This window comes from Chanos chanos, chromosome 5, assembly GCF_902362185.1.
Source record: "Chanos chanos chromosome 5, fChaCha1.1, whole genome shotgun sequence".
Taxonomy (NCBI): domain Eukaryota; kingdom Metazoa; phylum Chordata; class Actinopteri; order Gonorynchiformes; family Chanidae; genus Chanos; species Chanos chanos.
In genome coordinates this window covers 12,717,428-12,856,854 of record NC_044499.1, presented here as the reverse complement: position 1 = coordinate 12,856,854, position 139,427 = coordinate 12,717,428, and the positions used below count along the sequence as shown (strand labels likewise).

Below are 139,427 nucleotides of genomic sequence, written 5' to 3'. Positions count from 1 at the left end.
CACACGGCCATGGATGTTGGACTTGGGAATTGAACCAGCAACCTTCCAGTCACAAGCCTAGTTCTCTAACCTTCAGACCATGGCTGGCTGTGACTCCCTGCTAGATCGCAGGGGGACACACAGACTATGGCCAGGGTGTGTGGGGTCCCTGGTGATGCAGAGGGCTCAGACATCTCTCCTCGTACATGTCCTTTATAGGTGGCTGGACAGCACCAATGATTTACTGTGCTGTTTTTACCACCTGTTACAAATCCTTACTGATCAATGACAAGGGAAGTCAGACCACTGATAAAAGCTGTTAAGTTAATTTACTCAGCCACTATTTTGTTACTTACTCAGCAGCAAGGATGTGTGTGTTTTTGCGTGTTTCCAGGCGGTGTCACAGCGTAAAGCATTTGCAATACTGGAAACAGCCGCGGGGTCTCTCTCCACCGTGCACACTTTCATGTGTTTTCAGATTGGCTGGACGCTCATGGGGTCTCTCCCTCTCTCTACAGTGTGAATTTACATGTAAAATATTGTGTTGTAGGAGTGACAAAGGGCCTGGCACAGATGAGACAAGAAAATGCTTTGTGTAGGTACGATTAAGAATTGGTTCTATATTTTTAAGAGCTTTGGTTTTAAATACCTTGCAAATCACAAAGGTGTGTTTACTGACTACATTACCGGGGGGGGGGGTTTAAAAAGTGGGTTTAGTGAAAACTGTGGGTTAGTTAACTCACTGCTGGTGTGTTGGATGGGTGCAGAGACAAGCTCACTGTTCACAGTGAGTGTGCGTAATCACAGAGAATTTACAATTTACAAGTACTATGTGCAGTCATGTACATCTAGACTGAGGAACAGCTTCTACCCCAGAACCGTCAAGTTATTGGCCCCCTAACACTCACAGTCTGGTGACTAATCAAATGTCTCAACACCTGCAAGAGGAACTGTCTTAAACTTTACAATATATATATATAAATAAACTGTATATATACAGTTTATATATGTATAGTATTTCATAAATAAACTGTTTCTTGGCAGCTTTTATTCTTGTTTGCACTGAAGCCCTCAAATCACCTGTGTCCCACCTCCAAACCCATGCTGAAGAAATACAGGTACACACACACACACACACGATTCAGAGGTGCTTAATAGATACTTAAATGCTTTAACGCTGTTAACATAAATGTGATTAACACTCACCAGAGAAAAGGAAAGAAAATCCTTCACTGTATTACTGAGCTCCATGTAATTTTAAACATTTGCTGACAGTACTTTAATAAAGAAGAAATGCTAATTATTTGCTCATAGTAGAATGTTATCCTTGACCACTCATAAAACAAAATGAACCAAATGAGATTAGCCTATTTACTTGTGTGATTATCTGCTATTAATATATGTTTCAAAAATGTTTTTTTTTTTCACTCCTAATCAGTATACTTAAACAAAAGTTTTGAGCAGAAATACCCCCATCCAGCTAATCAATCGGGGTTTTTTTCCGGTTACACACTTCATTTGTATACATCATTGTTGGCAGAAGAATAAATGATATATTAAAAATAATAAAAGAAAAAAATTTAAAGCATTTATACCTTAAAGTACCTTTTAGCTTTATAAAGGATGCTTACTGGATGGAACACTGGCTTGCCATCAAAGGGGCTACATTTGCTGCCCCTTGAAATGCTGCTCCCCCAAGTGTGGCTGCTCCCATTGTGGCCCCTGCACCCTGCAAAGCAGCCCGAGCCCCTAGTGTTGCAAGTAGGGATTGAACGCCAGCACCTCCATACCCCAACATGGTTCCCATCATTCCACCTAACTGTGCTCCTAATCCAACTTCAACTACAGGTGCTGTAGAGGCCATTGCACTCCAAAGCATTGGGCCCCCAAGTCCAATTCCCACCCCTCCTGCCATAAGGGCAGCATATTTGAGATAGGGCCTCAGCCTCTCCAGGTAATCTGTGGAGTTTGGTTGACCTTGACGAATATCTATTTTTATTCTACACTCTTCTTCACGAACCCAAGCATCAAGACCATTTTCCGTGTCCCTCTGACGCTTTTTTCTTCTCTCCTCTTCTTCCTCCAGCTCTTGGAGACGCTCCATCTTCCGTTGAAGAGCTGCCTCAAGTCGTTGTGCTCTGCCTGGTACTGGTTGGTTGCGAGCCCTTTCACTCTGCAAATCTACTTGTATTTGACAAATTTCACTTTGGATACGCTTCCTGTGTCTGTCTGCTTCCTGCCGTTCCTTCTCCATGTCTTGATTGGATTTATGAAGACAAGCCTTTGCCTTCTCTCTGACTTTCTGCATCTCTTTCTGCACCAGTTCGTCGATGGCTCTTTCCACATCTTCTGTTGCCTGGTTTGTAAAATGACAGTTTTCATTCTGAGCAAGTACGCCTTCAACCATCCTTAGGAGCTGTGTCACTTGTTTTTTATCTCCACTGGCTTTGTTGTTGAAGGCTACGTAGCGCCTACCAAAGCACTCCACCAGATCTTGGATTTTTTTATCCTGCCTCTTAATAAATGCCTGAATGGGCTCTCCTTCCAGCTCATCTGCTCTTGTGAAAATTATGATTGTGTAGCGAGTGACTTTTTCCTGGAATACGTTTTGGATTATCTCTACGCTCTTCTGCTCCTCCTCTGTGAATCGTGCAATTGGAATGGTTAGTAGAAGCGCATGAGGACCAGGTGAGCACAGAGTTATACACCTCAGCAATTCTTTTTGCACGGCCTCTGGAGAGAGTGAGGTGTCAAACAGACCGGGCGTGTCAATGATTTCTAGGTTTCGACCCTGCACCAAGCCACATTCTTTTTCACATGATGTTGTCACTGAGCTCATGTTCAGTTCAGATTTAAAACAATTTCTTCCTAAAATGCTGTTTCCTGTGGCACTTTTTCCTGCTCCTGTTCTCCCGACTAGCACTAAACGCAGCTGAGCTGGCGGAGAGTGGTTGGAATGGACAGAGGGATGATGAGGAAGCTTGGAGCTTTGTTTTGGCCCAATGTCAGAAGATTTGTTCGCTGACTGGGAGCCCTCACCATGATTGCATCTGTCTGGTCCTCTGAACCAGCTTCTGCCTCGACGACTCTGAACATGTTCTTGCTGATCATCTGTAAAAAATTATTCAGTCAGAACCACTGTCCATTTAACCTAAACAGGTATACTCCCAAACAGCTTTAATTGCTGTTATATAATTGACAATATCCCAAACTCAGTGTACACATCTTTATGTACCAGAAAATGTGTTTAACACCAATTATAGGCTACTATAATCCAACAATAATGACCTGAACAACTCTTTTTGCCTGAATTCTTTGAAGTTCTATAGTATCACCATTTCCAAAATGATGAAGTTCAAGTTCATAAAAGTGTAGGGTGTAAGTACGAGTTATCAACAATAGTACAGCTCAAAAAAACCCCTCAAATTTAACCTCAAAAGGAGCCTGTTAAATGGTTTAATTTCTGCGAGCTTTGCAGTGCGACCAAAACACGATTACGAGTTGCTGGTTTCAAAGGTTGCTTGTTTGGCGAGCCCACTGTCAGTATCAACAACGTCTAATAATGACCCAACAAATTGGATTTTGAACTTCCTTATTGTTTTCCTCGCATTTCTATGGTCATGACTGCGTTTTCCTTTACCTAAAATAAGATGTTTGACTGTTCTTTGCCGATTTGTCTATCGACTGTAGACTCACAGACAACGATGCTTTTCATGAAAAATCCGAGATTTGTGGAAAACTGAATAAGGGGGTTGGCCCCCACAATATTGCTGGACAGTCGCCCTGACCGACGCCGACATTGCTCATTGTAGCAGGTCGAGATTTAAAAGGATTGTCGCGTAAAATATTAATGTCCACTTTTATGAGTGTTCAGACATAACGATAAAAAGATTAATATGCTCAAGTGTGTTACCTTCGCTGTCTTTCAGATAAGAGTAAAATATAAAATTGTTTTAGTGTATCGCACTGTCGTGATTTCTGTTCTTAATCGACATGTCACTGTGTCCAGTGTTTTAACGTAGTCAGTACTTCACCTGAATATTACACCAAAGTGATTTATAAGCTTGGTTCGCACACTGTTTGGTTCGCATACTTTTTGTTCTTGTTTGGACGATGTGTTTTGAAAAGTCACAGCCTAACCTCGTCAGTATTCAGTGAAATAAAAATACATTGAGAAGTGTTGTGTTACTTACCGTCATCAGGCGTGTAGATGTTCTGTCTAACCATCTCCATTTTATCTTAGAACAGATTTTATTTCTATGAATAAGTTGTGTGAGCTGAACGTTTTGTTCCTCTCTCTGCGTTATGTGCACAACGTAATGCTGATGCTTGCGTGTATCTAGAACGTTGAGTGGTTTCGCGAATTCGAAACTTAGAGAATCGAAACTTATTTCTGCCCGTAAGTAAATAAATAAATAAACATGTGACAGATTTGTCAAAGAACACTTTTACATTATATACAACACTTTGTAACACTGTAAGTAAATGAAGGGCATCCACCTTCATTACTTTTTCCATAATTATTTTTCTGTTTGGATCGGTAGTTGTGATAGTTTGTCAACTGTAGATGACAGACTAGAAATACTGTTCCCGTTCAAGAATTCACTTTTTTGTTGGTTTGTTTATACAAATGCAATGTTGTCTATATAATGTTGTCTATATAATACGTTATATAATATTACTAATATAATAATATACTACTATTAATGTAGTATAAAATTAGAGTGAACCCTTATTGCTGTACTACATAAACAAAATAATGATGTCCTGACAACGCACAAGTAGCTATTTGCGGACAATTTGCGGTGCATACTTGGAAGAGCTCTGCTCCCCTCAGAGCAGCTAGAGTTTCCGAACTGATGGAGACAGTTTGTTTTGGTTTTTCGGTTTTTCCCCCCACAGTCTTTCAGGCGTTTCAAACTGTGTAGAGAAAAATTTGAACTACACTTTCAAGACAGGTTTGCTGCTGGATTTGAGCCTGAGCTGTGACTGCTTACTTTTAGTTCCTGCTTAGAATCATTGTAGCTACTGCTTAAGGATGCCTCTTTCTTGTCCCATCCTTCTAGAACATGTATCAGCATCATTTTCCTGCTCAGTGTTTACACAACTCATACAGATGCTGCTTCAAAGCATCTCCGCGGCATAATACTGACACCAGCATGCTTTTCGCAGATACACTGTTAGCAGGATAACTAGTTTGGTTTACATCTCAAATACTGCTTTTTATCCAGACAAGTAAATTTGCCTCTAGCTTCTCCCCCCCCCCCCCCCCCCCCCCCCCCCAAAAGCAGGTTGATTTTCAACAATATTTTATAAGTAATCCTAGGCCTCACAATTCTCTCCTTTACTAGCTTTCTTAACTTACAGTGATTGAGTGTAACTACACGAGGCAGTGTCTTGAGATGTTCAGAAACACTGAAAAATGCATTATGTTGTCTTCCCCTCCTTTCATGGGTTTCACTGACTTTCTCCCATAGTTCTTTCCCAAATTCAATGTAGTGGTTTTTGATAGCAACCCAAGGATCTAGCTCTGTACTTTTCCTCTGGTATATATTTTTTCTGATGCTAGAAGCTGAGAAGTAATTGAAGGGGAACACTCATGTTCCACTTCCTACCTTAAGTATATTTGACTGTTTGGTCATATATCATTATCAAGGATTATTTTAAAATGGTTGAAGCGAATATTTATTGCTGCAGTTCACTATGACTAATCTGACACCCACAATAGAATTAATATATCCCCCTAACTTTGACAGCAATGAGCAATATACAAACAACTCTTTATCTTATGTTATTAATTTCTTATCCTGCACAACTTGCACTTCTAAGCAGGTGTGAGACAAAGACTTGAAGTGTAACCCCTTAGTCTTTCTGTAATTATGAGTGAATACCTCTATAAGTCTCACATATCTATTCCATATTCAGTTTACATGTTGCCATGTGACATGTGGCCTTAAGCTGATCAATGCTGTGTGTAACATTCACAGTCCCAAGTGCCCTAAGTAACCTGGATATAATACAAGAGCATATTATGTTCAGGTCAAAAAATCTTATTTCACTGAAATAACAGGCAAACGTTTTAGGGAATGACACAAAGTAACCACAGTCAGACAGCTTTTAATCTGCATTTATATCTCTTAAAACATAATATTGTATATTCAGTTTTTCCTCTGCTTTATATATAACACATCTATTCTACACCATCTGGCCATAGACGTGTTGTTCCGATGTTCCACCACATGGTGGAACCTCGAGCCAGAGTCAAGAATGCTCGGATCCAGCCACGCTGCTATTAGATCTGACACTAACTCAGAAACTGATTGAAACTTTTAAAGTAAATGTGTTCATTAAGATTTATAGACTAAACGGTCTGAGTCCAGGCCACCAATAAAAGTAGCTGAGCACAAAAGTATAGTTTTTTCACGAGCGGCAAGTACAGACTGTCCTATCCTGTAGTCGTGGTTTAACTACTGCTGTACATTTGTCAAGGTAGAATTTCATCCAAGCATTACCTGGCAGCCAGGGAAAAGATTTGAGAGGGGAGCAACGCAGCCGAACTCTGGGCATTTAGAACCAGTATGTATACTTCAGCGACAGCCTCACACTCTAAACTGACAACAGTGTCGTTACAGCTTGGTCCTTACTGTACGAAATAAGCATACAAAATAAGATAATGGTGGGATATATTTTCTGACTTAAAATGCCATAAAAAACAAAAACAAAGGCTTTTAAAACAGTTCTGAAATATTGAAAACGTGTATATCTGTTACCACATGCATTGTTTGTTTTGCAATGAGTAACCAGGGGACGTAAACAATGAGAGGAGGAAGAGGGCATGTTTTAAGTAAAACTGGAACACGTTGAAGCAATTCTCAAGGGCACCACAGGATTGGTGTAGGAAGTGAAAAAAGGGAGGGAATACACGGGTCTGGAAAAAGAGCCATGTAAGGACAGCAATTCCTGCCATGACGTCATGGAAATGTTTCCCAAAAGATGGGCGGCGGAGAGGAGTGGAATGTTTTGAGCTGAAAAGGAATTTGACAGTAACGTTAAGTATATATTGTTTACAGTCTGCAAATGTATGTTTTATACATAAGAGACAGTAAAAACCTGAGATACAGAGAGACGAAATAGAAGACAGACTGAGGAAGAAAAAACCCCAATAAGCTTTACATGTGGATTCTGAGATAGTTTTATTGCGATGTTGTGAGAGGATCTAACATGCTTTTACTGGTGACACTATAACACACATTTTGGTAAACCTAACATATGACACATATTACTGTGCTAAACTGACAAGTTTGTTATTTTAAGATAGTTTCAGATAAATAAAATAAATTTAAAACATAAATATTCCAGCAACAGTTGAGTGCATCTGGATCCTTAGTCCATTTTAATCTTAAAAAAAGCTTCAGACAAATACTGAAGATGTTTATAAGAGCTTTAACATAAATAGTTAAATAAGTTTTCAAAACCCAGAATTGTTTAATTCTTACAAAAACCAATTAGACGATACTTCTGTTTCTGCTTAAGAGTAACAAAATTAATTAACAATCCAAATACAACATTAAAACATTTTAAAACTCTTAAAAGGTCTGCATCAAAGATGTAGACCAGTAGACCTGTTGACCAGTTACATCTGGAACGTATAATAACAATGTGAAAGTGAGAGATCTTACCAGATTAAATAAATAGTTAAGGCTGTGTTAATTCATTAAGTTAAGAAGAGCAACAGTACAAAAACAGCAGTCCTTCATCATTTTACATACAGTCACTATATAGATGCCTCACAAGAACCATTACAAGCAACATACTGCCCTCAGTTTCTTTAAGACAATACAATTTTCAATGTAACTTGTACCCTCAAAACCATATTCTCTGGAATGTAAACAGTGTAGAGAAAGATCAAGTGCAAGTAGAGCTTACTGTAATTATATATTTATATATATATATATATAAAAAAAAAATCTGTCAAACTATTACCGTGTCAACATATATATTTTCATTACTCTTTCATAACTGTCGTTGGTCTGAATATATTGACATAACCTTCTACGTGGAATTGTAGAGGGGAAAAAAAAGCGTAACTCTTATTTCATTCAGTGTGCATAGTTGTTGTCGTGTTCCATGCGGGTAATGAGCGTGCACACCAGCTTCTCCAACTGCTTTGACCTCTCCTTCCCTGTCTGGAGGACTTCCTCGTGGTTGGCCTTCTCCTGACTGTCATAATCCATCACAGCCTTGTTGGTAATCAGAGACAGAGCAAAGACCCGCATTCCGCAGTGACGTGCGACAATCACCTCATGAACAGTGCTCATACCTGAGACACAGAGAGAGGTATAATTACTACTGTTCACGTTTCCCTGTGAGTCCGTCTGTATGTTAATGCTATTATTAACATACTTCAAATTCTAGTTATCAAATAATGAAGTGAATGTGGTAAACATGAAAAAATGTTTTCTTTTTTTTTTTTTTACTTTGACTCACCCACTGCATCTGCGCCTAACCGATGAAGCATGCGGCACTCAGCAATGGTCTCAAATGATGGACCACCCAACACACAGTACACACCCTCTCGCACAAAGTCAGTATAACCAAGCTCTGAGGCCACTTCATGTGCCATGTGCTGCAGCTCCCGGTCATACGCATCTGACATGCAAGGGAAGCGAACCCCAAACCTGAGAGAGAGAGAGAGAGAGAGAGAGAGAGAGATAGGGAGATAGGGAGAGACAGGAAAGTAGGTCTGTTAGCATGTTACCCCATGCTGGTTTATGAATGTGATGACTATGACTAACTTTTTTGGCGCTTCTACTTTAATAGCTCAAGGTAAAACATTCAACTGTAATTACACACGTTTTAATCAACGTAACCCTACAGTAAATTCACCATGAATTTAACACTCACATACACATACTTCCTCATAAGAATATACACCACATCCACATGTCACATAAAAGTACACCAAACACACAAAGCATAAAATGTCGGAAAAAAACAAAAAAAACATTGACATTTACCTGTCATCATTGGGCCCAGTAAGAGGGTTGATTCCAGCAAAGCCTGGCATATTAATATGGTCTTTGATGATCATAACATCGCCAACTTTGAAATCCTGATTAAGCCCCCCTGCAGCATTGGTCAGGATGACAGTCTCAACACCCAGCAACTTGAAGATCCTCATAGGCTGAGTAATCTACCAAAAAAAACCGACACAGAAGCTGTTATGAAATGCGAATCAGAACCCCTTGAATTAATCTAGCAAAACAAGGACACAAGAGTTACTTTCACACATAGGTACAGTAAGTCTTATACTGTACCCAGAATGACTATACTGTAAAGAATGATCCCAAACAGTACTGAAAGCAAGAGAAGAATGTCATAACACCTATGTAATTTCATCTTGCTCTTTGGAGAAGACTGACGCAAATACAGTTATGGAAATCTCACGGGAGCAGAAAATTCATGACACCAGGGATCAGACGTTAAAAAAATACACGATAAGCTCAACTGAAAGGTTCAATGACAAAATAAAAGTAGGCAGTGATAAATGTGGTGATATGCATGTGGTAAGTACATGGAGGTTAACACCCGGTGACTGAGGAAGTCAAATGGCATTTCGAATGTTTGCATGCAAATTTATTTTATACAAAAGCGATGGCACTTAAGGCAGTAACAGATATCATATGACTTTATTATGTCTGAAACCTCTTTAGCATCTACTGATCCTCTGGTCACATATTCAGAAAATACATAAAAGGGCACAAACAAATATCACGCTACGTTGCGTAATGGGTATTGTAGTACTGACATGTATGAAAACTTACTTTTTGGACAGGGTATCCTTCATATAAATGGAACCTTCCTTGCATACAAACACATGGTTTGCCTTTCAGAATTCCAAACACCAACTTGCCAGCATGACCATGCACTACAAACACAAATATAAAACGATTTTGCTTTCATAACACAGTAAAGACGCATTAGTGCAAAAACCCATAACAACACACACACAGGAACAAATCACACGCACAGTTAGCAGTTATCAAACAGTTTCAGCACATTTAGTAACGGGTAAGAACGTGCATATTACATATAGTAACTAGTCAGATCATGGTAAGTACATTCCAGGACAAACTTTCAGGGACAAAGATAGGTCTGGTATGCACATGGACTAGCTCACCTGTGCTTTGGGGAAAGTTGGGGATATCACTGTAACTGAAGGTCACTTGATCCTTGAGTCCATCAGCCAGACCTCCCAGGCCTGAGCCACACACAATGCCCACTAATGGACGCTTTGGCACCCGTTCCAGAAGCCAACTGGCGATAGCCTTGCATTCTTCATAGCTATATCAATGAGCAAAGAGAAGGTGGCGGAAGTGTGAACATTGTGTTAACCTGAAACATGAAACTGTCCCTACTCTGTAATTAGTCACTGTTTAGTTGGTGGTTGTGTTTGACCACGTTGTCTGCCTTTTTTCCTACACCAACTCTCTTTCTGAATCAGTCTTATCTCTTCCTATAGCGTCATAAGCTTTTATAGGACATTACAAAAAAGCCCCCACGAGTGCCCCGAAAACAGAACATGACCATTTTTAAATATGAATATAATCTGAGCTTTTCACTGAGAACATTCAGAGTACTAACAGAAAAATCTAAGTGCTTCTCTTTGAGCATTCACAGAGCCCTTGCGCACGGATGGACATTTCATCTTCCTCTTTACAACTGCTAGCCTCCTACATTACAAGCGTGACGAACGACACGTGGAGCACTCGCCACATCAGTGATGAAAAACCGACTTGCCTCACAAAGGACACGTATTTGGACGATGAGGTATATTCTTTTAGGGTTAGTACTTTCCCATTATGTCTTATGTACATTAGTTTTACAGCCGCATAATAAAGAGGATGGTAGACCCAGAAATAATCATCAAAATGATAAATAGTATCTTAAATCAGTAAGAGTATGTTGTAGAATTATTACGTCCTCTCAGAGCATTTAGCTCAGTGTGGACTGAAAATTAATACAATTTACAACATTTAGCGAAAAAACGACACACGATAGCTAACTCATCATTAGCCTTCCATCCCCACGCCCCGTCATAGTTCACTCGCGCCAACGAACCCCTAACCATCAGCTTCAACAACTGTTTTAACAAAAGAAACAACGCCTGTTTTAAGCTAACTTCAATAAGTACTGTAAGTTTTCTTGGAACATTTGAGTCGACATGTCTCATCGCGGCATACTCTTCATTGATGATGCCCATGGCACATTCAAAGACGTGTCAAATGATAAGTTTAAACTAGTTACAAAAATAATTGTACATATGAACGTAGAAGATAATAATAAGGTTTAAGTTAAAGATACATACCCAGAGCCGGAATCAGGAAACATCGCCAGTACCTTTTCTTGCTGTGATCACTGAAAATAGAAATAAATGCCTTAGCTGCTTAAAATCCCTGTAATTGAAATGATAGAAGTGTCCTCAGTTCCCTAATACCGTAAACTACAGTATAGTAAATTAATTAGAACTCCTTTAAATAACTCTTATCCTCTCTTAAATTATTGCGCCGGCGTGTATCAATAGGAATCGTTTTGTGTGGCGCATTATAAAGCCTAAAGCAGCCTCCTCTGCCATCTGACGTACATCCGTGAAGCTACGTGCCATTGGTCGAGCACACAGGCGTTGTTCTACAGAAGTATGACGTTTTCTGTCACGTTTCAAACGTAGCCACACATCCACCCAATATTTCGAAGTACTGCAAAATATTACATAGTCAGTATACTAACCTGTAATGGCACTTCATGTGAATACTGATTTAAAATATGGAACCAACACGCGACAGCTGATACTGGACTAAAGATAAAAAGTGTGCATATCTGTCTTCATACTTGAGTGTGCATGTGTGTTTGTGTTGGCTCTCCCACTCCCACTAGACATACAATAATCTCTGGGTTAATCCTTATGCTTTCACTCTCTCCTTTAATTCAGTGAGCAGGCAGGACAAATTATTTGTAAAGAGGGTTGTAAGTGTGAGAGTGAGATGACAGAAAGTGAGATGTTTTTTGTATAAACCTGAGGGAACCGAGAGCATGGGAATGTCCGTTTGCTCTGTGAAACCTGTTTTCAGAGCATCACATGTTCATCTGTTTGTATGCGTGTTGGGACAAGGTCTGTATGCCTTGGGGGTGGGGGTGTGTGTGTATGTGTGTATGTGTATACTGGTGCATCATTATGTAAGAATGAACAGTGCCATGCTATGTGAATACAAAATAGGAAAAAACACTTTGACACATTCGTTGTTTGTGGTTTAAGTCTGCATTTGAAAGAATGCATGTAAGAATGTGCTGCTGCCTGGCAAACTCAAACGTTATTACAACATGAAATTCTTTGAAACATTTCAAGGCCCTGCCTATCATGTTAGCAACTGATGCCACACCTGTTCATTTGGTCTGAGTAGTTATTAGTTTGCTAAACACATAAACATACACATCAGCTAGGGTACAACAAACGTTATGCTGGTTTTCTGAGTGTTAAATCCCGCTACTCAAATGTTATTTACTTTTACCTTCTATATCACTTGAACCTGGATATTTTATATATATTTAGTATGTTCATTTTGTAATGTTGATTATTGTGAACTAAGACTTGATAATTAGTTCAATAAGCCTATTTAGATCAATCTGATTTGCTGAGCTATTGAACCACTAACCTGCGCTACAACAATGTATGTTTACAACGGCTGTTGGGGAGGCTTACCAATACATTAGTAAATTGACTCACTAATTTACCATCTCAGTTTCTGATACTCTGTAATTCTTTCCCAGGCTTTTCTGTGTTCTGGCATCAAGAATCAACTAAAAAAAGTTCTGTTTTCAGTGGCTTTGAAAAATAGTGTTGATATGGAGTTGCTACTTTCTCCTCTAAATGTGATTTTAATCGTTATAACATATATATGTTATAAATATATATAGTCTATGTATAGTCTATATGTATGTATGTATGTATGTATATATGTATGTATGTGTGTGTGTGTGTGTGTGTGTGTGTGTGTGTGTGTGTGTCTGTGTATATATATACTTTTTGGCTCAGAATCAGACAGTCAACAGCGATATCCTCCAGTTTGACTGTGCAAGCACTCACTCCCTCACGCAACGGTACTGAGTAATGATAGTGCAATACTGGGCTTGAAATGCGTCATCAGCGTCATCAGATCTAGTTAATGTTACAACAGTTAACTGAGAGTGAGACAGAGGAAGGTCAAAATATGAAGTCACATATCATTGCCAGGACAGCAGAGCCATGTCAGGGTCGGCAGGAAGATCCACCATCAGGTCTTTCATAATTCTTGTTTTCTTCCTTTTCTTTTTTTCAAATGTATGCTTAACGAGTCACCATTAGGAGGCTGATTAAGGTGTGTGTAAAATCCATTTTATTTATTTATTTATTTACTTGTTTGTTTGTTTGTTTGTTTACTCTTCTTTTCTACAATAATGCACAGATTATCACAAGCTGTTGTTAGAATAACTGTGTAGGAATAAACTTTATTTATTCTAATCAGAGTCTCTAAATCTTGTTTCATTATGAAAGTACAAGAATCCCCTTTAAAATCGAGATTGCCAGGGACGGGCCCCACAGTAACTGTCTCCTTCAGAATCTTAGGTAACAGATTCATTTCTGTTTATCTGTTAAATTTGATCTAATACAATTCAGAAATCATTATGATCGTTATCATTTATTCTTATGTACATTGATTTGGTGAAATTTACATTTCATTAGAATACGCTGCTTATGCAGTATATTTTCAACTTCAGTGGCCGCCCTGTAATTGCCTTTGTCCCCACCTTAGCCATCCGATGAACAAAAAAAATCATAGAACTGTTCCTGTACTCATAACAGCTTTAAGGAATAATTATTTTGAGATACCCTGAAGAAATGTGACTGTTTTGTTTCTAAAAGCAAGGCCAAGATTGAGCTATCTTTGTTGCTATAGCAATGCGTTGCTTGATTCTAATCTGCCCCAACATAAATTGACTCAGACTTAGCCAAATTTCCTGTAACTTGCTTCTTACAAAATACCAAGAGTGTGAAGTAATTACAAGTACTCTCGTCACTGTACTTGAGTTGTTCGTGCAGCAATTGCTCTTTTTACTGTAAAACTGGCAGTACAGTCGGCCCTCGGTATCCGCGGGGGATTGACCGTAGAATACCGCAATTGACCAGTCAGAATCGAGTATTCAACAAAACCGTGTAATAAATAGAATAAACACATATTTCTTTTTAGAACTATCAGTTAAAATGCATTGCATTCTTGACATAATTAGCTAATATACTGCACCCTATGAGTCACATCTTTTTATAAAATGAAATTGAAATGGGTTATCGGTATTGAATTCAAGGCCAATATGCTACAATTTCTTCTGTTTTGGGGGTGCAACTGAAAAAGTTTGCATAAAACACAAAATAGAAAAATCAAGAAGTGTGAATTATACAAAGGTTTCTAGTGCGCCAGTGGACGTATTCATCGTTATTCCTGAGTAACGCATCAATCTGGTGAATTTTAAATTTGTTTTTTATTTGTTTGTTTTATGTAACCATGCAATTTTCAAAATGTTTGTGCCACAGCACATTGTTTTGTTCGACAGATGCCAACCAAGTTTAAAGCAATCCTACAAACTGGTATTAAAAACCAACCACAACTTTGCTTTTATGGTTATTTTGCTAAATCCACACTATGAAAGCCATCTGAAGAGCTAAAAGATCATGCTAGTTGGAAAGTCCACCCAACAGCTATGTTGTATATTGGATCTGTTTCCACTGTCTCAAAACAAATTTGGAAATGTGGCTCTTCAATGCAGTGTTGTCAAACTGCACTCTACGGTCCCATCACGAGGTCAGGTAGCTTCATTTTGAGGACATTCAATGACTCAGTTTTTCCAGTTTGCCAAATTTCATAACATAGTTGCTCAAGGTTTTGGGACCTGTAAATACCAAAATGGTAGAAGAAGAAGTAGAAAAAGAAAAGGACACATTCTGTTATCAGTATAGTTCAAGTTCAATTTCAATTTTATTGTCATGTGTATTAAAAATATGATGATATACCTGTGCTCTGAATCTTTCTGCCTCAACATAAAGGGCACAGCATCACAAGATTAACAAAGAGGGACACTACAGACCAATACATTACATGCACAAGACACTACAGGCCTACACATTACCTGCACAAGACACTACAGACCAATACATTACATGCACAAGACACTTCAGACCTAGACATTACATACACAAGACACTACAGACCAATACATTATATACACAAGACACTACAAACCAATACATTACATGCACAAGACACTACAGACCAATACATTATATACACAAGACACTACAAACCAATACATTACATACACAAGACACTACAGACCAATACATTATATACACAAGACACTACAGACCAATACATTATATACACAAGACACTACAGACCTATACATTACATATATACACAATATACAGTACATGATATCATTGTGTACTGTAGTATACAATAGTACAGAGTACAGCATAAGCACCTGGATGCATTTTACAATGAGCATGTAAGTTTTAAAGTCTTAAAGAATTTCATTTTTATTTTCAAAATGTCTGTGTCAGCTGGTGTCAGGTCAAGCACTGCCAGTTCTTCTGCTGCTGTCCACAAACCTCTCTCTCTCTCTCTCTCTCTCTCTCTCTCTCTCTCTCTCTCTCTCGCTCCCCTTTTTCTTTCTGTCTCTTTCTAGTTAAAGATTCGCCTTGTCACATTCAGAACAGGGCTGCATGCCTGGAGCTGTTTTATTCCTCTCACGAAGCCTCGTGCTTTTGTCAGGCTTGCTCTCAGGACCTTTTGTTCAGCTCTCTCTTAGGATTTTGCATCAGGCCACTGGGATCTGCACACGTACTGGAAGTTACACAGTAATGCCCCACATAGAGCGAGGAAACAAAACAAAATAAATAAAATAAATAAAATGAGAAGCACCACTTAAGTGTTATAAAGTCTAAAACAAGTCCCCATTGCTGCCTGTCCTGAGTGAGGTAAGTATACATGACCATACAATATAAGCCCCCCAAAATATTGTGCTACATTATTAGTCATAAACATCATAAACGTTTTTTAACTGAACAATGCCCTCTCAGTACACCAAACTAATGATGTCAAAAGGTTAGGGTTAGGGTTAGCAAGGGTTAGCAAGATTTGGCTAGATAAAGATTATAGCAACCTATATATATATACACACACACACACACACATATATATATATATATATACATACATACCTGCATTTATTTAAAATTTATTTTAGATCTTATTTATTTGTATATTTTAAAGAATATTTTTAATTTTTTAAATGTAATAGCTGTCATTACCTAAGCATTATAACACCTCAATACTTTAAGGCAAGAGGATACCACCAACAAAGGGGGTTTATGTGGAGACCACGGATTACTGCCTCCCTAATGGGGAGAGAGGGAGAGAGAGGGAGAGAGAGAGAGAGTGGGAGAGAGAGCGAGATGTACATTTAGAACAGTAGCTTACACAGTGCTTTGTCATCCTGAAACAGAGTACTGTATGGATGGTTTAACAACGTACCTCTTATATCATCTGAATTTTGACTCTCAGCCGAGACTGTAGCACTCAACACTAGGCCACCTCTGAATTGCTATGCGCGGCTTTGTGTGGACCTAATTTCACTGGGCACGGAGTGGAATGCAACAAGTGGGTTGCGTGAGCATGACAGCCACAAAGATGTTAATATGCCCACGAAACGTTAAAGATCCAGCTTTCGTTATCAGAGTTTGAAACGGAAGAAATCTGTGCGTGATTAAAACTGTAATTTTCAGTAAATCAATCTGGGAGCTCACAGGGGCGTCTCGAAAAGGTAAGCAACTTCACTTTGGGGATCAGATATTTCAATAAATATGACAGCGTATATAATGTAAGTTCCTCGTTTTAAGTTCAGTTTAATTTGATTTAAAGTCAATGATCATGTGGGATAATTAGTCGCTTTAAATGTAACGCGCTATAGCCTAGCCCACCTGCTCAGGTGATGCGCATATGAACGACACTTACAACATTTTTTAAAATGACGCTATCACTGATTAAGGACATTTGTTATTATTATTGCCCGCCTCTGTATATTTTTTTTAAATAGTTAAACGATCTTTAGTGAGCGCGTTTTCTTTTGGCTATGCAGCTGGTGAAGTGGATCAGTTTTGTTTTTAGTGTTCTTGTTCCTGTTAGTGGTCTAAATGACCACACATTGGATATAAAATTCAGGGCATCGATGATGTGTCGACTCTTTTCTACTACAAAGAGTCTCACGTGATAGAGGTATGCTCAGCATGGTTTAAGGTTGTTATGTGTCAAAGAGGGCTGGTGGGGTGCATCGAACATAATTCAGTTTTGGGGTTATGGGGCAATAAAGAGACAGTGATCAAGAGAATGAAATTTACGCACTTTACAGTGTTGTACCGTATACAGTGTAGGTGCTCTAAGGAAAGGCATAGAGAGAGAGAGAGAGAGAGAGAGAGTTTTGACACCCATCCAAAGGAGAGTATTCTACGCTCTGGAATACTAATGAGACCTTTTTGTGTTGGATCTTTTTCCCGCTCAGTTTCCCTTCATATTATCTTTCTTTCTGCCTCTGACACACAGAAATACAAAGCTGTGTTTGTTAATGGTGGCTTTTGTTCTTTTCATCAGAGCCTGAAACAAACATTCCTCTGTAATAGACAGGGAGAGAGAAGAGGGAGAGAAAGAGAGGGAGAGAGAGAGAGCACTGAGTAGAGAGAATGAGGAGGATAAACCTCTGTGAATAGGTAATGTTAGGAGGTATGTTTCGGAAATCTATCCCCTCTCCTTTTTATGCTTCATCAAAGCAAAATTACATCAAGAGAGATGATAACATGGCCACTGTAATTATGAAAGCTGCAGAGACATCACATTCCATAAGCAGGGAAAATGATCAAGTGTAATTGCTTATGTAATAACTCAATTACTGAGAGAAAGGCCGTTTTGACATAGATTCTTTGAGAGTCTGCACATTTGTTGATTGAATTCATTCTCTCAATCTTCAGCTATACTCCTTCTTTTGCTAAGGTGCTCTACTAATAGAGGAGTAGTATAAATGAAAGGACAGTTTATTCATTTGACAGTTTATTTCTGGAAATACACCTTTAATATGGTAACCACTGTTTGGTCATTGTTTTTCTTGTTCACAGATGACTTCGGCCACACCCCCTTCCTCCCGTGGCTCCTGCCACCAGAAGGTGTGCCACTCACAGACACAGACTGACGTTATGAAGCCGTTGCTGGGAGGGGCGCCTCCTGGGGGTCATGGAATAATGCGTAAACGACGCCGCGTGCTGTCAAAGGATGGGCGGAGCAACGTGCGTATCGAGCACGTGAGTGGGCGGGGTGCTCTCTACTTACGAGACCCCTGGACCACTTTTGTAGACATGCAGTGGAGGTATAAGCTGATCCTCTTCAGTGCTACGTTTGTAGGGACCTGGTTCACCTTTGGCCTCCTGTGGTACCTGCTTGCGTTACTTCATGGAGACTTACTGGGTAATAAACTAAAAGTGAAGGAGAAGGAGAGAGAAACAGTTTTATATTTGAAAATGAATACGTACAACCACAGTCACAACAGACTTTCTTTCCCAAAATCAAATGAAATAATTTGAGTGAATGTCAAATACTTTTTCAACATATTTTGTGTGCACATGTGTGTGCATGTGTGCATGTGTGTGTGTGTGTTTGTGTGTTTGTGTGTGTGTGCGTGCATGTGTGTGTGTGTATATGTGTGTGTGTGTGTGTGTGTGTGTGTGTGTGTGTGTGTGTGTATTTTTGTCTCTCTTTCTCACTTTGCCAGAGTTTGATCCACCAGCAAATCACACGGTGTGTGTGATGCAGATGCAGACTTTAACCGGGGCATTCCTCTTTTCTTTGGAAACACAAACCACAATTGGCTACGGCTTCCGATGCATTACAGAGGAGTGTCCTTCTGCTATACTCCTCCTCATCATCCAACTGCTCATCACCACAGCCATGGAAATCTTCATCACTGGGACCTTCCTAGCTAAGGTGCAGTGCTGTGCCATTTGTTTATACACACAATATATCAGTGCTGCAAATCTGTCTCATATGCCTATAAACATGGATGGCTGCACACAATCACACTTTCTGCACACTTTGAGGTCCTTCACAATCACATAATCTTTATTTACCTGTTTTTGTTCTGATTCAGGTAGCTCGGCCTAAGAAGCGCGGTGAGACGGTGAGGTTTAGTCAGCATGCCGTGATAGCCAATCATGATGGCCGCCCTTGCCTCATGATCAGAGTCGCCAACATGCGGAAGAGTCTGCTGCTGGGTTGCCAGGTAACCAAAAGATGGAACTTGTAACTGTGATAAGTACTGGTTCAGAATAGCGTGGAACTTGACAACAACATGTTAGAATATAGAGGGCTAACATTTTTATGTTTTAAAGTGATATGCGCTTACATGAAAGCATATGAAGTTTGTCTGCAAGTTTGTGTGTAACTCCTGTGATATTCCAGGTGACAGGAAAGTTGCTCCAGCCTTGCATGTCTAAGGAAGGGGAAACAGTTCGTTTGGACCAGAGGAATGTAACTTTCAGTGTGGACACAGCTAGTGAGAGTCCTTTCCTCATCCTTCCACTGACCTTTTACCACACCATTGACAACGACAGTCCACTCCGAGCCTGGGCCGCCAAGGGTATTTCACTTTCACCTCTCTGTTTCTACCTCTACCCAATTCGACCCCTGCTGCTGTGACATAGACCTTGGTAGAGCTGCACTAATTTAGGTCCGGGAGAAGCTGAGTCTGTGTCTAAATCTTAATCTCCTCCTTTCTCCAGGTGGGGGTTGGACAGATCCAGAGCTGGCTGATTTTGAGTTGCTGGTGATGATGAGTTCTACAGTGGAGCCCACCTCTGCTACCTGCCAGGTTCGCACGTCCTACCTGCCAGATGAGATCCTCTGGGGTTACGAGTTCCCGCCCATCGTCTCCCTCTCGCCAATGGGAAAATACATTGCAGACCTCGCCTACTTTGATAAGGTTGTGAAGACTAAGACTCCACCTCTTTTCAAAGAGGCTTCACCCCCTTGTCAACGTGGTTACCATGGTAGTGAAAGGGGAAGTGTTGAGGGGGCAGACCCAGAGAAGATGCTTTTGGAGCAAAGCTACAGAGAAAAAGGGGAAGAGAGAGGGAGAGTGAGAGAGAGCAGTCCCTTCAGCATCCGCATTAGTAATGTTTAGAATAATCACACACACACACACACACACACACACACAAGTATTCTGACTGCTTGTTAGGCTGCTCTCTCTCACAGTGGACGAGAATCAGTTCTGGTTTTTGTCCAAAGGTTAACGTTTCTTAGTTACCACGGCAGCAGCACTGGAACCTCTGCATGGAGGAATGTTCAGAGATACTGTAGCGATTGCACAGAGGTAGACAGAGAATTTCTAAATTTGTTGCACTTTTTCTTTTATTTCAGATGGTGGCACTTTTATTTCAACAAACCTGCACTTTAGACAATGTCTACTACACAGTAGTGCTTTGCACTGGAAAGCACAATACAATACTAAAAGCACTTTAGTGTTCTTAGGACTTCTTAAGAAAGAGTCTTGCTTTTTCAGATGGTGAATGTATCTGTAGTTTGAAATAACAAATGTGATTTTCATTAGCATTTTGTAACCTTTTTTTAAAATTGGGTGCTGTATAATATGATGGTTCTGAAGCAGTATGTGGACCAGTGGTAAGAGTATTACACAGTTATAGTGAGTGTTCTCTCTGATGTATAAAAATGGCAGAGGTCATGTGGATTTCTGGATGGTAAGGATAACAATGATGACGACAGTTATGATAATGACCATGAGTACGACGATAACTGATTCTGGCAGTACCGATGATGATGATGATGATGATGATGATGATGACTGTGAGAGAAGAGGCCATTAGCGATCATCTCATTGCAGGTTAATGTGTATTTTCTATGAAGATGTGTTGCACCAGGAGGTGGCTTATTTAGAAAGCAGAACAGCTTTCCAACAAAGTCCAAAATGCATTATATTTTGTGTATAATGAAGTTAGTGGAAGGAACAGGCACCCATATGGCTCCTTTCATGGTCTGACAAAGATGTAAAGCTGAAATCTCTCTGTCCTGTCATGGTATGGTATGTTTCTGATGAACAGTTCAATGCTGTGCATTTATCTTTGATTATCATCACTTATATTCTGAGTGAGCATTCTTAGAAATGCTTTTCTAATTTGTACTGGAAACTGAAATAACACTGGGCTGTGAAATTATTCAGTGATTAATTCTAAGTCCTTAGTTTTTAACTGCACACTGTTGTTGTTTGGTTATACAATGCAACATTGTTATCAGAATAACCCAGAGGGATTGATTTAAAATAGATGAATTTAATGTGACCTCTGTACCTTGTGAACTTTGCATTTGACTAATGTGAAAAAAAGCCATCAGATCCAGTTTAAACCAGCTGTACTGATGGATAATAATGTGCATTTTCAAGTTAATTTACCAATCATATCCACCCAAAGCACACACATAACATATGTTATAGTGCACACAACTGTCCTCTCATAATGTGACTGTTTTTAATAGGTTTACTTAGGTTGAGAAAAAAGAGAAAAATTCTGGACATGGGAGAGGTTTTAATGAATCATTGATTTTTTTTTTAATTTAAGGCTCTTTGTTCCAACAGCTTCATGTCCTCATTCTCTACATCACTTCTTCATGATCCTCCCCAGGTAATGTACTAGCATAGCTGACATTTGTCAAACAAATCCTGGAAAAAAGTCCATCTTGCTTTCAAGTGCCTTAAGACTGCAGAGCTGTTTCTGAGTCGCCTAGTAGATATTAATATTGTCTGCGGTGACCTCTAGTGGTGTCCTTTTCAAAATGCCAGGATAGCGCTATATTTCTAAAAACGTCTACCACCTACATGCGCATTTAATATATGAAAATAGTTACAATATCAGCGCCTCTTTTAAGAGCATCTTTGGATTTACAGATACTTGGCCCGATATGCGAAAATACTGGGCTATTTCTGAATAAACTCGGCTTGAAACCGGTGAGCTATGAGCACATAGTTGTTAAGTGCGGTACTGTTGATATAAAGTATTAACTAAATTAATAAATAAGCCTGCATATACCAAAATACACACTAATCTGACTGATCTGTTTAGTCTGATTTAAAATATATTACATCATTGCCTTTCATAATCATTAATCTAGGGAGGATACCGGGGCAATAACAAAGCAGCAGAAAGGGATCCCGTGGGATTTTCTAATGCATGGCGTATATATATGAAGTTGTACATCTAATCATCTCTCATTACTTTATTTAACTGTCTCACAAATATTCGTATTCATTACATTTTCTCTCCCACATTTTTTCAGTGTCATGTGTAGGCTTACCATATTTCAGGCATCCATTAAGTTAGCAAATAATTAATTATTTGCTGACGTAGCATGCAACCGTACTTCAGCTGTTTCTGGTTATTGTCTCTGTGGGTCCTCTCTTCGACAGGAAGGTATTTAAACCATGGCTGAATTTTTCCATGTAGTAGTCATCAATGTTCAAGTCCACTTCTTTTCTTCATCTCTGACCGTATAGAATCTCTGTGACCTCAACGACTTTTTAAATGTAATATTTCCTGTCAGTATAACCATTACGATCTTGTTTTCTGCCTCGATCGTATTCTTTTGATGTCCATGTCATGTGTATTAGGAGGAAGCTGGAGTTGTTGAAATGAGTAGCCAGATGTTATCATCCATCAAAGAATTTTGGTATGTGGCAAAAATAAAAATGCAAATAAACACATGGTTACAGGAACGTACTGTGCCTTCAGTCAAATAAGTCACAACATGAGGCTTCACTGTCACAAAAAGCTTAGTGTAATACTGTAACCTCATATCACACTTATAAATAGTACAATTATACCTTACACTGTCCAACTACGCAGCGATAAATACAAATCCTGTTCAGCTTGGGATGGCATGGAACATCTTTGCGGACTAGATTTACGACAGATAGTTGGGAAGTGGACATACAAAAGAATATTAACAGAAATATGAGGGCATCTTGTTTAAGTATGCAACAATATAGAATTTTATTGGAATCAGGAGATACAGAAATTAGTATCTGATCTTTGATGACATCGCTTTCGGAAAAACAAAGTTAATTTAACTCGAGAAGCAACTTGACAGTAGTGGTAGAAATGCAACTCAATACTTTCACATTCACTTTCCGTGGGGATCAAGGTAATTTTCCACAAATGGTTTGCTTCAGGTCAGTTCAATACAAAACATTAAAAGGTCAACATTTACACACACTCCTTAAATACTATAATATGTTTTTATGGATGTAAGTCATCCATAATTCAGAGGGGAAATGCGATACGTTAATGAAGGACTGTAGGTTTGACTGGTCTGTATACACTTTTCTTTTTCAACTTCCTTTTCCGTGTAGGTTTGGAATGCTCAATTAAAGGGTTTCTTGCAAGTTCTTGTTTCCTCCGTCACGCATGCAACCTTTTGCCACCACTAAGTGGGAGGGTACAGGGACCCTGAAGTGACTCACCCGCCCAAGAAGGGTCCAAAGGTGTAAATTGTGTTTCTTGGCCATAGTCGGCAAGAGTGTCCGTTGAAACGTGATCAAAAAATTAGGGTCGCATCTTTGTGCTGTTCTACAGTGCGTTAAACCGTTGCAGTTCACCAAGAGAAAATATTCAACCATTTTCTGTATTTGTCTTTGCAGATTTCTTAACAATGCCCGGAATGCTGAAATTCCTGAGTTCCCTCGACAATTACGATTCTGTTTATTGTAGTGTAAATAATAATGACCCCATATTCTTTCATTTCAATGGGGCCAGAGTGAACTGTGCAAAGTCCACCTCAAACAACATTTCAAAAACGAGTTGAGAAAAAGTTCAGATGAATGATTAGAAGTCAAAATACAAAAGAAAGAATAAAATCATTTTCTGCGTTCATAAGGCTATCATTTAACTTATCAGTGCCTTCCCAGTTTAAAGGGACGGCTGCGACGTATGCACATTACGCGTCAGAACGACTTAAAACATTTATTCAAGGCGCTCTAAATGTCTCTGGGAAACTGTTGACCAGATAGGATTCCAACAGGACTTAGGCTGATGTAAATGAACTTGAAAACGTTTGTTAATGTAGCCAGCACAATTTAAATGCAGTAAACTGAAAGCATATGCCTGTGTTTTTTGTTTGTTTGTTTGTTTGTTTTTAATCATGTTGGACACCGACAGTCCGCATCAAAGTTTAGGAAAGAAAAGCTACACACAATCATATACTCAATATGTTTATATTTTTGTTTATTAAATTAGCTCTGGTTCTTTTGTTAACTTCACAATATATGTATTAATCATAATTAATCACTAATTATGTACGTTTTTGAACAGTCCGAGAACAGAATTTGATTTAACACAAAATTAATGTGAATTTAGGAGCTGATCCTACACTGTGAGCAGTGAACACATTTTAAAGAATATCTTTATACTCATTTTCAGGAGGAAATGCTGACTAGTAGATTGACTTGTTGGGAGATTATCTCACAAGTTCCTTGAGTTTTCTGGTGCATTTTTAGGACATTACATTTTTAGGTCTTAGAACAGAAAAAAACCTTTTCTGAACCCTTTCTTTTAACTGAAACCCTTTCTTTTAACTGAAACCCTTTCTTTTAACTGAAAGAGTATAAATTTATTCTCTGAAATTCCTTTGAGAATCTTCCACTTTCTCACACACCTCCCCCTCCTCAGACCTCTGAAAACACTGAAGACACTAAAGGCCTGGCTGAGACGTGCATGTGATTTCCTGACGTTCTCATATTCACCCATGGTCAAATCACCCACTGTGGGGCAGAAATCTTCTCAGACCAAGGAGGCATATCAGACCTTAGACAGCATCAGCACTCAGAAATAGACATATGCCATACCATGACCTCATGGCAATGCTGAAAGTAAAGAGTTTAGAACCCAGGGAAACTATTAAAACATTAGTAGTTCCAGAAACAGGTTGACAAGGGTTTTGAATGAATTAAATGGATATCTGCTTGGTGGGACTGCAATAATTACATAAATAAAATTGTCCATAAATAATATTTATTCTCAGTTCGGAATTCACTTAGGTGACTTGTAGTTGATTGTGCAGATATAACTAATTATTTATTACTGATTTTTTTTTTTTACTTTTAAATTTAACTTTGCTTTTTTATTTTTAGTTTTTCTTTTCTTTTTTCAAATTTTATGTGACTGGAAAAACCAAGACTTCAGAACAATATGACTTCTGACTTTTTAAATCTTCCTCTTTTGATTGCAGAAATTACATTTTTGTCCTTAAAATATTCACTGAGACACAGAGATTAAATGACTTATTCAAAATATTTCCTAACTGATCACCCTTTTAAAACTATAAGTAACTACTATAGGATAGCATTATTGGACTATCCAATGATACTATCCAATAATACTTGTATATATTACTGGATAGTATTATTGGACTATCCTTCACATTTATGTAAAAATACAGGAAAACGATAGAATTGTAAAGATTGTGAATTTCTAACAGTGGACTGATAAACAATGTTTTGTTTTATTTTCTGTGAAAAGCAGAATCAATCCAAACTTTGAGTATGTTATCTGCTACACCTACCGATTACGAATTTGATTTTAATTCTTGACATAGTTGCATTTAGAGAGAAAAACGTATTTAATTGTGGAAGTCAGTGAGGTTGAAATTCATCGTTAAAGTGTCATTAAATACGCTGTTATTGTTTACTGTGAATCACCAATGCACTGAGAAACAGAGCACTGCTAAATTGCAAATTCGGTTGTCTTATCAAGTAGGTTGACCTTTTCTTTTTTGAGACACAAACGTTCAATTCATTATATCCGACACTGTAAAATTGGTTGACAATACTTTATTTACACAAAATCTATCCATGATGCACGGAAGACATATTGTCAGTGAGAGCTGGCTACTGACAAATTACGCATATCTTGATGTTATTTTTAAAACTTGCATTATAATGGCATAATTTATGATGTATTATAAAACTCACAAGTAGAATGATGGTTTGGAACTGATATGTTGTAATTACAAATTTAATGACCTACATTGCGGCTAATATGTTTGGCAAAGTTTCAAATGAACAGAGCAAGACGTTAGCCACATTGCAGAGATAGACTACCTTGAAAAATGTATGTAAACACATTGTTGCAACTTTTCTTCGTTAAACGGACATTGACATCAAGTAAATTGACCGTATTCGGTGTGTTATGAGAAGGAAACGATTCTGCAATACGTGGTCTAAATCTGTGCATTTGTAATGCACTCTCTTTCTTTTTGGGTGGGTGACATTCGGAATTTAACAACAACAACAAAAAACACAGATAAACAATATGTTGTTCTTTTTGGGGGGGGGGGGGGTCTCTTTACATTTCGTTTCTAGGCTGTTGTTTTCTCACATTCAACATTTTAGACGAAACAGGCATTGGGCCTGTGTCAGCGAAACACTGTCAACAACACGACCAAAGTCGGAGGAAATCTATCTTTAAGATAAATAAGTGCTAATTCGTCATGGTCCCAAAAGGTCTTGGAGAAAAATAAAATCAGCAATAAGCGGTAAAAAGATCAAAGACGTCTATTTCAAATTATTTTAGCTTCTGTTACCGAATGAACCGTTCTAAGCGGCTTGAAAGTCTCAGAGAAAAGGGAGCATAAATAATCCCCCTATAGTCAACAAAACGGTTCGAGAATTATGCAGTTACAAATTTTGAAATATACGATGTAATATTCTTATAATAAGATCTGATTCATAAAAGAAACTACTTTGTCTTTTACCGTCCCCGTGGAAACGTACAATCTCTTTTTCGAATCTGGAGTCTGTTCCTTTTCATCGGAGTCGAACTGACTAATATCCTCCTTGCATCTGTCCCAAAATGCGCATCTACTCTAACTTTCAGCTGTGAGTGAAAGGGAGAAAAAAGGTAAAAGTAACAAAAACTAATCTAAAATAAAGGCGATGTGAATTACTATATGGCACTTTAAAGTTGTCAATCCGTCCGTCTTGTATCACTGGTGAATGTTGCAAATGTACAGTTTAAATGTCAATCCGAGAATGCAACGCAGTATGTTTCGCCTCATGATCCCAGTAAGAGTACAGCTCGCTCGGTTGACGGGCACAAGCAAACTGTAGGCTCGCCGCATTACTGGAAGGCACTGGGGAAGGCGCTGCTGTGGGTGCGCCTAGCTGCTCTGGCTGATGCTGGTGGTGGCTCATGCCGTTATACGAGTTCGGGATCATGTTTGGGAAGCCCATTGCCTGCATTCGAGAGTACGGATTGTAGGAATGAGCGGAGAGACCTTTCACATTGATGGGACTCACATTGCCATTTCCCATTTGACATGACGCATAGGACATCGGCGGGGAAGGTTGGTTAAGCGGCCAGGTGTTGTTCATGAAGCTGGACTGGATGTATTTGGGAGGGGACAGATAGCTGTATCCTTCACCGCCGAAGAGAGATTTCCCCGGCTGGAAGTGAGCGGTGGGGGGTCTGAATGGTCGTTTCATCCGTCGCCTGCGTCTGTAATTTCCCTTCTCGAACATGTCCTCACAAGCTGGGTCCAGGGTCCAATAATTCCCTTTTCTTTCGCCTCCACCTTCCCGTGGCACTTTAATGAAACATTCATTTAGGCTCAAATTATGTCGAATGCTATTTTGCCAACCCTTCTTATTCTTCTCATAGAAAGGGAACTTGGTAATTATATACTGGTAGATACCCGATAAAGTCAGCCTCTTTTCTGAACTATCCCTGATTGCCATCGCAATTAACGCAACATACGAGTAAGGGGGCTTTTGGGACGGATCCACTTTATCCGAACTCTGCTCCTGGACCTGTTCATCTTTGACAAATTCCTCTGTCTTGACTGAGTTGGTGTCATGGACCATCAAAGACATTGCGTCACCCTCTAAGCTATGGTAAGATGCCATCACTTCTAAAACATAACAAAACAAACCAAAATATCAAAACAAATTGTGAAAACACGAAGCAAGTTAGGTTATGTGAGCCTTCTTATTATGGATATGAAAGACATGTCAAAGTCGAAACAATTCAAAAAGCAACGTACCTGATATTTAACAATTTGGTCTCCTGTTTGCATGCCTTTGACGCAGTGGTTACCAGGGTCGTACGAATTAAACCACCGAAACAATATTATAAGAGTTCGCTATAGCAGAACTGTATATATCTTCATCAGCTATATCAACGTTGGATTACCCTCAATACCTTCGATAGAGAGACCAGAAAGCTCCTTGGTATATTTCGTCTCTCTGTGAGTTGAAGTGGCTCTTTCGCCAGTCCCTCGCGTGTCTAGTGAGCAGCAGGGCGCTCTGATAATGATTTGTTCCGCTTTCGTCACTTTAACCCCCATCCTTTGGCAACGTATCGAATGCGCTAAGAAATGCGTATCTTAACGCTTGCTTAAATAAAGAATACTTATACCCAAGTATTTCAGTGAGCAGCCACTCTAATTAATATGTTATTTCTTGTAGTAATGTTTACCAGGAGCACATCACTTGAGAATAGCATTTGAAGCATTTTGAAATTCACGACAAAACGCTTGTGGTAATTGCAACATCTTCAAGGATACTCTAAAGTAATTGTAACTTTGTCGACCTGACACATTTTTTCAACCTGACACATTCAAACTTTCCGCGCGTGCTGTATAACTCATAGCACTTCGTCGAGTCTAGAGAAGAGCAATGCAATCAGCCTGTTAAAATGTCTCGATTGATATGTATTGCTACATTTGATATTTGTGTCATTCACCTTTTTATTTTTTTTACTGATATGACCCTCGTCACTGGAATAAAAAAAAACCCCCACATGATATTCATCTGTTAAACGAAATGATAAGTACACGGATACTGAAACAATGTCTATCAACGCAAAACTGTGCACCCATGTAGTTCAAATGTAGTTTGCATATACCCTAGGCTAACTTAAAGTAATGCCCTAATTCTCGTTTTCCTTTCAGTGTTAGTATAACTAACATCACATAAAATCCGGGATCACTGTTAATTTCTTCTTCTACTTATGCCCCCCTCCCAAACTTTTGAGGAGTGTTATTCCTCCGACCACCCATGCAGACCCCTCGGGTTTTCACCAAGAGGCCATTCTCTGTCTCCCGTGAGCCGATGCAGGTGCTGCAGCATTGTCATGTGTGTCATCGCCTCTGTACCAACCTGTGGTTTAGAGGCAAACTTCGACCAAGCTGAAAATCGAACAATGCAAAGATCCGGCTTCGGTTTTTGCAAAAATAGTACTACACTTTATTTCATACTGCAGTTGTCTCAAGCAGTCTGTTGACTTCTGATCTTTAATGGAACAGTTAAAAATCATTTTAAAAATACGACCAAAATTATGCTATTACTATTACGTATATTACAACAACTACCACTATCACCAGACCTACCACCGCCAAAATTAATATGTAGTTAATATAAAATTTAAGAATACAAACGATCCTACCGTTGTTATACTACTGTTGTTGTACTGTTGTTGTTATACTAATCCACATCATGTGGCATTCTTTTAAAAATGGCATTACTTTTTTGTGTCAGAATACAACAAAATGGGACAATGAAGCCAGCGTAAAGCTTAGTATCTAATGGAAATTTCAACACAATGGTGGAATATTAAAAAAAAAAAAAAGCGTGATCAATTTAAGCTATTTTGCATTCTGTAGAGCAGCACTTTTAATTGCTAATGAATTGAGCAAAGAAAATATAAAGATCGGGAATATTGCATAATTACCAAACTGGTGACTCCCATCAATACTTTTTTTTGTAAAGAATGAGGATATCGTTTGGAGGATTTAAAACTCTCTTTCCAAACTTCCTGCCTACCTCTTTGAAACAAGGATGTTTATGGTTCAGAGTGCAAGAATGCTGAGGGATAAATGTACCGGGTCAGGAAGACTGCAGAGATCTGCTTCATTTTACGTTTGACTGAAAGTAGTGTCTTCTATTTAGCCTAGCCACTGCTCCCAGTGTATCCCTCCTATCAGTAAAAAAAAAGATGACAATTCTGACAATTCAGCGGAGAAATGACTAGACTGACAAGAAAGGGGAGTCATAATTTCTATGAATAATGATCATGATAATACATGTTTGGCATTCATTTATGTTTTATGTCTCTATGTTTCCATGAATTCTGGGTAATGATATGAAAAAATGTATCACAGTTGTCATTCAACACCCACTTTTACCTTTACAGTGAGGTTTTCTCCATTAAATGAATAAACACTCATTGATGGCTATATAACAGTATGTACTGTGTTGTGTATAAGTTTCAGGCCTTTTGATTCAACAATTATTTTAGTAATAGCTGACCTGTCCCTTGTCTGATCCTGGGGTGGGGGGCTTCCTTACTTTGTAAAGTGCAGCAATGACCTCTGCCTTAAATTACAAAGGCCTTAGTGCTACCGTGCTCTTCCTGAGGGTGGACAATGTTTTTGTTTTCAGAGTAGAGGCCATGTTTACCTTTCTTATCACCCAGAGGAAACTTATGGGAAGCTTTAGGCCATTTTTTCTAACAACTCGCCTGTCAAATTATTATAATGCATTACACCCAGACCAGGCATCTGACTACGCAGTCAGTGTGACCCTCGAGATGAAGTCGCGTGATGAACTTTCTCATTGTGTCTTACTGATCATCCTGAATTAATAGCGCTGTTTTCTATTGCTTTATACCAGAAGATTTGTTTTTAACGCGTTGACCTGTGATTAACTAATTGACGTAGGACTGCTCAGTCATACATGTGGACAGCGCATGTCTTCATATTTGTTAATACATATATGTATTTAAAGCAGAGTCACCCACGGTTTAGGAACACAGACACAGACTTGTGTCATCCGTTTGGGTGGTTGAAAATTCGATGCCCTTTAGAAAATATTGTGGTTGTGTGACTTCGAGCACTCCTCTGAATCCTCTCTCTTATGTTAGCTTGAATGCTCGATCCTTATCTGTGGTAAGCAGCCGCACAGAATTAAGCTGCACAAATTTGTCTTTGATGGCCAGCGTTTTAGCCGCAGAGGAAATGTTCTCACAGGGGTTATTTCTGGATGGCCTGCACTCTTTTGTTTCTGAGAAGGAGCAGGTGAATTTGGCGAGCTCTCCCCGCGGGCTTTGATGAGGATGAGTCTTAAGTAAACAAACCAGACTTTCAGACAGTCTCTCATACTTCACATTACTCTGGCAACAAATTTGAACAATACTGGGGTTGTTCAGGATTAGGCATTTATAGTTAGACACACAACAAATTGCATACAACTATTGTCCCAGACAATCATCTGACTTACAGTGTATATTTATTTATACGCAGAGTTTTCTACAATCCCTTCACATGTCTATTCAGGCAGTTATTGAGGAAAGTGCTTGGAAATGCAATTTTTGGTCATAATAATAGTAAAAATGAAAATGATGATGACTGATTTATCATTATTATTATTATTATTATTATTATTATTATTATTATTATTGTTATCATTATTACTATCTAAAAGTGTAGTTTATTTTATTTTTGTTTGCTATCATTTTAAGTATTGCTGTTTCATATTGAAAACACACTGGCGCATTGAAACATTGTGCATGCTTTTTATATTTGCACAAATTTATACAAATCTGTGCAAATATAATTGTAATCATAAACCATTTGACGGACAATATATGTGAAAACCCACAATTTCAGTGAAAGACAGAGCCGTTTCAATGTCCCAAAACGTCCTAACAATGTTCTACGTACAATGTAAAGTGCCCTGATATGGAATACATCCTTACAAAGGTTCATCTGAATCTAATAATGAGCATCACATTGACTCTGGGTTGTTTTTTTTTTTGTTGTTTTTTTCGTCACATGAATTCTATTTAGAATGAGGAAACGCGGGTCTGTGTGTTTCCAGTGCAGGTATGCCTCTGTGGAGGGCAGTGCAGGTGCTGGGTCATGACTGCCTGCTTTAGCTTACGCATCAGTGTCCTGTTTATGTTGTACCTCAGTGCAGCCTTCCTGAGGCCAACACATCTACGCTGAACATTACTCATTTTACTCTCTCTCCCTTTCCTCTCAATACATACGCATACACAGCCACAGCCATGCTTGCACACATGCATCCATGCACGCACGCATGCGGAAACACACAAAACTGAAACAAAGGGAAAAAAAACTCCCCCCAAAAAAACAAGAGAAGTGTCCCACACACATTTTCTGTTGTTAATTTCTAACTATCCTCCAGGACACTAAGGTACTGCAGAACCACAGCACGGCAACATAGGATATCTTCACAGGCTCCCTGAGGCAAAGAGGAGGGAAAATATCTGACATATGGGTGAATGTTGAAACCACGAGATTTTGGAATCTGGAAGTACTGTTCATTGAGCATAGTGAATTACTGTGAGAGGCTGTGTTTGGGAGGGTACCACCAGGAGGGCAGGTGTCATTTCTGTGACCATACCGGGGGATTGGAGGGGACAGGGTGGTCAGTGGCGCGTAGGTCATTCCTGCTGGGACGGCAGAGGGTCAGGTCACAGCAGAACCTTTCTCTGGGGGTCAGGCTTGGGACCCCAACTGGGCCCATAACGGTTGGAGTTCTAAGCAGAGGAAGGAGCTGGAGGGGGGGGGTGGGGGTGACCCTGGAGAGAAGCACCCCAGCAGTTCAAGCCTTGGCCAATGTGTTCTCAATCATAGGAAACACAAACAAGAGCAAGATTTAAGGAAGGCCACGTCACCTTCCATGGGACCCCCAATCTAATGCTTACACCACCCACGACCCACCCGCTACATGCTCCCCTCCTGGAGAGAGTGAGAGGAAGAGAAAGAAAAGAAGGAAAAGAGAGGTAAGGAAAGCAAACACCTTTGTTGTTAACAAGAAACAGAGGCATCAGGTTCCTGTCCTCTGTTCATTCGTGTCTTCTTTCTCTCTCTCTCTCTCTCTCTCTCCCTTTCCTTCTCTCTGTCTATTGTAGAGAAGGTACAACAGCGCCTTGCTCTCCCTTAAGCAAAACAAACAAATAAAGAGATTACGGAGGTGCCTTCATTAATGAGAGACAGATGGACGCAGGGAGGGAGTGAAAGTGATTGTGTTATTTCCACAGGTGAACGGACATTTAACCTCTTTTCATAAAGAAAACTCTTAAAGTCCAATACACTCAGACATTTTGACACCCTCAAAGGCTTATACACTCACAGTGAAATGAGTGTGAGCTTGTATGTGGAGTCCTGAGTGCAAAGGAGAAGTGTCCAGTTTTTAGTAAGAGATAGAGGCAGGACAGCTGTGCATCTGAACTTCCATAAGCACAAATCACTGTGGGAGGAGAGCAGTGTTTCTCCTTCCCTGACAAACACTGTTCATTAACCACTGCATTGTGGTCTGGTTATTACTCTAATAGTTTAGAAAATACTGCTTATTTTTGTTATAAAAGTGAGAGAGAGAGAGAGAGAGAGAGAGAGAGAGAGACTAAGAAAGGAAGAAAAAGAAAAAGAGAGAGTGAGAGACAGAGACAGAAAGAAAAAAGGGAAAAGGGAAGGTTTACATCAACCACATACCACATGATTTAAAATGATCAGTCATTTTCAACCTTGCAAAAACAGTCTTTCTTTTTCTTTACTGAACCACGACACAAACCAGACAAAATGACAGACACAGACTGCTCACCAGTACCATGAGTAAAGTTTTTTGTTTTGTCTCACCTTCTGATTAAGGTAAAGGACTCTATTCCTGAAGAGTCATCCTGTTTTCCGTCTGACTAAAATCTATTGTGTGTGAGGCAATTATCCATTCAGTGCAAAATGTCTGTATGAATCAGTCAAATCACGCTTTGTAACATAAGCAGGAAACATCAGACATACGGACATAAAAAACCCCTTCAAAATAATTTATTAAGAAGACAAAGGTAAATAAAGTACAAATGGAATAAGTGTAGAATTACCAACAAGTTCCAAAATATTACCCCTATGATTGGTTGCCGACAATTCAACTGTTAGATTAACCCTTTGATAACCCTAATCCTATCCCTTGTTTTTGTAAAAGTCCCACATGTTTAAAACTGTCCACTGGCAAAGACCTCATTTTTGCAAAAGGACAGGGAGCTCAAACAGCGGAGAATGCTTTGTAATCTTTTACATTGTGAATGTGGCTGAAGAGAATGAAATGATGAAACACTCTCCTCTCCACTCAATGCCATTTTCTGTGCTCTCTCCATGATATGGACACTTGTAGACATAACATCTTCCGCTTGTTTGGCATTCCTTTTGAGTCTTTATCGGCTTTCTCAAACACTCTCCGTCGCACACTGCTATTTATAAGACTGTAAACTTCTTTTCTGAAGAACAATAAAACGCAGCAAAAAGGATACAAAAACACAAACGCTTTCCATTTATGTAATTCTCAGTTTAAATAGTTCTCAGGTTTTTTCTTTACCTTACTCAAAGGAATGCGCATAACAGCGAAAGCGAAACAAGCGAAACGTTATGTAATTTAAACGTGTCAGTTTGCGGCAAATTACAAGCAAAACTTGCTGCAACTCGGTCCTCGCAGTTCTTCATTTCTGACACAAAAAATGTAATAGCTCACTGTGGTCAACGAACATTCAACGAGTTTATATCCCTCGAATTTCGAAATTCTGATGAAAAAGGGAGGGGAAGACAAATCCCAACACATTTTTACACTTTTTATGCGCACGAAACATCTCGGTAACCCTGTTTAACCATTCGACAGTCAAAACAGATGCACTATAGAGTTACAGTATTTTGCAACACTCTTGTTTTAAATGTGGGTGACATACAGCTGCTTAGCCTACCCAGCACTGAGTGTGACTGCCTATCTATCTGTTAGTAATATTCTACTGCTGTGGAGGACATCTCTATCAGGCACCAAGACCTGAGGCTGTTCACCGTGTTCTGTTGTATCTGGGAACACAGTGTGAGGCACATGTGGCAATTATTTTTATTATTATTATTATTTTTTTTTTTCCAGGATTCATAGTCTCCTGCCTTCCTCTCCGGGAAGCAACACTCCCACTGTTCTCTTATCGTGTGTTGACATGCAGATGCCAATTGACTTGATTGTGTCAGCTCTTTTGATACGCTAGTGTGGCATATCAAAATCTGAGGACCGTCTGTCTGAGTGCCAATAAAGAAAAAAAAAAAAGTTTAAATTTATATTTACTTTTATTTTCCCACAGTATCTGAACATTTACTGTACATCTCGAGAAAAGGGTAAAATTCTCTCTGAAGCCCAGTAACACAATACATTGATGACACCCCCCCCCCCCCCCCCTTCTTCAGCTGGTCTCTCTACAGTTAAGTAGGTTGCTGACTTTTTGTTTGACGACAGTTTGCTGAAAACCCAAAACCTACTTAAATCTTTTCAGTTAGACTGAGGCAATTATGGTAACTCAGTCTTGCATCAGAGGTTCTGTCCCACTGCTTTTTATCATTCACTCATCACATCATTATCAAAAGTGCCAACTTAATCAGAGATGCGGTCATGGATCCTAAAGCTTAAACGGTTGACAATCCAAAAATCCCTCTGAATCATTTCTTCAAGTTAGGGTCCATATATTTTTTTTTCCACGTAGCTTAAGCTCTTCTCTTTAAAGTTAGCCCAAGACGGGTCTGAGTGAAGGAATGTTAAGCTTGAACAGGAAGCTACTCAAGTGGTGGCCCATATCAAAGGGCCCAGGTGACGGACAGGTAGGAGAGTGCTGTATAAGGACATGACCTTCTCTCAGCCACAATAGAGGCATTGCACCTGTGAAGGCTCAGTTATGTGTGAAGTCCCTCACTGCCTCCCTCTCCTCGCTTTGCTGCCAGCGCGGAGGATTCCTCCATGCTTAGACTTGACCCTGCCCCCCCGACCTCGCGGCACGCAGGTGTTCCACGGCATTGTTTAAAAACAGGTAAGCAGAACCGTCTCTCTGACACCTCGGGCGTTCCCCGGGATGATGGCGAGAAGCAAACCGTTTCAGGTGTCTTCGAGAAAAACACACAAGAGACAGACGAAGAGAATCCAACTCTGTTAAAAGAATGTGGAGTTACAAATGCTCAGCGTTTGAAATTGCGCGTGAAAAAAAAATCGAATAACGTTTAACACCCCTAAATTATCAAGACGTTTAAACGGTGATTAGTCGTTATTGATGGCAAAGAATTTTTTTACATATTTGTTTTAAAAATATTTTCTATCTCATGTAATTGGTTTGTTCTGACACTCCACATCTGCAAAGATGTGTTACTGGATTCTGAGTTGACTCATATGACTCATATGACGGATACGCTCGCTAAAAATCCCTGAATATGTCTTCAATTCAACCCTCTGTTAGTAAACATATTTCACAACTAATTCATGAAGCAATGCCTGTCTTAATTTAGATTTGATGGAGAAATCAAGGAGTTTTTCTTTTCTCTGACTCTGAAACACGGAGATTGCATGATTGCAAGTATGTGTGTACACCGAAAGAAAATATCCAGGTTAATTAAAAAACCTTACATCAAAATATACTACCTCAAAATCATTGATAAGGGCCAGGTTAGAACTTGGTACGATGTTAAATATTATTATCTAACGCCAGTGAATCATGGTCGACTTTGTTCATTAGGTAACAAACACGCCAGGCTTGTAAAACACATTGTTTATGATTCGCGTCCAGTCTGTCTGCCTAAGCCTCCAGGTATCATTCTCTCTGTGTAGGTCTATCTCCCTCCTCACTCTGCCTGCACTGGGTGATGGAGGTCCAGATACCATTATCATACCCAGAGGATGTTTGTGTGGAGAGATAGCTGTCCTCTGATAGTTACTAAGGGTAAGTATGGCTGTGCCACTATTGTGCTGTGCCCACTGGGAAGTGATGCATAGGTGCCAGTAAGATGGTAGGAATGTATCTGCTACAGAAGTTTACCTTTTCAGAGCGTACCGCGTTGTCGGATGATAATGTTGAAGTAACTGCATGTTGTTATATTCTCTTGTAAACAGAGCAGAGAGATTGTTTTATATTGTGTAATCTTTGTATTTTACGTCAGTTGTTTGTTACTAGTTGAAAAACTTGGTCAACGTTGTACAAATACGACCAGCAGAGGACATGGCATCGCCCTGGAACCAGTAAAAGACACATAGAACGGCGAGTGCACAGATTTTGAAAGTAACGGACGGATTGTTCATTTTGTTATTTAGTTGTCCTGGTTCAAAGTCTAAATCAATTCAGTTAAATGGAAAAAAAAATGTGAGAACACACAGAAAGACAGAAGAGAGAAAAAAAAATGATGAAGGAACAGCAAAATAAGATGAAAAGAATGATTGATATCCCTCTAAGAAGGAGATAAAAACAGAGCAGAATTCTCTTCTCACTGCAGGGGGTCATGGGGCCACTAAAACCTTCTTTAGCAGACCTGTCTGTACCTGCCTGCCACCTCCCAACACCACCCCCCTCCCCTCCCACCTCCTCCGTCGCTCCTGTAGCTCCTCTGTGTGCTGCCTGCTGACTCTGAAAAGAAGCACCATCAGAAGCGATGGTGTCATCACTGTCTGGTGATGAAGTGATTATAACTAAGTCAAACCCACTGAAAAGTTCATCTGTTGGTGGGTTGTTGGCTTTTAGTATTGTTTTTTTTGTTGTTGTTGTTGTTTTATGAATGCACATTAAAAGTGCTCATGCTCCAAAATTGACAGAGAACAAAGGAGTTTCTCTGTAATAGTTCATTTATGTTACATTTTTACCAACTGCAAGATTCTTCTAGAGTCCCAGAAATGCCCTCCTAATCGTACTATCTGTTAAAACTCCTGTTCTGTCTCACTGATTGTGATTAAATAGAGCTGGAAAGTGAATCATTAAGAAAAGATGAGTAATAGCTTTTGCAGATCTAGATATTTTTGTCCCCTCTGTTGAGAATAGAAGGCCCTCTCTCCCTCTGTGCAGTGTAGGGGGAAGAGAGAGGACAGAGGTGGATGTGTGATGCAGGTGATAAGGGTTTAGGCCGGGCGTAGTCTGCTGGGTTCAGTGCCAGGACGGAGTCCGCACATGCTGGTATTCGTGACAGCCACCCAGATGCCAGGCCTGACTGGGCTAAGCAAGGAGGGTTTTGGGCTTTCCCAGGTAGCAGTAGAGATCAGAGAGAGATAAGGACATGTGGAGAAATGAATGAAAAACTGATGAGGGAAAGCGGTTGATTGGTATATGTAGCATGGCGCTATAATGGTGATATGAAAGTTCTCATCGCTCCTCTGCATTATGTGTAGCAGTAGATAGCGTGGGCCAGCGCAGCTTACTCAAGTAAACTGCGCACATGAACGGTGAATTAGCGAGACTGAGAATTAAAAAAAAAAAAGAAAAGAAAAGAAAAAAAAACCAAGTAATTTGCCAGTAATTTGAGTACTGTTTTGTTTGGATGCCCCTAAGAGCTCAGACTATAATTCGTTGTAACCACAGAATGATTTTATGATGCAATGTTGTTGAACAGTGTTCGCTGCATGAATAATCTACATGCGCTTTGTTTTCATAACAGGATTTAGACAGATTTAATTACAAATAGTGGCTCATTGCAACAGCTCTCTGCTCTGATATCACTCCACTTCTACCAACAGCTGTGGGTAACTGGCCCACCCAGGTGTGAGCATTAGGGGGCAAGGCGAATGAAAAAGACCCCCTTTCGCCCCCCCCCCCCCCCCGTCTTTAACCCTTATGTCCATCCCTTCTCTGTTGCAGTGAACTCCCAGGAGCAGGTGTTAAAAGCTGAAGGAAAGACTGTGTGTCTATGAGGCCAGCAGAGCAGCAGGTGTGAGCTGATGATTCTGTCTTTGCTGTCAGCTTCACTAGGCCAAGCTGCCTACTGAATGTGGTGGGCTGGAGTGGGACAGAGTGGAGGCCGCATAGAAAAGCACTGTTGCCATAGGCTCTGTGAAGAAATGGCTGTGGGTTGTCAGGGGGTAATGTAATAGTAACAGTTTGGTTTTAGGTTCAAACTGTACGAATTCATACTATATGCACACGTGAGATGAATACAATTTAGGACGGTGAAACATTGTATTCAATCTAAACGATCATGGTGAAAACTGCAATTAAATAATTTTCTTAATCTATTTGCTATTCTAATTGGCATCACTACTTGAAAACAAGGAAATGAAGTGGCATTGATAAGTTATAACATATTTATAACACAAATAGCCATGTACATAAAACCGGTAATCTCAGACGTTTGAAATAACCACTTCATGGACTGAATATTCAGAGAGTAAAATACTTTGAGCATTGTGACTATTCTCGCTGTTATTGGCTTTCTGCCAAATGAGTCTTCTGTTGGCAAAAATTCCAGGCTTGATGACAGCCATTGTATTTTAAACATGGAAGTGCTTATGAAAAAAAAAAACTTGCATCCTGCCTTGTGCCTCTGTACAATGAAGTGTTACTAATTCCTTCAGATGTTCTCAAAATGTGTCCCCTTTTCAGTTAATCTGCACTCACTCACGTGTTTTTAGAACTTACATGTACAACAAATTTTTACATTTACAGTAGCGACTCACCAACAAATTCAAAAAAAAAAAAAAAAAAAAAGAAGTATAAACTCAAGAATGGCGATCTAAACCGTTTCTTCGCTGTGTCAGAAGAATGTTTTTACAAGCTCTCTTTGAGACATGCAAAATGAGAGGCGTCCTCCATGAATAACCAACCGTTACCTCTAACCCTCTCACCTCAGTGAGTATGACTGGGGAGAACCCAGTTCAGACCTGCCAGGCTCAATCAATCCTTGGCTTACATTTGGACTGAAAGAGCCCGTGGCAACTGGCCTAAGAGTCAGGGCTCAACCTTCCATATTCAAAGCCATGCTTCTTGTCATTACTGAATACAACATGACAGAAACAGCATGATTACCTCACACAATGGTGACTGGATCAAAGCAGATCATCTTATGATGATTTCCACCAGAAGAGAGCAAATTTCAAAATTTTGAGAACAAACACCATTAGCTCGTCAATAGCAGTTTTTATATTACCTGGTAATTCCAACGAAAACTAGCGGATTAGTCTCTAATATGCTTATAAGAACCTCTAGGGACAGAAGAAAAAAATTTCTCAGTGATAAATAAATCTCAGCATCGCTTTAGGTTTTATCATTGTTTTCAGCCCTCAAGTGAGCATGGTTAAGTACAGCCTGTTCCTTGTTTAGTCTTGAATGAAATTTGCATTAATCCTGATTCACATGAAGACAATGATTGGATCAAGGTCAACTCAAAAGAGATGGTTGGCAAAAAAAGTGTGGAACAGATTCAAAACTGTGGAAATATATATATATATATATATATATATATATATATATATAAACAATTAATATTCATAAATCACCATGATTTGTCTGTGTATACATGAGAGAGAGAGAGAGCGCAACAGAGAGAGAGAGAGAAAACAAGAAATTAGGTGAAACCTGGAGAAATATGACCTGAGTTTGCTCCGGACGGCCTTTCATTTTGGGCAAACCTCTAAAATTCGTCAAATTGGATCAAGATGTCATCAATAATGGACTCAAGCTGGGGCACGGAGGAGACCAAATGATCCATAGATTGTTTTGTTCCGAAAAGCACATTCCAAACTACGGTCACCATCATATTTATGACATCAAAAGATTTCATCACAGATGTGAACACATCCATGTCTGCAGCGCTGTTTCATCTTACACCAAGGCCTTATCTGATTATGAGAAGCTTTAAATTCTATTAATGAGTCACCCTCTTCCCAGTGTACACTCTCTCACGGCGCAAAACGATTTGCCCAATTGTTCTTGACACACAGAGCAAACACCCATAACATGTCAAACTAATATGCAATAACTTTGAGGAGGGGAAAAAGAGAAAAGAAAAGAAATCTGTCTGACTGTTTGCACATAATCAGACACCACATTAACACACTGATTATATACAGATTTCACTTCTAATGTGTTCTTTGTCTATCACATCTACCTTTAAGGATTATTGAAAGTTCTCCTTTGTGTTACCATCAATTACTAATAATTGAATTTCTGGTAATGCCTATACAACTCTCGTCTGCCTTATACTACCCGCTTGCCCCACCCCCCCACCCCCACCCCCATCCCCACTCATGCCTTCTATGCGATGAGGTCAGCTTTTGTGTAATTCTTGGGATGAAAGACTATACTTGTGTTTTGATCTAATAAGAGTGTAGAGGAAAATCAGCATTAGGTAAGCTCTGTGAACTTATGAATACTGGATACTGCCCTTAGTTTTTATGGCTAAAAATTGCTTACATTTATTGTTTACATTTACTGTTTCACTTTCTGTCTACATGATGCATTAGCTTTTTGAAATTTATGGCATTCTAATGAACTTCTCATGGACGATCCATTGATTTGGTTAACCTAAAAATATTTATGGTTTAAAGCACTTTTGTGAAAAAGCTTGACGACGTCAGACGAAAACTTTTCTACAGGACATGAATCGTAGCGCGTTCTTTTTTTCGGTCCCGGCCGACCCCTCCCAGTAAGACATAGACAAACAAACACTTTCTGAAGTGACCAAAGGAAAACTCTCAATGACAACCACAAAATGTACACACACACACACACACACACACACACATACAGGCTCATGAATGCACTTACAGCCATCAGTCATCAGACCCATCCAACATGAGGCAAGGAGGCCCAACGCTTTTCTAACACGGTCCCATTGATTTCAGCATTGCTGGAATAACAGACAGGCATCCTTCCATTGTGAACATGGGGGCCAGCACCTTCTGGGTGGAACGAAAGACTAGAGCCAGTCAGAAAGCGGAGAGCTTGAACTTCCTGTCTCTTGAGCTCATGTTAACTGTACTGTAGTGGGCTGAGTGTGCGTCGGCCAGCGTTGCTCTAATAGTAACAGGAAATGACTGTCGGACGTGAGCCACATGTCGACGGCCTAATGGATGGATACTTATTATTTGCCAGGCGGACACCCTAGTGGTACAAAGCCCGGACCTCATGCACTGTGTCACTGTGTAGTGTTTGTGTTTAAGTAAATACACTTGGCCTAACCCATGTTTTATCCCATTCACTTTAAGTACTTCCACTACAAACCATAGTGAGGACTGGTGTCAAATCAATGCGTGCACTATATGCAATGCATGCAAAATTTTTTGTTTTGTTTTGCTTTGTTTTTCTTGTGAAAAGTAAAAAAGGAAAAAGAGGATATCCCTAATAATTATTTGACTTTATCAATTATCAAATAATTATTTCTATGTAGCATTTCCAACACTTACTGGGAATATTTTTCACTAAAACGAAAAACCGCACAATGTAAACTGAAGGACTCTATGTTCTTCAGCACATCTCACAAGAGACACACCTCTAATATACAGTCTTGCTCCCTAAAATGTTACCCCTCTTTACTGAAGAAAGAAAATTAATGCTCCTGTGTTATGGCTATTTTCCTTATGCATATCAGTGCTTTAGTTTTGTGCCACGTGACCTTTAAAAAAGCATGTGGCTGTTTGGAAAACTGATTCCTAACAGATATCTTGTTGTGCTCTGTTCTGCTGTCCGATGCTCTCTCAGTGAGACGACATCACTACCTCACACAGAGTCACAGACTGAGTCTTGTCAAACACAGGACTGTTGACTGGACAATTACCCAGCGTGAGACTCAGACGGATAAAGGGTGATTCCTGCTGAAGGATACATTTAAGCATCTCTCACTCCTCTACCCAATTAGACAGAAAAGTTAAAAGCAGTCTTGCCTGTCTGGTACACTGAAATCTGATACTGTAGAGAAAGTGTGTGTCTAAAACTAAGTCGGACACTGCACAGCCTCCCCGAAGCAGCTGGCACTAATCGCGTCTTATTTAAATCTGAAATCTTGAATATTTCTTGTTTGGAGGAGTTATTCTAAAGAGGAACCGCTCTGAGAAAATATGCAATCACTGAGATGCTTAATAAGATCAAATACATTCAGAAATTAAGATACAAATTTAAAGCTTCATCTGTTCTGTGCTGTAAACAACCGGATGGTAAATTAGCAACCAGAGACAGATTCCCTGTGCTGGTTGCACATCTCACAGGGAGGAGACACATAAATATAGCATGCTAAATCCTGCTGCTCGAAAGTGCACGTACACATCAGTGCATAATAGAAAAGCAGCTTATAGGGCCATAAAAAAGGCACTTGCGCAAAAAGGCACCGGGACTGAGCTGGTCAAATTCCATCCACGGTCTAACCACCGAAAATATGCGCCGATGCCATGTGAAATAAAAATTCCATTCATGATATACGCGTACCGAACAAGAGGTTAGTCTTAGCGTTGTGATTAAGACAGCACTCTGAAAGGACAATTAAAAACAAAAGGCAACCGGATAAGCGCCCACAGCGATTCATTTTCCCCGCGCTGTGCGGACCGCTCGGCCACGGGCATGTGTGAGTAAGCTCAGCTGCGCAGACCGCGTGAGGGACCGCTTAACTGATAACCGCTGGCAGCTGTGGGGTTGAGGCAGCTGGACAGACCAAAAGCTGCTGAGCAGGGCTACAATTAGCCTTGTTATCCATCAACAGGTCACTAATGAGGGGGAGAGCAAGGGCGGTGGAGTTCACAGGAAATCCCAAACGCTCCGTTCCTGTGGGAGAATCGACTCGGATGACTGTCACTGCTCTCCTTGGAGAGCACTGGCTATACGTTCTAAACTTATTCTACCCACGACGAAAACATTCACAAAGTATATATAACACATTCATTGACAATTAATTACTGCTGAACAGCCACGGAACGCAGAGTGATACATTAATTAATGACCATATTGTGTACGTGCTTTTCTAGAGAGAGACTGGCTCACGGTGCACGTTAAAAAGAATTTGACCTACTTAAACAAACTTGCAGTAATGAACTAAAATGAATATGGCAGATATGATAGAGCAAGGGACAACCACTAAAGTCCTAAAAAACATTTTAAGGCAAATAATGGAAGACATACAATGAGACTGATTAATACTAGTCCACCTGTCACCCCCAACCTGGGTGCAATCACAGCACATTCTTGTCTCTTTGCACATATGCAGGTAAAATGGTGAAGCCAGGTCACATACACTCTTCATCACTCACACAAAAGAATGACACGGAGCAGGGGGAGACAAAGCCATAGCAGGGACGAGCGGAACTATTGGTCTCAGGTTATAACGGTGTTACAGAGCGAGAATCATTGTGGCTTTATTTTATTTTTTTATTTTTTTTTTGTAGGCCGTTATATCAGGCTTGATTTTGGCTGGGTCAGCAGCAGCCTGCAGCTGGATGTCAGAGTGCCCTCGGCGATCAGACTCTGCTGGATGTTCTCTCTCTCTCTCTCTCTCTCTGATAGAGAACACTCTAAAGCAAAACTCCAGCTGCACAGCTTTCACTCTGTCTCTCACTCCGTTTCTTACGTCACACCCTCAGCACTTCTCATTAGACCTGTTCCACACTGGACAAAGGTACTTTCATACAGCTACAACACGTCTTTAATACCGAACGTCACAAAGCTAAATTGAACTTGCACATATGCAAAAATGCACATATTTTCACGTAAATCTAAATGAGCATTCAAAGTCGATCTGTGATTTCAGCGGAAACTCTTCCCTACCAAAGGTCCCGGGGTCAGAGCTGTCGTAAAACAGATGAAGCCTTCATGACTGAAACACCAGGTGTGCTTGAACATTCAGCAAAGTCAAAGCAACAATTTCTCAAGATGCTTCTACTTCAGATAACTTCCAACTCCCTTCTTTTCATACATCTTTATCATCTGACTTCCCTGGAGTCAGAGCTCTGTGCATCTGTACATAAAACACAGCACCAACACCCTACCACAATGATAGCCTCACAGAATTCCTCAGAACACTGGTGCAGGACACAGCACTGGTGGATATGTATGTTGATATGAATAAACTGCCCCACCAAAGAAGATGAGAGATCTCATGAACAGATCGTTCATCCATGACAGAGGGATTTAGATAACACACCCGTACTATGAAGGCCATGGGTTATATGGCCAGATTGGCATCGATACAATGACTGTACATTTGTGTTTTATCAAGACCTCAGAATGTGCGACACCATTCCGCTGAAAACGCTCTGTATTTCCCAGGAAAGGTTTTTAACACATGAAACAAACGCACCACACCCAATCATACAATTGAGCATGTACATGGCATGAGAACTGCAGAGAAAATAATACAAAAAGCATAGTGATCTTACTATATCCTGACAGAAGACCACATAAATGTACGTTTTGGTTTTTTTCATACAAAAACCATTCTGAAAAACGTCATAATTTATGCCATTAAAACATGTCACATTCCTTTTTAGTCCAAAATGTCACTAAACATCTTTCTCTTCTTTGATTCGCCGGACTGTATTTCCTGCCATTGGGCGCGCCTCCTCACGAAATGTGCCAGGGCAAATTTTGCCCAGACGTGTCGGGCAAACTGATCTGATCTGAGCTGAGTTTCACTGGGCACTGCAACAGAGAAGAGTACACATACAGAACGTTAGTATGGTGATCTAATGGCAACTGGTAAACCAGCTTAAAAAACACACACAGTCTTAATACCTGAAAAACTGGAAAACACAAAACAAAAATTGTAACACATAAGTAGTAATCATTTTACCAAGCTCCTGTGCTATGTTCTGCCTTTGACTGACAGGGGCGCTGTTCCATATTGCTTCTAACAGACGGCTGCCGTATTTGGAGCAGGCCAGTTGTACATACTGACCCTAAAATGAGAGAGGAAGGAAGAAAGAATGAAAGAAGGATGAAATGAAGCACTTCATATTACAATTTGTCTGAGCCCAGAGTTGGGGATAAAGACAAAACCTCCTTAATATCTACACAGCCTCTACATGCATAGATATACAGTTATCTGCACTGGGCCTCCAACATTCACAAAGGAAACTTCATTGTGCATTGGTACAGAATCTAAAAGTATCAGGAATTCTGCTGGTAACTGCTCCTCTAGGGCCACCATGTTCAATAAAACATCAGCGAGTCGAGCTGCCCTTACCGCTGCCAAACCAAACGTGTCGACAATTAGCCCCATTTCAAAGTGACCACAAGTGACCACAAAGTGACCTCCAGCTATATTCATCTAAATAATGGGCAAACAGGTTTGCCCAGGTTTGTATATATGGCCTTAAGCGAAACGGGACTTTAATTGTTTAATTAACTCAGAAACCACATCTGTGTGGAGGAACCGCTTTTGAAAATACTCTAATATCCCTAGCATCCCCAATTTACTCAACTGATTTCTTTACTTTGGCAACTACCAGTACACATTTCCACATGAGCCTCTATGCTTGACTGAGATTTCAGTGTAAATGTTAAGCTTAACTGGGAGGTTCGGCAGGGGTTGCAAATTTAAAGGGATTTTCTTGATCGACAGTCGCTAATGTTGATGAACAATTAATCGATTATTCATTAACCAAAATGCGTGAGACTCGCAATTTATTAATTTGGTTTGGACCTCTCGATCGACTAAATTCTTATCGGCAAATACTCGGTCAGCAATTCATCATTAACAACCCAAGTAACGAATCAAAAGTAGTGAGGCCTCTGACATACTAAGATGTATAAATGCCTAAGACAAGAGGTATAACCACTGAAGTGTCTTTGAGACAGTACTATATGATAAAGAACAGAACTGTCTGAAGTTCTAACAGTCTTTAAATCTCTGCCCTTCTCTTACCTCTAGCTTCCTCAGTATCTTTCCTTTCCCTTTGTCACTTGCCAAGGTCACCAGGGACTGTAGGGCGTGGCTCCCAAACTGGTCAGTGCCCATGGTCAGAAGGTCAGCGGGGGTCAGGCTATGCAGGCTGTTCATTAATATCGAGCGGTCTTTGAATTTGGCCAGGGTTTGAACAAGACAAGAACCGTGATAACATATGGAGCCAAGGGGTCTCTGCAGAAAACAGGACAGATAAAAAATTCTCTCACAGCGGGTTAACTCCACAACTTCTTCATCAGAAGAGCTCCAAACAGGAACGGTTTCAGCAATTTCTCTTAAACAGTGAGCTAAACATAATAAAATGGTCTGACAAACTAGAGGGGTTTCACACACGGGGCATTCTGTGGTCAGATATCATTACACGGCTGAGCCATACATTTGCAATATCATACACGAAACCAAAAATAATGCTAGAGCATTTTTGTTATTGATTGCAAAGCATGCTCTCCATAAATGAGCAGTGGAAATCTACTGTCTTACATTCCTCAGCCTACCTGTGTGACTGTATCGCCCTCTGCTGTCTCAGTGTTGTAGTACACCTCATAGGCAAGCAGAGACAAAAACAGTGGGAGGCATGAGAGGTGACGGGATGCAGGCTTTGCGCAGTGGAAAGCCTAAGAGGGGAGAGAAAGAAAAACAAACGGAAATGAGACTGTGTTCAAAACAGACCTTGTTCTACAATATACTCTAAAATATAACATACATCGTAAGGAGATACGCATAAACAAGCAACATTTTAACTTATAACAAAGGTCACAAAAGTACAGGTGCTGCACCAACTCGGCCGTACCTCAAGGAGGCGCTGTAGCATCACTCCTTGACGCTCCTCCCTTTGCGCACAGCTGTCCACCAGCTGGATTATTACACCCATGTGACCTGCAGCCAAGATAGCCTCCACCCCATCGTTCAGCTCATCAAACACTTTAAGAAACTGTGTGAGATTGAAAGGTACGAGGCCACAGGATGAAGGTAGAGATACGAGAACAAAGAAAGGCGGTCAGAAAGGTGGGTTGGAAAAAGTAGATAAAGAGATGGAGATAAAACGGGAAAAGAAGATGATGAAAATTTTCATATTTCACATTTGCATAAAAATTCAAAGCGCCAGGTTGCCTCATAAACAAAGAAGGAAAAAAATAGCCGTTAAAAGCGACATACTATTTTGAGATGGGCTGATGCAGATATCAGTTTCTGAACGGGGAAGTTCGCGATGGGATGGAGTGCAAGGGACACCAACTGGCCTCTGAGGTGGTTTTTATACAGGTCACGAAGCAAAGCCTTATGGGACAGCTGAATAACTGTTTCAATGAGGCGACTGGAGGCCTGGTCTTTCAGAAATACCAAAAGGGGACTGGAAGAGAGACAGACATAAACAGACAAGGGAAGAGAATAAAATGACATTATTCGTGTATAATAAGCACAGTCTTATAGCGGAGGCTGCGTTTAGCGATGAACAAGAGCTCTTAGCCAAGCCCTTTCTAACCTGACACCAGGAGCAGAGCTGAGAGATGTTATGTATCCAATGATCCCTTTATTGAGCTGTTTGCAAAGTTTTGGTCTTTTGCTGTGACAGACTGTCAGCATTGTCTGCAGCACCAGACCAGCAACTGCATCAGTGACACAAACTGCAGGGAGGACAGAGAGGGAAATATGACTACGTTTCAGTGGATGTGATGTCAATATAACTTTAAACAAAAAAAAAGTGATTTTTATTTTATATTTGAGGGGTTAAACCAAGTATGCTCAGTAACTACTCTGAGGAACTGACTCACTCTTCATGTTTTCCATTAGACAGCCAAACACATGTTTCAGCTCCATCCAGAACGAATCAGGTGCTTCAAAGTCAGTCAGTAAGGTGGTAGATTTTCGACCTGCCAGGAAGTGAGCAGAACATAACAAATACATTTGGATTCATATCATCCACATGTAGTTTCAGTCTGGTTATAAATGATTTGTGAGATGAAAAATGATTATAGAAAAAAATTGGAGTTAAAAATATGCAAGAATGAAAACACATACCAGGAGTATCATGTGAAAATTAAAAATACAGTTAACGATAGTTTAACCAGAAATATCCATATGTCATGGAATTTATGCATTGTGGGATAGCAGGCCAGTTGTACTGAGTGACTGTGTAACTGTGTGTGTGTGTGTGCGCACGCGCACAGGTCTACACACCTGAATGATTATCTGAACGCTCTGGACCCAGACAGCCTCCCAACACGTGTATGAGCGTTCGCACCACATGGGAGCCATGAGTGTGTCTGAGGAACTCTGTGAAATTCTCTCTAACCACACCAGAGAGTAACAGAACCTGAGCCTCCAGCATCCCATTATCCTCTCCCTGTGTCTCCTCCTCTGTGTTACCAGTCTGGTCCTCTTCTTCAGAGCCGGTTTCTGAAAAGAAAGGAACAAATATCACATCACAACAATATCACTAGGCTTGTATTTGTCTGTGTGTGTGTGTGTGTAGGTATCCTTCCCTACAAAACTAAATGAATGTAATTAATCTTTTCTTTTGCGGTTTTGGTTGTTAAGGATTACCTTACTACACTAGTATAATAACACACTGACTGATGTAAAAGACTCACCTGTCCACCTGGACATCTGTCTCAGTGCACTCTCCATAACATGACCACCACAGCGGTCACAAGACACTGGTTTGAACTCACAACCTGTCTCTCCTCCCAGCTCCGCCAGGACTTCGCCTACTTGAGTAAGGCTAGCCAATGGCAGTAACTTCTGCAGAGTCACACTGCCAGTCATATCCATAGCAACAAGGGTGGCTTTTCCTTTCACCTCCAACAGTACGTTTTCAACAAAGAGCGCTAAGGAGTGATCGAGACAAAAACGAGACAGTGAGAGAAAGAGAGAGACATAGAGAAAGAAAGAGAAAGAGAGATGAAGGACAGGGAGAGGGAAGAAGGGGGTTTTGAAAGTTCGTGTAAAGGCTCATAAGCTACCATGTATCTACAGTAGATGTTAGGGTCCACAATGACTTGTTGTAATCAAAAAGCAAAGCATTAAACCGTTAAACTAAAGCCCACTCTGACAACAATCACATCATTCACTCTATCTTACATCTCTCTTCATCTTCAGTGAATCCATCACTCAGTCTCTCGTTAACTCTGCGGAAGTAACCCACAGACATGGCATCCAGTCGCTTCCTCTTTACACCTTCGTTTCTGTCTCCTCTCCCTCCCTCTTCTTGACGTGTTTCTCCATGACCAGACCGTTTTCTCTTCAGTCTGCCTTCTTTCAAATTCTTCTTTGGCTGTGCCTCCATTCTCTCCACCATTTTTTTTTGCCTCACTGAGACAACGTTTTAACGCGTCACAACTGAACAGTGTTTTGTGTTTTGGGACAAAATTCTCCTCTGAATTTAATATACTTTCGTGCACATTCCGTGTACCTCTTCTTTAGGGTCCCATCCTGAAATGTAAAATTAATGTAAATTTTTCTTTTAATCAACACGTACCTTAACGAGCAGCCTAAGGTAAGTAAGCTTACATTACAACAAATGTCCAAAGTTCAAAGAAAGAGTAGTAGTCTGACTCGTTTTCTTCCCTCTGTCAGTCCCCCAGGACCAAACTACAACCAAGCACTTGAACCTGACCAATCGGAATAAGTCAGTAAGTTTTAAACATCACTGTTAAGCGACTATCACCAGTTTTCTAGATAAACGTAGTATTGTGAATGCTATCGCTAGGTCTCGCACTTTGTGAGATGAGCGCATTCGAAATCAATATCGTCTCGGCAAAAAATAACACGATTATGGGATCGTACCAACTGACACAATTATACTATTGTCGAAACGATAAACAAAGATTTACAGACAAATACTGTCAAAACAGCCTTGCTGCCTTAAAATTTCTACCAGCACAACTCACATGTGTACGACTCTTCTTACTTCTTCGTCTTTTTGGTGTTCCGGCGATAGGAAAATCGACCTTGATGCATTACCGCCACCTTCCGGATTGGATGTTACGAATACAACGGAAAATTCATCAAGAAAATGACAATACTACTACTGCTACTACAACTACTACTACTACTACTACTACAACTACTACTACTACTACTAAGAAGAAGAAGAAGAAGAAGAAGAAACTGAACAAGAGGAAGAAGAATAAGAGGAAGAGGACGAAGAAGAAGATTTTTTTTCTGTTTGCATACTTTTGATTAATAAAGTGTTGTATCCATGGACTCATGTTTCTCATCATCATCATCATCATCATCATCATCATCAACAACAACAACAACAACAACAACAACAACAGCAGCAAAAATAACACACGCACACATGCACATACATGCACACACACATGCGCACACATACAAAATGACAAGAAAATGTCAACACGATCGTGAGTAAAAATACAAATCATAAAATTCAAAGATCAAAAGACACAGAGAACCAAAACACAATTATAATATACAACAGACCTTATGTCAGCATGTGACCAGTACTAAAACATATTCAGCTTTGTGTAGATGTCGCAGCGCTGATTCCAGTTCCCTCTCTTACGGCCAACCAGAGCCCAGTTTGCCAACTCACTGGTCACCAACTCAACCAACCCATTATGTAATCATCATGTTCACCTGTTCATTGACTCATTACGTACCCACTTCACTGTACTGTGCGTGTATTGTACATGAGGACTTCACTACTAGAATATCTAAACATAGAAAAAAGGCTCTGGGTGTGAATTCATAGAATTTGGTTCAGTATGAGTTTGGAGAGAGGATAGAAAAGTTTTCTTTTTGACTTTACAGTCACAACTGACTACACAGAGCAGTGTTGCCAGATATTAGGTACATGTCACATACTGTACTGATTTAAATGTACAAAAAAGATTATCATTATAATCTCTAGTAGAATGATTGCTCTTGAACGCAAATGACAACGCAAAGAAGTGAGAGCAAATAAGGAGTGTGTAATTTACAAGTAAAGACTGAGTAGAGATCAAACACATCGCATGAACAACTAATAACAATAAACTTTATAACTGCCATCAACTTCATCCATATGGGATGACAGAGTATGTCATACTATGGATTTATCTCAGATTACAAAATGTTGCACATTCAGATCTCTACGTGCATGAATGTTCTTGAATGTATTGAATGAATGCGAGACCTCATAAGAGTGAGAGTGAAAATCTGGAGTGTTTTGGCCATTGTAAGGATTTGAGAACACATGGATGCACCAGTGAGAGCGATGCTCTCTGTTGTACACTAATTAAGGTTTTAAGATGGGCATTTATTTGACCTGTTATATAAACCCGTTAATAACATTTATGTCTCATTTCCTCTCAATGATATGAAGACAACTGGAGAAAACAAAAAAGGATGTTTCAGCAGACGCATCTACAAGAACCGTCTCATTTACTGAAAAGGCTGGGTGGGGCAGCTAAATGAAAAGAGGTATGTATGCATCTGTACTGTGCTAGGGGTGTAACGGTTTTACACCAGAAAGATGGTCCAAAAAGCATGGCCCTGCAGTGCTCACTCGTGTACATGCAGATTTTTATCACTAATGCAGATTTTTATTCTCAGAGACAATTCAACACTGGTTGTGCTTTTGACCACATTCATAGTAAAGTGATACTGGTACGCCTTGTCCACTCTTTACATTTCTCACTGTGAGAAAATATATTCACTGTGGTTAACATGTAGTGCTCGTATGCTCTAACTGAAAGAACAATTATAACAGCTTTACTGACAATGCTGACTGCGTGACCGTTTTAAACAACAACAAAACACATAGTGTAATTTTTCAGGCTATAAACAATATGAGTTATTTTAGGATGTATGAATCCACATAAGCAAATAAAGCAGATCTAATATCTAGGCGTCTGTACGTGGGAACTTGTTTTTCTTATCTTGAAGTGGCAGCACATTGATCTGATAAAGGTCAGAGCAGTCATTCATTCATTCATTTTCTAAGCCGCTCATCCCAATTAGGGCCACGGGGGGGGGGGGGTTGGAGCCTATCCCATTGGCCCATTAGGTTAAAGGCCGGGAGACATCCCGGATAAGTCGAACCCGGGACCTTCTTGCCGTGAGGCGACAGCGCTACCCGCTGCGCCACCAACTGCGGGTCATCATTTTACAACTGTCACATGATTCCACTACTGCTGAAATGGCGTGGCAGAACCCAGGGCTCTCCCTCCTCTTTTAAATGGTCTTCATTCTCACCTGCAAGTCAGAGTGCAAATGTAATAAAAAAGGGTCTCAGGTCCCAGCAGGTACACTGCCGCCCGTGCCCAGGATCTAAAATCTGCATTCGAACTGTTCACACCACATTCAGTGGTGAAGATGGTTTTTGACATAACCAACCTAGAAGGAAGGCAGGTGTGTCATAACTGGAAAGATCTTGACAAGATTCACTTGATTACGTCAGACTGCTGATTTTGGCTGGGCTGCACAAATCGAAGGGCATAGCAACAGCAAGCTCATGAAATGCTACCACTGCCAGGAAGCAATTTCAAAATTTCTGCCCACAACGTCATTGAAGAGTATTTGCCTCGACAAGAGGTGTGTGAGATAAACTGGATAAAGCGTGAACTGTGCCTGTTCTCAGGTGTGTCCCAATCGAAACAGTAGCAAGACCAGTACCAAACGTATGAAATGTGAGTAGTACATTTATAAAGAGCAAACACACACTCCTTGTGCATCATGTGCACAGTAATGCAGGCTGGAATTGGACCACGCATTGCAGAAGATACTCTGATTGAAATACATTCATTTCTCTGACTCATTTATTCATTTATTTGCTTACATATCTGGCCATTTATTTATTCATTTATTTATTTACACCATAGTTTCAATCACAGAAGTACTGAGACTCAAGATTTTTAAAAGAAGATTAGCGTACAACCTTTATTGAAATTCTGCCAGTTTTTAGCGGGGTCAAATTCAGTCTTTAAAGCTTTTCAATACATCTCTCTTCATAATTTGACAAGACCAAAACAACGGCAGGAAGTATCTCCTCAGACTTTACAAACATCCCATTTTGAATAATAAAGTGTGTTTATTACTAGTGTAAATAATAATAGTCGTCTAAAATAAAGATATGAGAAGTAAGGAAGGGAGAATGTGTTGATATTTTACATTTAACTGTAATAATTTGGCCAAGAGGGAGACAATACCTACATTGGAAATACATTTTCATTTAGGAAATGCCAGTATTATCCCAATATTTTAAGGAGGGCTGTTTCAAATAATCATGGCCCCTACCAAGGAACGTCTGTCTTTAATGAGTGTTTAACTCAGAAAGAGATAAGTCTTTTAACGCGCCGTGCTCAACCACCTCGTGACATTGTTTCCAGTTAAAAGACCAGATATTACAGTGATAGACAAACTTTACTTCTATGCATTGAGTACTGTTTCGCGTTACAGCATAGGATATGTTGAAGTGACTTCGATAAGAAATGATGACTCAAACTACACACTCTTCTTTGCTGTTGTAATGGGGTAGGGTTGCAATGCTGGGTAGGGGTGCAATGCTGATCAGGGGTGTGGTTTGGCTTAAGGCGAAGAGGGGTGTTACTCTAGTTGTAGTGCGCTTTATGGGACCATTTCGCGAGTAGTTCGTGAGACCTCAGCTGGAACAGTTCACTTTCTAGTTCAGTAAGATTTAATCCTCTGCTCCAAAGAACCGTTAAGGCTCTCAAGCAAAAGAACCGGAGTATCAAAGCAGAAAATCGTCAAAACAAAGTAAGTAACACTTAACACAACTTTACATTGTTCTGTACGCACAGTGAATTGAGAGGTAGAATAACAGTTTCGTGCTAATGTACAAATAAAGAGCAGATTTATAGTTTTCCCTCGCAAACTCTTAAAATGACAAAGTGAGATAGTTCATTAGCCCTGTCACGTCTGATTGTTTAATATCGGATTTCAAGGGTCTGCCTACATGTTCCGTTATTCGAGTGAGGGACCTGTCACCAGCTGGACTGACAGGACAGGGTAGTCGCGTATTTCGAGAGAAGAAGAGATTCGTAATGGCTTTGCGACTTTAGATAACACTGTACGTTATCAGTTTCGACAAGGAAAAACTTTTTTTTACGTGTCAACCGCTTTCTTCGCAACTCGCAACTCATGTTTCCGTCTTGTGTGAATGTGAGTTGAGCTGCCACATCAATGTATTGAACACATGAAAATGTACATGGCTCAGCAGATGGTGTGTGTAGGCCTACGTGTGTGTATGATTTAAAGTTCACCTTATGGAACATTGTCTCAGCGAGCGTGACTAAAATAAGTCATTACATTCGATGTGTGGTAACTAAGTCGCTTTTACGACATGTAAATCATAAATTTGTGCGCCACTGTACATGCCCAGCGCGCACACCTTTCCATAACTGTTCACTTGTCTCGCTTTTACCGTTAGTTATGACAACTTTCAAATGAGAAACGTTACACAATACAGAAAAGCGCGAGGAACACCAGTTTATTTTCCTCTCGTACCACTGAATTCTAAACTTTTCAGATTTCCTTTTCTCTCTTAACAATTTGCGTAGCAGTGATACGGAAGAAATGCTGTAAACGGAACTAAAACGTTAACCCGTGTATCTCTGCTGCAGCCTTTCTTGCCCTTTGTCTCAAACATGCATTTAACTTGTTCTAGTTTAAAAGTCCGTAGGAGTGGCTGGTGGACCCTGTATCCTCCTGGTGTTTGACCTTTAATAATTTCATCCATTCTGTTACTTGTTACTATACTTGTAAACGTCTAATACATAGAGCATGCCTTTAGGCATTAGGGCACCACACAGCCTAATGCATAACCTGGTGAAAGTGAGGTTTAACAACTCTTAGTAAGTTTAGTCAGTTTCAGTCAGTTATGAATGTTGTGTCATTGCTTCTTGTGGATATCTGCCTTGAACACAGTTGACATGAAGTTTATCTGAACACACTGTGACATGCCTGCATGTTTTCCAGCAGAGTAAGATGTTCTGGTTGCCAACATCAACTGAGAGAGAGGTTAGAGAGAAAGAAAGAAAGAAAGAAAGAAAGAGAGAAAGAAAGAAAGACTGTGTTACTTGTGCAGAGGCCCTAAGGGAGCGAGAGGGCAGACATAACAGAAGGATGAAAATGAAGAATAACATAAGTGAAAGAGGACAAATGTGATGGGATTGGCTAAGCCTGTGATTAACTCAGAGAGTGACGAGCTGCGTGTTACATCTTGTGTATTACAATACAAGATTAGTTCATTATGGGAGCAAAACAGACAGAACGGTTTCATACAACATCTGCAAGTGGAGGGCGTGTGTTTCCTGAATAGGCTCACCATAAATTTATGACTTCATCAGATGTGTGGTGGTGAATTGCTTTGTTGTGGCTTTCACTGGTTGTACACCGTCATTCTGTTGCAATATGTCTTTCTTTGGAAAGTTGTGAAATGTTTTTGCTGTAACCATGGGTGAGCCTATGTGAAATTAACAGATAGTCTGAGTAATGTTAAGTAGAATTAGCTGCCATAATAAAGAAAGACTTTTGCACATGCCCGGATGCCACGACTCGTACACATACCCACACGTACACTTTCGGAGACACCTCTCCAGGGTCACAGTCCTACGCTGGGTCACAGGGTCTAAAATAATCTGAGACTGGCCTGGTAGAGATTGCACCCCTGCTCATAACCCCGCCTTCCAAATGCCTACTATTTCCTTGGCTCAAATTCAGCAGCTGTGTTAGATTTAGAATTCCAAGCATGCTGCACAGGGCCAGTTATGACCTTATATTTTCACAGATGAAACCATGTAATACACTGTGAGGACAAAAACATTTTCATCTTTATCTCAGTTGTGATTATGCAATTACTGTGTCAGGATGTTAAGCAAAATATTATGTAACTGAAGTGACTTCAAATGTCTAATTTTTTTTTTTGTATAATTTGATATAGTTTTTTTTTTTTTTTTTTAAATTGTACTTCATTGAGATACATGTGGCATTTCTACATTTTTCCACACAATGTGGCTCCCATCATCACCTCTTTCTCTGGGAACCATTTAGAGGAATTTAGGGTTTTGACTCCTGGGAGCAGTGGTCTTATATAATGGGATTTAAGGGTATTTATGTCTCCTGCCATATATTTGGAAGGGTGGAATGTTGACGTATAAAGCTGTCAATGTAATTCTGCCCATAAGATTGCGGTCCAGGGAACCGTGTTAAACTCATATTTATTTTATCAAACGTTTATCGCGGCTCCAGAGTGTGACCATTTTGGTCGCACATGTGACCAAAAATCTGTCAAGTGCGATTCAACATTTTCATTGCTCACATCGGTGTGCCTGACATTTAGCAGGTCTGTTTCTGTGTGTGTATGTGTGCAGTGTTATTATTATTATTTTTTTTTTTTCCCGTTCTGCGAAGACCCTCCCTTACTCTGCCTCTGATTGGCTCTGACCCTGATATTCTTCTTTGCTGAATGCAGGTGGGGGAAAAAAAAATAAGGCATGTGTGTATGGGTGAAACCGCACCCTGTACTCCTCCTCGAGCGATATCGCAACCTTAAAAATACCAGTAATTCAAAATGAAAAGAACTGATTGTTTTTTTTTCCATCAAGAAAAATGCTACGGTGCCCATTACACCTGTCCCCGGCCCTTGAAGGCCCAGCCCGGACCAGACATCACCATCAGCACTTTTGATTTTTTAAACAATTGAAGTTATTGCAACTTTTTGTCTAAATAAAGGAAAAACACTTATCTGCACATTTATTCCTGTTTACAATCATTTACAATGTGTTAAGAAATTACCAATGCGTATAGGAACTGCCAAAAAATGTAATACTTCGAATGTGTTATTTGCGGCCCAGTGAAAAATTTTGGGGTGCACCTAAATTATGTGCTGGTGCACCTAAATGAAAAGGTCAGGCACACCAGTGTAACCAATGTAAAAAGTTAGTCTGGAGCCCTGTTCACACTTTAAATCGTTATGCCAAGGAGTTCAGATTAGGATTAAAAGCGTTCATTTGAAATGTACCTGTAGAATAAATTTCAGATGGTTGAGCTAGCACAGAAGGACTGAATGGAATAACACAATTTCAGTTTTGCACATTCTGCACAGTTGTGTAAGTTTCATATCTCTCTCTCTCTCTCTTTCTCTCTCTCTCTCTCTCTCTCTCTGTGTGTGTAGAGAGTTGAAGAATTTGTTTATCCATACTAAAAGGAAACGCCTTAATGATTCAGAACAAGAGGCATAGTGTCAGTGTTTGTAAAAGTAAGGAATGCAGTAATTGTGGGAAAAGTTTTAAGAAAACATGAGAAAGCTATCAAGCCGCGGTAAGGGAGAGGCAGAATGGAGGGAAGGAGAAACATGGCATCAGGAGGGAAACGGAGGGGTGGGGGGGGTGAAGAACAAAAGAAAAGGCCAAGGCAATTGAAAAAGGGCGTTAATAAAACACATCTGTAATATTCTTAGTGTATTCTTGGTGAATTAATCCTTTCCCCTGAGATGCTTTGCAGCTCTTTTGTTACATGGGAGGAAACCCACTGTTTGTAATATGAGTCTATGAGTCATTTGTGTGAATATGATGAGTGTGTGTGTGTGTGTGTGTGTGTGTGTGTGTGTGTGTGTGTGTGTGTGTGTGTGTGTGTGTGTGTGTGCGCGCACGCACGCGTGCATGTGTGTGTGTGTGTGTGTGTGTGTGCGTGTGCATGTGTAAATTGTAAATAATACCTTGACAGCCACAATACTCTTATTTTTAAATTGAACTTGACCAGTTATGCTTAAAATGGCTGGTTTGTGACAAGCATCCTCTCCTAAAAAACATTCTTTAAAGTTTTGCAGCAGCTCAGCTGAGAAGCACACTTACATAACAGTACTGTTTTGGATTGTAGCAGCATACGTTTGACTGAGAGATTGAGTCCTGCTTTGGATGTAACATATAGTTTATGCGTCTGATCCATTACATAATTTCAACTTTTAAGTTTAAATTAGTCGAAGAGAAATATACAGTCCATAGATTTGTGTGGTCATATCAGTGTTGAATGAAAAACATCTTCCATAAAATCTAAACTATATTTTATCACTTGCCGTGATTGAATTTGATATTCTGATGCATTTTATGTGTTCTCTTAGATAATTATCCTTCTCTCTCTTTTTTCCAGAATGCCAAGTGAGAGATTGAGTATTAGAGACAGTTCAGCTGTTGGGCGTTTCCATGGTGCCACAACAGCCAATGGACAGGCAGTCCCAGAGAGGGAATCAACGCCGGTCCAACGGAAGAAAAAAGGAGGTTTCGCAGGCTGTTTTCAAAAACTTTGTCCCTGTTCCTCTCGACGCCAAAGCAGCTCAAGCAATATAATAAACGCTGATAATTTAGTGACCACAGACAATGTGGCAACGCCAAGCTCTCCTGCTCCTCTTCCTCCTGAGCCTCAGACTGGAGACCTAGAACTGAGAGGTAAAACATCAGACACTACAGTGCAATGCTATGAGGACTGCATTTGGGACAACAGCAGTTATAGACTGTCTAATGTGTTGTTTGCTACTCAGTTCAAAGGTCCTGAAAAAAATTTTGTAGATGTTTTCACATCATTGTCCTGAATCAGTCTGAACGTTTGCACTGAAAGGTGTTTGAAAATATCTAAATAATGTTTGAAATCTAAACTATCTCTCACTTCCTAACTCACCACAGTTGAAACTCATCAAAACTCCTGTCCTCTCTCTCTTTTCTCGTATGTAGAGGCGAAGCTGATGGTAGATTCTGTTGATCTACTCAGTGCAAAGTCTGGTCAGAATCGGCAGGAACACCACACTGACCAGTATCACAGCAAAGAGCTCATAGTGCGTCGTGGCCAGACCTTCCAAATCATGCTTGAATTATCAAGACCTTTTAATTCAAACACAGACAAACTTCACCTTGAGCTTAAGACAGGTGCGTAAAACACACACACACACACACACACACACACACACGCATGCATGCACACACGCACACACACGCAAACACGCACACACACACACACACACACACAATAACTGAAATAAGTCAGTTTTGTACCCTCTTTTATATCTCTATCTGTCTGTCTATCTATCTATATACACACATATATATATATATATATGTGTGTGTGTGTGTGTGTGTAATTTGGTTTATGGTCTTAGTAAAACAAATCATTGTCCTAGAGTCATCCAGAACTGTGTACCAGACACACACTACTACCCGCACACACTCCTTCCTTATCTCAAACATCCTCTCTTTATCTCAGAGTATGGTGATGGATATTAATTTAACCCTGTATGTTTTATCTCAGAGTATGGTGATGGATATTAATTTGACCCTGTATGTTTTATCTCAGAGTATGGTGATGGAGTATGCTAGTACAAAGAAAAGACAGCTCTGGCTCTGAGCATAAAGAATTCCACACTGGTGGACATGGAGACAGCCACAGCCTGACATTCAGTTCCCTGATAGAGCAAGACTCACAAACATCTGCATAGTTCAAATGACTCACAGTACCTACCCTACCCCTCAGAAAAATGAACACGATGTGCCTTTTATGTGACCCCTACCTCCTGAATCAAATTAGAGAAAGAGAGAGAGAGAGAGAGAGAGAGAGAGAGAGAGAGAGAGAGAAAGTGGGATGGGAGGAGGAGTGCCGTTATTTTGAAACACAAACCACAGTAAGTTAGTTAATTGAATCCATACGGTCAGCTAAAGAATGTTTCTACTCTGTAAACGAACTGCATCACAGAATTTGGGGTTTAGAAGCAAAAGTTGCTTAATCTGCTTTAATAAGCCCGATTGAGATGTCATGCTAAGAGGATTGAAAGTTTTGGATTTGATGCTAAGTATTTTTGAAAGTGCTGTAAGGTTTGTTAATGTTAAGGGGGAAAATCTTTGTCTCACGTGTTTGAATAGATTTCCCGTCAGCTGGTGAAAGAGGAAGGGTGGTGTTGAAAGTGTTGCACATGCTGTCTGCATGAACAGTGAACTCTTGATAAACTTTGCCTTCTCTTGATTTCCGATTTCATTAAGCATCAGCCACAGACACACACACACACACACACGCACACACACAGGCACGTGCGCTGTCAGCGTGTGTACATTTGGTCAAAATGTAAAAGATTGTATGTGACTTCTCACATTAAGACTCTACCTTATGCATGTATGACTTTGTGCATGAACGTTAGATGTGCTCAGCAGACTTAAAGATTTCCAGAATCATCACATACTTCACATTGTATTTGATACTTCTTATCTTACAGGGCCGCTACCTCTGGTGTCAAAGGGCACACATGTCATCATTCCATTGGTGGAAGAGCTACAGGATGAATGCTGGGAGGCTAAGATTGTCGAGCAGAACAGCAACCAGATCAAGCTGTCTGTCAATTCTCCTCCTACAGCCGTTATTGGCAAATACAGCCTGACTATAGCCACACGATGCCCACAAAGTGACACTCCACAAATACACGACCCCAAAAAGGACATCTACATGCTTTTCAACCCCTGGTGTGAGGGTAAGAGATATGGAGAAAATACTGCAAGTGCAAACAGATTTACAGAAAGAGAGACACAAACAGATTGACAGAGAGAGAGAGAGAGAGAGAGAGAGAGAGAGAGAGAGAGGAGGGGGGGGGGGGTAAATACTCCTGACTACAACAATGTGTTCCCATAGTAACAGTGCACCCAACCCTAAACAAATTACTCCGAAAGTTTCCTACTATCTGAACAGGGCTAGAGCCAACATGTCTCTCTTAGCAACAGCTTTTTTAGGCATTGCATCATGTGCTTCCTTGACTTTTTGTCACAGTCAAGTGAAATGCTAAAGCAATGTTGCACAATGGTGTGATTTTTACCTCACTCACTGATGACTCCACTCTCTTGTCTCATCTTTTCTGAAAGACTAAGCTGCTACTCAGCAACTGTCTCGTACCCTCAAGGTTTTTGATTTTTTTTTTGGTTTATGTGGTTATGTTCTTTTTTTTTTAAGGGCCAGTATTTTGTTTAAAATCACCTCAAGTCTGAAAGTGCTCTTGATTTGTTAGTGAGAAGTGAAGTCCCTGTTTGTTTGTTTTTTTCTTCTCAGTCTCGTTTCACCTGAACGCCTCTGATATTCTGCAAATATCAAAAGCCCGCTAAATCTAATCCAGAGCCTTAACAGTCAGTTGCCCTCTCTCTGTAATCTTTACGCGTTCCTCCTCTGTCCTCATCCTTTCTCCTATAAAACCCTTCTTCCTTAATTTCTCCGTCGAGCTTGACCTCTTCACGCTAACGCCCACACTTGGCCTTTGCCTTTTGTCTTTCCGGCCATTCTGTGCCTCTTCCTTCTCCCTTCTCGCTTTTTCTTCCTTTTCTACGCTTTATTTTCTCCCCGTTTCCTTCCCACTTTCACTAGGAGCTGTAACTTCTCCCTTTTACTATGTTAAATACCCTCTCCTAATGTCCTCTCCACACCCCTGACTGACTCCTCCCCCTTGCCCCCCCCCCCTTCTGTCTCCTCCTGCACCTCTCCGCCTTCTCTGTGTGTGTTTGTTGCTCTCCTTTCTCCACGTGGCCCCCAGCATTATTCAGTCTCTCGCCTTTTTCTTTTTCTAGTCGCTTTAACTTTTCTTTCCATCTCTTTGCTTCCTTTGTGCGGCTCCCGTCACAAGTCACCGCGTTGATAACCATATCTATGCACTGGAAAAAAAAAAAAGAAAAAAGAAAACAAGCTGTTAAAAACAAGGCAAATAGAGATTTCACAGAGTTCAGAGGCTCCCCGCTCTCCACCCTGCCTCTGGCTTATGTAAATAATGTCTAATCATAGGGGTGTTTTTCCGTGAGATTTCCCAGACCCTTCAGATAAGTTTTGTGGTCAGGGTTTGTTTTGTGATGTTGACCTTGCTCCCTGCTCTCCTCTACTCCCTCCGTTCTTTTCCTGTCTTTACTCAGAGGACACAGTATACATGGACGATGAGGAGGAGAAGAAAGAGTACGTGCTCAATGACACGGGGAGGATCTATTATGGCACCGAGAAGCAGATTGGGGCTCGAACGTGGAACTTTGGGCAGGTACTGAGGGTCACGGATGGGGGGTGGGGGCGGGGGGGGGGGGGGGGGGGGGGGGGGGGGGTTGGTTGTGGTTGTGATGGGCAATGGGGAATGGATGCTTTATGTGTGGGTGGTACGAATGGGCAGTTAAAGGTGTCAAATCTCAATCATGAATCAACAGATTTATGGTTTTATGCAGGTTTAATAGGACTGACATGATACGCATTAGCATGAACTTTTCATGCCCTGACACTCTTCCATCGTTCATTTTCTCTCTCTCTCTCTCTCTCTCTCTCTCTCTGTATATGTTGTGTTTGTGTGTGTGTAACTAACTGTCTCAGTTTGATGAGGGAGTTCTTGAAGCCTGTCTCTTCATTCTGGAGAAGAGTGAGGTTCCTCCATCTGGTCGAGGAGACCCCGTGAATGTGGTCAGAGTCATCTCTGCCATGGTGAGCCTGGTCATCAGTACATTGTGAATCTTCTGTTACCAGTAACTATCAGAAATGCCCTGTCCTTACAGTATAGCATGATCAGGTTTGACCTGATATTACATGTAGACATTCTCTTTGGGAAATGCAAGTTACTGTGAATGTTTCTGAAATAAAATGATATCAGATCATATATCGCAAGCCATGAAATGCACATTTAGTTTATTTATCTACTGAGATTGATTTCCTTGTGAATTTCGTCTTGTTTTGGTACTTTTATCCTCTATTTTAAGCATATTTAAACAACAGGGAAACATCGTAAGGAAAACACTATCCTGTTTACATGCATAGGTCTTGGTGTTTAAATTCTTTGTCTCACGACTGCACCTTTTACATTTTTATCACTGTTGTAGCACATTCTTATCTTCAGTGATATGGTTCCAGTGAAATGCCCGGTTTATTCACTTGGCACAGGAAATACCAAATTCAGTGAGTCAATTATTGACCTGATCAGATCTGGTTCTCTCCCTCTCTCTCTCTCTCTCTCTCTCTTTCTCCCCTAGGTCAATGCACCGGATGACTGTGGGGTCCTGGTGGGAAATTGGTCAGGGAATTATGTGGGCGGTTTGGCCCCCACAGCATGGAGTGGCAGTGTGGACATACTGAAGAAATATCATACAGGAGATGGGAGTCCTGTCAAATATGGCCAATGCTGGGTATTCTCTGGAGTCACCACGACAGGTAACTTTTGTCAATGTTTGTGTCTCTGTATATATAAATCTCTCTCTCTCCTCTCACTCTCTCCCTCTATACATATATATATATAGAGAGAGAGAGAGAGAGAGGAGAGAGAGGGAGAAAGAAAAGAGGGATGTTGTCCACGTCTCGTTCTCTCCTACTCCTGAATCCACTGCTCAAATATAGCCGCCTGCAGCCAATAGAGATGACCCTGATAGACAAGCTCTGTTTAAAAATACCCCTCTGCATTCCACCCATACCGCACAGCAGTGGAAAGAGACCTGTATGGGTTTCTCCCTGTGTCTCTCCCAACGTGCCACCCATTCATTTCGTCATTATTAAACATACCCCTTCCTCTCTCTCTCTCTTTTTTTTTTTTATCTTTTTTCTAACAGTACTGAGGTGCCTTGGCATTCCTGCACGCAGCGTCACAAATTTCCAGTCGGCTCATGACACAGACGTCTCACTGACCACAGATTTTTTCTTTGATGAGAACATGGAGCCAATTAATGAGCTCAACTCTGACTCGATCTGGTGAGTCCTTACATTGCTCAAAGCCCCTCTTCAAGTGGACAAAGTGCATATTACATTTCACAAATTTTACTCATATACTTTGATATTATCCACATACAACGTATTTTAAATTGTTCTAAAATTAGTTGTCCTAAAATTAGCTTCAAAAAATCTTTTTTTTTTCTTCAAATTTCAGTCGATGAAATGTTCCTTTCCTGTGACAAAGATTTGAATGGAATGGAAGTTGGAATACAGTCGTTAAATAGTGGAACTATTTGACTCAACATGTAAACACAAGCCATCACTTGTTATTATTAGTTTTTAAATTTATTCATTTTTGTGTCTCCTACATTTTTCTTTCTAGGAACTTCCATGTATGGAACGACTGTTGGATGGCTCGTCCAGACCTGCCCCCAGGTATGGGGGGCTGGCAGGCGGTAGACTCTACCCCACAAGAAACGAGTCAAGGCACCTTCCGCTGTGGCCCTGCCTCTCTTGCAGCCATACGCTCTGGACACGTGTACCTGAAGCATGACACACCCTTTGTCTTCGCTGAGGTAATGGAGGATCACTGCCACCTGCCACCTTCACTCTGATTGTAAACTACCATTTCATTAGTTCTGTTTTGTAATAGGAATCCAAATATTAGTGTGTACGTACGTGCATACATACTGAAGTTTTGAAGCTACTGCTTTATCTTCACTGCAGTAAATGTAGTTGACTAATTTCTTAATTTCTTCGTAAATATAATTTTCTTCATTACCAATTTGATAGGAAAACATAACTATGTCTGAATTATGTTGTTTTTTTTGCTGTATTATTGAAGGCATTGTGTTTCTAGAGAAGCTTCTGTCCTGTAACATACTGTGCTGTACATTTCTGTGGATCAGGTGAACAGTGACAAGATCTACTGGCAGAGGAATCCTGATACCACTTTTACTCAGATCCTCTGTGCGAAGAAAGCAGTAGGCCACTTTATCAGCACCAAGGCTGTGGGTTCAGACGAGCGGGCTGACATCACCCACTTGTACAAACATGCAGAGGGTATGATCACGCACCAGACGACTGCACATGTGAAGACAGACAAATGACACCAGAAGCATTTGCAATACTTGTGCAAACATTCAAATTAAAGCGTTATTAAGCTTTCACAAATTCAGACACATTCATATGTTCTGTTGAATCAGACACTAAAACCTCAGGGTGGAGACGCAAGGATTTTTGACTTGAAGTGATTACCTGCAGACCCGCAAAAGCTTAGAACGTACAGTAAAATACTTACACGCCTAAATGCTTTGGGGGATATTTTTTTTTCCCAGTCTTGGAATATATTACATTCATAAAAACCAAAGTAACTTTCAAGACACCTCAAACATCCACCCAACCAATACATAAAGGCAACATGACTCGTATATGTAAACAGGCAGTTGGTGACGTTGACTTCCGTGCTAACCTGTCTGCTGAAATATCGTCATGTGTTTCTGTGCATCCAGTCAAGTCAAGTTCTCATCCTGTTCCTCCATCACTTGCTCTCACCAGGGTCAGAGGAAGAGCGCATTGCCGTGGAAACAGCCAGTCGCTATGGCTCCAAACCTGATGTGTACTCGTCTCCGATAGCTGAAGATGTGCAGGTGGAAGTGAAGTTAGATGGAGATGGACCACTCATGGGTGGTGATGCACATCTCAAGATTCTGGTGAAGAATATGAGCTCACAACCTCGCAGAGCCACCCTCCACAGCCAGGTGGAAGTCATGTACTATACCGGCGTTCTTAAGGGAACAGTGAAGAAAGAAAAGCTTCCAGTAGAGCTCAAGCCGAACGAAGGTAAGAGACAGTGGTTGCCAAGCAACCACCAATATTTCTTCTAAATTCCTTTTCACACTTTATCCAGAATCATTGCTCGGACTACCATTGCGAAAGACTGGTTTTAATAACTCAATGCTCCTCTTGGCCTTCAGAGAAGGTCATAGACTGGGTGTTGCCTTACCAAGAGTACCAGGACCAACTGGTAGACCAGGCTGCTCTGATGATGACGCTGTCTGGACGGGTCAGCGAGACTCAACAGGTCCTGGCTTCTCAGACAAGCTTTCGACTCCGCACCCCAGATCTCAACATCCAGGTGAGCTTTTGGAGGAAAAAAATCATTGTGCTGTTGCTTGATCTGCCTGTCTTGGAACCCGCTTTGGATTAAGCATCTGCCAAATAAATAAATATAATGTAATTGTAATCTACTGATCTTAGTCTTTTAATTCTTTTTTGTTTCCATGATAGTCTTCCATTGTTGCTGATAAGCCATGTTGCGTTTTCATTCACTCCCATTATTTCTTTGTTCTAAGGTTATGAGAAAGTTTTTCATGAATTGAGCACATAAATCAGTTTTAGAAATGTCAAGTTATATCACTTCCTTTTGTATTTGTTCTACCAGCCTGTGGGGGACGCTGTTGTGGGTAAAGAGATGGCTGCTAAGATCACTTTCACTAACCCTCTGCCATGCACTCTACGGAGTGTTGTCCTCCGGGTAGAGGGAATAGGCCTGAGGAACCTACATCCCATCGAGATCGGGTAAGGACTCTTTTGGAAACCTGCCTGTCTTTCTGTGATCTCATTGAGTTTCCCTCATTTCTTTCAGTCAGCGTAAACACTTACGTGACACATATTTCTCAGTTTCTCAAACTTTTACACCAGGAACAATTATATTTACAATAATCTGTAAATGATCTGTGAATGTCGATGACTTTTTTTGCACACATGCTTAATCTCCCCTGTCTCCTCTCTCTTCAGTGATGTGGGGAAGCATTCCACAGTCACTGTGACAGAACATTTCATCCCATCTCTGCCTGGCTGCAGGAAGCTGGTGGCCTCACTGGACTGTCGGCAGCTGAGTCAGGTGCACGGTGTAGCTGATATCAATGTAAAAGAGCAGTGAAAACGCACAAGTTGTCTGACTGTTACAAACTCTGCAGTCGGACTCTTATCTGTCCCTCTTTCTTTATCTTACTGAAACGCAAATCACTGTTGGAATGATCTAGGTGCATCTCTGAACTTAATCCATATTTGAAAGATTTAGATATTCATATTATAAACTGTATCATTTTATGTTTAAATACCATAGGAAGTCAGAAACTGAAGTGTTTGCTTAGTATAATGACTCAAACTGTGATAAAGGGGAACAAAATGATGGAAACTGAATTTGATGAGGAGTTTGCATGTTCTCCCCGTGTCTGCATGGGTTTCCTCCGGGAGCTCCGGTTTCCTCCCACAGTCCAAAGACATGCAGGTTAGGTGAATTGGAGACACTAAATCGCCCCTAGGTATGAATGTGTGTGTCAGTGTGTTTGTCTGTGTGTCTGCCCTGCGATGGACTGGCGACCTGTCCAGGGTATTTCCCCGCCTTTCGCCCTATGAGCGCTGGGATAGGCTCCAGCACCCCCCGCGACCCTAATCAGGATAAGCGGCTTAGATAATGAGTGAGTGAGTGAGTGAATTTGATGAAATGGGCAATTTGTCCCAACATGAAAGAAAGATTATTATGAAAGTTTGTGATTTTAATAATTATTGCTCTTTATTTGCAGTGTTATTTTTTACAGTGTTACTTTTGTATGTTATTTGGCTTTCAAGGCGTACTGTTAATAGTTTAGGAGAGAGTGGGTATCATGGCAGATTTCTTTTGATCCAGACAACAGTTTTTCAAAGGTGAAAACTGGTCATTTTATCACGATGTTCAGACATCATTTATCATTTATATATGATATCATTTTGTTATCACTTGCTTGTCTTCCTCATAGTATATATGTAAAAACAGAGTCTGTATCCTATTTGTCAAATATTGGTTAAAAAATTTGTATTCAACACCTTTGCCTTAAAAGCACTTTCCCAACTCCAGTGATAGTATCATAGATGGAATTATAACGGTGGCATAAAGGAGTAAGTGAAGGAAATTTTATATTTATATATCAGTATTACAGAGTTTCTGTATTTTCCACCCCATGTTTTTTTTTTTTTTGTCACCTTGACTCTCACCATTCTTTCTATGAGTGGTTCGTCATGTCTAATCTAATTGTCAGATAAAACATTACACATCAGGGAGGAATTCCCTGGTAGCATTTTTACTATTCATGTTATCTATTGCACTTTCACACTTTAGAGCTTTACAAAAACCAATTTGAACAATAAAAAATCTGTGATAATGAAACAGGTCTGGGTGCAGTGATTTAACCTCTTTTGTGGACTACTGGCTCATGGATTCAGGTTCAATTCAATCAGTCACGGAATCAGTCAGGGAAAAATATGGACAAACACTCTGACAATAAAATATCAGCTATGAAATTTATGAATAAGACACTGGTGCTGTGAATAAGCAACCATTAACGATCTCCTGTAGCAATCCCAGCAATAAGCAGGAATATCACGGAAGCGTGGTCCCATAAATACTTGTCTCTGCTTGTCACCTATCTTTGTCTCAGTACTTCATATACATACGCAATGGCCTTAAATGAGAGATGGAAAAACCCTTTGGCCTCATCTGTCAGACCTCTCTCTCAAACACAGAACTGTCATGAACAGCGAGCATAAACACGTCACTGTGCTCTCTGATTTAAGGTGCTACAGTGGCCCTTAGGACGTGCCAGTTTTTGATGTCTGAGCAGCACTCTGCAGCTGCACGTCTAATAACAACCAGCAGCCCATAGTTCTCTCTGTAAAGACAGGCATCTTCCCTGAGAAGCCTCAAACGCACTGAGATAAAAGAACCTTCCCTTTGTTACATATTCTCTTGTAACCTTCAAATGCGAACCACATAACAAAAAAAAAAAAGAAAGAAAGAAAAAAAAAAAAGCAGAGTGATCCTAATTAAAGCACTTGTTGCCCTCTACTGGCTCAAAGGGAGAAGAAGAGTTCGGTAGAAAACACCGCACTGAAGTTTCTTGGTTAAGCAGACAGAAACTGAATGCAACAACAACAAAAAGTCTTTGACGTTTTTTAAATGTATAAATGTGTATTTAAATCATGGGTTATAAAATACAAAAATCACAGGAAAAGATGATTACTAAACTTAATGTCTATTGACTATTCAGACTTTTCAAATATTCAGATACATTCAAATGCATACAAAGAACAAGAGGATCGATATTTTAAAGTCAGTTTTAGTCAAATAAAGATAAAATCTAGGATATCAGAATGTTTAAATAAAATATTACATATCAACAAAAGCACAAAGGACAAAAAAAAAAAAAAAATAATAATGAGAGGCATGATTCATTACAGTTGTGAATCCAATTCTGCTATTGTGCGAGTGACATGCAACTTAAACAATACGCCCAGACAATCAGAAAACAAGGACACTGTTCGCACAATTCACTCAGCAAATGAGAGAGCATGTCCCACTGCATACAAATCCATACGATCCATCAAAACATGAAGGCCACAAATGACCTGACAAAGAAGATGCTGTTAAAAGTTACCACTGAGTGCAGACGTAGAGTCAGTCTAGGTATTCAGCTTCTGATGGTACGTATTAAACTGGCACATTATCAACTTATCCTAAATCAGGCAATCTATTCATGAACCTTATAAAGGCCTCTGTGTAAGTTGTAAAATTCTTTAGATTACGGTAAATCTGCTCGGCCCCTCGTGTACCTCGTCATAGTCTTCTGAGCGTGAGAATATTAAAGTACACACTCAGTCTCTATGAGGTATACGCAGAAGCATTACTTCATGTCTCATGTCCCATTCCTTTGCCACAGTTAGTCTACGGTGTTACAGATGTTCTGCACCACTTTGTTGAACTCGTCCGGCCGGTCAGCATACACATGGTGAGACGCATGATCGATCAACTGTGGAGAAAGAAAACAAATTGAGAAAATTGTTTTTTTTTTTAAATATGTTTTACTTTCCATTTCTTTCCATTCCATTTAATGTTTTACCACCATCTCATTGAAGACCCCAGATTCTTGCTCTTTTAGCTTGAATCTGTGCTTTTCTTCTTTTTTTTTCTCTTGATCACACACTCACCATGACACGGGTAGTGTTCTGGCCTCTGATCTGTGACACAATGGTTCCAGTGGAGCTGTCTACCCACGAACGTGCTCCGTACAGCATGGTCACAGGCATGGAGAAGGGAAGTTTGTGGACCCGCTGTACCATCGGCCTTTTGGCCCAGCCCAGAGACTCGGACATGGCCCGGAAACCCACCTCTCCACTGAGGTAGAGAGAAAAATATTAGGAAAATGACGTCGTTTGAAATCTAACAGAGACACAGACAATGGATGAAATGTATGTTGCCACAGCGTTCAGCGTTTATAATAGTGTAACTGTAGACGGGCTCTCAATCACCTCGGGGTCTGAGCGTTGCAGTGGTAGAGGTACTCAGTCATTGTGTTGTCATCAAACAGGTCTTCAAACTTCCTTTTGAAATCTGGACGAAACCTATTCACAAGACCTGGACCTGGTATTAAAAGGAATGAAAACATCAGAGCTGGCAGATTTTTTGCAGACAGGTATGCGAAATGAATTCTGAAATCAAATGAATTCTCTATTTCACAATATCTTCTGTTATTTCTTTTCCTCCTAATCTCCATTAGATTTCAGTTGTCATCTCTCTCTCTCTTACCCCACGGCCCTGCTGCCCTGATGATGGCCAGAGGATTGAAATAACCGGCAACTGATGCAACTGCTTTTACCCATCGAGGTATTGTAGGCCTTTTGGTTGCTGAACCCTTATCCTCTGATGCTTCAGGTTGGGGTTTAGGTCGCTCTGGGAAACCCCAGGGATCTACAAGAATGAGGTGACTGACTCTAAAGAAGAGAGACACACGTGCAGTATATTCAGGTGACCTTAAAAATACTAGCTGTAACTTAACTGATTGTTCAAAATGCTCCTTATTTGGTGTGATATGTTGATACAAGTTACATCATTGTTGACAAGCATTGTTTTGGATCCATTTCGCTATGAACGTTATGTACTATGACCATAAAAACAATTTAACAACATCTTTGACATGAAGTTCGAGATACAAACGTAATTCTTGCACCATCTCTCACCTTTCAGGGTACTGAATGGCATAAGAAGTTGCGAGGTAACCGCCCAAGCTATGACCCAACAGGATCATACGGTCCAGCCCCAAGACTTCTCGCCACTGTTCTATAGAGCTGACAAACTGCTCTTCAGCCAGTGTGCCATCTGTGGAGAACAGAGGGCGGGAGCTTCGACCAAAGCCCAGCAGGTCAAAGGCATGGACGGTTCGAGAACAACTTAGGGCATCCAGGTTATGTATCCATAGTCCCACCCCTCCTCCAAACCCATGGACCATGACAAGAGGGGTACGAGCTACTAGGGGAGAAAGAGAAAGAAAAGGAAAGAAAAGAAAAAAAAAGAAAAGAAAAGAAAAGAAAAACGTCTGATATACTAAAGCACTCAATACACTACTGTCTGTCAAAGGTTCAAGGCCAAGAGACATTGTAAGGTCTACATGCTGTCATATGCAGCGGAAAACGGATAACTAGCGATTCATTTAACTTAGCTGATCCACTGAGAGACAAAAACAGTGCCATTGTTATTTGATTTGGTTTGACACAGGTTTTGGGGGAGACAGACGGGGAATACCTTGATCATTTATTGTGTGTGCAGTCCCATTAGTCACTGTGAGGGTCCTTATTCTGTTCTGGTTGGGCAAGGTCACAAACCGAGCCCAGAGGTCACTTTTAATGCCTGGGGGGAAACAAAAGGAGCATGAGCGTCACAGTATAATTTGATAACGATGGACAATCTCACAATCTCAGTGTAACAGTAAAAGTTTTTTTGTTGTTGTTGTTGTTGTTGTTTTTTTACAGCAGAGACAATAATAAAACTTTTTTTGTATCTGGTAGGATAGTGCTCTGTAGATACATATGACAATACATATAGATGCTTCATTTCTTACATGCAAGGATTTTGGCCTCTGCGTTTTTCAGCAAAGACATGGATGTGGGCCGCCAAGATGGCCACCAGGAGGAGTTCTCGTTATTTTGCCTGAAAAGAGAGAGGAAAATAAAGTAACTTTCAGGAAAGAGTGCACTGACACACACACACACACCACCACCATTCATATAATCAACGAGGTGCACACCCAAGCAAAACACGCATTTCTCACGTTCTATAGTGTACAATCAAAAACCCTTTCACCTACAGACGATGACCAACAGAGTCATGATGATTCATCTACACCAAAGGTTGTGTCAAAAGTGACTGGGTGAAGTTGACAACAGAATGTTTTTTTACTGAATACAGTAATTCAATCAATCATTGCTTAACTTACAAATTACAGTTTCAGAAGTCAACCCATTTATATTTTCTAAGTCAAAACATGAATGACAGGATGTAGATATTCACCAGCAGCACTACATCTATATAACATAATTATAGTTAGATGAATCGCTTTTACACACCACGCCACATCAACAGACATTGTTAAGAAATACTACTACAGTGGAATTAAATGCGAGTGCTAACAATAACCAATGATGTCACTGAATTATAAACACAGCCTTGTGCTCCTCTTGACACAGCAGTTCTTCTAGAGTTCGCGCTCTAAAACAACGATAGGACACACAAGTAAACTGTCGAATTACTTGAGAAATACTGTGGGACCATGACGACAGTTGAACAGACCTAGGTATAAACCTCTCGGTGTATTATGACTATCAGGTCACAATGAGAGGCAGCATGACATTGCACAAAATGACTACATAACATGACTGGACCGTTTTGCCGGTGAAATGAACAAAGCGGAGAAACTGCTGTTAAAGCCTCTATAGGTGTATCTTTAAAGAATGATATCTTCGAAGAATAATACAAGTTAAAGAGTAAGCCTAGTTGTTTCTTACACGGTCATGCGATTAAAATAGTTTCTATATGAATATTAAGTTCGTAATCCTATGAGGTCTGAGAGAACCTATAGTAGTCTGTTATATAATTTAAATGATCACGTACAAAAACAAGAACTTACTCTAAATCAATCTCGTCTTGCATTGTCGCGCACAAGGGAGAGGATAAAATGCAGCATAACACAACAGATGACCAAAACGTAAGCGTCACAAATTTGAGTCTTCCTTCCTTGTCGCTGATAAACCCATACGTAATGTTACACATTACAACAGCTACAAAGGCGCTTGTTATGCAACGCACATGTTCCAGAGTCAGCTGACTGAACAGGGCGGAACGACAGCCTGATCCATAAGCCAATCCATACATTGTAGGGGCGGCAAAAGAATGTTGTGTTAAAGTTACAGTACTACTTTTTTGGCAAAGAAACCCATGCCATGCTCAAAAGTAAGCTAACAGTGAAGATATCGCAAAACAAATAACGGATCATAATCATACGGTCATGTACAAAGACATGAATTATCTGGAATCTGCAAAATATAAAGGTATATTGATATTTAAAATATTATTATGTGTTATGAGTTTTTCATATGACCGGACCAGAGTTAGCCGGCGCAAAGATCAAGCTGACTGGCTGGACATACAGAAGAATTACAGATATGGTAGTTATGATCGCAGTGTGAAGAGTCAAGACAGATACATGAATGTAGGATATAAGGTCAAAAAGAATGTGAAACTAAGGAAGAAGCTCTTTTGAATTACATTGGCGCTGCACTGGTACCGACAGGTGTTACACCGAATTCTGTGACCATCGAATTCTGCGACCCTAGGGGGCGCTGTTGCCACTGGGCAGCTTAGAATAGCTCACACAGACGAGTTCGTTACGCAAACAACGTAAACTCATAGACTATAAACAAATGAAGGTGAATGCAGTGCTGAGCGTTTTGTTTACAAATGCTGGTTAATCACATCATAAAGTACGGAAACCCTGAAATGTCATGGATTTATGTTTAATTTAGATTCCGTTTTCTGGTGATAACGTGTTATTTTGCCTTGTTTTCTCGAGATGTCGACTTATTTATGTCATTATCACGAAATGACAAACTAAATAAACAATGTATTGTTTTCCCGACATGTCGAATTAATTGTGTCATTATCATGGGAAAACAACGTTTCGTTATTTCGTGATAGTGACATAAACAACTCGAGATCTCGGGAAAACAAAGAAAAATAACGCGCTATCACAAAAAAAAGAAAACGGAATCAAAATTAAAATGTAAACTGTTGGCATCATAGGGCTTCCATAGCTGCTTGTCACGTTAGACTAAACGAAGTGTTGCTGATTGCACAGTAACTAATTTGTGTATTCCAAACGGAACCAACAACTGATTAAGCTGACCTCACACTGACAACTTTAGGCTGCTAGTCTATTTATATGGCCATGGCAATGTGACCCCGCTGTAACGTGGGAGAAACGTCTCACACACCAACCAAACCATTTCAGGTGACTTATCTGTCCATCTCATGTATAACCAAAATATTGTTTACCACAAATGTAAAATAAATGTACCAATTAGTACCACTGTATAGTGCAATACACATGTAAGTATAACTATATAGTTAAAAACAATGCATTCATTAACAATGAAGTGCTTTAATGTTTTGTGACAAATGCAATGTGATACAAATTATTTAAACGACATAAAAAATGACAAAGTAACAAAAATCTGTACAGTTTATTAACAATGACTTTAATATTGCTATAACTTTATCAATAACTTAAACATTAAAGATCAAAAAGGGAGGGGAGGGGGAGCTCAAAATCGGCACGCTGGACAGGCGTAGGACTTCATGCGGTCAGGCCTTACAACACATTGCACATGGTATCCCCCGGTCACAGGTGTCAAAGATGTCAGATGTTACAGATTTCAGACACTTTTTGTGGCTGTGTTCGCGCTGCGTGAGTTCGAACAACCTCACGGACTGAAGTACAGCCGCGAGTGTCATCTTCAATGTCGCGACAGTAACGTAGAAGCACTGAAATTTGGAGCTGTAGTTCCACCGCCAGTCAGGAAAGATTTTAGAGAGAATGCCAACTCTACTAGGAACAGGACTGTTGTTGAAGAAGCGGGGAAGGAGTGGTTGAATGCGCCAGAGGTTACGGAGACAGCGGCTGCGTCGTAGGCTATTTCTCTGCCCTCCATCATACTTGCCAACGTGCAGTCGTTAAGGAATACAATAGATTCACGACAGGTAAGAGCAAAGTTTCTGTCAGAGTACAGACATTATTGTATCATTTCCCATACCGAAACCTGTTTTAAAGACCACGACTCTGACACTGATCTTAAAATTGAAGGTTTTGGCCAAACCTGGCGCCTTGATCGCGACGCACACCTGACCGGCAAATCATAGGGAGGGGTTGTGTGCCTGTAAAAACTGTGGTCGTTGGGGACACCGTGCGTACCTCTGATATTAATTTTTTTTTTTTTTATCTGTTTCACTTCGCCCGTTTTATTTGCCACGTGAACTCCCACAACTATTTGTCACAGTTGTTTATCCACCCTAAGGTAAATGTGGATAACGCAACAACTGTAGTCAAAACTGTTTAGCGTCTACAGACAATATGTTCCGTTGCACCCATTTTTATTCTGGGTTATTTTAATCATTGTTCTATGACTCAGTCGTTGAATCATTTTTTTCCAGTACGCCCCCTGTCCAACATGACGGGGTAAAGTATTGGACCGGTGTTATGGCACCATTAGATCAGGTTATAAATTTTACCTGATGGCTTGTCTGGGTTTGTCAGACCACAGCACAGTTCATTTGGTCTCCACTGAGCCCTGAAGAGAGGGAAAACTGAGCACAGGGTGGTTCTGGACCGAAGACTCTATACTGGAACTGAAGCATTGCTTTGAATGTGCTGACTGGGATCTATTTGAAGACTCGTGTTCTGACTTAGATGATCTCGCAGACACAGTCTCTAGTTACATCAATTTTTGTGAAAATATGGTGATTCCTCACAAAACATGTACAATTTTCTCCAATAATAAGTCCTGGATAGGCAAATCGCTTAAACATACTCTTAATCAGAAGGAGCTGTCTTATTATGAGGGAGATAATAATGAAAGGTAGGAAGCACATAAACTTGTTAAAAGAGAGATAAAGCTAACTAAAATGAGGGATAAAAGGAAAGTAGAGGGTGAGCTGAATAAAGGGTACTCAAGGTTGGCTTGGAAAGGAACTTAGTCTGTGATTGGGATGCAGAATAAGGACAGAAGCGTATTTTATGCTTAGAAGCCTGATGGCGAATTGGCAGAAGAGTTGAACAAATTCTACTCTATGGTATTTTTTCATATATTTTCCAGTCCTCCTTGGAACAACAGAAAGTTCCTAGTATATGGAAGGAATCTACTGTGGTTCCAGTGGCAAAGGTTAAGTCTCTGAAGGCACTGAATGATTATTGCCCTGTGGCCCTAACGTCCGTTGTTGTAAAACCATTTTGACGTATTGTCAAATCGGAAATTTTACACACAGTGCATGACATGTTGGAGCCCTTACAGTTTGCCTGCAGGGCAATGAGGGGAGTGGAGGATGCAACAGCTTTCCTGTTAAATCTTGTACTGAGGCACCTGAAGGGAAGTAAGAACCATGCATGCTTGCTTTTTATTGACTTTTCTTCTGCTTCTAATTGTATTCAGCCACATATTCTTGCACACAGGCTCTTATCTAATTTTAAAATGGATTTGAGCACAGTATGTTGGCTCTCTGACTTCTTAAGGCACAGATCTCAGAGGATCCGGGTCAGTGGAACCCTGTCCAGTAGGCTCTCATCTTCCACTGGATCCCCTTAGGGTTGTGTTCTTTCACCTCTTTTATTCGTTTTATACACAAATGAATGTCAGAGCAATCATGTATCAAGATTTGTCCCTACGTATGCAGATAACTCCGTAATTGTGAGTCTTCTACAGGGTGTGGAGCAAAGTTATGGCCCAGTCTTTGATTAGTCTGTTAAATGGTATGTCTTTCCTCCAAATAAATGTGGCTATGACCAAAGAGATGTCTATTGATATTCGGAGGAGGCCCCTCCCCCTGCCCCTGTACCGTGTGTGGTTAAGGATGAGCCAGTGGCAGGAGTGCAGCAGTAGAAGTATTTGGGCACTGTCCTAGACGAGAAGATTCATTCTGATGCAAATACAGATGCTATATGTAAAAAGGCAAATCAAGGGTTGTTGTTTTCAAGGAAGTTGCGAAGTTTTAATGTGGAAATGATAAAAATGTTTTATTTTTCTTTTATTGAATCTGTCCTTTCTTTTTCTATGATTTGCTGATTTGGCAATCTTAGTTTTAAAAACAGGAACAAACTAGAAAAATCGTCAAGCTATACCGTAAGATTACTAGCGCTAATACTCATCTTCAGCACCTGTATGAAGTGAGGGTCCGCCCAAAGGCACAGACCATTGTTTTGGACCCTTAACATCCTTTACATGTTGAGTTTAAGATGCTTCCATCAGGGCGGAAGTTTAGCCTCCCCAAAGGTTGCGCTGATACAGATTGTACTTTGTCTAATCTGATATTGGTTTTTTAAACAAACTATAACAGATTGTACTTTGTCCCATCTGCCATTGGTTTTTTAAACAAACCAAAACCCCGGATGCCATCGCATCTCTCTTTCTTTTTCCTCATGATTCCTGGTGACAGTCAGGGAGATGTGGATATTGTACTGTGTTTGTGTCTGATTGTTGTGTATGTGTGTGTTGGACTACTGTCTGTAAAGCAAATTGCCCCTCGGGGACATTAAAGTTTTACCGCACTCTACTCTAAATTGTTTCCACTCGGACACCTACACTTTGTGCAACCCTTATTTAGAAGAAATAAATATATCTAAATTGTGTGCAGTGATCTAACTTTAAGTTGTCAAAATGACAAGACATGATCCAAGGGGCTCACTATGAATACATGACCGAATAATGTTTTTCCACACCAGAAATAGTATACTGAGCTCAAATATCCGCATGGAACTGAAGTCTTTGGTCATGTTCGCTACGGAACGTTTGTAAGTAACATCGTCGTTTACATATTTACACGTCATTCATTTGCGGCGTTAAACTTACAGTGCCCCGGAAAAGTGTCTCCGTAATATATTGAAGTACAGCACACTTAAATAAGCAACTATGTCTACTTCTGTCATATCTGTAATATCTCGGTTCATCGAAGAGTATACGACTAGCACACCAAACAAGCTGAAGCTAGTGGACGCTTATCTTTTGTATATTCTACTGACTGGAGCGTTCCAGTTTTTGTACTGCCTGCTGGTCGGTACCTTCCCGTTCAATAGCTTTTTGTCGGGATTTATCTCCTGTGTTGGATCTTTTGTCCTTGCAGGTAATGTATTTTAATTTAAAGTATTACATTGGCCAGACAACCCTGGAAATATATAGATAGAAGTTGCATGAACTGATTAGTACCACGGAGATCCTAGTCAGGGCCGTGTGTTAGCAAATCACCTGTACTCAGTCACTTTACAGTAAGAGCTAGCTGATTATAATTTTTAATATGTAATATGAACTTAGAGGGCGTTTCCATTGTTTATTTTTTATTTGTTTATTTATTGTTGTATTTCAGACTGTACTCGATCGTTATCATGGTTTGAAGACGTTTGGTTACTTTGCTCTAATCGAAATAATTTGGTCTCCCCTTTTTAGTGTGTCTCCGCATCCAGATTAACCCTCAGAACAAGGGAGACTTCCTGACGGTTTCGCCAGAGAGAGCTTTTGCGGATTTCCTGTTTGCTCACACGGTTTTGCATCTCGTGGTGGTGAATTTCATTGGCTGAATAGAGGCTGTAAAGACTCACTGGTACCACCCATAACAGGTGCGTGTTTGATCCTGATGGATGTATCGCCACATTATGTACTCAGAGAGGTCAGATTATGAGTGCAACAGGAGATAACTGAAACGTATCTATGCGCAGGACATCACATATAAAAATCTTCAGTGATGTCAGTAAAGTCATCATATCTCTTTACTTAACTTCTATCAGTAATTGATATACCTCTCATATTGCATGATGCCAGTTTGTATAAATAATGGCTGTTGATATGATAAGCACCTGAAAAAGGGCTCTTACCAGAAACAGAAGTAGTCTGAGAAATGTTAGTGTGTGTAGGCTCTACAGCCTATGTCTCTTACAGCCACACATTGTGATTTTTACAGATCCTCTGACCGAACATGGAAACCATGGAAACACAGGAACCAGGAATACATTCCACTGCCAAAGATCTTTGAATCTGGAAAATTGTTATCTTCTTTTCCAATTACATGAGTTTCTTGGAAGCTTTTTTCTACTTTTATAAAGATCTATAATGTGTGCAACCAAGAAATAAATTTGACTTTGAAATAATTTTTCGAGAGGGTATTATGTGTGAACAGGAGTGGGGAATTAAACAAAGTAACACAGTTTCAAGAAAGCAATTAACATAGAGCTTTGAGTATGCCATAATGTTTTTTGTTTCCTCAAGCCACCTTACAGAGCCTCTATTTGTTTATGGGAAAGGTTCATTTGTATTCTTACCATATAACATATTTCCAAGGTCTGAACTAGTCAAACCACAACTTTGAGTGTTCACATTGTTTCCAGTTAAAGAATATTAATTAATATAATCCTGAAACTGAGCTAGCACAGACAATTGTTTAATGCATCAAAACCCCACCAATACAAATAAATATCTATATGAAATATACTACATACAATAAAGAATTGTGTTACTGCAATAAATTGTTTCACGTGTATGGTATGACAGAAGATGTAAATCTATGAAATTACATCTTAATTTGCAGCAGCTATTTCAATACAATACAATTTCAAGGGCTTATGTGCCACGAGGCACGAAGCAGATAGGTGAAGGTGATTTCAATACGTGCGTTTTTCTGCAAAGTAATTGTTCCACAGTGGGATGTAAAGGGTTAATGGCTTCAGCACATCTGGACCTCATTTGTGGACAGTTGTGCCAAACAGAAGCAGGAGTGAAAGCAGGAAGAGATCCTACGTAGTTGCGGTAAGACGAGGGACAGTTGTGGATTGTGGTTTAATCTTAAATTATGGCTTCTGTCTTTCTATATGGTCTTGTCCTTTTTTTCAAACTGCAAGGTAAGATTTTCTCTACATTATAAACGCAGAGTTCGAAAGCAGATGTCTGTGTAATTTATGTAACTTATCTAAAACTCTGTACAGCAAATATGACCTCATAAAATATTTCAAATATGAGCAGAGAAAGGCGGCGACTGTCAAAACATGTTGGTGCATTTGCTGCTTTCCTTAAGTAGAGTCGAATTATGCTCAGTCTGAAGTTCTGAGGTACAGACGATAGCAGTTTTCAGGGAACATTTCTTCCTGTGAAAAAAAAATCTGAATCCAGTGAGCGTTTTCAATCTTTTACAAAACAAATAAGAAGTAGGAATCATCTATGTTCCAATGTCACAAAATAGCACATTTTTTGGTCTTATTCAATACTATCAAATCTGATCCAACATATCCGCTGATAACAACAGAGTCCTTGGCCTCTTGTACTTAGGTATACTGATATTAGCCAAAATGCACAGACTGGAGGGTCATCATGAGCACAGAGGACAAACACTGATCAAGACTCTAGAACATGCAGCTCACATGAAGGCGGATATCTCTGCCGCAAAGGAAGCTACAATTCTATGTTTTTATTCTGCTGTTTCATATTTGTTACACAACAGATTGGTATGCATGACAGTACATCTGAATCGCTGTCAGGCATTGTGAAAGGCCAGTGGCCTATCCTTTGAGAACTCACATGCAATACACATTAAGTAGAATGCAGGAAATACTTAAATACAGTTCAGTCTTTTTTTTATATGTATAACATGGCTATTTACTGGGACACTATTTAGATTTGAATTAGAACTCTTTCATCTGGAATGTATTGTAGTTTGGCATGTTTAGAAAATGTTTTAATGGAGTTTCCAACGAAAATGTTCTGTTATCTAATGTTTTCTCAATGCCTCGTTTTAGGTTTGTCTGAAACAGATGTAGTTAATCATTAGAACGACAGCAACTGTTGTCCCACCGATGCCAGCGATTGCGTGCCAATTTTCGAGGGGTGACAGAAGATGATAAATATAAATTTTAGGAAGGGAGGAGGGGATGTGAAACCAATCTTTTCAGTTCTTTAAGGAAATGACACTGATTACATCATTCAGTAGAAAGCAGGCTGGGAGATTGTTTCATGGTACGAAGTGAGATTTCAAAGGAAGCCCGATAACTTCACTCGTAAGCCATAATTGTCCAACAGAAGTGTTAATTGTTCTCCTGTAGGAGTGTTGTGACCTTTGGCTAAAGTCATGACTCTAACTCAGAAATCTTGCTTCCTGAAATACCCCTCAGGTCTGCGGAGTGAGTCAATATAGCATATTTACTCAGTAAAACTTGCATGAATATCAGCCGTAACGTAAAAATAATATTTTTAAGTGACTTGTCATGACGTCCACATTCAAATGTCACGAAAATATGATACCACTCATCATAAATACCCCTTTTGTTACTGAAGGTACCTTATGTATAGTGAGTGCAGTTGGAGAGCTGGTCGTGTTGGAGGGCCAGTCAGTCAGCATCCCCTGTCACTACAACTCTCAGTACATCCACCACGTGAAATACTGGTGTCAGGGGAAGCTGATCAACTTCTGCACGACCCTGGCACGGACTGACGACCCGAATGTGATTTCATCTGGAAATGGGCGAGTGTCCATCATTGACGACCCGGCTCAGCATGTGTTCACTGTGACCATGCGGGAGCTGAAGGAGGCGGACTCAGGCTGGTACTGGTGTGGAGTGGAGGTGGGGAACATGTGGACCGCTGATGTCACTGAATCCCTTCACATCAAAGTTATTCATGGTGAGTTGTCTGCTCTAACAGCAAGACTGCAAAGTCTAGGGATGTTCAGAAGCATAACGTTAAGCGTCAACCCGAACAGCGTTAGGACAGATGTCTCTTCTCGTTATAAATGACATTAAATTATATAGATATACATAGGTACATGCATAGTTCAGACACCACTAGAATGTCTTGAAAGACGAGAATCTTGAAGACTTGTGTTCTTTCTCATCAGTGAGTGCATCCACTGTTCAGCTGGAGTTTTAATTTTGCCCAAAATGCAGCACTACCCAGACTGAACTATAGAATAGAAAAGCAATTCTGTCCTTTGGTTTTTTTTTTAATTTGGAATTGCGTTTACTTTGGTCCTCCAGGTATGTCAGTGCTGCATAGCAGGGTGAGTGGTGAGGAGGGGAGCAGTGTTGATATTCAGTGTCTCTACAGTGAAAAGCACAGGTATCTTCTACACACCTCATAGTTTCCTTTTACACATGAACATTTTAGAGTCACGCTGGAATAATCACTTGAATTACAAAACTTTCACAAGCCCTAGTACTAATTTCCATGCTACTCTTAATCACTTGAAAATCTGTCATTCTTGAGGCATACGTTGCAAATGACACAAACATACACTCCGAGTTCAAAGGCCAGTCTGTAATGGCTGGTTGTATAAAGAAATGCGTGTTGTAGACGTCTGCGTTGTTTCAGGGAGAGCCCGAAGAAATGGTGCAGGAATGGAGACCTCAGCTCGTGTGTGGTCACAGACTCTAGTGGGACCTACATTAGCAGATCAGTGATCATTACAGACAATAAGAGCGGTGCCTTTACTGTGACCATGAAGGGGTTGGAGAGAAAGGACACAGGCTGGTATTGGTGTGCAGCAGGACAGCAACAAGTCTCTATTCATGTGTCAGTCACTTTACGACCTACTACAGGTACACAATACGTGCACATGTTAATATCTATGACTAGAGTAATAAATCACATGGAAATTGTACGTCCGTAGGCACCGTCACTGTGCAACATAATAAAATGATCAATTCTAACAACTTTCCAGCATGAAAACTTCACCCTGGTTACAAAGCCATATTATTATGGTTAGAAGGGAAATGCCTTTGGTTGAAAAGAGGACCATTTAGTTCTAGTGTAAGAATTCAAAAATGTGTTTCATGGATGTTTGATGTCATGTCACAGTAGGGACATTCTTTGGAGCACTGGTTAACTGATAATCACAGAATTATTTTTTTTTTGTTAGTTTCCATATTTTTGACTTGACCAAAACATAATGTCAACTTTTCTCTTTCTCTAACCACTGTATCTGTATTGACAGCTGCTCCAACTCAAGACATTAAGTTAACAACTGCACACCCACCTACGGCAATGGAATCACACAGGTGGCATTAACTCTCTTCTCTGACACATTCTTTTATTATCAAAACTACCTCCTCTGCGCAGCCCTTGCTCCTATTAACTGTGTCACCAATGATGAGCCTGAAATAAAATCTCAATAATTACATACCACAGAGATGACGTAACATTCAAGCGCATTAGATAAATTTCAACTCGCTTAACCATAATTTATTGACAAACAGAATGAGTAGTACATGCTATCACCATGTATCACAGCAATGTAATTTTAATGTACTTTAAGCCTATTTGACTTATCTGGTATTGTTTAAAGACTGTGATGTGGATGAGGTGTAACAAGCCCTCTCTGTTTTAGTCATCACGTTTGGACGTCTCCCCTGCTGTTCTGTGGAGCTGCGTTGCTTGTGGTGACTGTGATCCTGATAGCTTTTAAAGTCTGGGAAAAGTACAGTAAGTGCTTTCTCCTTCGTTTCCTCTATGTTTGAAGCCATCAGACAAATACCGAGGTGTGCTTCAGATTGACTGTCTTTTATTTTACTGCATTTTATGAAGTACCTATGGTTAGATGTGCCACACATAGATAAACATCTGGAGAGAAAAAAGTTAGTGCATTTTTTTTTTTGGAGCAGGATGTGTCCCTTGATTATTCAGAGTTTATAGGTTTGGGATAGCTCAGACATACACTTTTTTTTTGTGATCTGATCACCAAAGAGAAAAGTCTGGTATGCCGTGTAGAGTGCAAAGGTAATTCTGCAGTATTTATGCCATAACTGTTATTGTTGTAAGTTCATATGGTTGTCATGCTAGTATAGCATTTATATACTAATTGTTAGACTAAACTGCTGTCTTCTACATGCACAAATGACACAAATGTGTTTGCTTTATAAGACACAGCTGTGCAGGCGATACCAAAAGAACTTGTATCCTAAACTAAGGGAAACAGTTTACAAAATGCCACTGTCATTTCTAAGTGGTTTATCCTATATGGATGAAAATACACTCAAATTAAAGCCGACACTTTCTTTACTTTATCCACTTCACTCATCATTTCAGCTCTACAGTACTGAAAGACAGACCCACCACAACAAAAATACATAACTGTTAAAAGGCTTTTGGAGCTCACTATATGTCTTAGGGAGAATGTTAGTTTTGTTATCCGCTGAGTGAATGTTGTTATATTACTGTATCATAATATAGACACTGTTCAATGTTTCCTTTTTTTTTCTCTGCAGGAAAAAGACACAAGCAAAGATGTACAGAGGAACCAAACACAAGTCTCATGGTCTGTCAAGTATGATGTCTGACTTTTTGAGTGTCCCTTGATCAGTTCCCTCTCTTAACACCCCAAATTCTTAAATACCTTTTTTTATTTGTCTTTTTCCTTCCTCAGAAACATGTTTATGTAAGCCCAACACAAAAACTGATATGAAAGTAAAATGAAAGGTTAAACTCTATGCTGAAAAACCCACCACTCTGCTGACACTTCAGTTGATTCAGTGTGTGGAGTTCTCAGGTATATTAGCAAGCAAAGAGGTAATAGTATAGTTAGAGTGGTTTAAGAGTGTAGTTAAACATAGCATCTGTTTGGTTTGACGGCAAAATGTCCTCTGTTCTTTCTGTAGGTCTATCCAGTGAGGGATAGAGGCTGGAAAAACACCACCTCTCTTGTATTCCTCAACTCCTCAAACCAGCAGGAGCAGATGTCATAAGGGAGGAAATCTTTGTATTTAACATATCAGTGTAAGCACTGCCTGCAACAATAGCCATGCTTGTTTATCCAAATGAATTTGAGTTTAAAGTCATACTATGTATAATGCAAAAATCACTGTTCATCAGGCCGCTCACTCTTTATGTACGATACAGTGTTAGTAATGGATGTCATGTCTACTACTGAGTTAAATGTTCTCACTCATTATTTACATATTCTTTGTGTTTCACTCATGTTACTTTTATTTAAATTCCAATGCACAAGTTCTCAGTTTAAGTCCATCACAACAATATCAGTGTAAATGTTGCTCAGAGTCATGCCCTGTCATTGTTTTATGTTCCATTTGAAGGCCTTTGACCTTTAGGGTCCAAATGCTAAATTTATACAGCAGTGAGGGCAAATGTGAGAGGTTGTTGATGCACCACAACCCTGCGGTTGTTTAACAGGATGTTGGCTTAGACAACACCAGGCCGTTAAATATTGTATGCTTCCTTGAACAAGTGAACAATAAAATGTCCAACAAACTACACAGTCTGAAGTATCAACGGCATTTCTGTGTAATCATTTTCAATGTGCATTTTAATCAAAATGTCTTTGCTGTAATTGTGCTGCTGGATCTCCCAAAAATAGTCACATGAAATATCCAGAGAATATTTATTTGTATTCTCCTATTCCAGAGCGTGTACATGACCATCCTCTGTAACTGTGGTTTCAGTTAAAGTTTATAAATTTGGTGAAGAGGTGAAGAGGGTGAAGATACAAGGTACCATAAAATGTATTTGTGTGCTTCATTGCTTGTAGAGAGGCACACAGAAAACAAAAACAAAAAAAAAACAGGAACTGTTTTGCTCTGCAAGTCAGGCAATTGCAGATGTAGGAGATCCAGTTCTGTGTTGTGTTAACACTCATACACACATATGTACTGCACTGTGATATTCCTTTGGTTCACCATAGGTAAGGTTATTTCTGTTAATCATTTTATTACTTTCATTATTCCTTGATAATAACCATCACAGGGTAATTGAATTTTGTAACCCGTCAGTGAAAAGTATTCTAATGCTTTTAATCATATTAATGCAATTGCTTAATGACCTTTAATGACTTCAGTGCTGATCAAATTGTGTGTAGTGTCTATGGACAATTCTTTTCTTCTCAGTTTATTCATGTCATAGTCACCGCATTTGATGTGCTTTCTACACAGACATGCCCTTTGGCTGGGCAAGGCCAACAGTGACTGTAAAAACTGGAGAATCTGTAACTATTCCTTGTGATTATAATAAACAATATGAACAACATCGTAAATACTGGTGCAGAGGATCAGCATTCAATTACTGCTCTACAAAATATGCAAATTTAACATCACACAAGTGGTCAGTCATGGACAAGCCATCTGAGCATCTCTTCACTGTGACTGTGAGAGATCTCCAGAGTGGTGATTCTGATCTGTACTGGTGTTGTGTTGAGATTGGAAATTATTTTCAGCCGGATTATAAAATGGATCTTTATCTCGAGGTCCAATCAGGTATGATGTCCTTTTCCAGTTTTTAAGCTATACATCAATAAGGATCTATTGAAGATGTAAATATTTTTAGCATTTAAAATGTAAATGGACATTTTATTCAAGCTGCGTCAAATCCTTCATTTCTGTGTTCAGATCCTGATCTGTCAGTGGTGAACAGCACAGTGAGTGTTGTGGAAGGGGGCAATGCGAGTGTCCAGTGTCTCTACAGTCAGAGTTACAAACATAAGGAGAAAAAGTGGTGCAGGTTCAAAGACTGGAACTGCGAAATAGTGGGGAAGCGAGAGATATCCCAGAGTTCATCAGTGCATGTGAGTGATGATGGGAAAGGGTCTCTGAATGTGCTGATGACTGGAGTGAAGACGGATGACTCTGGCTGGTACTGGTGTGTTGTAGGAGACCTACGGGTCCCTGTCCACATCAGTCTCAATAGGAAAAATTTGGGTAAGATGACAAAGTGATTAAACAAATTGAAACATATGAATGCATTTACTAACACCAACACCAAAGCTCCCAACAAAACATATGAATGTATTTACTAACACTGACACCAAAGCTCCCAACTTTTCTCTCATGCTTTAGGTTTGACAACAGCTATTTCTCCAAGTAAAAGTAATGACATCCTAATGTAAGTATGTAACAGTTCACTAACATGATATTAACAAAATATCTTATTTATGTTTCTGTCAGTTATAATGAATCAATCTTAGTCTTCTATCCGAGGAAACATTTGCGAACAGCGCTACTTCCCCTTTTCGATTTCCTTTTGGTTATTTAAATTTGTCCCATTAACTTCTTCTTTTCTTTCTTTGTGCTTCGAAAATGTACATCTCCATCATTCTGTATATAAGTAGGTTAATGACTAGAAATGACACTTCACACAGCGTGGATCACCAGAGATATTTCAAGTATGTGTGATTCCAGTATTTTTAATACTGACATGTGTTACTCGCATGTTAACAGTTCACAATTATCTCAGCTAATATATTGCTTGCAAGAGAAAAAACCCCCGAAATGCTCGAAACAAACATAAGATTTGAGCCTTTTTACTTGCTTTAGTGTAAAACCTGCTTCAGCGTTTCTATATTTTAGAACGAGCAGGTTTTGGCCGCAGAATTCAGAACAGAGGCACTTTCTGATATTACAGGAACGGGATAGGTTGGGCTGTCCTGGGGACCGCAGGCCTGCTGCTGCTGCTGTTAATACTGTCTGTCTCTATCGTGCACAGAAAGCTGAAACACTGGCGCAGTGTGTACTTCTTCTTCATAATTAAAAAATTATTAAACCTAACTTAGGCCAGAGGGGTGTTCCAGAAAGCGGGTTTAGTGAAAACTCTGAGTTAGTTAACTCAGAGCACGTGGTAAACCTCTTAATAGAAGAGCCCTATGGCTTTGTTTTGCTAGGAAAATGAAGCCATAGGGCTCTATTATTAGGAGGTTTACTGCTTGTTGTGAGTTAACTAATTCTGAGTTTTCACTAAACCTGGGAGGTGTTCCAGAAAGCGGGTTTAGTGAAAACTCTGAGTTAGTTAACTCAGAACAAGTAGTAAACCTCCTAATAGAAGAGCCTCATGGCTTTGTATTGCTAGGAGAATGAAGCCATAGGACTCCTCTATTAGGAGGTTTATTACTCACTCTGAGTTAACTAACTCAGAGTTTTAACTAAACCCACTTTCTGGAACAGCTCCCTGCTCTCCGGAATACCCCAGATTTGCTGTTGTTATTATTGTTGTTGTTGTCGTCGCTGTTGTAGTTGTCATTGTTGCTGGGAACATTCTTCATAGTAAAACTATTGTTTTTTCCTTTTGCAAAGAGAAGCCTTAAATCAAAAACGAAGAAAAACACACTAGCTGATATGGATTGAAATATACAACTTTTTGCAGACTTATGTATAGGTGTATTATTAAATATATCTGTTTTATACCAAGATTTTTAAGATATAAATCATTTTTTTTCTTTCTTCTTGTAAAGACAAACCCCAAACCAGGACAAGAGAAAACCATGACAGCAGAACCAGCCACACAGTAAATGATCTGATTTTTTGTATTAAAATACTCTTCTGCTTCCAACAGCTTTTGAGTTGGAGGCATTAGCTAAGTGAGAGCTTGTGTGTCCTGTCCTAACAGAACATCATTATCAGAGATGACTCTGGTGATTGATATATTCCAGAGATGGCAAAAGTAAAAGTAGAAGTAGTTTTGCTAAAAAAAAAAAAGGACTCTAAGTAGAGTTAAACAGACAACTGTTTTTGTAAACTGTAAGTGAGTGAGTATTTTACTCTTACTTCAGTATCTTCCAGGAGGTATATTTTAGCTGTACCTAAAATAATTCTTTTTTGGTGAAAGTATCTCTACTTTTACATGTGGAGACTCAAGTGCTTTGCAGTGTAGAAAAGAAGAAATTAATTCACCCAAATGCTGTCTCCCCACAGGCTAACTGTGATCTCTTGTATCATACAGTAGTTTTCGACCAGGGAAAGAAGAATCTGAAACAGGTATGTAATCCTAGGGCAAAAATAACAGACAATGTCATATTTCATGGCCTTTTGTTAATATAAATATGATATTTTGAAATGTTTTGTGAAGCAGGACTCACAGTTTATCTGTATGCATGCATGCTACAACACGTTATATTCTAACAGTGCTCTTCGTGTGTCTGCGTATAGAAGACTAGTGCTGTATCTGAAGACCCTGTGGTATACAGTGCAGTAGCTGAAGGGAAGTCAAGGGTAAGCTTATGAAATGTAAATATAATTATGTTGGTGACAAAAAAAAAAAACAAATTTAAAACTTAAAACTCACAGATATTGCATAGAGTATTGGACAGGTAAAACAGAAGTGCTGTCCAGTGAAATATTGTCCTAATTCACTCATTACTCATTATCTAAGCCACTTATCCTAGTTAGGCTCGCAGAGGGTGCTGGAGCCAATCCCAGCGCTCATAGGGCCAAAGGTGGGGAAACACCCTGGACAGGCTGCCAGTCCATCGCAGGGCAGACACACAGACAAACGCACTCACATTCATACCTATGGGCAATTTAATGTCTCCAGTCGCCCAACCTGCATGTCTTCGGACTGTGGGAGGAAACCCACGCAGACACAGGGAAAACATGCAGACTTCACACAGAGAGGACCCTGGCCGCCCAAATAATTAAACCATTCTATTCACAGATCTCATTCTCGTTAGACGATGTGACCTACAGTCCAGTCAGCACAATTCAGTCAAACCAGAGGAAAGCAGTAAGTTCTGGTGAATTTTTTGACCACTGAATTTAAGATAAATAAATAAATACATTTAGAATAACTGAAATTTTCACCTAATATTTTGTCTTTGAATATTTCTCAGGATTCCTAAGCACCTGCGGTAATCTACAGCTCTGTTGTGCAGCCCCAGTGAAAAGTGAATTATGGGATCAAAAAAGGCCAGTAAGCTCAGCCAACACGCACAAAATTCATACCTGTTCACAGTTCTCCTGACACCTTTTAGTTGAAGTACTCTGAAACCTTGTCAAATGTTTCAGCGAAAATGCTGTTCAGTCAGGTACGTCTAGACAACTAACCGAATTCAATAATTAAAACAGTTCTGTAGTAATTCTTTGGTCTGTTTCAAAACTAGCATGTCATTTCTATCGTTGAAGTGTGTTACAGGGGAATGTCAAACCAAACCCTTATAGTCTCATTTGTCACTGTATATTTTGAGAAGTATGAGTCATATAAACAAACAATTGCTCTTTCGGAAATATCAGCGGGGTATTCCACGGGGGTATTCCAGGAAGCGGGTTTAGTCAAAACTCTGAGTTTGTTAACCCAGAGACAGTAGTAGACCTCCTTGTAGAAGAGCACTTTGTTTGACTTTGTTTTGCTAGGATAACGAAGTCATAGGGCTCTTCTATTAGGAGGTTTACTACTTTCTCTGAGTTAACTAACTCTGAGTTCTCACTAAACCCACTTTCTGGAATACCCCCCAGGCTGGATATCTTGAGTTGTTGCTGTCCTGGTTGTTGCTGTTGCTGTTAAATAGCTCCCCCTTGTGGCAGCGATCGACTTTGTAATGCCCTCACGCTCACTCATAGTGTTTGTCTTGGGCCTTGCGTCAATGCTGAGATTTAATAAATTTATATTTGTATCAAAGATTTTTCCTTTCTGAGAAATGGGAACTTATTATTGACAGTAAACTAAAATCAGTGTAAAATGTGATGTAAAATCAAATGAATTGTCTGAGTCTTCATTCTCATAGGGCACAGATAGAGCACATCATTGTGTTTAATCACCATAATCATAACTATCATGCACAGACAGTATAGTTATGAAAGGAAACACACACACACACACACACACATACAGAAAAAACGATTTTCTCATGTATATTGTATATACCGATGACTTGAATACAGGCCTCAGGATCATGCAGTCACTCTCTCTTACATTCACACTAAAAGCAGGAACTCTTTTCTCCACCATAGGCTTAACTAGTGGTTTAGTGTTGTCATCTCGTGTTTACTGGTTAGCCTAGAGATCTGTACACTACATTATTAAATGTGCTTTTAGCAAAGGCCTGGTGCCAGGCTGGTTTGACTGGCAGGGGAATCAACACTTGTATCTGATCATTTTTCATGCATGCAGAAAGCACTGTTATATTTCACAGCCTCATAATCATATTTCTTATGTATAATGGAGGTTTTCCAAAAGGTTATCTGCTTATTTTGTTACTGTCAGGCTTAACGTAAGCGATTCTCCGATAACATGATGAGCAATGACGTGCAAGATGTCAAGAGGGCATTCCCATGGTAACGTACCGAACAAATGTTTGAAAGAGCAACTCATTTTTTTTTTTATCTTATAGCGCCATATGTGTGTGCACACCAGTCTCTGTGCATACAAGGCCCTTTATTCAAGGCTATGCATGGGTTGGAACAGCAGACAAGATGCTAGACCTCAAAATAGGTGTTTTTAAGCTTTTTAATAAGAATTGAAAACCTATGGATACAGATGATCACAGAAACAGACCTAATGTATGAATCTTATGGGATGAAAATAAAGCATAAGTTAGCAAAACTAGCCGTGCTGAGGCCCATTATTACCCTGTAACCTAGCGATAAATAAAAAGTAAAAAATCAATAGACTGACTTGAACCAAAAACGAAGTGAACAAAAATAAATAAAACAAACTAAAATAAATCGTGCATGTAAGCTGGTTTTTTGCTATCAACCATAAATGTCAGAAATTATTACTGAAAGTGGACTATGAAGATTCACAAAGACTCGAACAACAATGACAAACCTTTTGGCACCATCCAAGAGTTTTCCACGATCAAACCGTCCAATCAGAATTGAAATTTTAAAAAGACAATGTTTAGAGAAATGTTTAAAAGAAATGTTTAATTTAAAACATTTCTTGTGATTTGTGGAGCATTTCCAGGAGGAGCATAAGGAAAATGAACTAGCCACATGGTGCAAAAGCCACGTGTACGTGTCTGTTATCGAAATTGCATTTCGACTACAGCGCCACTTAAAACAAATAGCGCACACTAAAAACAAAAAGTATTAAGCAGTTAAAGAGATATCCTAAGTTTAAAGAAATATCTTGGGACTGTACAATGTACAAAAACCCTGTACATGCACACTGTACAACAAATGCCACTGTTACACATTAAACATTATTTTCACAAACCTAGACATAACAAGCACGCCTGACACGTACAGTGAGTTTCTAGCAGCAATAGGTGTGCAGGTACGTGTGTTGTTTAGAGTGACAGTTCAGTTTATTGTGCAAAAGGAAGAAGGTCAAATAGAAACTGTGTGGAAGGTCTGAATGTTCAGGCTGTTGAGAAACCTCACTGCCTGAGGAAAGAAACTGTTGCATAGTCTGGTGGAAGCAGATCCTCCGGTACCTCCTATCAAGACCTGACTCAGACAAATGAAGAGACGAAGGATTACATTTTACGGGGGCGCACACACACACACACATTTACTCAGATGGATAATTTTTTGATAGGTTTTTTTTGGTTTGCTCTCTTCTTCTTCTCAGGTAAAGCAATTTATATAATACATTTATGTTCTTGTAGTCTCCTATTTACACTTGTGCACATAAGACAGATGCATTTGCGGCACTTGCTGAAGCTTTACGTTGAAGTCAAAAGGCCTGGTACAAATCTAATGCTGATAAAATGATTACTCAAACATTGCATAATTTCAATAAAGCTAATTATTTCTTCCATGCTAATGTTCCCTTTAAATTTAAATTTCAAAATGGTAAAATAAATCATGTAGCCTGTCGATAAACGTGCGTAGCCCAAAACACGTTAGTTTAACATCATGCAATTATGTGCATGTCTTTAAAACTCGTTTTGTTTCTTTCGAACAAACAGTGGTATCGTTTAGTTGTTGAAAAAAAGTTTCTAATATCAGTTTTTTAATCAGGTTACATAAACCAAAACATCGCATTTATTAACTACGCAAAAGTCAGCCTGTGTGTCTTTAAGCCTCTTACTTGTTTCCAAAGATCTGCTAGCTAGGCCTAACGGGACACTGGAATGGCGTATACACTGAATCGACAGGACGACCAAGAATATTAGTTAAGTCTTCGCGTAGACTTGTCCACTGCCGTGAACCGTCGAACTCGAGCTTTCGAACTCGAGCTATCCGAGTTCAAACTCGTGTTTTCGCTAAAAAAGAACGACTTGTTCGCAAACTGCACATCACTAGCATCACTACATGGATGGCTGGATGACTGCATCAGACATTGTCATTGAGAGCTCTCAGAGACTATTACAGCTAACGGAGAACTCATAATCTGTCCCCAGTATATGACATTAGTTTTACTGACATGCTGAAATGCTACATTGAAACTTTAGATAAATGAGATCATATCTAAGATTACTTTTTTTTTTTTTTTTACAGAGACCAAGAGTATGAGGACACTGGATCACGTTGCTGGACAACATGGAAGATCTGTAGCCATTCCATGTCTGTATAATGAAAAATACAAACAAAACTTCAAATACTGGTGCAAAGGGTATACGTGGAGCACGTGTAGCATAGTGGATCCTTCAGACAGCAATGGGAAAGTGTCAATCACTCATCACCCAGATCAAAATCTTTTTACTGTGACTATGAACAACCTGCAGACCTCAGACGCGGGTTACCACTGGTGTGCTGTCGAGATTGGTGGAATTTTCACGCAAGATGACAGGAAATATTTGTATCTCACAGTCAGTCCAAGTAAAAAAAAAACTCATGCAATCGCTATACATTGCACATACTCTGCATTCTTCAGTCATTTTGCTGATCTTCAGTCTTTATTCATATTTCTGTGACTTTTGTGTTCAGATCCTGATCTGTCAGTGGTGAACAGCACAGTGAGTGTTGTGGAAGGGGGCAATGCGAGTGTCCAGTGTCTCTACAGTCAGAGTTACAAACATAAGGAGAAAAAGTGGTGCAGGTTTAAAGACTGGAACTGCGAAATAGTGGGGAAGCAAGAGATATCCCAGAGTTCATCAGTGCATGTGAGTGATGATGGGAAAGGGTCTCTGAATGTGCTGATGACAGGAGTGAAGACGGATGACTCTGGCTGGTACTGGTGTGCCGTAGGAGACCTCCAGGTCCCTGTTTACTTCAATGTCAGTGACACAAGTAAGTAGTATTTTAGAATATGTGTTGAAAAGGAACTCACCTGTTTTATTTCCCCTTTGCTGCATTCTTATCATTGATAATGAACTAATATCTATTGTTCCTGGTATGTTTAATTTCACTTCCTATAGTTTTACCCTCAAACCACAGTACCGATGAGCTTATTGAATCCATGTAAGTGCTAACTTTTAAGAGTACCTTGCAATTGTTTGAATGTTGACTTGCATTGATAATAAATACATTTTTAGCTCTTATTTTGTGGCATCACAGTATTTTCAGCACTCCGATTTTACAGATGAAAGTTATTGTACTGGAAGCAACAGCAGCTACGTGACATGTTCTTATTTGGAACTTAACTTCCCCATGCAAAAATGTTAACAGTTTTTTTTTTCCAAATTTTGCTTATAATGTTCTGCATCAAGTTCCCCTTTTGAGCTGTAAATTTGAAACCACAACTGTTTTAGCACATTTAACTTCCTTGTGTGAAATACACAACCGGTTGAGGAAACCTGCGTGTAGCGACGAATGAACTTGTAATGTTAATTTTCTTTATGCGCACAAGACGTAGATACATTCCTTACTGACAGACGTATTTACACTCAATTCACTGCTGCACTAAATTCATACTGAAGCGCTGAACTGCACATGTATTTAGAGATTTTCCAGTGCTGGCTACAAAACTGAGACTTCCATTTCTGTTTCCATAGTGATGAGACTGTATTGGGCCCTCTGGTGACCTTGGGGCTTTTACTACTGCTGGTAGTGGTTGGCATGGTAACTTGGAAGCTAAGATACAAACAAAGTTGGTCCTTTTCTACACCCTTCACAGTGAACAAAACAAATGATCTCAAGCTGAAAAAACTAATATGTTACCAGAATATCATTCGTATGTCTCACTTGTGAATTAGTTTGTTAATTATGAAGCTTGTGAATTCATGAATTAACAAGGCAAATTTGATATTAGTTTAGTATTTATTCAGTATTATTCTTGCTTAACACATCTGAATAAATGGGGAAACATCTTGTATCTGCACGGCCACATTGAGTGAACACCACTCAATTCTTTTGTTCTTTTCCTCCCCCAGAAAGAACTCAACCTGCAGCTGGTCAGGGACATGCAAAGGACATCTGTGCCGCTGTGAGTGTTCATATAGCAGAAATGGCAGAGCAATTTTTAATTTACAACAAAAATAAACTCTCTGAAAAGTTAGAAGTGAAGTCTAGTTAGTCTATGAATTTTCATTTTCATAAGATTTTTTAAATGAGCTTGTATTATAAAGCAATTATTTAGTATTAACTTTTTAATATTAACTGTTTTAGTTAGTGTTAATATTGTGTCAGCAGTTATTTAGAGTTAACTTCTCCATGACACGTGAAAAAGGAAATACTGAAACCCCCTTGATATTGTCTGTGTCACTTACTTTGTGAAACTGTCTTCTGAGGCTGTTCTTTTGCAATATACAGTATACACACAATGGTTAACACAGCTCATGAGATGGCTAGATTAAGGTACTGTATGTACATCAGGGAAATTTTCATCTACGTATAGACTTCCTCATATTAACTTCTTTTCTCACACAGGCACAGGACCAAGTCCTATACAGCTCAGTGGTCACCCAGAAAAGAAATAACAAGGACCCACCAAATCAGGTTTGATTTCCTGTTTTGCTTTAATGATTGCTTTTGTTTACGGTTTGAAAGGATGCAGGAACACCCTAACTTGCAAATTGTCTGTTTATAATCTTGAAGAGTGCAATGACATAAGGAAAGTATTTAAATTAATTTCAACAGTCTGTAGTTTCACTCTAATGTTGTGCAGTCACACACACTGTCCAGTCATGCCTTCTTTGACAGATGGAACATGTGGAAAATGGACAGTAAAACAGTATGAGGAAGTCATTTATGTTTATAACATGTTTAGAAAAACATATTCTTTTTTTTTTTTTTTTTTGCTGTGAACAAAACGTTAATCGATGTTGATGTTGATGTTGATGTTGATTTTGCTGTTGATGTTGATGTTGATGTTGATGGTGAATGCGAATCATAGTCTGGTGTCGTGGTGTATGATTTCTCCATGGCAATCAGTTATACGAATTATGAGTTTTAATGAAAACATCAAGACGCACCCTAGACTTTTTTTTTTTTTTTTTTCCTTTTTCTGAATGTTTATCCCACTCCCAGAATGTTCCAGTGCCTTCTACTGATGAACCGATTATCTACAGCTCAGTGATGAACCAGTGAAACGTACGTTATTCAGTCAAACAGTCAAATCATTTTTATACAACTTCACAGTATTCAGATATCTGAATATTTCAAAGTGAGGAAATTTGTTTCATCTCTCTGCGTCTCCAGTTTGTCACTCAGAATGACTCACAGCGAATGAATTTTAATTGAAATCCAGAGCAGGTTTAATAAGAAAAAATGGGTACTTGCTACACAGGCTGAACTGGAAAGGAGATATAGAAACAGTAAAATACAGTAAAATAGACGTCTCCATGTTATTTGACATCTTTCTCTAGAGATGATTAGTTACTTGTTTAATAGTACATTTTCTTCCTAGGGAACGAATGGAGACAAGCCATAGATGTGGAAGTTAAACATGCATCAAGCTGCATATTCAACTTCTGTTTTCATGCAGGATTGAAAAAGGAATGTTTTGTCTGTTGCAAATTTTTAGAAATGTATAATTAACACCCAGCTTCTCAGGCAGCTGCCCAACTTCCCTTTGTACTCTCACATTGAGGTGAAATTCATACATGCATTTTATTATTTGTGAATTTTCACCTGTGTGAAAATGCATTTCTGTGCATGTGCACAACATGGAAAATTTCTTGTTTTGATTAAGGAACATTCTTCTCCATTTCTATTGTCATATTATTCGCTGAAGTGAATGTACATTTTCACATTACATTTATTGCAAGGAACTGGTTATAAACGTATTCACTTTGAGTTACATCTCCAAATTATAGTCAGAGAGTTAAGTTTTGGTAAGAACAAAAGGGTTTTTTTTTTAATCAAAGGAGTATTCTTGTAAATGAAACAAACCTATTACCTGATTTAATCACTCTTCAGAGACTGTCAGAGTCACTAGTCTGCCCTGCACTGTTCAGCTGAGGAAAAATTTGTGAAGGGAAATAGTAGTACATTATTAGCGGTACTACAACTGTGAGGTAAAAGGAAATATTGCACTGAAATAATTGCCAGGTTTATTCTTTGTCAGGAAATATTGTACTGAAATAATTGCCAGGTTTATTCTTTGCTAAACGTACATTCCACTGTGTTTCTATGTTTAAACTCTTAATTTCAAAAAAGAAATTGTTAATTTCTTCAGTTCATATTAAAGCCCTGTTTGCATCTGACTGAATCAAGGATTGGGAGTGAGAGTTCAGGCCAGAGTGGTGCTCAGTGGTTGTACTTGACCATTAAATTAAAGCATTCATCATTAAGCAGTATTCTCTGTTCTCTGATCAATGAGCGTGATAATTAAGTGCAAAATTTTGTATAGATATAATGAACAACATTTAACTTGACGTAACTTGACATTTAACTTAACCTTTTTCCTCCTTTGTAAACTGAAATTTTATTGCAGACAGTATATTTCAGACATTGTCTTTTTTGGACTATTTTCAAATTCACGGTCCGCATCACTGAAATATTCATTCATTTCAGTGAATATGACTTCACTTCAGTTATTGGACATTTTGAAGGGTGCATTTCAGACAGTTTCTTCTCGGAGACAGAACTGAACTTTAATTTGACAGAAATTGCCAGAACGTTCTCAGGCTAAGTCTCAGGCTATTCTGGCATTAATATTTTTTAGTTCCCTTATAATGGTTAAGACTGTTAGGGATTTGAGTTCTGGGAGCTACTCTTACAGTGTCTCAGAGAGAGAGAGAGAGAAGCCAGACAGACTAAAATCAAATTTTATTTAAGTAAAATGAGGAACAGATATTTGACAAGAGAAAAGTCTGAACACAAACATGAAACATTCACAATGAACTTGCTGAGCAAGAGCTCCGACGCCAGCCATTAATGTGTTTGAAACATGATTGAGACTGAGAAAAAGCAAAGTAGCAAGACCATTCTCTTTTTCAGAGAATTATACATGAACAAAAAAATAAAAAACGCCACATCTACAACTCACAAACACTTCTTAACTGGAAATGCAGTTGACAGTGCATCTGGAAAACTAACAATCAGTTTACTGAAATTTTGATCACAGTGTTTCCCAACGGAGGTAAGGAATAAGAATCACGCATTTAAGAAACTGAATTACGCTTCCGAACATTTAAAAAACACTTCTCTCTCCGCCTAGTTTTCTTTCTTTCTCTCTCTCTCACACACACACACACACACACACATCTGTGTGTTGGAAAGAAAATATCCGTAGCATACAGAAAATGCTTGTATGAATAATCTATAGATCTATTCACATTAATTAGCAGAAACAGAAAGAACAGGAGATTTGACATATTGAAAGGTACACCATCACCAGCAAACTATTGTCTCAAACTGTCTCCTCTTTTTGTCCATACCTACATGTCAAAAGCAGGTCAAACTGTCTCCCTTTTTTTTTGGTCCATACCTACATGTCAAAAGCAGGTCAAAGGTTTTTTTTTTTCAAATGCCACTTCTTCCTTTTAGCCTTCTAGACATTCCCCAAAGAGCACAGGGCTTCATACTCTGTGAAAGAGTTACATTTCTCAGCAAACTGCCTCAGTGTTTTCAACACATCGGAAATTTCATCATCAATTCTCTTTTCAAAGCAAACCTCAGTCATTTGTCTTCATCAGAGACTAATGGGAGCATTAAATGCCCTGAACACAAAATGAAACCACATATTTCAGTGACACACTATCACTGATCCCTACTGATCTCTTCTGTATAGGCCATGAAGCCACTGCTGGATCTCATCTCTCCTCTTCAGCAGTGGATCTCATAGGCAATCTGCGTGTCAAATAGCAGGCTCTGGTTGATAAAGAGTCCCTCGGGGTCTGGCGGCGGCCCCTCACCGCCCTCGGCTGGAGCCCTGCGGGGTCCCATGCCAACCGCCCTGCCCGGGGTCAGCGTGCTTTGCAGCGGTTCATTTGGCGGCAGTCCCCCTTGCTGGCTGGAGACTGGCGGCGGAAGAACAGGCTTGGCACGGTTCAACACATACATCTCGTGGCCCCTTTCATCACGGTATTCCTCCAGCTGGGCAAAGGTGGTGGGCCCGTCTGAATAGTCGTTGACGTAGAGAATGCTCTCTTCTTTGCTGGTGCCATAACCACAGTCATCTTTCTGCCGCTGGCGGTGACGGCTATAGATCATGCAGAGGAGCAGTAGTGCGGTCAGTGCCAACAGAGAAATGCCAACGGCTATGGCTGTCTGGGTAGCAGTACCCAGGGCATTAAAGTCCATACTCTCCAGCTCATATAGAGGCTCTTGGCTGACATCTACAGATGATGGATGGTAATAAGAGGACGAGGAAGAGGAAGAAGAGGAAGAGGAAGTGTGCACGCGGGGCCAGAGAGAGGAAGAAGATGAAGAAGAGGACATGTTGACGGAAAGATGAAAGGTCACACGCGCCACCCCTCCAGGGTTCCAAGCCTCGCATTCATAGCGTCCGGCGTGAGCCACCGTGACGTTGCTTAGGAAAAGCATCCCGCTTCCCGTGTCAGGGTCGAAGCTCTCTTGGTCTCCGCCTTCCTCCGTCCCTCGTACAGGTCCCCGTCCGTTTGTCGCGCCCTTCCCCGCTGGCCTGGCCGTCACCAACCTGCCCCCGGCCTTGCCGTCACCCTCTGCGCCCACCTCCTGGACAAGGCCACGCGGGGACAGCTGTGCCTTGCCGTGAGAGGCCTTTCTCCAGGTGACCTGAGGCTGTGGGTAACCAGAGGCTTGGCACGACACGCGCAGGCTCTCTCCCAGTCGAACAGTCAGGTGGCTGGGCTCCAGCTGCACCACGGGGGGGATACACACCAGACTATTAGCTGGCACTTCCACTAAACTGAGGTGGGAGAGACGCGGTGGCTCAGCGCACACAAGCCTGCGCTCAGCTGAGCTCAGAAGCCTCTGGCCCTCCTCATTTATCCAGCTGCGCAGCCAGTGGAGCGCACAGTCACAGCGCCACGGGTTATCTGTGCAAGAGAGGAGAGAGAGAGAGAGAGAGAGAGAGAGAGAGAGAGAGAGAGAGAGAGAAAGAGGAGTTGAGAGATAAACCAAGAAGAAAAGGAATAGCAAAAGCAAGACTGGGAGAAGGTGTGGGAGGAGTTAAAATAAGAAGAAAGAGGAGAGAGACACATAGAAAAACAAGAGGAGGGAAAGATAACATCTTGTCAAGGCCCATACGGGGCACCCTTGTGTCTTAGAACTTCAAAGACAATCAAACAACTTCCCTTTTTCCCTCCTTCTGTCCTGCCCACATGTTCCTTTAAGTTCATTTCCACCGCACTCTCCTAATTCCCTCTTTCCTTCCCTCTCTACGTTCAACTCTTTCATTTTCTCTTTCTCTTGATCTCTTCTCCACCTCCTTTGCTACTCTCTTTCATTTGCGAACAAACTCTATCCCTGCGAAACGCGTGAATGGGTATATGTCTTACCAGTGACACGGAGCACCTGTAGGCTGACGAGGGGACGCAGCGTGGCAGGACTCAAGGTGCGGAGGTTATTTCTGCTCAGGTCTAGAAGGGCCAGAGAAGACAGGCCCACAAGTGCCTGCTCTCCAAGCATTTCAACACTGTTTTCCTGCAAATGCAGTTCCTGCAAACGCTATGATGAGAGAAGAGAGGAAACCATCATCATCATCATCCTTTTCATTGTCATCACATTCAGACCTAACAAAGGGAACATGACAACAATCAGAGAGTTTGATTGAAATGACTGGAAAAGAGACTGTGCTGACGAGTGGCTTGATAAAATTTCTTGTGTTCAAGGTCCCCAAGGAAAAGGCACTTAATGCTGAGTTATTCCAGGGAACTGCCACAGTGGCTGGTGTTTTGCTCAAACCACCTTTAACACAGATCTCTGCCCACAGTAATGTGAGATGGAGGACAAATTATCATTTTAAGATGGACAGTAACAAGCATTGGACTGTATTATACATCAGTATTTCATCAGTGTAATGATCTGTATTTAATGATCTTTATAATACAGTATCTTTAGAATCATCTATTTCACCACCAGTGTGACTTTGCTAAAACGTCATTGCGACCATTTTAATATATCTAACCTATATTAACACGTATTAACATAAGTGTAGACCTGGAGACCACGGAAGGTGTAATCTTCCAAACGTGTGATCAGATTTCCAGCCAGGTATAGAATGCGCAGGTGCTCCAGGCCTCGGAACACATCCGCAGTGATGAGGTGGATGCGATTCCCATTGAGGGCGAGCTCAAGGAGCTGACTCAGGCTGAGAAAGGCTCCTGACTCCAGAGTCGAGATACTGTTGTTCTGCAGGTAGAGGTAGTGAAGGTGACCCAGACCGGAAAGGTCCTTCTGTCTGATCTGCCCTATGGTGTTGTCCTGGAGAAAAATGGTCTGAGAAGGACAAGAAACAATGGGTTAGGAGATGTTAGTGACTCAAGAAAGATGAGTAGTAAGAACAGAGTACAAAAGAGAGAGAGAGACAGAGACAGAGACAAAGAGAGGAGAGAGGGATAGAGCAGAGAGGTATGCATATTGTGTGATTCACTTTGGACTATTGATTTTATGACTGAGCTATTGTATAATCCTCATGTCTAAGTGGATGATTATGCTGCAAGCCACAGTCATTATATCAATCTGAGGCAAATGCAGGGGTGAAATGTCACAAAAGAGGAAAGTACCCATCAGAGTGGAACCCAACAAAGAACAAGAAATCAATCAGTGAGACACTCTGAGAATGCTCAACTGCTCTGAGCTCTCACTAAGACCCAGTCCCTAACAACTAACAAAACTAAGACTTGTAAACACATCAATTTACTCATACCGCCCCCCCCCCCCAAAAAAAAACTTAAACAGCTTCAGAGAAGTCAGCGTGGTTTTTCAGCTTGTCTTTTGTGATTCAGTAAACTCTGTCAGTTACATAATGTATGGTACAGCTTAATTGACGATGCGTCCTTTCAGGCAGTTTTTCACTGTGATCCAAGTGCATCCAGAGCCATTTGTATAGCGTGGGTTAGGAGGGTTAATTAAACAATTTATGCAAGCCAACTCTCATGAATATTCAAAGCCTGCAGTGGTGTAGACACATGAACCAAGATAATGTATAGAGACAGGGAAATGAGATCTCAGTACAAAAAGGATAAGTTCAAGATCATGGAACAACCGCTCTGAAATGATGCATATGGATACATGGAGGACAGTTGATCCTTGCCATGATAGGTCACCTGTTCATATCTTACTTTTGTGGAGAGCTGGGCTTATGTACAGCAGATGCATGTGAAATGCGTGAATGTGTGTAGTGTACATAAAACTTAAAAGGTACCTTTTAACGCAAGGCATCTGATGTGATCTGATTGGTTTATGAGTGGTTGAAGCACTAACCTGGGTTCCATGGGCAATGCCTTGTGGTATCTCCTTGAGTCCGATGGAGCCACATTCTACAGTCAGGCTGTAGCAGCGACACCCAGAGGGACAGCCCAAAGAGGAGGCAGGCAACAGGGTCAGGAGACCAAGAGAGAGTAGTGTGAGCTGGAGGAGAACCATCTCAGTACAGAACTGTCGAACAGGAGAGAGAGACAGACCGGCAGAAAGAAAAAAAGAAAGAGAGAGAGAAAGAGAGACAGAGACAAAGACAAAGAGACAGAGAGACACAGGGAGAGAGAAAGGGAGAAAGAGAAAAAATACGCTGTTTAATGAGATATATAAGGCATGAGAAGCACGCTTAAGTGAATTGGAAAATTGAATATCATGTGGAAAGAGGGGAAAGAAAAGGAGAGTAATGGCAAATGATAGAAAGAAAACAGAAGCTCGGGGAGAAGCAAGAGAGTGAAAACAGATAGAGCCTCTCCCTGTATCCATTTTCCCAAAAGAATTCTCTTTGGTGGAAACCTCAGATTTTTTTTTTTTTTTTTGCCGTGGGCTTGAGTTAATTAAAATGTATTTTTACAGGAGGCATCTCAATCTCTCCCTATCTTTCTCTCTCCCTAGGGTATATGGGCCTTTTTTCAACCGCCCATTATCCAGCAAACCCCACACATTTTCCCTCAAGTTATGCTGACTAAAATCATCAAAGTTTAAAACAATTGTTTTGCTGTTTTATGCTGCCTTTTTTTTTTTTTTTTTTTTTTGACACCGTTTCTATTGAATCTCAGACCTTTCGGAGAATCGTTTCTTGATATTCATGAAGCCATGGAAAATGAACACACTCTGTAGCCTCAGGTTCGAGGACGTACCAGATGAAATCCAAAAGGGTTCTGTAGAGATTCAAAGAGTCTGTGAGAACTGTAGGCAGGGGAATACGAAATAAAATACGAAATGAGCAGAGGCTGGAGACGTGGAGACAACCTGAAAGTTCTCACTGGATTATCAGACTCTTGACCATTAAAGTGCTGTTTAATATTTTAGTACACGCTCAGAAAACAAAAAATGTTTTCTATGGATATGTTTCCGTAGTGAGGTTAGGGAGGGAAAAAAAAACGATATCCATGTAATAGATTTGGCTAATTTCTTCCCCAAATGCGTCATGTGTAATGAGCCATGAAGAGGATCTGAATATTTTATGCCTGTTGCTTAATTTAGTGTGTATTTGAGAGGATAGCAAGCTAGATTAATGTAATGTGACCTACATAAGCCATTTTATCTGCTCAGAAAATGAAACACTGCAATATGATAAACATCAGCAGAAAAATACCAGGCTATGTCAGTCACTGCTATTCAGCTTCACTGTCCTGCAGTCAAGTGCTTTTCACCTTTTTTCAGACAGAGAGAAAACGGGCAGTGGAAAAGAAAAGAATTTCAAATGAGTTTTTGCTTTCGCGAGATACATGAATCGCCTTTCAAACAATGTGGAAAAAGGAGGATCCATTGAGTCTTTGAATACGGTTTTTATGATGCTCTATTGCACTCCTTAACATGACATTCACACAGTTTCAAAGTTTATCTATCCCTCTGAAAGCCTAACAGCTGTAGGTAGATCAGCAATGTTTTGGGTCCACAGTAGGTCAGACAAAAAGAGGGGAGGAGAGAGAGACAGACAGAAAGGAAAAAGAGAGAAAGACAGGAAGAGACAAAGAGAGAGAGCGAGAGAGAGAGAGGGACAGAGAGGGAGAGAGAGAGAGAGAAGCAGATGGCAGGTCTCTTGCACACATATTTGTTTAATAGTCTTCCAATTTTTGAATAAGCAACCGCTAACCGTTCACAGTTGTGTGTTCACAGCACAATATCCACTGCCCTCAATACAAGCAAACACTTCAGCGTTCAATCACAGTCCTTACAAAGAGGCATCTCTAATGTTCACAGGGCAACTGGGGAGTTGAGGGAAATCACATTCATCAATTTCACAGACAGCCATAAACAACAGCACAGTGCTAGATTCTTCACAGTATTGGAATCTCTCTTATACATCCTCTTGGCTTAAAATATGGTGCTTGTTTGTTGTTGTTTTGTGTGTGTGTGTGTGTTCTTCTAGGATAGAAGCAATTTTAGTGATGAACATAGACATGTCTTAAAACAGCAGGCCTTAACAGAATGTTTTATGCATTTGTATAACATCCTGACTTGCATGAGAAAAACAATTTTGACAGGTTAGTTACTTTGTGTCTGTTGACAAAATATAAGTGGTTTGTTAGACTAGCTGTTTGCTCCAAACGTGAATAAGAAGCCACTTTGTTTGATTGTGAAGCTGTCAGGCTAAAATTACTATCACACACTGTTTGACAGTGTGTACATTTTTTTTTTCATGAGATGTTCATTTTGACAGAGGCCTGTCTCTTAAACTATATCTCAGTGCTGTTTGACCATTATCATTTGACTGAAAGTCCACTGTACAGGCCTGAGAGCGATTACTTGCATTAATGGAGGGTTTTGCTGGTGAGAAGCCAAGCTGTTCATTTTGACTGTTGTAATACTTTCCAAAAAAAAAAAAAAAAAAAAAGAAAATATGCATAATCTGTCAAGTCTGTGATTAAAGCTGTAAAAAGCATCACATCAAACAGTGTTCAGTAAAAGAGCATTTGTATGACATGCATGTGAGTTAGGCAGGCCCAGTGTGCAGCACGTGTCAGAGTGATTTATCAATGCAACAGTCTCTACATTAAACTGTCACTGACACTTAAAATCAGATTCACATGATATGTGTACTCATCCTCTTGTGACTGTTCTAATGGACCACCACAAACTGGAAAGGCGAAAAGAACCTACGGTTCTGTATATAACCAATTATTGTCCTGTGCCATCAATAAGCATAGCATCGCCTGCTTATTCTGACACGAGCCTTTATCAGCATGGAGCCCTCATACAGTTTGTTATAAATCTCTAAACACAAATAAGTAAAGAGCTCGGGCTGCATTGTGTTCTCAACATAATGGAACACACTTGGAAGCTTTTCACATATTCAATGCGTAAATGAAAGAGAGAGAGAGAGAGAGAGAGAGACACACACACACAGAGAGAGAGTGGGGAGCTTCTAAAACAGTATGCCCTTTGGCCATTTTAGGCCATGCCTCACAAATTGCCATGGAAACAAACGAGGAAGGTCTGTCTTCTGAAGGCGAGGCCTAGAGGCACATTTTGGCCCAAGAACAAGGCTCAGAACTAGGTAAAAAAAGAGAGAGAGAGAGAGAGAGAGAGAGAGAGGGAGAGAGAAGGAGGGAGGGAGAGATAGAAGTACAAGACAAAATAAGGGTCTCTTCTGAAACAAAGCTATCTTCAGAGCTTTCAGCAATACACCATGGACTTGATAATGGCATGGTATTGTTGTTAGGGACTATTGTGTGGTATATATATATATATATATGTGTGTGTGTGTGTGTGTGTGTGTGTGTCTTTGTGCCTGTGTGTGCTTGCCTGGCCCACTTGATTGCATTTCAGTTTCCAGTTGCATCTATCTTAATTTACCGTGCACTGCTAAGCATTTCTGTGTCAGTTGTTGTTTGTGTTTTTTGTGTTCTGTTTAGTCCCTGTGTGTGTGTGTGTGTGTGTGTGTCTGTGTTTTTCCTCTATTTACAAGACACTGTATTCAGAGCACACTTACAATCACTCTTACAGACAACAGTGAACCACAGTCCTCATCATTACACCACAACAGTTGCCTGAGCGGTACTCCATCCCACCCTTACCCAACCCACTCTCTTCAACATCAATCAATACCCAGACTTGTAGAACATCAGAGGTGTCTGCTCTTGAGTGGCAAGTGCATGTCGCCAACTCTTCCATCCTGTGGTGTGAATTTAAAGCCTGCAAAGTCAATATGACTAGATTGATCTCCTAGCTTTACCATCACTGTCTTGTTCAGCTGTGGCTTACCCCATTGATTTTACGATGACTGAAAACATGTAAAGTAGCTTGAAGCTGCAAACACAGATCACTGTACAACCAGTCATTTTTTCAGCTTCAGGAGAGGTTTAGGACTACATAGAAAGTAGACCTGAGAAGGCCAATGTCCTACTGGCAACTGAACACAGCATATCCACGTATGTGAGAGATGCACACTTACAGGAAAACTCGCACTGACCTAATAATATTGCATTTAAAAACTATGCCAAGTCATTGAAACAAGGAAATTTTCTCTAACAGTTTCATGCTCTGCTTTTATATACCTTTCTTTCTTTCTTTCTTTCTTTCTTTCTTTCTTTCTCTCTTTCTTTCATAAATGTATACATAAACAAATGCTAACATATACACACACTGACACAACTTGGTCTCAACCCGGGGATTATAACACTACATCATTACAGGCAAACAGGATACAGATTCACACTTGGGCAGAGCTGCACTTGCTGAATCGATCGATCAGCACAATTTTATTCACAGCACGTTCATCACACAGGGACACCACGGTGCTCTGTTCAAAAGATGCTGGGCTTGATTTGATTGCTGTCTGATAGGCAAGTGAACACATTTAATATCTACACAAAATAATTTCTGCCTCAGACTTCACTTAAATCAATGCTATACACAATCCTGTTTCTTAATTGCACCCTGTCTGTGATTGCTGGAAATATCTAGGACAATTCAAATCTACAACTGACAAGCCACTCAATTGCAATATAAGTATTTAACACATTTCAAAAAATTAATTAGAAAATGAACTCATATGAAATTGATACATATTTCAGAATTGTACAGCAAAAAAAAAAGAAAAAGATATTATTTGGCTTAACAGATCCATTTAACAGTATCTAAATGTGAACAAACAAAAGCACGTAAGCATTTCATATCATTCAATTTTCCAAATCACAAAGAGGCTTATGGCTAGTAATCTCCACTATGGCAAGTACAAGCACTCTATTGTTCTTCTCCTGTTGGTCTGAAGTTCCACTTCACCTAATGAAATCGGTGCATAGATCCAAGAGTGAAAACGCTAACACGCCATTTCAAATAGAGAAGGTTACTCGTTCAAAGTACGCCAGCCACCTACAGAGAGAAGCATCCACTTCGTCTCTGTCACAGCTCATCTGTCTGGAGATAAAGCTGAACAAATGGACAATATGATCCTCTTGCCCACTTCTGTCCCATCCCAACCCCTCACTATCTCCTTACCAAGCTCAGAGAATCATCACGTCTATATTTATACCCAAAATACACTCCATATTGCTGAGGTGACCACAGATTTAGGAATGTAACTGTCCAATGCCCTGCAGTGACCAAACGTCTCCATTTTCTGATATCCAGTGTAAGCTTACTTACTGTCGTGTGTCTAGCTAAAGAAAACATGCTGTTTTTTTTAATGTATTGAATGACAAACGAATAGATAACGTGTTAAACAATACTATACTATCTCCTATACAATACTCACTACTCCCCACCACGTCTCAGAGCAGTTTTTAAACAACTAAGATCTATCACGCCGGCTGAAAGTTGCACGCAATTGCTCGTCAGTGAATGAGATATATCGATATGATAAACGTGTTAATACAAATATAGTTATATAAATGTATATATCTTATCTGCTGAAATCAACACGTCCTTAAAATTACGATACACTGTAACTGAGTTCCAGCCTAGCAAGCTTGTTGTAGTAGCTTACCTGTCACAAATGAAGCCAGTTTATGTGTTCTTTCTCGATCGTCTTTCAGTGCTGCGCACTTGCTATTGACACAGATTAAGTTGAAGATAACTGAATGTCTCCAAACTTGCATTACAAAATCCACGTCGGAGCGATTTTCAGAGCCTCTTTCACTTATGTTTTACCAATAAAGGCCACTGCTCCGTTCGCACATCCTTCAGAACCGCTGCTTCTGTACCTCTTGTGCTATTCGGTGGCCACGTAGGTTTTCGTAAATAATCAAATCAATGTCACCACACGTCGGTTTACCATAGACTGTAGTCCATCACATCATTTGATCTTTGCGTTCCGTTCCCGACAACGAAATAAGATATTTGGGGGGTTTTTATCCTACAAACATACACTAATTTTATTATGCTTTCTACCTTCCCTCGTGTGTGCTCTGCCTGCCCAGTCTCTCCTTCTCTTTCTCCAATCAAACCCCTCCTCTTACCAAAGCCATTGTTCGCACTGATTGGTAACGTAAGCCTCACATCAACACGCTAGCCCCAACCGCAGAAACTTACAACACACTGACTTTCATTCAGTGTGTATTGCTTCCACTCAATTTCTTTTTTTTTTTCTTACTCAGACGATGTACCCACAAAGCACAATTCATTAGGGCATCAGAAACAAATATTCATTATTTGCAACACCTTTTAAGGTGTACACGTAGGATTGTACAAGCTTCAGCAAAGATTTTAACTGATTTCATGAAATATGTTATGCTTATATAATTTTCATTTGTAAAGAGGGGGAAAAATCATCTACACCATTTTTAAACCCATAACAAAAGTTTCAGCACCACGGAGAGCGACTCAACTGGAATCCCTGGAAATCCTACTGAACGCAAAAGGCAAGCTGCTGTTGGCACGAGGTTACCTAAAATGTCACATCGAAATACTCAGTGTTTAAAATACTTGTTGCGACTGTGTCAGAATCATTAGATTTTCCTATATTCGCAAAGTCAGCCGCACTCTCTGTTTGTTCTCATTTTTTACATTCTTTTTTTTTGCCCTAAAAGGAATAAGACTAATGTGAAAAATATGGAGGTTTTTGTTTGGTTTGGTTTTTTTAGTTGAAAGCTGATTTCCATGTCCCCTTCAGTGCACTTTGTAGAGACATTGCAGTTGTCATGGCTACAGCTGTCGTCTTCTTCCGATTACAATGTATGACGAGACGGTTCTGACAGAAGCCTCTGTGCCAAAGGCCTGGTTTTATATTGAAGAGCAAATAACTTCATTGTGTGTTCCTTGAGTGTGTGTGTGTGTGTGTTTTAAGATGTGTGAGTCTGTAGAAGCATAATAATTGATTTGCTTTGTGCTTTGTGCTTCATGCGCTACAGTCATTCTTTTTCCACAGTGGAATGAAGAACAGTATCCTATTTTCTTCATGATGAGCTTGACCAAAAATGTTCCTGGCTGTTACACCAACAGCACCAGTTATTGACAGCTCATTCAACAAATAACACACAAATGACACTTTTCTAAGTGTGTTTTGAATATTTAAGCTAAGGCGATATGTCTTATCATAAAATAGTAGCACCGCAAATCTGTCTCATCTTTTTAGTCTCTAAAAAGTGAAAGGCATACAGCAGATTGTGAAATTATGAAAGAGCAGAGGCTACATAAAGCTTATGTTGCCACTGTGAGTCAAGATTTGTATTGATGTCAGTGACTATTGAGACAAATCTCTTGTTTTTACCTCACTAAATTGCACACTTGGCTGAAACATCAGTCAGCAGTTCCCCTCTGATCCTTCTGAGTTCTTTTCATGGCTTTTTGATGGTTATATTTGGGTCGCATTAACCCAAAGAGATGAATGCTCATCTTACTAAGACAAGCTGACCCACATTTGGAGCATTTGAACGCATGTGTCTCCTATATTGAAAGGGTGCATGTGTGTGTGTGTGTGTGTGTGTGTGTGTGTGAGAGAGAGAGAGAGAGAGAGATGCAGGAGGGGGGGGGGGGCAGAGACAAAGAGAAAGAACACGCACATGCTCATGCTACATTTGTAATGAAAACCCCCAGAGCCCCAAGGCTGTGTTGGTCCATGTCGACCCAGATCAGCGTAATTAACATCAGAGACAAATGTCTGGAGGAGAGGTAAGCTCTGGAACTCAGCTGAACTCCCAACACAGATCTGAACAACACTCCGCCCTCCCTCCACCCCAGTGTTATCATCTGGAGAACCCTGAGGGGCTATCCTCTGCGGGCAGTCAGACTGTAATGACATATGTATTTGTGTGTGTTTAAGTGTGTTTTATATCAGTACCCCAGTGTGGCTGTATGTTTCTCAAAGTGCGAGATTAGACTGAATGGGTTGTACAAGGTTTAGCACAACAAACACAGCTTTACGAGATTATTTCAGCAACAAGAAAATGTGCAATGTATGTCCTACTTATGAGACTAACATGTGCAGTGATGAGGCTGACAGATGCTTCTCTTTCCAGTAATCTTTATGCTTTAAAAAAAAAAAACAGTCTGGATTGATGTATAAAGAGCATTACAGCCCCAACCCCAATAAACACCATAAGCACATGCAGGCTTTACACGCATACACACAAGCACGTGCGCCCACACACACACACGTTTAGAAATTTCAGAATTCAAAAGAGTCTTGCGGTCAAATCCGGTTATTCAGTGACCTCCAGCTGGCGATGTACGATTGGTGTTGTGTGTTCACTGGCGGTGTGTGTGTGTGTGTGTGTGTGTGTGCATGCGTGCGTGCGTGTGTGTGTGTGCGCGCGCGCCTGCATAAATGGATACGCATATGCAGTTGCAATCACACCGTGATACAGTGTCCATCAACGACGCAGCACTATATCGTAGGAAGCTCTGTGTCTTTTCATCAGTGATTTCTCAATCAGTTCATTACTATTTTAGACACACGTTGCGCCACAATCGATACATTTCCATTAACATAATGAACGGCCTGTTTTCAAGCATTCTCATGTGACTTGACTGATTAATAGGCAGCCCACAGACTTAGGACTGAGCGGTTCAGCGTACCGACCCAGTCATGCTGAGAAGCCAGTGAGATACTTTGGAGCATTGCCCATTTCTGAAATGAACCCTGGTTGTACAGATATCCACAAGATTCAATTTCAGCCTGTTCAGCAACTCCACTATCCGCTGTGTCACAGCAGAGTTTTTTTTATTCATTAAACAGTTCTTAATTTGTATTCACAGTTCCATTTCAGGAAACGATTAAGTAGGTGTGTAATTTCCTCACAACGGGTCATCTCTTAATTAGATGGTGCTTCGTGTCAGTGGATCTGTGACGAGGTTCTTCCTTTTTATTCAGTATGACAAAGGCAAACTGAATTCCCCATTATTTATTGGTTAAACTGGCATTCGAGTTGCATTTGAAGAGAATGCACTTGGAAAACACATGAAGAACGTTTCGCATCATAAAGTGTTGGGAAAAGTGTATTTCATTTTAAGCATACGATGTTTTTGTCACAGCTCATGTGCTCAAACTCTAAGCATATTATGTAAAATCAGCTCACTCTTTGTATGTCAGACTGGTTGTGATAATGTAGTATAACGTCTTGGCCAAAAACAAAACAAAACAAAAAAAAACAGGGGAAAAAAGAAAGAAAACGCCGACACCCCGACACCAATCAGCAACTCGTTCGTACTTTTAGCTTGCCCCTACGTCACATAAAATGGGTGAGCAAGAGTTGTCGCACATAACGTCGAGGACTACTGACGTGCGGCAGCTGGAGTGAGTCGAAAGTATTTTGTAAACTTGACAATGTGAGTAAAATTCTGTGTGAAAACGTTTGCAAATGATGTTTTGCATTAAAACGTTTCTCTTTTCTTGCAAATGTGAATGTAATTTAAAAGTGTGGCCATAGTACATTGACTCGAAGTAGGGTGCTTAAAAGTAAGCTAAAGAGGAATTACCAGGCGAAGCCGAAGCGCTTTGTTTAGTTACTGTGATGTCACTGTATCAGTGTTTCGAGAAGACTGAGATTTGTGGCCCGACTGTAAGTGCAACGCTTAAACGTTTAATAAGAACTGCCAAACTGCCATGCTCTGTTTTACTTTATACTTTCATGCTGAAGAGCATTGCTATTTATGTCATATGGTCGTAAGAATCTCTCCACTCACAGTGTCTCATTGTTGCCTTCTCATTAAATGTTTTTAAAATGTGTCTTCTGTGTGCAGTTGGAAGTGGACCATGGGGGGTAATAAAGCACTTAAGTGAAAGAGGCACTGCTTTTGCATATTATAGAAATTTTATACTAGCTGGGTCAGCACATGTGAGCTGTTACTTCATGGCTCCTCCATTTTGTTGTATTGTTGGTTACACCAGTTAAACCAGTTCTTAAAAATCCAGGTTCTTGTGAAACCTCCTGTGCATGTTTGTAACTGTCCCTCAAATGATTCCAGTCCCTGTGAATGAGATGGGCAAACCCTTCACAGTCTGGGTGTTTCATGATTTTTAACTCCTCTCACTCTCTTGACCAGTCAGTATCTTCCAAACAGAGTAAGTTAAAGTAACTTCAGTAGACAGATACATTTAAAAATATGGTTCTTCAATATAAATTCAGTAGCATCAACCTAAAACAGGCTTCTTCAGTTACCAATTCATTTTCACTTAAGTAGAAACATTTAAAAGACATTCTCCTCTCTTGGATAGCTGTAATGAGTCATTTCTACAGTGTTGTGAGATTTAGGCATCTTCAAACAGCAAGTTTTCAATTGGGTTGAACATTGGAAATGTGGATGGCTATTGTAAAGCAATGACTTTTGGTAATTTAGCTTGGTTCACATTTTTCAAGTCAAATTACATTTTCTGTTGAAACTGCTATCGTTGTAAAGGTCCATTTTCAGAAGGAGGCAGGTTTTTAGAACAAAGTCATTCTGGACTGCCTGCTTCCGTAGACCTTAGTGAAAGCTCTGATGTTCTATCAAAGATCCACCACTACATTTCACTCTAACTATAAAGCTTTATTCAACAGATGGATCTTTTCAGTACTCTGCTCCAAAAACAAAAAAATAAAAACAAAACAAAATAAAATTATGCCCCAGGGAAACAGCCCCCTCGAGACAGCATTCTAAGAACTACAAACGTTCTCAGTTCCTGCGGTGCAAACACGCAAAAAAGGGGCTACTTCCTCCAGCAGTTCCAAAACTATGGATAAGTTCCTCTGGTCCAAAAGCGCCTATGGCAGAGAACAAGACATTTTCCTTGGATTTAAATTAGTTTAAGAATTAATATGGTAATGCAATAAATAAATAAAAAATAGAAACATGTAAATTTTATTTTCTTGGATCTCATTTAGTATTATTTTTAGTTGCATGAGTTATTGTGACCCATATCTATAGAGAAAATTGCTTATAAAGCAATGTTGTTTTCTCTAAGTAGCAATATTGTTATATAAACTAATATTAGTTTTCCTTTTTTTTGGCACAACATGTAGCTCATTACTCATCTTGTTTATCACGTACAGATATCTTTGTTCAGTATTGCAGTATTGAGAGAACTTAACACATGCCCTGCCGATTATATCTTCCTGCCCTATGCCATTCTTTTGTTTGTTTGTTCTATTACCCATCCATTTCTGTGTTACAGGGATGTACTGCTGTGGGTTCTAGGTGTTTTGCTGCTGCTGTTCAGTAGTCTAGATGTTTGGTACTATCTGCGGGCTGTGTTGGTGGTGATCCGAGCCTGGTTTCTAAAACCTGTGTGGGATGTCCTGGCTGAGCAATCTATGGATGGTCGAGTGCTTCTCCATGACGTGGATTTGTGCCATATGAACAATGCCCGATATCTACGGGAGTGTGATTTTGCAAGGTACTCTCTGTACACTCGCAACGGGGTGTTCAAGGCCACGAGAGCCTTGGGAGCCACCATGGTCGTTGGAGCGACCACCATCCGCTACAGACGCGCACTGTGTGTGGGTGAGAGCTTCGAACTGCGTAGCCGTATTATCTCCTGGGATGACAAATCCTTCTACCTGGAGCAGAGGTTTGTGTCCAGGAAAGATGGGCTGGTCTCTGCTGTCATGTACTGCAAACAGAATGTTCTCCGTAGCAGCCCTGACAAGATCATGCAGTTTTTATGCAAGAGAAAGGTATGTAATGTGCTCTTTTGGTGGTGGGTGTCGATGACGGTTATGAAATTGGTAAAGCTGATGAACTTTAAACAAGTGTCAGTGGATACATATGAAATATTTGTGTATACATATTTCAGGTTGAAACACCAGAATATCCACAGGATCTCCAACACTGGATTGACTTTATCTCTGCTAGTAGCCAGGCTTTGAGATCAGAAAGTGGCCTGGAGGAGAAGAACAAGTGAAGATACTTATGGACCTGTGAATGCGGCCATAAATGGTTTTTATGTCAGCATCAGCCACTGCGCTATTAAAATGACCAAAGTGACATAACAGCTGTAATTTGACTGTATTGGGCTACATTAGGTATGCTTTCACTGCGCAATCAACTAATAAAGTATAGCTTTCCGTAATAAATAACTTTTTGCTGCGTGGCAGATGTGTCACTAATATTAATAAACTCATTTGCCTCAGCAGAATAAAAGAGGCTCATTTGTACAGTGTGGTTGTTGCACTGATTCTGCTTAGAATACAGAAATATTGTACAATTCATGGCATGTGTTATCACTTACACTGTGTACTGACATTTCCAAGATCTACACTGCTACATGCTTCAGTCGAGCTAACGTCGCTGTCCAGGTAGTTTCTCGGCGAAACACTGTGACCTAATCCCCACTTTTTTGGTAAGGAAAATCCAAATACCTCGGAATGAGAGCCCAGACATCACTCTATTGGTAGAAAGCTCACTGCCAATGATCACATGATGTCTAGTTAAACCAATGGAACTACCGATGAGCATGTGCGTTAAGGGTTATGGTGTAATGCTAACCAAGGTATCCTGTGGAAATCACCATCAGGGGACAGACTTCGTGATATTGACGCGTGAGTACAAAAATTGAAATCCACAATTAAGTTATGTCCACTAAAGCTCTGTCTTATGTATCTGATCCTTACTAAATGTTTAGTGCTATCAGTGCAGTTCGTTTACCAGTGTCTCAAGCTAGCTGACTAACGCTACATACCCTTGTTAGCTTGTTGCGGACTCATTTAGTTGTCAACCGGCTAAGATATACACCAGTTTAAATATACATATAGTCCGCTGTGTATTGAGTAAAAGCTTATGAAATTTGAAAACACTGAGCTATGGATAATTTCAACTCCGTTGCTGTCATCTTGCCCAAAAGCCATTTGGGTAGTTTAACTCTTAGGGATAACAATATTAGTTATCACCAGCTTGATGTAACCTCTTAGCAGTACATTGTTGCAACATTGGCTCTGTGACAACTTCCTCGGTTTGTGTAATTTTGCTCGATAATTAAAATAGGTTAAATACGTTCAGTCGTTCTTTATGTCAGGTGCTTGAAGAGGATGTATATCTCTTTTTTCTTTTTACAGAGTGATGTTGCAGTGGATCCTTAGCGGGTTTCTTGCGCTGTTCAGCAGCTTAGACGTATGGTACTTTCTACGAGGGGCTGTGGTAACGCTGAAGGCCTGGTTTCAGGGTCCAATTCGGGATGTTTTGGCTGAGCAAACTGTCCAGGGGCGAGTGCTGTCTAATGACATAGACTTCATGGGCCATATGAACAATGCTCGCTACTTGAGAGAATGTGACTTTGCCAGATTTTCTTACTACACGCGTAATGGGATGTTCAAAGCCGTAAGTGTATTAAAGGCGAGCATGGTGGTGGGGGCGTCAACCATCCGTTACCGAAGGTCGTTTCAATTTGGTGAGTCATTCGAGCTGCGCACTCGCATAGTTTCCTGGGATGAGAAGTCATTCTACTTGGAGCAACGGTTCGTCTCGAAAAGAGACGGTTTCATCTCTGCCATTATGATGTGCAGGCAGAATGTTATACGCAGTACTCCAGACAAGATCTTAGAGTTTCTCTGCAAGAGAAAGGTGAGATTATAGTGTAGACACATCTTTTTTTTTTTTGGCCTTCAGTTTGTCAGTAACCTACAGACACAGATGAAATCAAGTTTCTTGAGTCATTTTGTTTGTCTGTTTCAGGTGGAATGCCCTGATATTCCACAGGACCTTCAGCACTGGATCAACTTCATCTCTGCCAGCAGCCAGGCTCTGAGGGCAGAGCATGGGCTGGAGGGAAAGACCAAATGAGAACAGATGTGGACCCACAACTCTTCACCCAGACGCACACTACTGACTTTCAGTCTACCAAATCTACCATACATTGTTGCTGTTGTATGAGTGAACCAGACAAAAGGAGCATTTCATCATGACAATTAAGGGAACATGGAACCATAATTGAAAAGTTAACCAAAAATCTCAGAATATTAATAAACACAATTTTGATAATTACATTGAGGTATGGAAAATCAAATAGAAGAGGGGACTATGAATATTATAAAGGATGTAATAGAATCTCGTGTGGTTGTCAAAAATTTGGTGTTTGATACTTGATGTTTAACTGAAGAGAAGCATTTTGTCCCAATGCAGTGGTTTTCTCTTTATTCTTCTGATAATGCCTTCTGCTTTATTTAATGTCTCTATATGTATAAGTTGGTTATTTAAAACTACGACATTGTATTTGACCAAATGTCCTCTTGCACTGGCATTGTACAAACAGGGTGGTCCTCTGTTTCAGTATCATTCCTGTTTGTGGAACGTTTTGTAATTTGCACTGAAATAGTACTGTACCAAAAATACTTGTATTTTTAGGAAGAAAAAGAAAGTATTTTAAGAAAGAAACATAAATATTAATTTAGGTAATATGAACCTTGTAGTTTGCACACATTTGATAGTTTGATTGAGACAATGTTCTATGTTCTTTTAAAGATTTGTTTTTGTTATTGTCATTCTTTTGCTTGCTGGCACTCTCCTTTAAGTGTGTTTTTTAATTTATTGTTACTGTTTTATCCAAAAAGAGAAATATTTATTTGAAGAAAACACCATCCGTTGACAGGTGAATTGTAAACCAGCCCTTTAAATCCGTCATGTCATGTATTTATTTTCAGCACTGTATTTAATATTTTCTGCAACTTGACAAACCATATTAAACAGCATAACAAGATTCTGATAGAGCTGCTGAAGTGTTTCATTTAAAAATGGATAGTATTACACACTGACTTAAGAAATTTAAGTATTCTTTAGAAATATAAACAATTTCATGATTCTAGATCCTGTTTTTTGAGAGAATAGTACACAGAACATGCTTTTTAACAATGAGAGAATTGTTGGCTTGGTATTAGATCTCCTGTATTCTTAGTGCCTAAAGAGCAATAGTTCCATCTAGTGTCCATTTCTGGTGTTGTAAGCTCATTGGCCAATGATGGTAGATCTAATACCTTCAGAGGGGTTGATGGTGTAGCTGTCTTTTACTACCTCCAAATGATCAAGTCAAGTAAGTGTAATATCAATCATAGCATAATATTTTTGTAATGTATACAAATGTGTTTGCTGCCACTTTTGGGGGCGGGTGGGGACTTTTTCAGCTCTTTAAGACAAAGCTCTAGTTAGCTGCTACAGCTTTGAAGAGTAGTATGAATGAACCATTTAGATCAATATTAGATGTTAGTTTTACATGTTCACTCTTTAGAGCTCTTTGAAATATAGAATCTCATCAACAATCCCTAGGCCGTGAGTTGGTTGATGCGCAGTAACTTTAATCATTGATGAAGGTATAGAGATAGTAATAGAGATCAGTGACACAGGATACAGCCTTACTGGTGTATCTGTATTTTCAACGTCTGTTTATTTGGAGAGAGTCTGAGGCTATGCAAATGGCAGGAATCGTTACCAAATTGTAGATAGGAAGTGTTTCTAAACATGTGGGTAATACATTTACATTTGAGCTCTGAGTACAAGTGTTGAACTGTTGTTTCCTTTACTGAGACCAGTGTGTCTGATGTTTAGTGATTAGTCCTGAAACTCTGGCCCTGTATTTCATGTTGAAAAAAAAATATGTATATATATATATATTTTGGGGGATTTTTTGAGGTAAGGGGTGTCAAAATATCCTCTATTATGATATCTTGTCTGCACATCATGTTAGTGATCTGTTTTATCTTTTTAATCACTTATTTATTTTCAAACCCATCAGGCATTAAATTTATGTTCCGAGTAGGGTCACATAGATATTTTTGTCTGCTTTTTGAAGTTATATATTCCACAAAACATATGTCAAACACTGAAGTATTTCAGGTAATCTGCCTTTTAAGTCCTCTTTCATCTTTAGTATGGATTGCATACTTTACTCAGCTGCCAAAAGTACAGTGTTTTATATATATTTATATATATTTATAACCATAAGTCAGTCGAGTGAGACCTCCGACAAAATCTGTCAGCTGTGTATGTGGTTATATGGTAAACTTACTTTATTTTTGGATCTTCTCTAAGTCCTACTCATGTTCCGCAGCCGAGGGATATTCACATAGTGGCTCTAAGTAAATCTTCACATAGCTCAGCTGTGCTCCTATGTAGCTGCCCGGCTCTCCTCACACCCCTCCCCCTCTGCCTGAAAACCACTCCCACTGTCACGTGACCCACTTCCTGCAAAACAAAGCTTGCTGTACTTTGCCTCTCCCACGACTGGTCTTTCAAAATGGCGCAAGCTGGAGTCTTTCTAGAGCATGACCAGTTTAATTGTTCCATCTGCCTGGATGTTTTGAAGGATCCTGTGACTATACCTTGTGGACACAGTTACTGTAAAGGCTGCATAAAAGGCTACTGGGATCAAGATGATTATATGGGAATTTACGGCTGTCCCCAGTGCAGACAGAGCTTCACTCCAAGGCCTGTGCTGGGCAGGAACACTATGCTAGCTGATGTAGTTGAGAAATTAAAAAAGACTGGACTTCACACTGCACCTTCTGAAGAATCCTATGCTGAACCAGGAGATGTAGAGTGTGATGTCTGCACAGAGAGGAAAAAGAAGGCTTTCAAGTCTTGTCTGGTCTGCCTAGCCTCTTTTTGCGAAACCCACCTCCGCCCTCACTATGAATCACCAGCATTCCAGAAACACAAGCTGGTTCCCCCTACAAAAAAACTCCACGAAAACCTCTGCGCTCATCATGACAAATTGTTGGAAGTCTTCTGTCGCACAGATCAGCATTGCATTTGTTATCTTTGCTTAACAGATGAGCACAAAGGCCATGATACTATACTGGCAGCAACAGAGATGACACAGAGGAAGGTAATCTAGTTTCTCTTTCGTGTTTTCAGATCAAATGCTCAGTCTCTTGTTTATGATATATAGAAATCGCTTTTCCCTTTCCCATGAAATTAGAGGAATATAGTTCAATATGTCTGTCAAATGAAGGCATTTCTGTTTTGTTTCCAAGATTTAGACAGAAGGTACTGCTAATTTGAACCTTCTAGCTTGACAAATGCCTGACACAAATGCACAGAGATGGCACACATGTAAACAGAAGTGTGTGTGATTCTTTGGCGCGCAGAATGAACTGGGAGAAATGCAGAGTGCATCTCAGCAGAAAATTCAAGAGCGAGAGAAGGAGCTTCAGGAGCTGAGACAAGCCACACAGTCTCTCAGCGTGAGTATGAGAACAACATCTTATGCCTTTGATCAACTCTGCTTGGCAGATTTGGATGTCAACATCAACTACTATCTTTACTTACTTACTCTTGGCAATGCTAATATCCCCCTTTATAATTTTGTTTATGGCGTATCGTGGGAATGTCTGTTTATGAATGCTTTAGATCACCCCGTAATTAACTTTGAACATTTTAAAGAGAAGTGAGAGTGAAAACTCCAAATATCCCAGCTCTCCATGGAATTCCCCACTTTGTTTGGGTGAAGCCTCTCACTGTCACTCAGCAAATATTTAAACAAACAAATTAATTACCCTAAAAATCACCCAGACCGAAGTTCCTCTGTGAAATCAAAACCAGTGAGTCTCTCATGTGTCCTGGTATTAACCACTACTCACTCTTATCCACCTCAGGTTCTCTCTGAATGAGACTCTGAAAGAATTTAAAGAGAATAAAAGGCACCTGAGGATGAAAAATACACTGTCCGTTTTCTACCCACAGCTGTCCGCTAAAGCGGCCATAGAGGAGACGGAGAGGATCTTCACTGAACTGGTCTGCTCCATAGAGAGAAGACGCACGGAGGTGAAAGAGCTTATCAGAGCCCATGAGAGAGCAGCTTTAAGCCAGGCAGGGGGATTCCTACAGCAGCTGGAGCAAGAGATCGCTGATCTAAAGAAAAGAGATGCTCAACTTGGACAGCTGTTCCAAACAGAGGATCACATCTCTTTTTTACAGGTAAACTCACTGATTTACGGATGGCAAAGAGACAGAGAGGAGAACCGTGTTAAACAGAGAGAGAAAAAAAGTGCTCGCTTATGCTTGGGCCATATTGGATTTAGGGTAAGAGGGCACACTATACAATCATTTTTCAGACAGTCCTAAATGTGTTAGTAATTCATGTCCCATGCTCTGTCTGTTTTATTTTGTGTAGAACTGCCAAACAGTGTGTGCCCAGCCTGTTCCTGTAGAACTACCAAAAATGATCACTGATCCAAACTTTGGGGCTGTCATTGCTGCAATCTCTGAATTCCAAGCGCTCCTGGAAGATGTTTGCCAAGGGGGATTTGTAAATATTTCAGAGAAAGGTAAGGAGAGCAGCAAGATTACAATCTCACTGACATTCATATACCAGTGTACTAACATTCCATTGATTTCATTTTATAGCTATAGCTATCCATGCTCTGAAATGATTTAAAACATCATTTTCTGTTTCTGTGTATTTCTTTTTAAATGTGTCTGTTTGTGTGTTTATGTGTCGTGAAAAGAATGCAGTATTTCAAAATGATGTGATGCTGAATTTGTTATTTTAATATAGATAAAGTTGATTTTTTTTTAATGTGCTCTTCTTTAACTGTTGTTTATAATAAGCAGTGTTGGTATTGTTTTAATATGGCTTTCCTTTACTCTTGGTTACAGTGAGTGATGTTGCTATCATGCAGCCTGAAAAGCCAAAGATCATCACAGAATCCGCTGCAGGTGAGTGTCAATTTCTTACACAATGAAAATAATGAATACATTTTAACAGGCAAAAATACTTGAAAATGACAAATACAAAATCAATTAAAAAAAATGAAGGTGTACCTGACATATAGCAGCGACTTTGATTGAAGTTGAGGAAATATAAAGATACAAAGTGAGAAATCAGAGTGATTAGGGAGATTTTAATCATTGAGTTTTCTTTTGGCAGCTGTTCCCACGCCAGTCTTTGGCTCACACTTTGTTGGACAGAACCCTTTTGGTACTTCAGGAGTAACAACCCCCGGCTTTGGTGCTTTCACCTTTTCATCTTATGGTAAATATTACAGCTACATGTGATTCAATTAAACATTCACGTCCTCGCACTAAAAAAGGGGTATGGTTCAGTTTTCTAAGACTTAACTTCTCTCTTTTATACTTAGGTACAAGGTCATCAGGTTCTAGACAGAGACTACAGCAACGCCGGAGACGGAGGTAGCAATACAGGTTCCTGATCAAAACAGAAGGAAGGACAATGGGAGGGAGAGTCATCAGCTGTTTTAATCATTTAAATGAGTCTTGCATGTTTTAGTAAATCCTCTGTTTGCAGATGAGATTAAATTATTCTGGCTTTTTTTTTTTTTATAGAACTAATCTAAATGATGGTGTTCAAAATGTTTTTCAGGAAAAAAAAAAAGAAAGTGTTTTACAACTTTCACAGTTATGTGAAAGAAGTGTTACCTGGATTGCTTATGAACAGTGTTGAATTGCTATTCTTGATAATGATTTCATTATTTCGAGTTCCAAGCATTACGTGTTTTAATATATGAACATTATATGATAAATCATATCATTTTTAGATTTACACACCTGCATTGTTGCTGTTAGCAACTGCTCATATCAATTTGTATCGTCATTTGTATTAATTAAATGAATTAATTTTAAGCTTAAAAAGTATTTATGAAGATATGTTTATATCTCCTTGTGTGTGTGTGTGTGTGTGCGTGTGCGTGCGTGTTTGTGTGTATGGATATGATGATACGTAACTGTTACCATTTTTGGAATACGGATACTATATACTTATTTTCATTAACACTAAAAATAAAGCTTCTTTCACCTGATTCTGACATACTGGGGTTTTTTTAAAGTAAAGATAATAGGAGAACAACAGATAGAGAAACACACTCCAATGATTCTGATAGGGCAGAAACTACCACTCACTTTTTAAATTAAAGTATATCTTTTCTGTTCTGACCATACATGATCTTTAGTCTATCATAAACATTCTGAAGTAGACAGCAAGTCTGAAATGAAAGTTAGATGATCCAGTTTTGCCATTAATGTTAAGGTACTAGTATTTACAGTAGTGCTGACATAAATAAGGGTTCTATCTATCCTTTACTCTTATGGAGTTGCTGTATGAAGTTCAGATAAAAAGGATTGTTTTTCAATGACCTTCATATAAACTTGAGAAGCTGGTAGAGCAAAAGGACTCCGTGCCTTCCCACAACATTTTCATGGCAGCTTCATCATCTCTTCCCCTTCTTTACAAAGCAAAACTACTGTATGACGTATTCATGTATGATGTATGACTTTTTTCTTCTCTCATTTCCGTTTACACTATGATTGAGTTATTAGTACTATTAATTACTTAAACCATTAAAGTCAATCTAAGCATTTACACGTTTGTGAGTCATTTTCCACAATATATCAATGTTGAACCCTGTAGAGCAGGTCTCTCCTCTCTGTGTTATTTGCATGGCTGTGATAACAAATGTCCTTTCGCTGTCCGGCCTGCTTTGTGTACGCATGCAATTGGATGCTTCGAGCTGTTTTGGGTGTAACCTGATCATATTTCACCTGTACTGCTTTTCCCACACCCAATTTACACACAAACGTGTCTTTGTCCTTTTGCCTGCTTGTGGTGCTTGTTTCTGTCTTCACTTGTTTGGAAAAGATGGCATCCACGAGTATTTCGGTTGATGAGGACCAGTTCTGTTGTCCGGTGTGTCTGGATATTCTGAGGGATCCTGTGACTATTCCCTGTGGACATAGCTATTGTATGGATTGCATTAAAGGGTTCTGGAGGAAGAACGAGCACAAAGGAGTTTACAGCTGCCCTCAGTGTAGACGGACTTTCAGTCCCAGGCCTGTATTGGCCAGGAACACCATGCTGGCTGACATTGTGGATAAACTTAAGAAAACAGAGATCCAAGATACTCTTCCTGCTCAAAGGTATGCTAAAACGGGGGACGTTGAGTGTGACATTTGCATCGGGAGAAGACACAGAGCTGTCAAGTCCTGTACGGTGTGTTTGGCCTCGTTTTGCCAAACCCACTTAAAGCATCATAACGAGGTTAATCACGGAAGGACGCACAAAATCATCGAGCCTACAAAACTACAGAAAAAAATCTGTACTCATCACAACAAGCTCTTTGAGGCTTACTGCCGCACTGATCAGCAATGTATCTGTTGTCAGTGCGTGACAGACGGGCACAAGGGCCATAATACAGTACCAGCTGCAGAGGAAAGGATTCAGAGACAGGTAAAGGCTATGGTTTCTAAATCATGCTCTAATAAGGGCCAAGGTCATTTCCTCAGCGTAATTACCTCAAAGGCATTATCTGAGCTTACATTTATTCATTTTGCTAATGCACTTATCCAGAGTGACTTGAATTTTCTTCTGTGTCAGAGGTCACATGCCTCTGGAGAAATTTTTAAGTCCTTGTTTAAAGGCTCAGAGGTGAAGGGGGGGGGGGGGGGGGGTACCATCACGATGAAGAGCAAAACAGATTTTCTGAACCCTCTGCTCACTGGGCTGTTGGCTTTATCATAAAGGCTGTGTTGCCCTTGAGTTAATTCAGTCATCCAAATTCGACTGTTTTTAAAAGGGGATTAACGGTAATGCAAATTTTAAGTTGAGATCACTTTGTCATGTTTAATGAGCTGTTAAATAGCAATACAGACTGCTAGACTGTGACAAAACTCCTTTGTTAATCCATAAAATGAATCCATGAACAGGAACAAATGAACGAGGCATGGAGGAGATCTAAGCAGAAAATCAAGGAGAGAGAAAAAAGGCTGAGACGTATGGTGAAATACTTAAAGGTGAATGCGCGGTCATCTTGATTGTCCATTGTACACATTGAACAAACAAACAGGCCATTACACAGTGAAATTACACAGTAATGGTAAAAAAAAAAATCTCGATTTGAAGCCACCACAAATCTGTCAGACATGACAATGCAGAAAAATGACCTCCCTTTGACACTACTATAAACCCATTACATGTCAAACTGAGCCGACCCATTCTGACAGTTCTACTTGCTTTATCTCTCCTCTCACTCAATTTGAACAGCGATCTGCACAGGCAGCGGAAGAAGACAGCGAAAGGATTTTTTCCAAGATGATCCGCTCTATTGAGAGACGGCACTGCGAGGTGAAAGAACTGATCAGAGATCAGGAGAGGTCTATTCTGAATCAGACCGAACGGCTTCTGGAACAACTGGAACAGCAGATGGCAGAGAACAGGAAGAGAGAAGCAGAACTGGAACAACTCTCACATACAGACAATCACATCTATTTCCTTCAGGTAATTTCACAAAGAAATGGATCTATGATGTGAACTGACCCGTTCAGGTCCACGCGCTTCACCGATTATCTGTGCAGAGGGTTAAAAAGTCACGCTATTCTAGCTGGGTAAAAAAAAAAAGGAATAACAGCCTTAGAAAAGTAAGAGTAGCACTACTGTAACAGAGTGGAACCACTTCCATCAATTTCATGTTTTTCGTTTTTTATTTTAAGTAGCAGAGTACATGCTGACATTTAGAGCTTTTGTGTGTCAGCCTTCAGAAGTAAAACTGTCTCATTTGAGAGTGAGTGCTGAAGTCACAGCCCGTGAGACTGGGCCTGTTATTGGTACCTCATGATTTTTATTTATTGATTTATTATTGATTTGTCTCTGTGCAGAGATGTAAACCGCTCAGTGCTCCTCCTGACCGGGGGGACCCACCCAGTATTGAAGTTCATCCATACTTTTCTTTTACGATTTTGAAACGAGCACTCACCGAGTTCAAAGAACGCGTTAATGACCTATGTGACCGAGAAATAGCAAGAATATCAGATTTAAGTAAGTAGACGTGATCCAAAAATGATTTAATGGTCCTGTGATCTCACTTAATTCATCATGACAGATTTAAGCTACTGCTTAATTCACAGAAACCGTCTCTTTAGTAACGCTCTTATGTCATTGTCTTTGTGGTCACAGTTCAAGAGGAAGAGAAACTGCCTGATGTATCAAGCCCACGCATCTCTGCCCAGACTGAAACAGGTACTATGCATTCAAACTCACTGTTTACTTCCTTCAGCCGCCCAGGTTGTCCACACTCTAACCCCTTTTCAATTTTTGTCTAACAAAAAGCAAATACCACGGACGCACCCCAAACCGAACCCAAAACCAGAGCAGACTTCTTACAGTGTAAGTCTGACTGTTGATCTTACAATACATAACTCTGCATTGCCCGACAGCTTTAACAAGAAGACTTGCTGTTAAGACATATATGTGATGCGCTTTGTGCTCGACCTTAATACATAAAGGACTGGAGTTCTCATTTGCTTCTGTCCCCAGATTGCTGTGAGGTGACGCTGGACCCGAACACTGCCAATTCCTACCTCCGTCTCTCTGAGGGGAACAGAGAGGTCACTACAGGCTACGAAGCTCAGCCATACACAAATCATCCAGAGAGGTTTGCCAGCTGGGCACAGGTGCTGTGTAAACAGGGGCTCGCGGGCCGTTGTTACTGGGAGACAGAGTGGAGCGGCAGCGGTGGGGTTTCCATAGGCGTGTCGTACAAAGAGATCGCCAGGGACGCAGGGGGTACAGATGGTAAACTGGGATGCAATTCAAAATCGTGGAGTCTGGATTTTTCTGATTCTGTTTGCTCCTTTCAGCATAATAAGAAGAGCACAGATATACCAATTCCTCATTCACGCAGAATAGGGACGTATCTGGACCACGTGGCTGGAACGCTGGCATTTTACAGTGTCTCTGAGACTATGACCCTCCTTCACCGAGTTCAGACTACGTTCTCCCAGCCTCTTTACCCTGCATTCTGGGTGGGACTGGGTTCCAAAATTAAACTGTGTCCCATTTTTAACTTCTAGGAACGATGTTTGATGACTACAGCCTTCTACAATTGTTTTTTTTGTTTTTTTAATATCGAGCACTTGGGACAGTAAAAGAGAGTGTTTAACAGGAAATGGCTGTGTTTAAAAAAAAAGAGGTGAGAAAATGCGGTTTTCTTTAAAGCTTAACTGTTTATTTGTAACCGTGAGATACAAAAGCAGCAGCAGAATTCAACATGAGGTGGTGATTGTGCGGAGAGGTTCAGATCTTGTTAAAGGCAGCGACGTCGACACTCTGGACCTGAAACACGGAAAACACGGGCTGAGTCAGTTGAGTTTTTCTAATGTGAAAGTGTACAAATGGCTCACGATCTTTCAATAAAATTCCTTTGATACACTACATATTGACAGTCCCTTTGTCAGATGACGTGAATATAATCCCCAGCATATTGCATACATGGTGACTTGAGCTATTTCTCGCTGCTCAACAATAAGAATACACCATTTAGTTCTACGGGTGATAAACGGGAAACACAGTTCTCAGTGTGTCATCTTCTCTCAGTGACGTTCTTACATAATCTTCAAACTGGGTGATCTCCTCTTCCAGCATGTCAGTGCCCACTTTGTCGTCTTCAACCACACACTGGATCTGCAGCTTCTTTATGCCGTAACCGACGGGAACCAGTTTGGAGGCGCCCCACACCAACCCGTCCATCTGTACCGAACGCACACACTCCTCCATCTTCGCCATGTCCGTCTCATCGTCCCACTGGGGAATGAGGGTGATGGAGGGGGGAAGGAAGAGAGAGAGAGAGAGAGAGAGAGAATGTAGAAAAACATCAGCCTAAGGGTGGAGTGTCATAACCATAGCACTTTCATCTGACAACAGAGAAAGACTGGGATGAGGACAAAGCAAACAAAGAGAGACTAAGGAGAAGAGAGCTGATAACAACCCTGTTAATTATTCAGTGGGTGCCACAGTGGCCTGAGAGAGATGACAGAGTTAGAGATAAAGAGAGAGGGTGAGATGTGCAGTTAAACCAGGGAGCGGGAGGCTGAGACGCACGGGCTTGACGTCTAACAGGATGGAGGACTTGGCGATGAGTGCTGGTTTTTTGGCTTTGCGCTCGGTGTACTCCTTCACCCTCTGTGCCTTAATGCGCTCTGCCTCTTCATCATCCTCATCGCTGCCAAACAGGTCAATGTCATCATCCTCATCCTCCTCCACCTTGACCTTCTGAACTGGGGCAGCCTTAAATATTTAAAAAAAAAAAAAAATTTAACTAAGCATGCTACTAAACACCCCCTTTTCTCTAGATGCGTGTTACATGCTGCTGTGTTTTAAAAAGACAGATGTGTGCACTCACCATTGTGCAAATCAGAGTAATTTTAAATGAAACAATCAGTATCGTAATGCTAATTTAGCTATGAGGTAATACTGTAAAACAACGTGGACAAAATATTTGTTACGCTTGTGCATTCATTGTGTGTGGTGCGACATTTGTAACTTGTTTTTTTTGTTGCAACGTACATAACATGAGAACTAACGTGAGGAATTTCAGTGTACTTGTACACACAGCAAATAAAACTCTCACTCACTCACAATATTAACCACTTAAAAGAATGCACAAATCACCCTCACTCACAGCCACTCATCCACTTTTTGTCATTTTACTCTAACAAAGGCTACCTGCTCTAACAAAGACTACCTGCTCTACAAAAGACTAGCTGAGGCTACTCTCTATTGATCACCTTGGTAACAGGGGCAGCAGTGCTAACTGGGGTCTTCTCCAGAACAGCCATCCTGGACTCCAGCTTAGAGAGCATAGACCTCAGGTCATTCACCACTGAGGAAGACAGTTTCAGATGAGTCAAAAGCACAGGTTTGAGATGTATTAAAAAAAAAAAATTGCCTGTTATGAAGGAGGTGTGAGAAACGTGAAAAAGAATAAATAAGCGAGTGGTCAGACACACACCTTTGTGCAGGTTCTTGTTGTCTAGTTCCAAGCTCTTTATGCGAGAGACGAGCTCGCTCTGGTCTCCTGCGCCGCTGGACGCATTCTGGCTCTGCGGTGACAAAAGTGGAGATCAGGACATTACACAAAGTCGCAGAAATTGAAGTGCCAAGGAGAAAAGCACCTGCAAATGAGATCAAACCCATAAACGTGTGCCAAAGGACAGCCGGACAGCACAGGGCTGGACCAGAGCTCGGTGAAGCACGACTCGAGGAAGACCATGCACGTCAACACAACTTCTCCATTCCTCACACACACACACACAGTCAGGCTGGAATGGGGACTGTTTAGCTGTACAGTTACTGCAATCTGACGACAAGCGTTAACAGGTTTCTTACGGAAACAAAACAATGTATTTCACAAAAACAAAATGCAACTCTTACAACGCTGCTTTCACGTAGAGCGTGGGACTTTTCATAACTGACGGAAAAACGAGATAAGGTATTTACAACGACTCTCATGCATCACTCTGACAGTCCAAGAAATTGCCTCTCAAGATGACGGCCCAACTTTAAAGGCCTTCCTAAAGACCGGGCATGCAAGTGGGTCTTCTGGCACGAGTACGTTCTGGTCAACAGAACCTTTGCCAATGTACAGCCTTATAAAAATTATGAACACACAGTGCACACACATACCCATACAAACACGTACACACAGACAGGCATTTCCCCCGTTTCCCTTAAGCTTCACGCGGTCGGGTTATGGGGGAGAAAGTTAGGCTGTGAACAGGGCATGACATGTGTATGTGGTACACTCCATTCCAGCAACACGCCACCTCACTCATGCATCCCTCATAGAGGGGTAAGGGCCACTCCAGCATCAGGACTTACGGTCTTCCGTTCCCGGGGTTTTTGGGAGCGGGAATGCCCTTTACCTGGCTGCAGAGCTGTTTTCACCTGAGGTTTATAACCCCCCCCGCCCCACCCCCAGCCGAAAAGACAAAAAAAAAAATTGAAGTGAGGACAAGGGAAGACATTGTAAATGTGCACATCACTAGTTACTAAGTTTAACACTGGTGGAGGGAAAAAAAGAGGACACACATTTACAATTAGACAAAAACACATAGGCCTGATACAAAACTGATCAATGCATAATTTACAGAGGTCAATCAAACTCTATACAACCAATGTTCTTCTTTTTGTTCTTACATCAGTGACTTCATGTACAGCCAAACACTTTATCTGCAGACCTAACTCTTCAGTTCAAAAGGCCTACAACTAGGACCAAACTGAATAAAGAAAATTTGAATATCAAATAGTGTTCTCCTTTAATATTTTCTGCAAATGAATAAATTTTCAAATAGCAGAGTGCCTACGTTCATGAATATTAAAAGACCAGAAGCAGTACAACTCAACTCAAATATTACATAATTTCTGGGAACTGAATCCATATCCTTATATCCATATCCTTTTCAAGACTCAATACAGCAGCACAATTCACCAAACCAACAACCAGTCAATAAAAGATTGTCACTGGTAATCCTGTAAAAACAGGATGGTGTTTGCATGCAGATCAACACAGGTTCAACTCAATTCACAAGATGACACACGGGTAAATATTACATCACAGTAAAGCAAAGAACCTCAAATCACATCCTTGAGCAGAACAAAGCAGTAGCCATGCAAACAGTGAGCACAGAGAGCAAATCAGCACCAGACAGAGCAGGATCACGGAACATACGAGACTCAGACGCACGACAGGAAGGGGCTCTGACAGTGTGTATGTACAAACATATGGAGGGAAAATGACCGTGGGACTGAGGTATTCAAAAAGACCAGGAAAACCTGTGCCGCAGACTCGCTGGTCAATCGCTGACAACTATTTGGGGGCTGAGTGCTTTCTTAATTATCTAGAGCAAAAAGAAGCCATCTATCACTGACTAAGTCAATCACCAGGTAGTCATAGAGACCAGCCATGTGACTGTCACTGATCTTTTAGCGTGTACTAAACGCCGATGAGGCAACAGCAGCTGTTTCAGCGATCATCTGTAAGCCCCATGACAGCGGACTGAAGATCCACACATTCAAGGGAACTGGCAGTAACAGACTGGGGTTTAGTTTGAGACTGACTTGCCGTTGAGAACACTTTGTAGGAAGGTGGTTATTTTGTTGGGGAGAGAAGGGGTTGGGGTGTTATTTCTTCACAGAGACGCTGTACCCACGGAGGTTACAGACAGCAGAGAGAGTTTATATCAGTTTAAATCACTGCAGAATTAATCACGAAGCCACGGGCTCTGAAGTCAGGAAAACAGAGGGCGAGTGGCAGGAAACAGGGCTTCGGTCCAAGCCAAAAATCAGAGAGTACTCACTCCAGTTAGGCATTCCTGAAAATTACAAAATGAGATTCTGGGGACACAGGTGTGCAGAATTCATTCCAATTTAGATTGGCAACTGATTTTATTTGAGGGTCCGATCAGGGATTTCCGACCGTTGGACGAGGTGACGGTACTCACTCCGGCTAGGGATTTCTGGATATTCTGCCGGGCTATAGCAATGTCCTGCAGGATGGCGCTAGCTTCTCTCTCCTGGAGGGGGTACAGCGGGGCAGAGAGGGGCACGTCAAACAGACAAGCAGGAAAGCAGACAGAAAGGGCAGGCAAACACACACACACATACATACAAAAGCATAAAGAAAGGCATAATGCATTTGCACATTTCAGTTTCTGACAAGGAGAGAGGTGCAGCTCTGCAGACTTTGAGAGACGTGACAGATGTGAAGGTAAAGGCAAAAGTGTCACCAGCTCCATGTTTCATCTCCAAGACCATGCTTGGACAAACAACTACAGAAGCAGTAGGTCATGCATTCAGACTAGTAAATGGTTGGGTATAATCCAAACTGAGGCGCTGGTATGTCTCAAGACCTGGCTCAGTAGAATACTTGCCTGGGAAACCAGCAGAAGAAAGAAAAGACAAACAAACAAAAAAACAAAAACAAAAACAAAACAAACAAAAAAAAACCCCATTTTTTGCCGAAAGATTGATCTTTGCCATTTTGATCCAGTTTTCAGTGTACATTATGTGAAAGTCGTTCTGAAATGTTAACATTTCGAAAAAAAAAAAAAAAAAACGCAACAGAACCGTTAAAATCGACATCACTGCAGTTCACTGCGTCCTAGACTCTGTGTGTCTGGGAGGCAGAGCAGCCTAGCGGTGGTTTGTTCTCTGACATTTTTACAGGCAGGCCTCTGGTGGACAGTACCTGAGGTGAGTGGGTGATGCCGTTTAGTCCCTCATAGTAACGTCTCTCGGCCTCGTCATACTTCGATTTGTCAAACCAGATCTTCTCCTGGGCGAGACACTGCAATCCACTCATGATGATGCTGGAAAAGTGGAAGCGGAAAAAAGAGGGGAAAAAAGAAGAAGAAGAAAAAAAAGAGATTAGTAATAGAAGCTAACAAAAATGAAGTGGAAAAAAAAACACACATATCTGCCAATACTGTTAAGTTCATTCGATTAAACTGATGTGTCCAGCCTTTATATGAAATTTTCAATGATTCAACTGATAAGGTGAAGCAAACTGACAGACAGAAACCAATATTATGAAATGCAAAAAAAAAAAAGAAAAAGAAAAAGAAACCACCCAACAATGTTTAATTAATTATTTTAAAAAAGGTGCATTAACAATAACATAACAGTTTTGAAACAAGACAACTTAGGAAAGTAATACAAATATTAGAAAAAAATGAAAAACCATACTAACTAAACCAAACATAAACCACATTGGGCAAAAAAATCATGGCCTATCCTGTAGATACATAACCTATCATCTCCCAGACTAAACCCAAACTCTCATCTCCCAGACTAAATTCTTAGCTAAACTCATCTCCCAGACTAAATTCACAACCTCTCCTCTCCCAGACTAAATTCTTGTTGGAGGTGTAAATGAACTGCATGAAAAACGATGAAATTCTCAATATGCTGAGTTCTAGCATCTATCAAACACTTGCTATTTTGTCAGTGAGGTTAGAGTTAACTGAAACTCAACACTGGGCTTATGTCATTTCAGGAATCATTGTGACAGGATGCTGTGTGAAAGTTTGAGAAAACAATAGGGTGTGCATTGTGGTCCACTTCCTCAGTAAAGCTCCATTTATCCCTACTGCTGACCAGGCCAACACTCTGTCTGACTGGTCTACAGGCACTAATTAGCTTATTAATGGAAACTGACAAACCCATGGTATGAGACCATTCATACTGGACAAAAGCTTTCAGGACCATCAAAGTGCAATCAGATGATGAACCAAAGAAAATAACATATTAAAAGAAAGAGAGAAAATCTCTTAAGTCAGGCAAAAAAAAAAAAAGTTGTCATATGACACAACAGAAATGCAACACAAATGACTTCTGTCCCATGCCCTGAAAGGTGCCATACTTGTCCCTTTGAGGGGTGTTGTCAGTCTCCGAGTAGCCCCTCTTCCTGCCAGCCTTGCGCCCCTGGCGTCCTTTCTGGGGTTCAGAGGAGGAGCGGTAATGGGCGGTGCCACGGTGGCGTTGGCGCACGCCATAGGAGGGGTTGTAAGCGTAATGATCGTCTTCCTTGTTCTGATAGGGCTGGGCGTTTTTGCGTTTGGACCTAAACACCAGGACCCGGGAGGTCCGATCTCTAGGGGAGGACGACATGGGTGGGTTCCCGCCGCCCGACCCGAGCCAGGTCTGATACTGCCCTTCGGCCTGGTCGTACAAGTTACGGTTGAACCACACCGTCTCCCCTCTAAAGCCCTGATAAACGGGGTTATAGCCTTCAGCGTAATACATCCCCTCCTCCTCCTCGGATCCTTGACTCTCAGATCGGGAGGATCGAGTGCGTCTTCTCATTCTCCTCTCTCCGTAAAAGTTGCTGCCGTTCGGGTTAGCAATGCGTGTGCCAGGCCCACCGCTTTGCCTAACCCCCCCCACGTGGCGTGGGTTCAGCCTGGGCTGTTCCCTGGATCGAGGAGGGTAACCCCTCTGGTTCTCCATCTTGTGTCACGTTAAAGGAGAAAGGAGGAGGAGGAGGAGGAGGAGGGGAAAGGAGAAATCGAAAGGCAGAGGCTTCTGAATTAGTTTTTTTTTTTGTGCTCTGAGGTTAGAAAAATGAGGAGACAGGGCAGCAAAAATCCATGACATGCAGGAAAGGCCAGCAGTAGCCAAACAGGTGCAAGGACTGAAGGACACATGTTGCCATCAAACAACCAGTGGATCTTACATACAGAGGAACAGCTCATTTGAGGTAAGTTCAAAAACAGACCTAAATGAGCTGAAAAAAACAGCGACATAAAATCACTATCGTTCCAGTCGACTTATCTCCCTTTGGAATGCGGTGAGGCCTCAAATTTTTACATTCTGAAGAGGTTATTTTTTTCAAGTTTTCTTTTAAAATGCCAATCTATCAAGTTTCCAAAGACTAAGCCAACCGAACATCCAGGTCCACAACTACAACAACTTTAGATCACAACAAGCACCATACATCACGTCACATGAAGATAGTTAAAAAGAAATTCTTTACTTTCCAGTGAAAAATGTTCACTAGTTTGAGACTTCTGGATCTAAAGGTTTTCTCAAACAAGATGTACAATGAACGTGCCCTTTGAAACAAACACATGCAATGTATGAATATGAAAGCATGACTCTGACGATCAAGCAAAGGGATATTCTAAACATATTTTAGTAGTATGCCATCGAGGAGGGAAGGCAGGAAGAAAACAAACTGACAATCAAACTGTAATTGATGCATCTCAATACCAGCATGAATAAAGCATCACATTGGACATCAAGCAGTAGCACACGCTGATAAACTTCACACAAACGCCGTTTTCATTCATTGCTTGAACAGCTGGCCTGCTTGTCATTCTCCAGTTGAACACTCACCTTCCAAAAAGGTTCAGAAAGAAAACGATGCGGATATGTTGGGTTTCTGCCTCCCTTTTAGCAATAAGCCATTAGGGGAAATGAAGAAAGTATTACCAGGCTGATTTAGCATACGTTCAGTCGCAGTGGTATGACACATTGTACAGTGCATGGCAGGTGACTGTAAAATAATGATGAGTAAAGCAAATGGCCTTACATGAAAACACGCCTGATCCTTGGCAGCATTGGTAAATAAGAGAAACACGTTAGATGTCGTAAGAGAAATGTCAAAGGCAAGACTTGACCGTGACGTTATTGTGTACTTATACGGTATTCGTTTGCGTGACCGGCATCGTTACAATTATGTTGCTGTGCTTCTGCTTTAAATTACTAATTAGGATCACGCAGTTTCAACAGACCGCGCAAATGTTTCGGAAATAAACAAATGAATAGACCATAAGAAAATTAGGAAAAGTCATAATCATCAACAGTGCGACGAATTTAACATTAGCTAGGTGTGAAAGCTCAGTCGTGCTCATAGGCTAAAACACAACTACAGGATTATGACAGGAAGCTCTGTTGCAAAACTGACTGCATAAAAATAACTGTTATAAACCATATTTGTAACTTTAATTGTTGGAGCGGGAATACTACGGTGGAAAAGAAAATTTAAGCACAAGTTAATACACGGGCCGTCACAGATGGGTTACTTTTTCCACTAACGTCACTTAAGCCGCTAATATTTAATTTAAATAATTTCTTTATGATCATATTGAAGAACAAGCGAGTTGTCGAGGAAAAGTTGAAAAATTATCAAAATAACTGATCATTTCAAATTGAATAACTGTTCACTGTATTTAAACTGCACATTCGAAAACAGATTACATAAACGTTCGGTATCTTTTTTTCCACAGCGGCTTGCTAAATTCTCTGCAAAGTACACCGCAGTTTCAAACTTCCACTGGTGTCAGGGCACTGTACGAGCTCGACCACGTGGCGTAAGCACATGTTGGCGCTTTCGGCGCCTTATCAATGAAATATACAATTTACCTCCCATGTAATGTTTGAATCAATCAAATACACATTTTACTCACTTTTAAGGACTTTCTTGATACACTGAATGTCCCGGCTTTGGCTCTAGGTGGAACGCCGACGGTCAGGAAAGGAACGATAGGATGGGTCGCATAAACTTGTTCATGAGGGGTGGGGGGGGCTTTAATACTTTTCAGTGATTTTGCGAAGCTTTTTCCCCTGTATGAAATTATCAATAATTATTATAGCTTTCAACATTTGTAAGGTGATTCCAAAAGCGTAGTTTACTTTTATATGGAAGCATATACATCTACTGTAGCGTTACATAGGATGAAAGTTGGTATGCTCCAAATGAATAACGCAAGTGCAACGTCGATTTTTTTTCGACGCACGCTACACAGGGTCAAAGTGCTCCTCAAACAGATACGTGCGTTTATGTACTTACAACAGGAGCGTCTCCTCGAAGCATGCACTTAAAGTACTCACTTATCCTCTCTGTAATGTGTGAGTTTTTATTATATTAGTAACACTTCAGCTTCGTTTCGATTCTTTTGATAATAGGATGATAGGGCGACTGAATTCTTTGTCTCTTGACGGGACCTCTTTGACCTACATTATCTACTAGATCGACAGTCTCAAGCCCTGTGTTGAATAATACTTTACTGCTAGCAAAACCAGAAACAGTTACTCAGGATATTAGGATATTCCAAAATGTCGACTGTGTGGTTGCATATACATAAGATTTATATTTGTTTTTATCTTTGTCTTGTATGTATGTATGTACGTATGTATATTTATATGTATTAACTTATGTATGTATTTCACACGTCTGTAGTATATAGAGGCATTTGACTTTAAAAAAAGCATAAACTTTAGTTTGGTGTTGCTTTTGGTATTATTAAATCTTTATGTGGTCAATTGTTGCTTTCCTGGCAAACAGCTAACACTGCTCCTAAATTTTCAAAAATTGCAATCGCAAGCAGTATTTGGATAGCTGGTGTGATCACATTGCAGTTTAGTGTTAATTTAGTAAGTAATTATGCTAATAAAGCAGAGTAAAGTGATTGTGACTGGTGGCATTCAGACTCTCCTGATGGACCCTAATGTAGCTGATGTCTGGAGGCCTGGTTTGAAGCCTTTGAAAATAAAATCATTATAAACCATAAAGCCGTGGTATGAATGATTTATTATTTGTAAAACTATTGTAGCGAAACATGTATTTTGACGATACAATTCTAGTCTGGGTGTGTCTGACACATCTACAACTAGAAATTTGTCGTAAATCCAACTATACAAAGCAGTAATATGATGACAAGGAGATAAATTTAGCTGAATTTAAGATCCACCTGAGACTTTATGTTCTGAAGCATTTATTGCTGATTAATATTGAATACATTAATTCTAGAGGGTACTTTGTGATACACTGAATTAAAACTACAACAAATCTGCTAAAAAAAAAAAAATTCTAGTACACAAAGGGAGAAGTCTTTAATGCTGCAACGCAGTTTACCAAACTGAGGGTCACACAAGGATTCTCGCAGCAGCCGTTTGCAGGCAGAAGTTGAAACAAATTGCAGATAAGACACATGACACAGTAAAAGAGTATAAGAGAACTTGATGTACTGTCAGTCCTTCTGTCATATGGCATTTAAGGACAAGAGATATACATTCTAATAATCTTCTGGGGATTGAGAAATTCACATGTAAAGCATATGTATAGCATATAACCACAATGACTGAGATTTGCCATGTATGATGAGAGAGAGAGAGAGAGAGAGAGAGAGAGAGAGAGAGATGGCTTGACAGTCATGCAGGACTAGCTTCAAAATGGTGGAATTCATTTAAAACATCTCTTAATGGTTTCAAATCCAGTTAGTCTCAGGTGGGGATCCCATGCTTCCCAATTAAAGGCATTTTCAACGAAACGTCTGTCAGTATGGTTGCATAGCACATCCCACTGATTGTCTGCGCAGCTGCAGCCTCCAGAAAACAACTACTGTGTGCAGTCACAGCGTGAGGACATTCTCGTACTCCGTCCACTAAAGTTTCATGTCAACCACGGATACGGGGCTCAGTTGCGTCTGTCATTGTGAGACGCTGGTTTCGGTCCGCATTTTTTCCAAAGCTGTGGAATGCAAAACGTATTATATTTGTATTTGACCCAGTTTTATCCGAGTAATTTAAAACATATTCGACATTTAGTTTCTCTTAATTACACGCACTTTGGATACGACTTGGCTGTCAGCGAACCGTTATATCACTGAAATGAGCGCGTTTTTTCTGTGGTTGCTTTTCACTTCCTGGAGAACGGTGAGTGTGTAGATGTAGTTATTCTCGAAAAATTGCATGCTTGCCACTTTTTAAAAAATGAAAGCGTGGCTTTTTTTTGTCCTCAAAAATGTTATTTCTGTATATGTCGATGAATATACTTAATAACTTTGTTGTTAATATCATTTATTTAGAGATTTAAAAAAAAAAAATCCTGAGCGTAGGCTATATTTGATTGAGTTCGCTCTTCACACAGGCGCAGGTGAGAGCAATTCATCCAGACTGTGCTATCATCTCCCAGCACATGAAGGCTCAAGAGCTCTGCCAGCAGATACGGAGGAGAGAGTCCCAAAATCAGACTGATAGACCGGGTATGAACCAAAATAATGCTTCAGATATGCCTGTCTATTCTTCATGTAGCCTAGACTAATTATGACAATAACACATGCCAATAACTTTAATGGCCTGGCTCTTTCAAGTTTTCTTCGTAAATTTTCTTAGTTATCTAAATGGACATGAGATATTTCTTACTGTTCACAGGGTGGCAGAGTCCACAATGTGAAATAGAACACCTTTGAAACCTTGTCAGGGAGGCAGTGGTGAGGAAACAAAAGACAGAAGTAATTTGTCAGATTAGATGATTTTATGTATTAATGTGGTAAATGGCCCGTCATTATTCTTGTGCCTAGCATGATTCACTCTACCCCATGCATTTGCGACGTAGGGAGAGGCCCTCAGACATGTTATTTTAATTGAACTGAACAGCATGGTACATCTCAGGAGAAGGAAGAGAAACAGGCTCAAACTGGTGGTAAATAATGTCAGGGAAAAGCACAAACATTATCACAGTCTTTCTTTTTTATTATGTCCTTGTTAATTAAAACTGCTGTTATGATTACAAATATGTGATATTGTTTGTTCATCTAAAAATATTAGAATGGATTTTTCATCAAGAAACAACTACAGAGAAATTGTAAAGGAGTTTGAAAAAAAATTGACCTGTAAATGTTTGACTGAGATACTGCATGTAAATATTCCCATCAGAGAGTCACTAAAAAGGCGAACAAGGAGAAAACATGGGCTAAGATGCAGTTCTCAAATGTAGACAATACGTAGTGTACATACAATAAAATTAAATCAGTCATTCATTCTGCAAAACTTCTTCAGAACCAATTCAAATGTTCTTTTTTTCTTACAAGTACTTTACAAAATGCCATCACAGTATTACAGCTGTTTTTTTTTTTCTACATGTGCACTTATTTCATCACTTATCTAAAAAAGGCTATGGGAAACGACTATTAATCACCAGTTGTGTGATGTGCAAGATAGCAGTGACATAGGAAGGAATTTTCCAGTGAAAACTTTTTAGAATGTTCTAGCCTAATCTGCAGAGTAATTCATAAAGCCTTCGTTAATTTAAAATGAGGTGTGATTCCTATAGCCACCGAATCCCAGGAGGTTTGACTGAAT

At 40.2% G+C, this 139,427-nt stretch overlaps 16 protein-coding genes across 21 annotated transcripts; 9 read left to right on the top strand and 7 right to left on the bottom strand.

Moving 5' to 3' along the window:
* Positions 1 to 1,543: 1,543 nt before the first annotated feature.
* LOC115811870 (GTPase IMAP family member 4-like) lies at positions 1,544 to 4,274 on the bottom strand. Its single transcript, XM_030774268.1, has 2 exons — positions 4,173 to 4,274; positions 1,544 to 3,090 (listed from the first exon to the last, which is right to left on the bottom strand). Exons 1-2 carry the CDS (start codon positions 4,210 to 4,212, stop codon positions 1,607 to 1,609), a joined length of 1,524 nt encoding a protein of 507 aa, XP_030630128.1. The 5' UTR covers positions 4,213 to 4,274; the 3' UTR covers positions 1,544 to 1,606.
* Positions 4,275 to 8,007: 3,733 nt separating this feature from the next.
* Positions 8,008 to 11,516, bottom strand: pnp5b (purine nucleoside phosphorylase 5b). 2 transcript variants are annotated; one of them, XM_030773826.1, is made up of 7 exons: positions 11,344 to 11,516; positions 11,101 to 11,102; positions 10,160 to 10,323; positions 9,804 to 9,907; positions 8,997 to 9,172; positions 8,467 to 8,657; positions 8,008 to 8,299 (listed from the first exon to the last, which is right to left on the bottom strand). In XM_030773826.1, exons 1-7 carry the CDS (start codon positions 11,368 to 11,370, stop codon positions 8,079 to 8,081), a joined length of 885 nt encoding a protein of 294 aa, XP_030629686.1. In that variant the 5' UTR covers positions 11,371 to 11,516; the 3' UTR covers positions 8,008 to 8,078. The 2 variants fall into 2 exon arrangements, with proteins under 2 accessions (XP_030629686.1, XP_030629685.1); XM_030773825.1 differs by lacking the exon at positions 11,101 to 11,102 and having other exon boundaries at positions 11,348 to 11,516.
* A 6,716-nt stretch (positions 11,517 to 18,232) lies between these two features.
* Positions 18,233 to 20,289, top strand: kcnj10b (potassium inwardly rectifying channel subfamily J member 10b). Its single transcript, XM_030774465.1, has 5 exons — positions 18,233 to 18,578; positions 18,883 to 19,094; positions 19,258 to 19,389; positions 19,569 to 19,746; positions 19,889 to 20,289. The coding sequence occupies exons 1-5, from the start codon at positions 18,233 to 18,235 to the stop codon at positions 20,287 to 20,289; spliced, it is 1,269 nt and encodes a 422-aa protein (XP_030630325.1).
* Positions 20,290 to 27,183: 6,894 nt separating this feature from the next.
* On the bottom strand, positions 27,184 to 28,074 carry foxl2b (forkhead box L2b). Its single transcript, XM_030774224.1, has one exon. The coding sequence runs from the start codon at positions 28,072 to 28,074 to the stop codon at positions 27,184 to 27,186; it is 891 nt and encodes a 296-aa protein (XP_030630084.1).
* Positions 28,075 to 45,170: 17,096 nt separating this feature from the next.
* On the bottom strand, positions 45,171 to 50,142 carry nop9 (NOP9 nucleolar protein). The gene is made up of 11 exons (XM_030775238.1): positions 49,938 to 50,142; positions 49,448 to 49,684; positions 49,035 to 49,238; positions 48,629 to 48,727; positions 48,340 to 48,481; positions 48,015 to 48,207; positions 47,650 to 47,790; positions 47,354 to 47,473; positions 46,821 to 47,033; positions 45,747 to 45,852; positions 45,171 to 45,595 (listed from the first exon to the last, which is right to left on the bottom strand). The coding sequence occupies exons 1-11, from the start codon at positions 50,140 to 50,142 to the stop codon at positions 45,441 to 45,443; spliced, it is 1,815 nt and encodes a 604-aa protein (XP_030631098.1). The 3' UTR covers positions 45,171 to 45,440.
* Positions 50,143 to 58,971: 8,829 nt separating this feature from the next.
* On the top strand, positions 58,972 to 67,734 carry tgm1l1 (transglutaminase 1 like 1). The gene is made up of 13 exons (XM_030774462.1): positions 58,972 to 59,266; positions 59,549 to 59,740; positions 61,075 to 61,326; positions 62,741 to 62,859; positions 63,180 to 63,287; positions 63,830 to 64,007; positions 64,400 to 64,538; positions 64,882 to 65,074; positions 65,408 to 65,561; positions 66,057 to 66,341; positions 66,476 to 66,636; positions 66,943 to 67,079; positions 67,299 to 67,734. Exons 1-13 carry the CDS (start codon positions 58,972 to 58,974, stop codon positions 67,441 to 67,443), a joined length of 2,358 nt encoding a protein of 785 aa, XP_030630322.1. The 3' UTR covers positions 67,444 to 67,734.
* Positions 67,735 to 69,523: 1,789 nt separating this feature from the next.
* On the bottom strand, positions 69,524 to 73,579 carry abhd4 (abhydrolase domain containing 4, N-acyl phospholipase B). 2 transcript variants are annotated; one of them, XM_030773895.1, is made up of 8 exons: positions 73,499 to 73,579; positions 72,434 to 72,522; positions 72,118 to 72,222; positions 71,556 to 71,844; positions 71,125 to 71,309; positions 70,848 to 70,959; positions 70,527 to 70,713; positions 69,524 to 70,348 (listed from the first exon to the last, which is right to left on the bottom strand). In XM_030773895.1, the coding sequence occupies exons 1-8, from the start codon at positions 73,519 to 73,521 to the stop codon at positions 70,259 to 70,261; spliced, it is 1,080 nt and encodes a 359-aa protein (XP_030629755.1). In that variant the 5' UTR covers positions 73,522 to 73,579; the 3' UTR covers positions 69,524 to 70,258. The 2 variants fall into 2 exon arrangements, with proteins under 2 accessions (XP_030629755.1, XP_030629756.1); XM_030773896.1 differs by having other exon boundaries at positions 71,556 to 71,841.
* A 4,895-nt stretch (positions 73,580 to 78,474) lies between these two features.
* On the top strand, positions 78,475 to 80,105 carry LOC115811712 (dolichyl-diphosphooligosaccharide--protein glycosyltransferase subunit dad1). The gene is made up of 3 exons (XM_030774039.1): positions 78,475 to 78,756; positions 79,077 to 79,246; positions 79,588 to 80,105. Exons 1-2 carry the CDS (start codon positions 78,546 to 78,548, stop codon positions 79,205 to 79,207), a joined length of 342 nt encoding a protein of 113 aa, XP_030629899.1. The 5' UTR covers positions 78,475 to 78,545; the 3' UTR covers positions 79,208 to 79,246; positions 79,588 to 80,105.
* A 332-nt stretch (positions 80,106 to 80,437) lies between these two features.
* LOC115811711 (CMRF35-like molecule 8) lies at positions 80,438 to 85,874 on the top strand. Of its 2 annotated transcripts, none has more exons than XM_030774038.1 (8): positions 80,438 to 80,521; positions 81,948 to 82,292; positions 82,646 to 82,727; positions 82,980 to 83,206; positions 83,602 to 83,665; positions 83,995 to 84,089; positions 84,872 to 84,921; positions 85,262 to 85,874. In XM_030774038.1, the coding sequence occupies exons 1-8, from the start codon at positions 80,473 to 80,475 to the stop codon at positions 85,346 to 85,348; spliced, it is 999 nt and encodes a 332-aa protein (XP_030629898.1). In that variant the 5' UTR covers positions 80,438 to 80,472; the 3' UTR covers positions 85,349 to 85,874. The 2 variants fall into 2 exon arrangements, with proteins under 2 accessions (XP_030629898.1, XP_030629897.1); XM_030774037.1 differs by having other exon boundaries at positions 84,872 to 84,930.
* Positions 85,875 to 86,550: 676 nt separating this feature from the next.
* Positions 86,551 to 95,634, top strand: LOC115812171 (polymeric immunoglobulin receptor-like). Its single transcript, XM_030774658.1, has 4 exons — positions 86,551 to 86,869; positions 87,002 to 87,310; positions 94,193 to 94,482; positions 95,578 to 95,634. Exons 1-4 carry the CDS (start codon positions 86,551 to 86,553, stop codon positions 95,632 to 95,634), a joined length of 975 nt encoding a protein of 324 aa, XP_030630518.1.
* A 3,781-nt stretch (positions 95,635 to 99,415) lies between these two features.
* lrrc24 (leucine rich repeat containing 24) lies at positions 99,416 to 103,159 on the bottom strand. Its single transcript, XM_030775967.1, has 4 exons — positions 102,998 to 103,159; positions 101,732 to 102,010; positions 101,071 to 101,239; positions 99,416 to 100,608 (listed from the first exon to the last, which is right to left on the bottom strand). Exons 1-4 carry the CDS (start codon positions 103,157 to 103,159, stop codon positions 99,416 to 99,418), a joined length of 1,803 nt encoding a protein of 600 aa, XP_030631827.1.
* A 7,552-nt stretch (positions 103,160 to 110,711) lies between these two features.
* On the top strand, positions 110,712 to 114,974 carry LOC115812170 (protein THEM6-like). The gene is made up of 6 exons (XM_030774657.1): positions 110,712 to 110,764; positions 111,634 to 111,694; positions 112,835 to 112,854; positions 113,138 to 113,156; positions 114,124 to 114,747; positions 114,867 to 114,974. The coding sequence occupies exons 1-6, from the start codon at positions 110,712 to 110,714 to the stop codon at positions 114,972 to 114,974; spliced, it is 885 nt and encodes a 294-aa protein (XP_030630517.1).
* Positions 114,975 to 116,125: 1,151 nt separating this feature from the next.
* On the top strand, positions 116,126 to 117,544 carry si:ch73-52e5.2 (protein THEM6). The gene is made up of 2 exons (XM_030774517.1): positions 116,126 to 116,629; positions 116,741 to 117,544. Exons 1-2 carry the CDS (start codon positions 116,129 to 116,131, stop codon positions 116,846 to 116,848), a joined length of 609 nt encoding a protein of 202 aa, XP_030630377.1. The 5' UTR covers positions 116,126 to 116,128; the 3' UTR covers positions 116,849 to 117,544.
* Positions 117,545 to 119,291: 1,747 nt separating this feature from the next.
* On the top strand, positions 119,292 to 122,359 carry ftr67 (finTRIM family, member 67). The gene is made up of 7 exons (XM_030774542.1): positions 119,292 to 119,882; positions 120,145 to 120,240; positions 120,740 to 120,973; positions 121,170 to 121,323; positions 121,655 to 121,714; positions 121,926 to 122,030; positions 122,137 to 122,359. The coding sequence occupies exons 1-7, from the start codon at positions 119,292 to 119,294 to the stop codon at positions 122,190 to 122,192; spliced, it is 1,296 nt and encodes a 431-aa protein (XP_030630402.1). The 3' UTR covers positions 122,193 to 122,359.
* Positions 122,360 to 123,650: 1,291 nt separating this feature from the next.
* ftr87 (finTRIM family, member 87) lies at positions 123,651 to 126,856 on the top strand. The gene is made up of 7 exons (XM_030774656.1): positions 123,651 to 124,238; positions 124,715 to 124,801; positions 125,052 to 125,285; positions 125,663 to 125,822; positions 125,961 to 126,023; positions 126,108 to 126,170; positions 126,321 to 126,856. The coding sequence occupies exons 1-7, from the start codon at positions 123,651 to 123,653 to the stop codon at positions 126,854 to 126,856; spliced, it is 1,731 nt and encodes a 576-aa protein (XP_030630516.1).
* Positions 126,857 to 126,989: 133 nt separating this feature from the next.
* eef1da (eukaryotic translation elongation factor 1 delta a (guanine nucleotide exchange protein)) lies at positions 126,990 to 135,832 on the bottom strand. Of its 3 annotated transcripts, XM_030774543.1 has the most exons (8): positions 135,752 to 135,832; positions 132,031 to 132,151; positions 131,285 to 131,356; positions 128,794 to 128,884; positions 128,570 to 128,664; positions 127,884 to 128,069; positions 127,392 to 127,586; positions 126,990 to 127,118 (listed from the first exon to the last, which is right to left on the bottom strand). In XM_030774543.1, the coding sequence occupies exons 2-8, from the start codon at positions 132,142 to 132,144 to the stop codon at positions 127,080 to 127,082; spliced, it is 792 nt and encodes a 263-aa protein (XP_030630403.1). In that variant the 5' UTR covers positions 132,145 to 132,151; positions 135,752 to 135,832; the 3' UTR covers positions 126,990 to 127,079. The 3 variants fall into 3 exon arrangements, with proteins under 3 accessions (XP_030630403.1, XP_030630405.1, XP_030630404.1); XM_030774545.1 differs by lacking the exon at positions 131,285 to 131,356; XM_030774544.1 differs by lacking the exon at positions 135,752 to 135,832 and having other exon boundaries at positions 128,794 to 128,878; positions 132,031 to 132,144.
* Between the last annotated feature and the right edge of the window lie 3,595 nt (positions 135,833 to 139,427).

Excerpts from the sequence above, each read along its gene's own strand:
- LOC115811711 (XM_030774037.1), top strand. The coding sequence starts at position 80,473 with ATGGCTTCTGTCTTTCTATATGGTCTTGTCCTTTTTTTCAAACTGCAA. Across the intron at positions 82,293-82,645 it reads TCACATCAAAGTTATTCATG|GTATGTCAGTGCTGCATAGC; the intron begins GTGAGTTGTCTG and ends TTGGTCCTCCAG. Across the intron at positions 84,090-84,871 it reads TAAAGTCTGGGAAAAGTACA|GAAAAAGACACAAGCAAAGA; the intron begins GTAAGTGCTTTC and ends TTTTCTCTGCAG.
- tgm1l1 (XM_030774462.1), top strand. The coding sequence starts at position 58,972 with ATGCCAAGTGAGAGATTGAGTATTAGAGACAGTTCAGCTGTTGGGCGT. Across the intron at positions 59,267-59,548 it reads TGGAGACCTAGAACTGAGAG|AGGCGAAGCTGATGGTAGAT; the intron begins GTAAAACATCAG and ends TCTCGTATGTAG. Across the intron at positions 66,342-66,475 it reads AGAGCTCAAGCCGAACGAAG|AGAAGGTCATAGACTGGGTG; the intron begins GTAAGAGACAGT and ends CTTGGCCTTCAG.
- LOC115812171 (XM_030774658.1), top strand. The coding sequence starts at position 86,551 with ATGCCCTTTGGCTGGGCAAGGCCAACAGTGACTGTAAAAACTGGAGAA. Across the intron at positions 86,870-87,001 it reads TTATCTCGAGGTCCAATCAG|ATCCTGATCTGTCAGTGGTG; the intron begins GTATGATGTCCT and ends TTCTGTGTTCAG. Across the intron at positions 87,311-94,192 it reads TCTCAATAGGAAAAATTTGG|ATCCTGATCTGTCAGTGGTG; the intron begins GTAAGATGACAA and ends TTTTGTGTTCAG.
- pnp5b (XM_030773826.1), bottom strand. The coding sequence starts at position 11,370 with ATGTTTCCTGATTCCGGCTCTGGGTAT. Across the intron at positions 9,908-10,159 it reads CAACTTTCCCCAAAGCACAG|TGCATGGTCATGCTGGCAAG; the intron begins GTGAGCTAGTCC and ends TTGTGTTTGTAG. Across the intron at positions 8,658-8,996 it reads ACTGGGCCCAATGATGACAG|GTTTGGGGTTCGCTTCCCTT; the intron begins GTAAATGTCAAT and ends TCTCTCTCTCAG.
- lrrc24 (XM_030775967.1), bottom strand. The coding sequence starts at position 103,159 with ATGGTTCTCCTCCAGCTCACACTACTCTCTCTTGGTCTCCTGACCCTG. Across the intron at positions 102,011-102,997 it reads GCATTGCCCATGGAACCCAG|ACCATTTTTCTCCAGGACAA; the intron begins GTTAGTGCTTCA and ends TGTCCTTCTCAG. Across the intron at positions 101,240-101,731 it reads ACACCTTCCGTGGTCTCCAG|CGTTTGCAGGAACTGCATTT; the intron begins GTCTACACTTAT and ends CTCTCATCATAG.
- foxl2b (XM_030774224.1), bottom strand. The coding sequence starts at position 28,074 with ATGGCATCTTACCATAGCTTAGAGGGTGACGCAATGTCTTTGATGGTC.
- nop9 (XM_030775238.1), bottom strand. The coding sequence starts at position 50,142 with ATGGAGGCACAGCCAAAGAAGAATTTGAAAGAAGGCAGACTGAAGAGA. Across the intron at positions 49,685-49,937 it reads CACTGAAGATGAAGAGAGAT|CGCTCTTTGTTGAAAACGTA; the intron begins GTAAGATAGAGT and ends ATCACTCCTTAG. Across the intron at positions 49,239-49,447 it reads ACAGATGTCCAGGTGGACAG|AAGAGGACCAGACTGGTAAC; the intron begins GTGAGTCTTTTA and ends CCGGCTCTGAAG.
- abhd4 (XM_030773895.1), bottom strand. The coding sequence starts at position 73,521 with ATGCAAGACGAGATTGATTTAGA. Across the intron at positions 71,310-71,555 it reads GCCATTCAGTACCCTGAAAG|AGTCAGTCACCTCATTCTTG; the intron begins GTGAGAGATGGT and ends TCTCTTCTTTAG. Across the intron at positions 70,960-71,124 it reads CAGGGCAGCAGGGCCGTGGG|GTCCAGGTCTTGTGAATAGG; the intron begins GTAAGAGAGAGA and ends TTTTAATACCAG.
- kcnj10b (XM_030774465.1), top strand. The coding sequence starts at position 18,233 with ATGACTTCGGCCACACCCCCTTCCTCCCGTGGCTCCTGCCACCAGAAG. Across the intron at positions 19,390-19,568 it reads GTCTGCTGCTGGGTTGCCAG|GTGACAGGAAAGTTGCTCCA; the intron begins GTAACCAAAAGA and ends GTGATATTCCAG. Across the intron at positions 19,747-19,888 it reads CCGAGCCTGGGCCGCCAAGG|GTGGGGGTTGGACAGATCCA; the intron begins GTATTTCACTTT and ends TCCTTTCTCCAG.
- LOC115811870 (XM_030774268.1), bottom strand. The coding sequence starts at position 4,212 with ATGGAGATGGTTAGACAGAACATCTACACGCCTGATGACG. Across the intron at positions 3,091-4,172 it reads CATCTACACGCCTGATGACG|ATGATCAGCAAGAACATGTT; the intron begins GTAAGTAACACA and ends AATTTTTTACAG.
- LOC115811712 (XM_030774039.1), top strand. The coding sequence starts at position 78,546 with ATGTCTACTTCTGTCATATCTGTAATATCTCGGTTCATCGAAGAGTAT. Across the intron at positions 78,757-79,076 it reads TGGATCTTTTGTCCTTGCAG|TGTGTCTCCGCATCCAGATT; the intron begins GTAATGTATTTT and ends TCCCCTTTTTAG.
- si:ch73-52e5.2 (XM_030774517.1), top strand. The coding sequence starts at position 116,129 with ATGTTGCAGTGGATCCTTAGCGGGTTTCTTGCGCTGTTCAGCAGCTTA. Across the intron at positions 116,630-116,740 it reads AGTTTCTCTGCAAGAGAAAG|GTGGAATGCCCTGATATTCC; the intron begins GTGAGATTATAG and ends TGTCTGTTTCAG.
- eef1da (XM_030774543.1), bottom strand. The coding sequence starts at position 132,144 with ATGAGTGGATTGCAGTGTCTCGCCCAGGAGAAGATCTGGTTTGACAAA. Across the intron at positions 131,357-132,030 it reads GCATCACCCACTCACCTCAG|GAGAGAGAAGCTAGCGCCAT; the intron begins GTACTGTCCACC and ends TACCCCCTCCAG. Across the intron at positions 128,665-128,793 it reads CAACAAGAACCTGCACAAAG|TGGTGAATGACCTGAGGTCT; the intron begins GTGTGTGTCTGA and ends TGTCTTCCTCAG.
- LOC115812170 (XM_030774657.1), top strand. The coding sequence starts at position 110,712 with ATGTCGACCCAGATCAGCGTAATTAACATCAGAGACAAATGTCTGGAG. Across the intron at positions 110,765-111,633 it reads GACAAATGTCTGGAGGAGAG|GCAGCCCACAGACTTAGGAC; the intron begins GTAAGCTCTGGA and ends ACTGATTAATAG. Across the intron at positions 111,695-112,834 it reads CCAGTCATGCTGAGAAGCCA|TTGGAAGTGGACCATGGGGG; the intron begins GTGAGATACTTT and ends TTCTGTGTGCAG.
- ftr87 (XM_030774656.1), top strand. The coding sequence starts at position 123,651 with ATGGCATCCACGAGTATTTCGGTTGATGAGGACCAGTTCTGTTGTCCG. Across the intron at positions 124,239-124,714 it reads AGGAAAGGATTCAGAGACAG|GAACAAATGAACGAGGCATG; the intron begins GTAAAGGCTATG and ends ATCCATGAACAG. Across the intron at positions 126,024-126,107 it reads CTCTGCCCAGACTGAAACAG|AAAAAGCAAATACCACGGAC; the intron begins GTACTATGCATT and ends TTTTTGTCTAAC.
- ftr67 (XM_030774542.1), top strand. The coding sequence starts at position 119,292 with ATGGCGCAAGCTGGAGTCTTTCTAGAGCATGACCAGTTTAATTGTTCC. Across the intron at positions 120,974-121,169 it reads ATCACATCTCTTTTTTACAG|AACTGCCAAACAGTGTGTGC; the intron begins GTAAACTCACTG and ends TATTTTGTGTAG. Across the intron at positions 122,031-122,136 it reads TTTCACCTTTTCATCTTATG|GTACAAGGTCATCAGGTTCT; the intron begins GTAAATATTACA and ends TTTTATACTTAG.